At 37.4% G+C, this 143,259-nt stretch overlaps 1 long non-coding RNA gene across 1 annotated transcript; it reads right to left on the bottom strand.

Moving 5' to 3' along the window:
* Positions 1-55,314: 55,314 nt before the first annotated feature.
* Positions 55,315-114,951, bottom strand: LOC144320181 (uncharacterized). The gene is made up of 2 exons (XR_013385744.1): positions 114,761-114,951; positions 55,315-55,534 (listed from the first exon to the last, which is right to left on the bottom strand). It is a non-coding gene; the product is annotated as an uncharacterized LOC144320181 (long non-coding RNA).
* Between the last annotated feature and the right edge of the window lie 28,308 nt (positions 114,952-143,259).

The raw sequence follows: 143,259 nt of genomic DNA, 5'->3' as shown, positions 1-143,259 counted from the left end.
AACCTTATTGACTCAATGTACTGCCTGAAAAATCTCCATTGTGTTGTGCCTTCAAGCCATTGTAGTGAAAAACCACATTTGTCATTTCTACCTCCCCATATATAGAGTCAGTGCCCTAATATAGACCTGTAACCCCTGTCTGAGACAATGTGGCTTGCAGATCACTACGTGGTGTCACTGTTTGCTCAGACTATGAGTCACTCCCTATTGTACACAATATGGGCTTCCTTTCCATTCCCCTGACGGTAAACAACTTTACTATATTGGAAAGACATGCGGAGAGTGACAAGAGGAGCGCGTTGCTCAAGCTGCTTGTTCCACAGAGCTGCCGACTCGGTGGCTCTGGATTCTTCAGAATGGCTTTTTTTTTTTTTTTTTTTTGACAGGCTCCTGCCTGGATGGCACAATATTTATCTTGCAAGATTGCTCCTGTTTAATGTCAAAACAAATAAACAACAAGAGAGAATCCGGCACAGAAGAAAATGATGGGAACAGATCCCTCTCAGACTACACACAGGAGGCTGCATTTCTGATTACATTTCTGGAGGCAGTCTTTGGAAGCTTCAGGAAATAGGTGATATTTATGCAGTTTGTGTCTAGCTCCTCTTTTTGGTTCTGTGCTTTGCTCCTGTACACTGTCCAGTTACAATTATGTTTTATTGTTTTTCTCTTCTCTGAAAAACCGTATCTAAAAATGACATAATCTTATAATTCAGTCATTTATCCATTCTTGTAGTGAGTGTCTTCTACATGCCAGGCACTGGGCTGTTTTCTTAGAAATAACAGTGAATAAAATAGACAAAGATTTTTCCCAATGTTGAATTCATTGAATATATATGATATCCTGGGCCTTCTGTTTAGTGCTTTAAAATGTCTTTTCTCTTGTAAAGCTCTCCACAATCTAAAACGTAGGCTCTAATATTACCTTGATTTTCCCACTGAGATGACCAAGCCTTAGCATGACTACAGGACCTGACTGTGATCACATAGCCAAATAGAGGATCTCGATTGCAATCAAGGTGATTTCAATATAAAGAATAAATTATTATTTTTTTAAAAGAATAAATTATTAACTAGTGGATTCTGAGGACTAAACTATTAACAGAAACTAAATTACCACCTTTTCCTGAATTATTTATTTAAAAAAAATCCTAAACTAAGGGAATGGACCTGAGGTGGTTAATTTTAGATACTAGCATCCTGGAAAAATGGATCTGGGCAGAGTATGATAGAGATTGCTGGATGAGAAGTGCCTACCTAGAGCCTCTATAAGTACAATGCTTCAACCCATCATGCTTGCTTGTATTTCAGTTTTACAAAGCTTTTAAAAGAAGTATCATCACCCTTGGAAAATGTCTGGCCCCATTTTTCCTATGAGACTGATGTGATGAGAAGTCAGTGTCTGTTCTCACATTCTTCAATTAAGAAAAACTGAAGAGACATCAGTTAAACAGAGGGTTTAAGTCTATGTTGTTAACCATCTAGGACTCAGATCTAGGCCTTGGAGGAAGGTCTAGATGGGAGATAATAAGCACTTGTGAGTCTTCTAGATACAGTTGGTCAATAAAGCCCTGGTGTGTGATTTGCACTGTGCCGAGTACAAGGAACATAGACATTAGAAAGTCAATGGATATTTGTAGATTTGCCCTATTGCATTCTATGACAGGTGGTCAAATGTTTAAGAACATTCTCTTATTTCTTTTTAAGATTTTATTTATTTATTCATGAGAAACACAGAGAGAGGGAGAGGCAGAGACGGGCAGAGGGAGAAGCAAGTTCCCCATGGGGAGCCCAATGTAGGATTCAATCCTGGAACCCCAGGATCACACCCTGAGCCCAAGCCAGACACTCAACCACTGAGCCATCCAGGGGTCCCAAGGGCATTCTCTTCAAATGCTTTGTAAATTACACAGAACTATACTAATGTTAATTTTCATTTGCAGTGATAAATGACAAAAATATATTTTTACATTACATAATTCCAAAAGAGAGTTTAATGGAGGGACTTAGGGAAGATAAAGTAGGTGATGTAGGAGAGGCTTTGCCCTCTTGAACATTTAACACATGGAGAGAGCGGGATAGGCAGAGTCTTCAGAAGGGGAGTGCTCCTGAGATCTGGGACCTTAAATGGCCATGCTCTCTACTCTATTACTCTTCATAAAGCCCCCCAAAGGCTAAAAGTGTTATAAGTTTCACCAAAAGTAAAGTTTACTGTTTTATTCATTTGTTTGTTGAGCAAATATTTATTGATCACTGATAACCTACCAATTAGTCTGTTAAGCACTTGTGACAAACTAGACATAACTCCTTCTCTCAGGGGCTGAAGAAATCTAGCGAAAAGATATCCTACTTTAGACGTTAGACAGGGCACAGGGAGATGCCCGCCTGCGTGGGGTGGAAGCAGGTATTTGAACAGAAGTGAGTCTGGGTCATGCAGGAGTGTGATGGTGACAGTGGGAAAGAGGAAATGGAAACGGAGAGCCAGAAGGAACAGGAAATGTAAGCACCCTTGATGGGGGAGAGGGTGGATCTGGAGACTTCTTTGAACTGTCAAAAAGTAATTTTCAGAATGAGGAAGCAAGAGAACCCAAAGTACAATGAGGCAGTGGCAGAAGGTAAAAGGTAAAAGCCCAGTAATGCAAGAAAATTGGATTTTGCATTTGTTTTCTATTGCCATGGAATAAAACAGCACTGATTTAATAGCTTAGAACAGGACCCATTTACTATTTCACAGTATCTGTGTGTCAGGAATCTGGGCACAGCAAGTGTCCACTGGATACTCTGCCCCAGGTCTCCCAAGAACAATCTCAAAGTGTCCATTGGCTGTGTACTTATGGGAGGTTCTGGGGGAGAATCTGCTTCCAAGCTCATTCTGGTTGATGGCAAAATTCAGTTCCTTGCTGTTAATGGACTGAGGTCCCATTTTCCTTGCTGGCTGTCAGCTGGCAAAGCCCTCAGCAGTGAGAGGCCTCTCTGGTTTCCGCATGTAGGCCCATATCTCAGATGCACACTTATGATCTCTCTGTCTTTCCCTTCTGCTCCATCTCTTTCTGCTTCCAGCTGGAGAAAGTTCTAGACTTCTAAGGGCTCCTGTGATCAGACTGGGTTATCTTGGATAATTCAGGATGATCTTCCTATTTTAAAATCCATAATCCTAATCACGCCAGCAAAATCCTTTTTGTCATGCAATACAGTCACAGATTCTAAGGATTGGATTATGAAAATGTTTGAAAGCTATTATTCTGCCTTTTTTCAGATTTCATTCAAAGCTAAAGAGATCAGTGAGAGAACTTTGTAGAAGTCGATTTTTTTTTCTTTACTGTGAATTAAATAAAACTTGACAAATTGCTGAATTTAGGCCTGTATCCTTCCATGCTGTGACTCTGGGAGTAGGTGTTCAGCAAAAAAGCCTGAAATACTGGGGAGGATGGCATCTCACTATCTTTCTGGCCATTGTGGACTCTATCCTGACCTGGGAAGTGACAGACATGGTAAATATCATCATCATGAAGTCCACTTGTCTAGATTCTTTTTTTTTTTTAAAGATTTTTTTTATTTATTCATGAGAGAGAGAGAGAGTGGGAAAAAGAGAGAGAGAGGCGGAGACACAGGCAGAGGGAGAAGCAGGTTCCATGCGGGGAGCGTGATGTGGGATTTGATCCCCAGGTCTCCAGGATCACACCCAGGTCTCCAGGCTGAAGGCGGTGCTAAACTGCTGAGCCACCCGGGCTGCCTCTTTTTAGATTCTTTTTTTTTTTTTAAGATTTTATTTATTTATTCAAAGTCCACTTGTCTAAAGAAGGGATAAGGAGGCAGATGGTGAGTAGTGAAGAATCTGAATAGAACATGGAACTCTTCATCTAGGGGTTGTAAGTTCAAGCGCCACCTTGAGTGTAGAAATTACCTAAAGATATAAATCTTTTAAAAATTGATTTGAAAAATAAATAGAGACATTTTCTATAGAAAGAGCTAAATTTGAAGCTCAACCAGTTCCCAGCACTGTCAGTTGGTGATTTTCTTTGATTTTCCTGATACACTTTGAAAGCAATTTGAAAATTATTTACCTCCTCTTATATTTGTAAGCTGACTCCTGCAATTTTTGATTATTAAATATTGAGGAGCTATATGGTTCTGTCATATAATTAGCATTAATATTTTTAAATAAAATTGTTATATTATTTCTTAGATATAGCCAATGGAACCTCATCATAATTACTATGAACCCACAGTAATCTATTAAAAATAGATGAACAAGTTCTATTTTAGCATTTAATTTTATATCTTAACTATCTTTCAATTCATATTTCCATTACCATCTCCTCTGAAATTTTATCCTCTTGTATCTTTATGCATAAAAGTTTACTCAAACCATTAAATATGTATATCTAATATTTTAAAAGGTACTTTAAAAAATTCCTCTGACCATAGATTCTAAATATTAGAAATGTATTCTGTCTTAGGTATCATTACATTATGATTAATAAATATAGGCTCCAAACACCATAGATATAATAATAAGTTTTACACATTTAAATAGTAAAAAAAAACAAACCCAAAAACTGTTGGACATGCAGCTCTTAATAAACAAATGGGTATTTAAAATAATTTATTTTCTATATTCATTAACACATATACTTGAGTACTGAAATGACACAAGACTCCATATCATTTAAAAATGTATTTTATATTTTTATAGATAAAATCACTGAGTAATCTTGTTCCATTAATAAGTAGAGGGAAGGAAAAGATAATGTCCATCAAAAGCAAAAATAATTTGTTACTTTATATAAAAAGGCTCTCCTAAGATTTACAAATAACTATTTTATCTGTGAAGTTTTTACCTAGAAACTTTAACTTCACATACTATAATGAATTGGAAAACAAAATTTTATTATTCATATCTTTACATCTTTGCTAACACATTTTTTTTCTATTTTGTAAAATGCACTTATCTTGTAGGTATTTTTGAGGTGGACACAGAGATCCAGAACCACTGTAAGGAGAGAGAACTTGTCTAGTGGTGGGTAGTGTGGTCATCCCATCATTTTGGAGTGATGCTTAACAACATTGATGAGCACCTCTTGCTGCAGATTTCCCAAATGGGTTGACCTAGGCAATGTTGAGCCTGCATCACTTTTAGCTTCTTTGTAGTCTCGTTTCTGTTCCCGCGACCTCTCCTCTATGGGTATTGATTCCAGTGAAAACTTCTTTTATCCTAGTCTTCATCTGCTTCTGGACAGCCCCACCTGTGATGACTTCAAATATAATTTTGTTGAAATCTTGGGCTTCAAATTTAGCTCTTTTTATGGATAATGTCTATATTTATTTTTCAAATAAATTTAAAAAATATCTATATCTTTAAGTAATCTCTACACTCAACATGGCACTTGAACTTACAACCCCGAGATGAAGAGGCCCATGTTCTACTGACTGAGCTAGCTAGGCTCCCCAGATGTCCATTTTTAACTAAAGAGGTTAGCCAAATCAGTTTGAAAAAACTTACTTGCATTCTGTCTGAAAAAGTCTCCTTTCATTTTATATTTCAAGAAAGCACGTTAAAACATTTGTTAAGAAGTATTATTTTTTATAAGCATAGAAATAAATTACAAAACAAATTTGATTTGATGTATTAATAATTAAGATAAAATGCTGAAGTTTTAATAAAATTTTTGTATCTATTTTTATAAAGGTATGAAACAAGATAATAGGCTTTTTACCATTAATTAAATGATAATACAATAAAATATATGATCAAAAGAGATTATCTAGGAACTAACAAGTAGAAAAGAAGGTATGGTTGCTCTGCATATTCATAGATTGAGCTCTTATTTTTATCATCTGAGAATGATTAAATGTAAATTAAAAATAAAAATATATATGTTTTAAAGAACGTGATAAATATGAATTTAATGGAAAGTATATGACACTAAATTGGTCTGAACATTTTCACATTTTACTCTTTGTTAGGAGGTTAATACATATTAAACATTTTATAGGAGAAAAAAATATTTTTTAAAATTTTATTTATTTATTCATGAAAGACACAGAAACAGAGGCAGAGGCACAGAGGGAGAAGCAGTCCATCATCGAAGCATTCTGTTTACATTTAAAAGACTCAGCATTATAAACTTCTGTTACTTTGGCTGTTTGAAGGAGCTTTTCATTATAGCTAATAATAAGTTCTAATCATGATGACTGAATTAGTTGAAAAGAATTGCTTATGTTTAGTTTTGTAAACCCTGAAGTTCACACAAACTTTATGGGTGACTTTAAAAAGAAAAATGATAACAACAAGTATAGCTATAATTGAGAGTGAGCACAAAAGTATTTAGAATGAGGAAAGAAGCCATAACAGCTTACAAATTTTAAAAAGCTGACATACAGCACAAAAATCACAAAACAGATATGTCATGGTATTTTTCTTAATTAACGAAATGCCTGCCATATCTTTACAATTATTTTTTCTAAATTGTTGTCTGTAAACATTTTGATGACTTCATATAATTCCAATTTCTAGTATTCTCTCTATATAGAAAATAGAAAGATAATTCAATCTTTACTTTCATTGGTCAAAATTTATTTTTTTTCTCAGAATAATTGGGATGCATAAGACGTGAGTTTACTTACAGACAGATGTGCTTATAGGAATACTGTTTGATGGTTGTGATTAACAAATGCAGGCTTCCTGATAAACTTTATTTTTTAGATTCTCATCAAAAAAGAAAAAAAAAAAAAACCTTGTAGTTTTGATTACTATTTATGCTGTGTTTTCTTGAAAGGAGAGATTTTGCGTATTGGCCATTCATGCATAAGAACTGATTCCTGGATTTCTCATTTTTCAAGAATGATCGTTGGAGGAGTTTTCCTTAGACCAACTCTGGCTCTGTGCAGTTCAATCCTTCCTCTTCTTTTCCCACCTAATGTGTTTCCAGGTCCATTAGGCCAAGTTCACATCATGATCTCCAGGTGGACCAGGGTGACAGATAAGTCTGTACAGAGGATGGACAAAGATTTTCTAGAAGCCATTCCACCACCAGACTGCTGGCAAAAATGTAACTGTATGCTGATGTGACTGCAAACCACATAAATACTTCCCCCTAGTGCTGAAATGAACCCATTTGCAGCCTCCGCTGTCCTTGGATAGATCCTAAAAATGTTCACAGCCCATCTAATGCTACCCCACATCAGGAGAAGCTTAACTGAAGGCAGGTTTGTATAGACATGAAAAATGACTTTACCAGATTAATTTAGTAAGTTTTACAGAAGCCCATGACTCTGTGAACACACTGCTAGTGCCACTTCCAGGGCTTCAGGAGGGTCCCTTGCCAGCGAGGATCCTTAAAGCTTAAGCTTCAGTAGCTTTAAGGTAAATCCACATCTGTTTATGTTTAAATAAATGAAAATATTTATTTTAAAGTCCAGTATTTCCCGTCTATGATTTGTGCTTTGTTCTCAAGGGGTTGCTCTCTAGGGAGATGCATTATTTCACAACAGTGGTTTTGGTGGGTTTTGTTTTGTTTCTGTTTCTGGTGAGAAGGAGGATGGGAGAACTCAAGCTGTGAAATAAGAATTGTGATTATTCCCACCATCTTACTTTATTATCCATTTATCTCAGTTCAGAATATTCTGAATCCAAAATGCCCGCGTGAAAAGAAGTTCTGCTTCTAACAGCAATGCTGTGAGTCTCTAGAAGGTTGGAAGAATTTTGGAATATTTTGATTAACCTTTGCTTTGTCCCCTTTGGAGAAAAGTGTGTTTCTGTTTCCTTTTCTTTCTTTCTCTCTTTCCTTCCTTCCTTCCTTCCTTCCTTCCTTCCTTCCTTCCTATCCCTCTTTCTTCCCTTTCCTACCTTCACTCCTTCCTTTTCTCTATCCGCTTCACTGGAAGTACTAGAGTGAGGCTTTCTCAATGTGGCCTTTAGGAAAGTCCATGAGAATTTGGAAAGCAATTTTCGGAAAACTTTCAGAGTATTTGTAGACTTTGAAGAGGCTGCACCTACTTTATTTTGAATCATTTTTGCTGTGGACCAGAGATTGGGCAAGCTTTTTCTGTAAAGGGTCAGATAGCAAATATTTTAGATTTTGAGGGCCACAGGTTTCTGTTGCAACCACTCAACTCTGCCATTGTAATGTGAAAGAAGCCATAGGCAATATGTAAGTGAATAGGCATGGCTGTGTTTCATAAGGTTTTCTTTATCAAGAAAAAGAATAGTCTGGATTTGGCCTGGTCTCTGGTGTGCTGACACAGCCTTGACTGCTAACAGGTCTGATGACAAGTGGAATCATAGACCAGTATTTCCAGAGAAACCACTGTAAGTTCCTCAGAATTTCAAAGCACTAACTCTTGATACCTGGAGAGCCTACAGCCTATTGGTTAGTTAGTGATTCCCAAAATAAACATGCCCTATAAGTAACTCTGCAATGTCTTGTCAGAGATAAGAACATATATGATTATTAGATAGAAAATGCTATATTCTAATTCTTTTCCAGAACATATATGATATTAGATAGAAAATATATTCTAATTCTTTTCCAGAATCTAGGTTTAACAGAGCTCAATTAGAAGAAATGTATTTAAAGAGAACTTGGCAAAGCTTGTAAAAGTTGCATGGAGTTCCAAGTCAGATGAAAAGTACTACAAATCGGCAGTGCTCACTCAATACATTTTGTAGAGGTCATACAGGCACCATCAATATCCATTTCGTCTTGCACATGGTTTCATCACTGCCCCCCAGGACACCTATTTACCATCAAATGACAGGCAAAGGTCACTTAGAAGGTAGTCCTGGAGAATTCCCCAACCACCAAATGAGGGCTCTGTTTATTGTAACAAAAATGCATGAACTAGAATAGGATCACCATAAAAAGCCTGCTAAAGGAAGCTGAAATGGGATAATTGCAAGCACAGAAGAAGAGAGATTCTGGTAAAAATAAGAGAACCATGACAATGATGACTGTGACCCAAGAAGATCTTTATACTTTGAAATTGTGCCAGATGTCCCAGCATGGCTATGCACGGGGAAGGCCATCTGTATTCCATGGATCAGGCTGGCAGGCCACTTGAATCAGGGCTTTAATCCAACTTCAAGCCAAGGAAGCTGGATTACAAATAGCCACAGGCTCTTGGGGTGATGGGCAGAAATGGTTTATATGTTTGCCGTGGGAAGAATTATCAATTCAATTTTAACTTTTTTTCTTAGCCAACATAGGCAAATCATAATTTATTGTGAAAAATTTTCCCATCATGTTATGGGGTTTCTAATACTTAAAAGAAGTAATTTATTCTCTCTGAGATAACTGCCTACACTAGTGTTTCAGTAGTATTTCATGATCTGAAATCAGATTTCCATTGGAGTGGGTTAGCAAGAAAGGGTAGAAAAGGAGTGGCTATCTACTATGCTTTCTTTTCTTTATACGATTTTTATTTGTATGGATAGAATTTTTAAAATATTTTATTTATTTATTCATGAGAGAGAGAGAGAGAGAGAGAGAGAGAGAGGCAGAGACACAGGCAGAGGGAGAAGCAGGCTCCATGCAGGGAGCCGGATGTGGGACTCCAGGATCATGCCCTGGGCCAAAGGCGGTGCTAAACCGCTGAGCCACCCAGGGATCCCTGGTTAGAATTATTTTTAAAACAGACATAAGTGTTAATAAATCCTATTAACCAAATTAAAGAATGTACCAAACTAATATTGGTCTTCAAAATAGAGACCTTCCAATTCCATTGAAGTTTTGTTTTCTAAATCTAAACTATTAATAGTCACTGCTGAACCAAATCCTGAGGCTCTGTTCAGATCCAAGAAATAGCTAACATTTATTGAGCACTTACTATATCCCTGGTACCATTCTAAGCACATTATAGTAATTTCTGATTTAATGCTCACAGCTTTATAGGTGGCTACCATTACTGTGTTCAGTTCATAGATGAATCTCAGAGAGTTATGCAACTTGCCAAAGGCCACACAGCTGGCCATGAAGAGTCAGGCTTGGAATCCAGGCAGGATAAGCCCGAAGTGTGCTGTCTTAGCCAGTATGTTCCCATTTACTATGGGTATTTTGCTTTTGAATCAATAACCTTGTAGATCCAACATCTTTAGCTGACTACACAATCCTTCTGTTCATTCAGAAATTAATTAGAAAACAAATGTTACTTGCCTTCTTCGTGTTATCATCAGATACATACGTCCTAAATCTCTCTAGCAAAGTAGCCAAAGAGAAATCTGAAGGATGGAGAAAAGGAGAAATGGATGGGGGTAGAGGAGTGCTGGAAAGTGAGAGAGAGACAAAGACACAAAGAGAGAGAGAGAGAGAGAGAAAGAGAGAGAGAGAGAGAACAAACTAAATTCATGTGTGTGCTAGCATGAAACCTCCCAGGGATTGTCTTTTTCCAATTAGAAGCAACTTCCACAGCTGCCAGGCCACCTCTGTTAACCTCAGCTCAACTGCTCTTTGAAACCCAGTCTTTTTTTATCCTTAATCTCCATCAAATAGTCGGTCAGCTCTCCTAACACGTACAGGACCAACTTCAGGGCTGTGTCCTGATACAGCTGCTTGCTGTTAAAAGTTACTTAAAGCAAGTTTACTCCATCATAAGTTTTACAAATGCATTTAACTTAACAAGGTTCTAAAACAGTCACAAAGTCATTCACAACAGTTATTGAGAAAGACCATCTCTGGAACAAAGAAAGGCTCTTTTTTCTTTATCCTATACCTGAGGAGAATGCCTTAGTGCTCTCATCTGCTACCTTCTGCAAGGCAGGGGTTGGGGAGAGTTTTCGAATTTTTCACCTTTATCTACCAACAGTTAGCTGGAGAATGGCCATGAAAGCTTTTGTAACTTGTTAATCTTTTCTATCTCCTTCCCTGGACTACGCTGACGCGTAGAATAGGGAAGGCCACAGAGTCTGGCACCAGAAAGCTCAGACTGGGAGTGATTCTTCATTCTTGAAGCCTCATGAGACAGATGAACATTCGAATCAGAAAAAAGGAAGCCATAGTGAGTGTATGTATCTTCGTGTGTTTTAGAGTTAAATATATTCGTTTCCTACTGTTACCACAACAAATTGCCACAAACTTGGTGACTTACAGCCATAAAAATTTATTCACTCAGAGTCCTAGATGTGAGAAGTTGGAAGTTAGAGTATGCAGGGGTACCCCCCTTCCTCCCAGGGCTGGTGGGGATGGGGGAGAGTCCTTCTTGCCTCTCCTCAGCTCCTGGTGCTTGGGCACAATCCTTGGCAGTGCTTGGCTTCTGGTTTCATCACTGTGATCTCTGCTTCACCTTCATGTGGCCTTCTTTCCTCTTGTTTCTCCTTTTGTGTCACTTCTAAGGTCCCTACCATTGCATCTAGGGGCTACTCGAATCCAGGACTACATCTCCAGATCCTTACCTTAATACATTTGAAAAGACCTTTATTCTAAATAGGTCATTTTCTGAGGTTCTGGATTTAGGACTTAAACGTCTTTTTGAAACACAGTTTGGTTTATTATAAATGTGTTCTTGTTAGTAGGTTACATTTTTCTTTCCCTGAATACTACTATTTCTAATAGTTATGGAGTTAGACTGTCCTTTCTTTTGTGAAATGACAGTAAGTGGCTGTGTTTATGTGTGTGTGTGTGTGTGTGTGTGTGTATCATAATTACTTTTTTTTTTCAAAATAAGAAGTTGGCAATCCAACTTCCTGTAAATGAGGTGGTCTCTGGTTTTATATATTTGACTTTCAAATAATTTTCACTTTGATAAGTAATACGTGGGTACCTCTAAACTCCTTTTCAAAAACCCAAATCAGACTTTCTCATACCAAAAAAGCCAGCTAGTTATTTCAAGCAATTCCACAGTGACACTGCCTGCTAACCAGATGTCAGATATGACATTTTGTCATCTTTTTCTATATTTTGGCTTGTGAAATTATGTGAACATTTTATTGTGTGTTGATTTAACAATTTTGTTTTTGAAATAAGAAAGTGATAACATGAAAATAAGAATTGGTCTCAAACGTAATACAACTGAGACACAGGCAAAAAAATTAGGTGGGCTGATATGGTGACTTCTTAACCTCAATTGGACACATCCCAGTCTTAAGGTGAGTAGATATGAGTTAAATTTGAAGGAAAATGACAGTTAGAGACTATGTATAAGTGGTGGAAAAATAGCACCAATTTGTTATGTCTTCATTATGTTATGTCTTCAAAGAAGTCATGATGGTAGTAGGTTTATCATGCATTTGAGTACATTTATTTTCTTCCCTATAACTTCCATTTCTATTATCTGACCTGTCTTTGGACTATATTATGGTAGGAAAATAGGGGACTTTCTATAGTTGTAGTCATAATTGTAGGAATAGGATTAGTAGTAGCAATAGCAGTTCTATATTAGTAGACATAGTTAAAAGCAATATGTTAGCAATAAAGTAAAATAATTTTACTGTATTTATTAAATGTGATGATGCATATACTGTTCTATACCTATTAAGCTCTAGACAAATGTTATTTTCTGCATTGTGTTACAGTTTTCATTTTGCAGTAAAGACTCTGTCATGCACTGGTTAAATGGGAAGTCTTATGGACCTGCTTGGCCACTTGGCTCTTATTCATAGTTTTCCTTTACTAATCTAAAAGTTAAGTGCTTTAATCCAAGGTCAAGCCTCATGAAGAGGTGAACGAGAGTCAAATATAACCCACAGATAGTTAATGATTGTTTTGCTTTTGAATCTAAAATTTTCAGGCCTGACATATGGTCGTTTCCCCATCATTACCACTTCCTTATAGCTCCCTGCCGGGAATGTTTGTCATGTGACCCTTGAAGCCATTTATGCTTAAAACTCTGGACAAGTGGAGAGGAAATGGTGAGCCCGGCAGGAGAAGAGCTGGAGTGAGTTTTATTTCCTTGATTAACAGAAATTGAGGACTATCTAGTGATCTACCCTGGCTTCTCCTTGCTCCAGACTCTGCCACAATGAGGTAGCCAGTGGACGACTCAAGGGGAAGACACTTTGCTAAATCTCGGGTGACTGGCGCCTGCCTGCTGAGATCCCTAACTCAACACCACACATACTCTTCTCTCCCAGGAGCCCTTTTTCATCTACTATTGCTTTTTTTCTCTCTTCAAGAAAAAATTTAATTTATTTATTTATGAGAGACACAGAAAGAGAGAGGCAGAGACATAGGCAGAGGGAGAAGCAGGCTCCATGCAGAGAGCCCAATGTGGGACTCCATCCCAGAACCCCCGGATCATACCCTGAGCTGAAGGCAGACGCTTAACCACTGAGACACCCAGGCATCCCTGTTTGTTTGTTTAAAAGATTTTATTTATTTTAGAGAGATACAGAGAGAAAGAACTCAAGTGATGGAGAGAGTAGAGAGAGAGGGAGAGAGAGAATCCCAAGCATATTCCCTGCTGAGCATGGAGCCTGAGGCAGGGCTTGATCTCACATTCCCAAGATGACCTGATCCAAAAATCAAGAATCTGACTGAGACACCCAGGCACCTCCTCTTCAAATGTTTAATTAAGTTGATTATAAGATTTTTTTTGAAGCTGGACATATAAAGGTAAATATACAAAAATTATAGATCTATCACTAAGAGACATCTAGTATAACATTTGTTTCTAAATCAAGGTTTTCTTTCTTCTTTAAAAAATTATTTATTTATTCATGAGAGACACTGAGAGAGAGGCAAAGACATAGGCAGAGGAAGACAGAAGCAGGCTCCTTGAAGGAAGGCTAATGTAATCAAGAATGACTTGATCCCCAGACCCCAGGATCATGCCCTGAGTCAAAGGCAGATGCTCAACCACTGAGCCACCCAGGTGCCCCTCAATGTTTTCTTTCCATTATATTTATATGTGAGTATTCTAAAAGACCACAATTAAGCCCAATGTAAACTAGCAAGAGTCATTCCACTAGATTTATTCCTCCTGCTGAATGACATTATTCCCTGCAGTGGAAGAGAAAGGATTTTTTTCTTTGTCCTGTTTTTACTTGTTGTTAGAAGAGGCTTTCTTTCAAACATAAACCTATTGACATATTTTTGACATATATCAATTGGAGTTTCTTTTATATAGATGTAACAAATGAATGATTTGTTACATTTTGGCCATTTAGTTATTATTATTTCTTGTGTGAGGTGATGGGGACATGACATTATATCTTAGCAAGAGTACTGGACTGAATAATAAATTTTATTGAGTAAATCCCAAAACCAACTAATAATTCTATGATAATTATATTGATATAATATTTAAGACAATGATTTACTCTTATTTCTTTTTCTTTTCCTTATTTCATTTTTACAGAGAATAAACAACCAGTGCATATATTATAGTGAATTAAAGAACCTAATCAAGACATTGGAGATAAATCATGATTTAAAATAATCTTACAAGTGTTGTTTGTAAGAGTATTAATTTTATTTTAGCTAAACTAGAACCAAAAGCCTACGGATGGTTCCAGGAAGTCAGAAATTCAATGAATTATTTGGGAAATGATGCTTACCTTGGCTTATTCAAAATTTTCCCCAATTAATAGAGATTGGCTTATGTAAGTATAATTTTCAAAAAGTTAAAGAGCATGGACCATGTCTAAATAAAAAAACCCATTTAAATGATTCCTGTGAAGTTCATTTAGAATGAGCACATGTCAAAAGTTTAACTCATTAGTGAAAGAACCAAAAGAATGGCAAATATGGAGAGTATTTGAGTAGGGATTTAAATAGTGGGTCATGAAAGGCAGGCAGAAATAGTTGGCTGATTAAGTCTTGGAGGGCATGATGTTTGGCATTATCTCCTCTATAGGACTGACATTATCTGTATCTCTACAAGATGAAAACTTAAGTTAACATGTAACCCCATGTAGTCTGGATCCTAATTAATAGTTCATTTCAAATTAAATAAAAGTAAAATCCACCAGAGAATTAGGTACTCTTTAGAAATCTCTACTGACCAATGATGCAATGTGACATTAGAATATGTAGTCTTTTTTTTTTTTTTTGACTATTTTCAAATTTGGAATAGTTTTTTAACAGTCCCTCTCATGATCATAAATAATTTTGAAAGATTATTTTTATAATAAAAAATGTTCATCTCATTGTGTTTTTAATGGATTAATTTATTGAGGAGCAAGAGGTGCTAATTAACCATGTAAGCCTCCTTGTCAATCATCTAATTCAGAGATTCACAGGGTTGAATAACAACTAAGGCCAGAGAATTAACTTTTGCCTGGAAAATTCATAAAGATTCTCATATTGCATTTTCAATAACATCTATTATTGTTGAGTTTTGATTTTTTTTTCTTTGAATTGTTCCTGCTGGTCATCCTACACAATGGCAAGGAAAGGAAAGCAAATGCAAACCTGAAATATCCACATCCATGGTTTGTCCCTGCAGTTACTATACATTGGGAAGAATTGCTCCCTGCTCAAAAATCTACCAAATCTAAGTGGGTTCTGTCTGCCAATATAAGAGTCTATAAGACACAGAGCAGGTCTTGTCCCAGATTCCTGGAAGAACTTTGTGGGAATCAGTTCTACATATGAAATACAATTCCTGTGCCTTATTGATGGGTTTGTCATATACTATTATATTAAGATTTATCCCCAACTATGTTACTGCAAATATGGACTTGATTATAGAATCAATTTGTCCAATTATATCCTGATTAAAAAGGAGGCCAAATTCTGGCAAATAACTACATTTCTAAGAAAAGTAATGAGACTCAGGAATAGCGTCTGTGCGTATGCATGGGTGTTTTTGAATATAGGGACCAGGGTGGAGAAGATATCATTTACAAGTTCAGGACTTCAGACATATTCAAAAAGAAGAGAAAGAGCCTCTTTTACCAACAAGAAAGGGGAACACAAAACTAATACCAAAATATTTTAAAACAAATAACTACAATTAGATTTCTCTTATCCATTCATTTTATACTGTGTGAATTAAGCTTTAATCTTTTGGATTTGGGGTAAGTAGTTAGCTTCCATGAAGTCGGCTTCTGAATGACAGACACTTCTGGAAATTCTGGGTCAATTTAGAGTTAACTCGGACAATCTCAGAGTTACCTAAGTGATGCCATCTCAAGCTTCAAAGCCTGTTCTCACGAATTGAAAAACTAATAGTTAAAAGCACCTGATAGAGTCCTTTTTACTGAGGCACTGAGACTATCCTTCTTTGTTAAAAGCCCAATTTCAAGCCTGTAGCTTATAACAAAACTTTCAAGCATCTGCTGACGAAAGGCTCAATGGCCATGGTTAATTTATTGTAGTAGCCAACAATATGAGAACAGAAGAGAGTGAAATTCTCCATTGGGTTGTAAGAATCTGATCCGTTTCTCTTTTGAAGATAAAGACATGCCAAGGGTGGCAAGGGGGTTGACACATCTATGAAATTTATGATCTCTGATATATTTACAATTATTGTATTTTACCTCCCAAATTTTCCTTTGATTTCAGAAATTCCTTCCATGCAGCTCTTATGAAAGTTGTTGGAATAATAAAGAAATACGGATACATCAACCAAATGAAGTTACTTTTAGCATCTCTCTTTATATAGAGTGAAAGAAGAAATCTGTGTGCTTACCTACCACATTCTAGTTCTATGTGCAAAAGATATTTAATATAGACATAGTTATTAAATATAGACTCTAATTTTGACAAGGCAAAATCAATGGACTTATCAAAAAATATTCTGTCTTTTGACTAAGATAGGATCACAGGTCCTGAGAACATTAGGTTGATTTCTGGCTCATCAAAGTGACAATGCAATGTTTTAAATAAACTAAACTATAAAGAAGTTAGAAGGAAACTTAACTTGTTCAAGAGTGATGAACTTTGCTCTTCCCTTTACTTTTCAGATTATAGACATAAAAGTTTGCTATAGCACAGAAAATGATTCTAGTGAGACAGAGAATCTGCTATCTGGGTAGATTAAACAGAAGGTAGAGACTAATATTTACGATGTCTTAGAGATTACTAAATACTGGAGGATCATTTGTCATTTTAACATAGAGAAAAAAATCCTAGTTTGCATCAATTTAATATTTGGCAGTAAATGATCAATAATCTATAAATATACCCATTAAAATGAGTCAACTCTGCAGAATTTTGACACTTTTCAAATGTCAAAATGACATTTTTTATGATAATTTGCAGTTTTTAGAAACCAAAACAAATAGGATTCACTGTACTCAAACCTTCTGCAACTTGCTGTAAATGCTCATTTTGTCCTTTATGATAATTTTGTATTGGAACAATCTGATACTTTAAGACGAAACTACTCTCTTAATCCTTAAAAAACAAAAATACATCCTCATCTTGTATACACAGTTGTAATAATGGCAGCATTTCAGTATTCCATCTTACTTAAATTTTATCCAGGTATCTGAAGATTATGCATTAATTAATTAAATTTAATATTGGATTAAAAGTTTAAGTTAATTAAGGATCTTGAGGATGATGTTTAATCAGATGGGCATTAAATATAAGCACTGTAAATGTAAAATATTTGTCAAGGTTATAATTTAAGCACATAATTTTAATTTTCTTAATTTTAAATATTTAATGGAAATACCATTAACCTATCTGAGCAATATGTAAATATGAGAACTCAGAGACATTCATATTTGTAGTCTTTTGATGGGAAAACCCAATCTTATAAAGTCATAAAAATCCTGTAAAATAACAAAATGCACTTGTATTATGTACATGTTGATAAGGGATAATACTATAGCTGTTTTTAAACCAATATTATAAACCAATCCAAGGATTCATCTTGATTAAATATACTCTAAAAAAAAAGCTCTGGCTTTTTTTCTATAAGAAGAATTTTCTTTTCTCTTAAAAGTTTGGTATACTTATTTTAACTTCAGCTTCCTTATTTTTGGGATTCTGGGAGTGTTATATTCATGCAAGCACTTATCCAGAGTAAACCTCCTTGTAGATAGAGTCTTTGTTTCTCATGAACAAATAACATCTTTAAAAAAAAAAAAAAGGCTCTTGTCTGAAGCTGTAACATTGTGTGAATCAGCAGACGCAAGTGTTCTTCGCTTCTCCACAACCTCTGCACCACCTTGGCCAGAGCCTCCGGACCTCTGCGCTTCTCTTTCCACCACACCATTGTCTCTGTTAGTGCGTTACCCACACAGTGGCCAGAGAGGGCTTTGTACACACGAAAGCCTTCTGTCCTTCCTGGTTGAAGCTGCTTGCGGGTTCCCAAAGCTCGTACAATAGCCTTCCAATATAGAAACACAGCTTTCATGCATGGTTTCTGATATCAATGTATTGGAAATGAAGATGCCCAAGGATGTTTGTGAGTAACTGGGTTATTTATACCATTACCTTACAGGTATTACATGTCTTCGCACCTCCTGACAGTGTTAAGGCGCTAGAAGGTCCACTTGAGCCATGTGGCAGTTTATACCAAGTTCCAAAGGAATAAGCTCACGCCTCCCAGTCCAGCTGGTTTGCTCCCTGGAGAATCAAGGATCATCCCATGTGTATCTTTCCAACTTCATCCTATGGGATTGTTCTTCTTCAAAAATGCTTTGTGTTGGGATCAACGCTTTGCTTTCAAGATTTCTCATCCATTCTGGACAAGTGCTTGTAGTAGACCTCCTTTATTTTGAGAGCATTTAAATTTTAATTTGTCAATGTTCTTCAGATTAGGGTATATTTCACATTTACATGAGGAGAGGTACAGAATCTTCTCAATTACAAACACACAGACACATAAAAGCATTCAGCTTCCATTGCACAACATCTACAAGAGGTTAGATGTATTCTAGAAACCAAAACCCACAAGTACAAATCTAAAGGGCAGTCCTGCTTTCCAGTGGTTATGCAATATTTTAAAAAAATTTTAAGAGAGAAAGAGATAATGTGTACATATGGTGGGGGGCAGGCAGAAAGAGAGAGAGAGGGAGAGAGAGAGAGAGAAAGCAAATCTTAAGCAGACTCCACACCCAGTGAAGACCCCAAAGTGGGGCTTGATCTCATGACCTGACCTGAAATCAAGAGTCTGTCACTTAACTGACTGAGCCACCCAGGTACCCCTCCAATGGGTATGCAATATTTTACAATGTATTTGCTGTCAGTTCACAGATAGACAAACAGGTAGGTAAAAAATGACTGACAAAGGTATGGACAGACCAACAGACCTGACCAGGAACCAGAAACAGAAAATTAGAAGAGGGATGGGAAGGTGACAGCAAGAAACAGAATCAGCAAAGGTAAAGCCCTAGCGTCACTTGGGATTCACTTCTGCGACAGTATCTCCTCAGGTTTGAGGACCCCAAGAGGTGCTCTTCTCAGAAAATGTAATTGGCAGTTCTGTCCACTTGGACATGTCAGTGGAACATCCATTAAAACGGTCAACGTATAATTAAAAAAAATAAAAAGATGAATATTAAGTTGAGTAAATATATGCCAAAATGTATTTGACTTATTTTATCAAGTAAACCCACAGAATAGAAAAATTGATTGGAAAAAAACCTTTGAGAATCAGGGAATATGTAAGTCTATCAGGAAAAGTGTACTGAAGGTATTTGCTAAGTTAGAGGCAAAATTGTTTAATGCCTTACAGGGCATCAAAACTATATAATTTAGGATTCTCTTCTCTACCCAACCAAATTATTAGCATCTTTGTAGATAAAAATCAATAAGTTATCCTGCAACTTCACAGACTCTAGGCCCTAATCAATAGTAAATAACAGAAAAGCAAATCCCTTAGAGACATAAATAATCCTGGGTGCGCAGTTAAAGCCTATTCCAGTGTGATATTAGGAGTCAGGCAATCATCCTCTTTCCTATTTCCACGTTTTAGATAATTTTTCTTAATGCTGAACAACTAGCAGGAAAGAAGCTAGTGCCAAATGTTTCTAGGGCAGACCGGTATCTTTTGATTGTTGAGGATTGAAATTTGGGGTTGCTCTGAATTTAATATTTTGCTCATTCTCCATAGTTCATATTAAGAAGGTGGACATTTTTCTTGCACACCATACAAAATTGGATGAAGACCTGGGAGTGGGAATAATTTCATCCTCAACAATATCTTATCTTTTTATAGCAAGAACTCTAGAGAGCAATTGGAAAGCAGCCAGGGCAAATATCCCTGGCTTCCATTTCCCTTTTGCCATTGTAGCTGTTTCTAATTACCCCCCTCTGGAAATTTTGTACCAACTTCAATTCCATGCTAAAATGCTCATTACTTCCATGTAATAAAACTGGCCCAAGTGCATTTAGTTGCAGAAAATAAAGTTTCTGCCATAAACACAGATACTTTTAATACACACTGTAATGGAATGATATTTTCTTCAAAAACAACTTGGAAGTGTCTTGTTAGAAACCTCATTAATCCACACACTTACTCCTGCACCACCACACATGCATATCCACCCACATAAACCAACTAAACTTTTTTTAAAATTATGATGGCTATTTTTATTTGGTTTTATTTGTGTGTATCTTTCCACCCCCAGATTTTCCAGTGAACATCTGTCATTTGTTTAATTGGATGCAATATTAGCCAACTGCTAGGCTTTTACTCCCTGTTTCATTTTCATCTCCTTCCATTCCTGACCTGGTTTGACATATTATAGAGAAATGTCAAAAATTCCCCAGTAAAGTCCCTAAAACACCTGCAGCCTGTTTGAGCTTGATTGCACAGCAGCTGATGCTGATTGCAATGGGAGCAATGGTGGTTTTTCTCAGGCTTTCTAACTAACTCATAGAAATGAGAGCAGAAGATGACAATTGGGGCATTCTTCAATTGTCTCATGTTGTTCCCACAAATACATTTACAGGTTACACAATTCTAAAGATGAAACATTAATATTTGTGGGACAGGATGCATATCTAATGCAAGAGGTTTCCAAACAAAGGAGATTCTCTTTAATTACACTTTTCCATACCTTAAAAATGTATTCCAGCCATTGAAATGATTTTGTGACTCACTCAAAGCTTGAAATAAGTATTGAGTCAGAAAAATTGGGACTGTTTTGAAGCCCTTTAGAAACTGTAGAGTGAAGGCTTATGGGTGGACAGTTTCATGCCCAAATGACTTTAATTTTTTATGTTCTTTCCTGGGAGGGACCTTCCTCCTGTGTTACATGGCATGGATAATGTAGGAATATGTGATTCTTCTGACAAAGTCATGACATTAGTCATTTTTCTGTTTGACTATTCCATTGATTTTACACTGATACTTTTCAGATTAATGAGACCTCTATTATGAATAATGAAACGTTTTGAGGATGCCTTCAAATGTCTGTGAATTATATCTGTGGCTTAATTTTTGTCTTGTCTGAAGTGATCAGGGACTTTTTGGCTTCCCAACAAACTCAGCATGGAAACCTTTCTGAAAGCTCTGTGTGGAGGTGTTAAGCTGCCCTGAAATAGACTTCTTAGAGGAAGAAACCAGAACAGAATGTTCACATAAAAGTGCTAGGTTGGATAATAATCATATTTAGCACTTATACAGTGGTTTTCATTTCCCAAACACTTTACAAACAGCAACTAAATAAACCTTTCAACATCCCCATTAAATAGATAAATAAGGATTATTATCTTAGCATTCTGTTTGGTGGAGAAAAAAAATCTTTACTGGTTTGTAACTGCAGGAGGAGACTATTTCAGAATAATGATTCCAACTCCTGCATCTGGAAGCCAGTCTCCAGCTCTACCTGTTCCAATTTTCTTTTTGAGGGAACTGATTAATCGGTGCTAGAGTTAACCATTGTGAAAGTTCAGTCAATGCCATTTCTCTCCGGTGTTGTAAGTTCAAAGAGATACTAAGAGATGAGTGCCTGGGAAGGTTCCATTATAGTCTCAACTTGATAAAGAAAAAATGAAAAAAAAATCTGAAATCTGTGAAGGAAGTGAACTGCCTGGGTCTCTCTCAGTTAGCGAGTTCCCCTGGTTAGCATTAATGATGCTTTGCAAGCCACATAATTAAACCCTCACCAAGACCTGGTTGAAGACAGCATACTGCTTATATTTAGCAAGCTTCTGAGATTGCAACTCTTTCAACAGCTGGGAGTACATTTATTTCCTCTCCTATTATTTTCTCAAGGGCACAGAGAGTCATTACCTACCTATTCCAGCCTCAGGGAAGATCTTTCACATATATTTTCTGTTTGTTCCACTTTCTGCTGAAACTTTTTTTTTTTCTCTGAAAAAAGAAATTAATAGCCTCTTTGTGTTTATAGAAGGCATGTGGACATACTTTTCTGCAACTGAAGTACAATTGGTTTACAAATGTTGGTGTGACACAGATAAGCCCTTATGTACCATCTTGTGTCATTTGATGGCTTTGTTCTTAAAAACTTCAAAGTGCAAAATCAATTCTCATTTATGTTCTTCTGTTCCAAATGAAAGACTTCTTAAGATGTATGGAACAGTAGTTGAGAGTGCGGGTTCTGGCATAAGTCTGCCTCATCAACTTATTTAATCACACCAAGACTCAGTTTCTTAATGGTAAAATAGTATCATTGACAATATTTGCCTGAGTAGATTGTTTTGAGGATTAATGATACAAAGTATTTAAAGTAGGAGCACAGGGAGGGACCTATGGAAGGACTCAATAGATGTTAGAAATCACCTTTACCATCATCATCGTCACCATCATCCTCACTGTCATCAGACAATGTTATAATTTAAGAACAGAAAATAAGATTTGTACTTAGAGAACCAGTAACTATAACCTGAAATTAATTGGAGTCTATACAATTCATCTTTGTTTTACTTGATCCCTGGAGAACTGATTCAGCCATAGTGACAATAGAATCATGGATTTCTAGAGTTTAGAAGGAACTCGAAGACACAAGGTCAAGTTAAGTAAGCTTGTAGCTAGAAAACTCAAAGAAAGCTTCGATTCATTCATATCAATAGTCGAGTAGAAGAAGGGAATGATTTCCTGAATGTCTGGAAAGTTGTAAAGCCCAGAATCAGGGAGTGAGAAATTTCAAACAGTGGCAGCCGAGAAAACAGATGACTTACTCCCCTTAAATTTCAGAAGGTCAGGAGCCATCTGCAAGTACAAGATACTAGAAACCCAGAGGAAGATGGTCAAGCCAAGGGCACAAGCAGCCTGTGGGTAGGGCATAAGGTAGCAGTATGAAGCCTTCATCTAGATGGCTGCCCAGGAGGGACCCTGGCTCTGTGGAGAAGCCACCACACACAGTATGGACAGGAACAGCCCATAGCTGTGCTGATTAAATGAGTGATGCCCCTCTTCTCCCTTGTGGTCTACCAGAGAGCCACAAATAGGGGAAGTGGTTCACACTCAGTGAGACTCAGTGAGGTAACACAAAGCAAAGGAGCTGGGGGCCATTCAGGTTGTCCAAAGTATCCTCTTAGTAATTTTAAGAATTTTGGAATTTGAGGTTGTGGATGAAATTTATTAGGATGTAAATTTCTTAGTAAGCTAGTAGACACTTGGAAGTACAGATATTTAGGATTTTTAAAAAAATATATTTATTTCTTCATTTGAGAGAAAGAGAGGTTGCACATGTACATGAGCCATGAGCAGGGGTGGGGGCAGAGGGAGAGGGAGAGAGATAGAGAGATAGAGAGAAGCAGACTCCCCACTGCCCATGGAACCTGATGAGGGGCTTGATTCCACAACCCCAAGATCATGACCTCAACCAAAATTCAGACACTCAACCGACTGAGCCACCCAGACGCCCCAGATATTTAGGTTTTATCCACTTCTTTCTTTCTTTATTTGGATGTTCCCTTCAAAAATATCTATTGAATGAAACAAATATGAGCATGAATGAGACATTTACATTACAATTCCATGTACAAAGAGTTATATATTCTGTATTATGTATTCATGGACTCAAATAAACCAAAATACATATAAGAAATGAGATAAGGGAATTTAAAATATTCTTAATATTTAGTTTTCCTTCCTTGTCATATTCCAGAGTGGTGAAACACTTATTTTTAAACTATATTACATATGTAATATAGACATACTTTCTCATTATACATGATTAAAAATGTAGAGAAGTGATTAGAATGTAGCATAAAAATTCCCTTTGAATTTTCCCATCCTCCTACCCCATGGCTGTCAATGATTCTGTGTACTCTCAATTTTCCAATGTATGCATGTGCACATAAATATATAGCTTAATTAAGACCATATTATGCAATTATTAAGGGACATACTTTGATAACAGTATGTCTTGAAGATTTTTTCATGTCAGTTTTTTTAGGTCTCCAGAGTGTTCCATAAAATGTGTGTGCAATAACTTATTTATTGGTGAGCATGCATTTTCTCCTTTCCTTCTGCTACTGAAACAAATTATACAAAGAGCATTTCCATGCACACATCTTTGGGCACATGTAAAGTAGCATTGCTGGATCATAAGCTAAATATAGTTATAATTTTGATATATATCGCCAAATTAGCTCCTAAAAGACTTCACCAATTTAAAATTCCACTCGCAGTGTTTGAGACCAGGGAGGGAGTGAATATTATTGGTATTCTGTGAAAATGTGTTTGTGTACTTGTTACCGAAAGATATTGTAATTGGAATGCCAATTTTCTGAGCTAAAAAAATATTGTAAAGACTTACTAATGATGTTTCCCCAAAGTACTTTCAAGGTTGGTTTAGGATCTGCATTGCTATTGATGAAAGGATTTTTTGTGGAATCAATGTTATATAGGCTCCTACAATGCTTTCCTCTGTCTCTTTTAAATAAAATTTTATTATTTTATAAACATAGTTCGAATATCTTTTCATTTTCATTTTCCACCTCCTTTGAAGGGAAAACTGAGAGGGACTAGGTGAGAGTACCCATGTCATTATGGAAGCCAGAAGTAATCCCACCAAATTCCATCAAGGGTCCGACAATTTAAAGCCATGCTTGTGATTGAGCATGCCGTTCCTTTTGTGGTTTGAGGATTCTATGTAAAATGTTCAAATCAGGGATGACAACTGAGGCAGAGTGAAAGGGATATTGAAATAAGAATAGGCCATTGAAATATAGCAAATAGAAAGAAGGAGTATAGCTTATCAGTTGGATAAGGGACTCCAAGATATATGAAATAGACTCAAGAAAATGAAATTAAATATAGTTCTTCAACAATTGAAATGCAGTCTACAAGTACCACATGGCATAATTGACCTTGATATGGACCTAAAACAGTGATGGGGTAGGAGTGATAATGCCAGAATCAATGCCGGCTCATTAAGATTCCCAAAGCACCAGGAGCAATTCTCTTGTTTCCAAGAAACTGAGAGGACGAATGGAAACTGATAAAGACAATCACATGTAAAATCCAAAATAAATACAGTAATAAGAAATCCACAATGCTTATAATAACGTAAGGTCTGTTACCTACATTTTTTCCCTGTTTAGCATTACAGGAACTCTGTAATGTGCATAAGCAGTAGTTAAAGGTATATTCCATTGACAGCTGAGAAAGTTGAGATACAGAAGAGATCATCACTTAGACCAATCTTTAATCAGCAGAAGACACAACCACCTAAGTTTAGGAGTTTTGATTTCATATGCTGTGTTCTTTCCAATAGTAATACCCTACCTACTAGCCCAAAGCTAGAGTTTTGAGTCCATCAATCAGTTTAAATATTCCATAACCCTATGGCATGACCCTATTTCTTATAGAGTTGAGTAGAATATAACGTGGGTCATCTATGCTCCTCATCCATCTGGTTATTGAAGTTCAAACAGGACATTGTCAACGAGTAGTGTGCCTGGGAGATGATCTAACAGTATAGGTCATGGGAGACCTCATGGAGAAAGGGCTCCTGGAGAGAGAAAAGGCCCCATGGTGCCTGAAAACAGATGGCATATCTCCTTTACCTCAATGGGTCGTGCTGACAGATGTGCTAAATTGTTTGATTCTGTATTTTGTCCTTGAGACTTGCCCAAATATTTTCTTTCCAGAAGCAATAATATATTGGTTTTTCTTTGGGAAGAATGGGTATTTTATGTACCTCATCCTGTTTGTTCTGAGATTTTTAAGGATTTTTTTTTTATCAGGTTTCTTGAAATTCATGGTGTGTAATCTCTGACCACTTATTCTCAGCCTTTTGAAATAGACAATTTCACAGAATCTTCTTGGAAAGGAGGAGTGAATTTCTGCCTTTCTAAGTGTGATTTGTTTTAGAAATGTTGGGAACAAGGGACGCCTGGTTGCTCAGCAGTTGAATGTCTGCCTTTGGCTCAGGGTGTGATCTCAGAGTCCCTGGATTGAGTCCCACATTGGGTTTCCCGCATGGAGCCTGCTTCTCCCTCTGCCTATGTCTCTGCCTCTCTCTCTCTCTCTCTCTCTCTGTCTCTCAGGAATAGATAATTACAAAATCTTAAAAAAAAAAAAAAAGAAAAAGAAATGTTGAGGATGCAAAGGGATGCCATCACTCCCTATCTATGAATACACTAATTCCTCTATGCTGTGGAAAGATGCTGAGATGACCCTATAACCTTATAGTGTGTCAGTAGAAAACTAAATCCCTAAGTGCCCTCTGCTATAAAACTGAGATTTCACTGGGTACTGTCTATGGTTCTTTTGATTCCCTTTTTCCATGTGTCCTTTTTAATCATAGTACCAAGCACTGTGTACAACAAAGAGAACAGCTCAATAACTCTTAATGGATGAGTCTTTGTTAAAAAAAAAAAATAATAATGTTTTAAAATAGTTTCCTTATTTTCTCCTTCCCTACCTCCTTCCCTCTCTTCCTTTTTCCTTCCTTCCTTCCTTCCTTCCTTCCTTCCTTCCTTCCTTCCTCCCTCCCTCCCTCCCTCTTAGCCTCCCTCCCTTACTCCCTGCCTCCCTCCTTCCTTCCTTCTCCCTCCCTCTCTCACTTCCCTCTCTCTCTTGCTTCCTTTTTCTTCCATAATTCTTGCTGTATGCTTTCAATAAATATTTATCGAGCCCCTGCACTACACCATTTGTTTCTCCAGTTGCTGAAATTCCAGGAACTGGTGAAATATCCTAAAAGATAGCCTTAATAATTGCTACTAAAATTTTACAGCTTACAAAACTCCTTTAATCATACTATTTTATTTAATCCCCATAGGAAATATTTACATAGATATTATTAATTTCATCCAGCAAATTAAAAAAAAAAAAGTGAAAATTAAGTGACATGTTCAGGGCCTCCAGGGAGTAGGAGCAAAGCCAGGGCCATTTTTAGAATGCCGGCAGTCTAAATCCAGGACTCTTCTATGTCACATTGTCTCTTCAAAGATGAAAATAGCCTGCGTTATCATCAAATCAATGTTGCCAGCAATTTTCTAGAGAGGACCACACAAGCTGTGGCTTATCAAGAAATGCATGTTGTGTCTTCTCCGTTAAACTTTTATTGAAAAGAGGACTGTATATTGTTCTCATGTGTAGAGTAGTTTAGTCATTTCAAGATCAAAGTGGTTGGTTTTCACTGTCCTTGCTGGCAGATGCCAGTTTTCCTTTCCTTTCTTGGACCACATTTACCTGGTGATCCCATCCTCTGTCCAACCACATGCCTCAGATTGACACATTTAGCTCAGAGTTCCCCCTCCAAGTTTTTAGTTTTTAATAACTTTCCTACTCATCATGCTACAATTGTTCATATAAACCACTCTTTAAAGAGTTTTCCTTTCCAGACATGCTATTCCTCTAAACTTAACTCATCCTGCAAGGGCCACAGAGTGACTCTGGCTTTGTATTGTCCTCACTGCTGAGCACACATGTACACATCCCTGCAGGGGTGAAGACAATACACACCATCTTCGTGTGTGAAAAGAAGAGGTACTATTGGTACTAATTAATTCTATATCAATAGTATTACAAAATCAAATGACCTTTTAATCTTTTCCTTTTATTTCCTCAATATTCTAGTAACTAACATCTGTAAAAAAAAAAATCTTTCTGGGTTTTCCTTTATAAATCAAAGAAGGCATTTGTTTTAAAATGTGAGGCACTCTTGTTGGAATGATATAACTAGGATAATTCTATGAATTCCCATTAAAATTCAAGGTCAGCTCTTTTATCACGTGAATATATCCATCATAACCCTGCATTTTAAAGACTTTTTGCTGGTCCTCAACCCTAACCACACATTAGGATCACTCAAGGAGTTTTTTTTCTTTAAACATCAATGCCCAGTTGTCTTTTCCAGAGACTCAGATTTAACTGGTGTGAAGGGCCCAGCCGTTAATGTATTTTGAATGTCCCATGATTGCTTCCAGCAGGAGGAGGACTGTGGTGAATGAACAGCTCAGTAGATGGCAGGTCTTCTGCTGATGGTGGCCTGTCTCTACCATGAGCACCAGAATCCCACAAAACCTCTTATGTGGACCTGGGAATCTATGCGAGAAATAGCCAGGAGAGCACTTGTTTGAAATTTAAATATACCTTCCAGTGTCTCTCAAAGTGGAGGCTAAAGGCACACTCTCTCACTATCAATTCCATCGGTTGTTACTGAATCAGAGTACATCAGAGTGGTGGTGTTCTTAACATGTTATACATTTTACTTATTTGTTTGACTCTTTGTGATGTCAATGAGGGCTAGGATTTTCATCAGTTTGGCTTATAGATTTATTCCTAGAATCTAGAAGAATTCCTGGTACATAGGATCAATAACTATTTGCTGGATGAATGATGAAGTGAATAGTGATATCCAGAGGGGTTGAATAGCATTACCAGCATTGCCCATCAAATTAATAATGAGAAGGAGAAGCATAGCCTTGACAGCTGTCAGTGGGAACTGGCTTGTGTGAGCAGCTAGGTCTTGGTGTTCTGTTGCATATAAACAATTTCACAGAACACGATTATCAGGCAAGTTCACTCTGAGACCATGATGGAGTGAGACAAAAACCAGACCCTTCCATAATCACATTTAAGCACAGACAAAACATATACACTATGCAAAGCATAAAAGTGTCCAAACATGTCCTCTCCTAGCTAGCAGTTGTCACTGCTGTGCTGAACCTTGCAGTGTTAGTTATGCTCCTCAAGATACCTGTATCATAAGAGTTCTATGGCTGTGATAACAAATTGCCACAAACTGGGTGGCTGAAACAAAAGAAATTTATTCTTTCACATTTCTCAAGACCAGAAGTTTGAAATCAAGGTGTTGTCAGGGCCATGTTCTAAAGTCCACAAAGAACACTTCCTTGTTTCTTCCAGCTTCTGGGTACTAATGACACTCCCTGTCTTCTGACTGACTTACTCAAGTCTCTGCCTCCATATCATATTGGCTTCTCCTATTACATTTGTGGTCAAATCCCCCTCTGCTTTACTCTTTCTAGCATACTCAGGATAGCATTAGGTCTCAGCTGTATAATGCAGGATATTGTTTGGATCTTAAGATCCTTAACTTAATCACATCTGCAAAGATTTTGTTTATTTATTTATTTTTAAATAAAAGGTAACATTCCCAGGCTCCAGGGATTGGTACCTTGTGGCCTTTGGGGAAGGGCGTTGTTTAGCTAATGTCTACTAAATGTTCTACTAAACTTCTATGTCTGACCCAAATTGAGCAAAGCACTTCTTCCTTGAACCCCTTCACCCCCACCCAAAGCTACCTACCCCAAACCAAAATTCTGCAACAAACTCCTCTTAGCTTATTTTTAATGACATATCTCATGGTTTCCCTGGTGATTTGAACTCCCTTGTTACAACAAGTAATAAAACCAGTTTTATGTGACACAGATGGGCTCCTCCTGGTTGTCCCTGGCTCATGGGTATGACCACAACTTGTCTTGCTTATACCTATCTGATACTAGACCTCAGGATTTCAATTGTCCCAAGGTTTCCTTTTTCCCTAAAATATCTTGTTATCAGTGAGAGATCTAAATCAGTGATTTCTATAAGGCACAGGAGGTTATCAGTTCTTTAAAAATCTTTGAAATTTATGTACAATTGCAAAATATTTTAAGGCATTTTATTCTCTTAAAGAAGTGTAAAGAATCACCCTGATTTTTTGCTATTAGATATAATTTAAGTTGTCACTACACCCTTAGCTCAGAAGTATAAAATATTAAACTATTTTTAAACTTATTCTGGAAGTTAAATATATTTTTAAATGTATTGCGTTGGATAAGGGGCAGAGGTTATCATTCTAAATGACACTTTGTATGAAGTTACATATTATTTCTGGTACCTGTGGTTTTTTCTTTCAAAATATTGTCACCTGAAGTGACCTCTCAGTAAAGGTTTTTGCAAACTAGAAATCTCTGATGTGTGTATGTTAAATTCGATTATAGAAATACACCTTAAAGAAAAGGCACAGGTACAAATATTTAAAAACAGTGCATCAGTATGAAAGTGGAGATAATGGTACATGAAAAGAACAGCCCTGACAAAAATTATGTTCAGTCAACTATACAGTTGTATAGTGTATGAAAGGGAGAGCAGCAACAGATTATAGCAGGGACTAGACTCAGAAGTCCCCTTTTCTCAGTCATTACATATTAGAAGTAAACAATGATTTGGGGATAGTGTAGGTAGCTTCTCTGCTTTTCTCCATGATGGAGTGGTAGTGTTCTTTACCAGCTTTCTCTTGCCATATCGTTTGTGGAGTCCTTGCCTTAAAAATAATTAGAGATAACCAGTGTCATGAATATATCCTGTAGACACCTGAATCTATGACTTAAGTTATTAGCATTCAGAGAACTTAAATTCTTTAAATATTGTTATCAAAATCTACACCAAAGTGTTTGTCCATTAGGACATGAACTATGAAAGATAAGAAGCATGTGTATTTGTGGTTGGCTAGAAATTGTGCTAGACTCATAGCAGAGATATGAGTGCACACAAAACCTAGCATTCACTGAACTCTTCAAGTATCAAAGTCCTCCATTCAGACTTCCAGGTAGAACTACCTATGGGATTTTTAAACCATATGAATGGTTAGGCATTTTCCAGAACAGTTTACTCTGAGTCACCAGTGAGGAGGACTAGATATTGAGGTTAGGATACTGCGCTTCTCATCACATCTCTGCCTAAAAGTGTGTGCTGTATAAGAGGAAATATTGAGCTGTTTAAACCCAGATCCATTGTACTTTATGGTAGACAAACTAAAAGAATAGTGGGAAGCAGCCAGCTGGTCTGACATTTAGGGGGAACTGATCACCTTGACTGCTAAATATACACTTTTGCTTAAATATGAGATAAAAAGAGTAAAAAGAAAGTGCTGCCATGTTTTCAAATACAGTAAAGGGAGGAAAAAAAGGTATGAGGAGAAAAGAGGGTCTCTAAAAATGCTGATGATAAGCAGCTAGAAGGATGATATCCTTTTAATACTCAGCTAGCAGATCCATTGCCCAGGGTTTTTGACAGTGCCAGCTGTCCAAGAGAACACTTCCTATGGAGAATACAGAAAACTAGTTGGGAGATGCCACATGATCCAGAGAAGTGAAACTTCAGAGTGAGGAAGAAGTCTCAGACCAGACTACAGTGCCAAACCACAGGGAAAGAATATAGTCAGGGGGGAAAAGGAAAGGAAACACATTCCTTGTTCAGAATGGACAGTAAAAATGATGGTAAACTAACACATCACCTAGGCTCCACGATGAGAGAGAAGGATGAGAACTGACAACTTATTTATGGAGCTCCCTAGCAAGCTAGAAACCATACTACTGAAGTGGATACTTGTGGTGGACCAAAAGGGCTTTCCCTTAGTTAATCCAGCGCTTCAACAGGCAAGTGGTGGGGAAATATTGTAGAAGTCAAGGAAATGTAAAGAAGCAAGTCAGAATTGCAGAGGCATATCAAGGGGTGGAGACTCTTCTTAAAATTTGAATAATGGGACACTATTTGGGAAATCACGTGTGTGTGTGTGTGTGTGTGTGTGTGTGTGAGAGAGAGAGAGAGAGAGAGAGAAGAATTAAACTTACATTGCTTCTAGCAGTGTCTCAGTTTGAGATGAGGCCCCAATGAACATATTAAGGGGCACAGATATAATCCAGGCTGTGATAGAAACCATGTAATTAGATTGCTTGGGGAAATCAGGTTAGCCTGAGCCATCCACAGGGTTGACTCAGTCAGGAAGAATTAGAAAACAAGGTATTGAAAAATACATGAAGAGCAGAAAGTAATCCTAGATTCAGAGAGAAAATTTCTTGAGCAGGATACCTCAGAGATAGCAATATTATTACATAAGCCCAGGAACCTCTACCACCCATATATCAAAACGAAGATTAGCACAAGATACCTCAGGACACAAGCTCCTGGAATGTACTGATTTGCTGAATTTTACTTAGGGAGCTGAAGCCCTTTAAATTAGTAAGGACATACCCAGAAAATTGCCCATACAAAATCCAAAAGATGCACTGAGATTCAAAATATAGGCAGTCAGAAATAGCATTTAGTGATACTGGGACCCATGGGATGATTTCTCTGGTAGGTACAAAGTTCTTTAAAGTTGTGTAAAGGAGTAGAAAAATAAAACCAGATATTTTGGTGAAACAGTAAAACAGCGGGGACTAGCATGGTACATGAAACCTAAGAGAACTAAGGTTAAATTGGAAAGAACTAGTAGTTGGTTAGGGATTTTGAAGTGGCATCCCATAAGCTGAATTCGTAATCAAGTGAATATTTTTTTGGGGGGGATACTTTTTGAATTGGATAAAAACAAATTGATTACCTATATAATCATGCAAGAGGCTAAAGAGAAGGCTTTCTTCAAAGCCTGGAACTAACATCCTGAAGCTCATACACAAAAGAGAAGTGGAAATCTCCAAAAACATAAATAGGAAGAGAAATAGTAAGTTTAAGAAAATAGGTGCAAGACTTGTACACTGCAAACTACACAACTTTGCTGTGAGAAATTAAAGATTTTTTTTTTTTTTTTAAGATTCTACTCATTTACTTGACACAGAGATAGAGAGAAAAGAGAACACAATCAGGGGGAACTGCAGGCAAAGGGAGAGGAAGAAGCAGGCTCCCAGCTCAGCGAGGCTTGACTGCAGGACCCTGGGCTCATGACTTGAGCTGAAGGCAGACTCCATACCCACTGCACCGAGAAATTAAAGATCTAAATAAATGGAGATACATACCATGTGCATGATTGGAAGACTATGTTAAGATGTCAGTTTTTCTCTAATTGATCCATAAAAAAGTTGAAATTCCAGGAGTTTTTCTTTTTTTAGTAGAAATTAATGAAGTGATTCTCAATTTGATGCGGAGATGCAAAGAACCTACATTAGCAAAACAATTTTTTTTTAAACTTCTACAAAAATGGGATGGCTTTTCCTACCTAATTTGAAGATCTATCTTAAAGCAACAATTTTTTTAAAAAGCAACAATTTAAAAACCTTTGAGTAAACAGAGATATAAGAATTCCCAACAAGCATGTGGAAAGATATTTGACATTGTTAATCATCCAGGAAATGCAAATTAAATACCAATTAGCATGACAGAAATTTAAAAAGACTAACAATACCCAGAGTTGGCAGGGATATGGAGCAACTGGAACAACATTGCTGGTAGGAATGTAAAATAAGACAACCTCTTTGGAAAACATTCTGGAAGTTTCTTATAAATTTAAACACACACCTTTCATATAACTCAGCAATTCCATTCCTAAGTATTTACGTAAGAGAAATAAAAACTTAAAATTACACAACTCCATGACCAAGAGTTTTATAGCATATAAACTATCCCCAGACTAGAAGTGACTTGAGTGTCCATGGTGAATGGATAAACAAATCAGATATATCCATACAATGGATGCTAATTGCTAATAAATTGGAAATGCACTACTGATAACAGCAGCCACATAGATGAATCTGGAAAACATAAAGCTCAGCAAAAGATAAAATAGTATATACTGTTGTATACCATTTGTATGAAATCTTAAAACAGATAAAATGGATCTATATTGGCACAAATCAAATGAGTGGGGAGCGTATGAAGTAATTGCAAAGGGAAGCAAGGTAACTCTTGGAGTTTACAAAAATGTTCTATGTTTTCATTGTGATGGTGCTTAATTGTCAAAATTCATCAACCTTTGCACCTAAGATGGGTGCAGTATACTCTGTATAAACTCTGCCTCCGTGGGTTTCATAGAGATAATATTGAATCTACAGATTAATTTGGGGAGTATTGCCATGTCAATAATATTAAATCTTTCAATTTATGGGGCACTTGACTGGCTCAGTCAGTTAAGGGTCCGCCTTTGGCTCAGGTCATGACCCCTGAGTTAAGGATCCGCCTTTAGCTCAGGTCATGACCCCTGAGTCCTGGGATGGAGCCTCACATTGGGCTTCCTGCTCAGTGGGCAGCCTGTTTCTCCCTCTCAACCACTTGTGTTCTCTCGCACATTATCTCTCTCTCTCTCTCTTTCTCTCACTCTTTCTCTCTCTCTCAAATAAATAAATGAAATATTAAAAAAAATCTTTCAGTTATGAGCCTGAGATATCTTTCTATTTATTTAGACCTTTATTTTTTTTCAACAAACTTTTACAGTTTTAGATGTACAAATCTTGGACTTCTATTATTAAATGTATTCCTAAGTATTTTATCTTTTTTTAAAAAAACAACTATAAAAACCCAGTAAACTTGATTTGAAAAGAAAAAAAAAGATGATGATCTCAATTTATGAGATGAAAATATTTCTAAGATAGACGTTGACTAAAGATGTAGGGGTATAGGAAGATTATATCTGTGTGTGCCTATTTATGAGTGTGTGTGAGTGTATGTGAATGTATTTGCAAAGGGGACACACAAATTCTGGCTTACAAAAGGCAGTGTCCTTACTACCAGTCAGAAGTTAATCGGGAGGGTCACACTTTTAGCTATAACATTAAAAAGTCCTAGGTAAGAAAAAGACCAGTCAACCAGTACAATATAAATGTTTTATATAATCATAAAATAAACAAAACCCAAGTTGAAGAAAAATCTTTCTCTCAAAATTGAATGCAGAGTAAAAAAAAAAAAAAAAAAAAAAGGGAATCTAATTATGTATTCAATTGGTTCCTCAACCAGAAACAAAGAATTCTTTCCATGAACAGATGCAGTTTATTCTAATTTTTAAAATATCACAAATTGGTATTGAGTACCATCCAGCATTTTACTGTTTTAGCAGCTGTAACATTTTTGAAGATTTTTAAAAGAGTTATGAGTTGATTTTTTTAACTGTCAAGTCTTGCTGAATCAAGGAAGGTGAATTTGATACTTTTTTTTTTTTTTTTGTCCTTCAAGAATTAACTAAATTTTCTGGGACAGGGATAATGAAAAAAGCAACACCTGGCTTTGAACTCTGTAGATATATTTTCCACATAAGATACTTTGGCTTTTACAGTGTTTCTTTCTCTCTAGAATAGTGATATTAATGGGAAACTGAGAGCACACCTATCTCATCTTGCAATAGAAGCCCTATATAATATCCTTGATCATGTTCTGTACATAACTACAGATCATGCAAACTGTAGATAGTTCTTTTTATTCCCCTTAACATTTGCCAACCCAGAGCTTCATCTTTTTATTTCCAAAGAGACTTAGCTCTCCATTGAGTGATTGAATTCTCTCCACAGGTTTTCTAGGGACCATCACAATAACTGTATGCCCATTTAGACTTGTTTAAGAATTGTTTTTGTTCTCACAGTAGGTATGGCAGAGAGAGAAGAACCATTATAAGTGACTTTATAGAGAATTTTATGTATCTAGTGGGATATAGTTTAAGGAAAACAGAGCTGAAAACAAAGCTTAAAATATCCTTGGGAATGATTGTGTTAATAATAATGATTGTGGTGTTGCTTTGAAAATATTATTTATGTAGAATGATGAAAATTATCAACTTAAATATTTGGTATAAAAGGAAATAGATGTGAACATAAGATTCATAATTGGAACCTCATTGTCTTTTTCATCTGTGTTTCTGTTTTTATTTCCTGCTGTTTCTTTTGTTGTTGTTGCTTTGGTTACATTATTTGATCTCCTTGTATGTCCAGTTATTTTTGATTGACTGTAAAGCATTTAATATAATATAAAATGTTATAGATGTAATCTAAGCTTGATATGTATGTGTGTGTATATGTGTGTGTGTGTACTTATATATCACATATATTTACATATTTATAGGTTTTCTATTTTATTTTATTTACAGGTTTTCTATTTGTTCTCTGTGGTCAAGTTTACATAATCTATTTCCAGAAGACAAATTACACCTTTGTAATGTTTTTCACTGGAACACTGATAAGGAATTTAGAGATAATCTTCTTTCACTCAGCAAGAAATACAATATACTTTTGCCTGAATACTCTGGGTTACATCCACAGTCTGATTATGTTGATAAGATGTAAGGCTCACTATGCTCTTCCAGGACATTTATGACGTTTTATATTGATGACATTCTGGTTAAAGGGAAGAAATATGAGAAGGCGTGGTAGCCAGCCTCCAAAATGACCCTTAACGAACTCCTTATGTTGAGGCTCCTGTCTGGTCCCCTTCCATATTGAATCAGTTCTCACCTATGTGACCAATACAATGCAGTAGAAGAACAGTGGTGTGACTTCCAAGAACAAGTCATAAAGGTGTTGATCTCTGGGTTTGTTTGCTTTGAGGGAAGCAGCTGCTGTGTTATGAAGACACTCAAGGAACACTGAGAGGTGCATATGATATGGAACAAACTTGCCGACATTCATATTCCCACCATGTGAGTGACACTTTGGAAGTCCTCTAGTCCCAGTAAGTCTTAGTGGCTGTAAACCAGAGCTGCCCAACCAAGCCATTCCTGAGTTCCTGATATACAGAGATGGTAGGAAATAATAAGTGACTATAGTTCCTTTTAGTCATTAAGTTTTGCAGTAAGAAGGAGGAAGTGGAGGTAAGGGAAGAAGAAGGGGGGAAAGAAAGCCAAAATAAGTGCCTGGTTTGCAGGAATTTTCAGTTATGGGAAAAAAACACATTCCCCATTTGGGGATATCACTTGTACCAATTTACAAGGTAATATAAAAAAGAGGCAAGTATTTTTTTTAAGGTGGCCAAATGAGTCCAACTAAATAAGAATAACAATATAACAGACCATACTTTTGGTATCAGTTTCAGCAGAACTTTAATTCACTTTAGAAGTGTTAGTCATTAGAGACTTTGCATTGGTTTTATAGGTGGCCTCTACATGATCAAGTAGGCAATCAATGGGATTTATATACAAATTCCAGGTGAAACAAACCAATTAAACACTCCTAACCAAACAACTGTTTCCAAAATAATTGGGCATCATTGAAACGAAGGCCTAATACAACATGTACCTATGGTCACATGAATAGAACTTCCAATAGCAAGATGGGAATAGCAGAGTTAAAATTCTGAACTATTTAAAGAGGTTGCTCAGACTTTGCCTCAATCAAGTGAAATAAAATTGTACCTCCAGAAAGGACACAAACTCAGGATGGGTCAACATTACTCGAAGGGACAACCGACAAACCAGTGGTTCCTCTCCTGTTTAAGCAGCATAGTTTACACCATAAAGTAAAGCTTTAAGGAGATCCTCTGGTTAATTCAGACATCCCTGAGATAATTTACAAAAAGAACACAAAAACTCTGGCTTACAGAATGCAACATTCTTACAACAGTAAGGGGGTGAATTAGGAAGCCCCTGCTTTTAGCCTAATCCTGGAAAATCCTACGTAAAGACAGAACTAGGCCAGTTAGTACAATATCCTTGAATTCCAGGCACTTTGGATGGTCGTAGCAAGCAGAGATATTTAATTTCTCATAAGTTTATAGTTTTCCAGATTTTGCATGATGGCTAATAGATTGTCTATATGGTCAAGTCTTTGGAAAAAGTTTCTAATTAATAGAAAAACAGTCTTGGAGGAAGCATTAAGGTGCTAAGTAATTCATCAATATCAATTTAAATATGTGGTCTATCAAAATTGTGGAAAAACTTCCAAAAGAACAAATGGAGCAGGTGCATTTGCTGGAGGCATAAAACCTATTTAAAATTGCCTGGGATAATTCGAGATAGTGTCCAATAAGGCCCTTTTTCAGATGCGTGAGGAAGAAAACAGGATATGTCTGGTTTTTCAGGAATTTTTCTTCAAAGTGAGTGAAAGTCAAGAAAGAGGATGTCACTTGTGAATGTGAAATTTTAGAAATACAGTTGTAAAGAGTCCAGATTGATAATTGAATAAATCTGAAGATTAAGTTCCTAGATGGTTGATTCTTGGGAAACAGTGATGGGTGGCTTATATAGGACCTTTATCAAAAGCAGGAAAATCTGTGTTCTCACTGTCACTGTCAACGAGAGAAGGGAGCTGCACTTGTGGCTGTGCAGATCAGCAGAGCCTCAACTGTGGCTGATCAAAATACAATCAGCAGAGCTGGAAAAAACTGTGTACAAGATACAAAACATCTGACATTGGAATTCAGGTATGCGAAATTACTGTAGGGCAAAAATTATGCTGGAATGGGCAAGTGACATGGGTAGTCTGTGGATTTTTCAGATCCCATATGAAGTAGCCTGGATGTCAGAAAAGTAGAATAACCTATTAAAAAGGAGTTAAAAAAATACCTAGATCCAGAATTTAACAGGAAGTGGGCAACATGCTTCAATTCCATGTTAGAGATTCAAATAAAAAAGTCATCAAAAGGGTACCATCTGCTGCCACAAATAATGATGCCCATAGCAGTGGTCAAAGAACATTAACCACACATGTATAGAGTAAAAATTTCACTAAAGGCCAAAAGACCTATAAAGTTGCAAAGAAAAATGATTTTGTCTCCAGCCAATATATCCCAATAGAATTTCTCCAAGCTACAGATAAAGTATTTTGAAGAATTAATCTTCCAACAATAAAATTAACTGGCCCAGGAAAGTAAGACTTTTTGAGATATCTTCAATACTGTCCATTAGAGCAAGAACAACCAGAGGAACTCTCTAACTCTGTTGGCACATGACGCGCAAACTCAATCTTTTTTCCAAGGAAACTGAAGTTGGAGGTGGAAACAGGACCAATATGTACAACTAGACTAGACAATTTTCACATGATGAAGATTAACAAGCCAAGGATAAATGGATGTTAAGATTGAATGGATGAAATTGACATTGCCTTTTGGAATAATTTGGGTGCTACCTTGGAGCATGGTTGTGATATTAATAGTTATATTAATATATGTTGTATATTAATATAGTGATATTAATTGCTGACAACCTTCATGACCCATTGGGAGATTCTCCTTTATTTGTGATGAATGAGTCTAAGGAAAGAATGACTGTGTGGGCTCTATTCCTGTGTTTGTGGGTACTTCAGGATGGTTTCTTTTCCTGTGGCTGCTTATGTTAACAGGTGGTCTTTTTTTTTTTTTTTAATGTAACAGCTGTTGAAGTGCGCAGAAATACCTCCTGTGTGCTATGGTGACCCAGATCCACTTTAATGACATTGGAACCCTAATTCTTCCCATCTTCATCAACAAATAAACCACACACAGCATCAATAACCCAGGTATTTGTATATGCACGAGAGCTAGTTGTCTTTTTATCCTGGACAAAATCCAGTATGTTAGAGAAGTACAGAAGAGGCTGTGTTCTGAAGGGTGTCAAAGACACTCTACTAATTAGTTCCTTATGAAAAACAAGTCTCATCTCATAACACAGTGTAATCATTTGATGCTTTTTTCAGGAAGCAAAATATCATTTGCTTCTGACATTAATTGGTCAGCCAATTTCATACATTTTGCAATCCTAAGGTTTGTTCTGTTTGAGATGTTAGCCCTGTTTCAAAACAATCAAACAATCAGGAGGTCACTTTTTTATTGTAATTGGAATGACCAGGACCTTTAACAATTCAGAAGTGAAAATTACCTCATGATTTAAGAGAAATGCTAAAGAAAACTCACAGCTCCATCACTGTTTTTAAAACTGTCTTTATTATGAAAATAGACAATAAAATGGAAACTACCTTGTGTTTGTATTAAGGGGATTTCAGAAGCAGATATGTTAAAACTCCACCTCATTTTAGTAAAAATGTGATGTCCTATACTCAGTTTATTTATTCATTTTTATTTATCTAACAAATAATCCCTTCTGAACTAGACTAGCACCTTTCTAGTCACTAGGAATGATGTAAGGCAGAGGAAGACAAGAGTCCTTGACCTCAAGGAAGTTACTTTCTAGTAAGTAGGAAAGACAGACAATACACATATATATAGTCATGTGAAATGCATGATCCTTAAGTGTTAAGTGCTAGAGATGATGAATTGGGGATGGAAATTTGAGATAACTGGCCCCAGAAGGCCTCCTTGAGGAAAAGATTGAACAAAGATAGGAAGAAAATAGTTTTTTTTTATATATAGCAGAATCAGATTCAGAAACATGTCCTCTAGATACTCCTAGTAGAATCCTGAAAGACAATAGTCCCTTTTAACCCCAGTCCCTACTTTGAATACTGCCACTTGTAATGAGAATAAATTCAAAAGACAAAAGTAAAACACTACCATTTTGATGTCACTCAACATGGATGTGAAAGTCATTCTGGAAAGTAGAAGGAAATGTTAATCCCTAGGCATACCTGTTTGTTCACCAGACAAAAATTTTACTGGACTACATTAAGGATATATGATCTTGGGGACTGACTCAGCATTAAGGCCTCATTCTGCATTAAAACACATACGTGGATGGGATTGCTTCAGCTAAGATTTGCAGTTATATAATTTTAGTTCAGGAACAAAGTAATGGGTCTTTCATTTCATTTACAGGTCTCTGAGTCTCCTAGCAATCAAAGACGTAATCAGACATCTAATCCACATTTTATAGGCGGTGTTTAATGGCATCATGACATGTGCATAGTGGGGTGGACTATGATGTTCTCGAGACTTCCTAGAAATCCCAGTGCCCTGGGAAGTTCCATACTTGGTATCCAGGGTACCAGCAATAGAGATTTGTTGACTTATAGAGAATTTGTAATAATTTTCTTACACTCACTTCCGGCCTATCACATCACAGTCTGTCTCAAGTGTTATGTTAGTTTAAGAGGGGGAATCATATTATTTAGGTTTTCAACAACAACAGCAAAATGACAAGAGCCTTCCAAAAAAGAGAGAAATTATCAATTTTAGGGCAATTTTATAACAGATCATCCTACAGTTTTATGGGGATGGTTTCTTGGCAGGTATGCTGTATCACTGGTGCTCATACTTTAATGAATATTATTTTTGAGGCCATACAGAAGAGCATGAATTGGTTGGTCCAGATGTTCAGGGAAGACACTATGAGTGATAGAACAAGTTGGAGCTGCATATTAGGATTAGACTGTTATAAATATGTGGGAATTAAAAAAATATGTGGGAATTGATCCAATATCCAATAAATGATATAACTGAAAGTTTGAAGACACAGCTTGGGGATACGATGGCAGAAAGGAGGCATTAAATGAGCTGAGTACATTGTTACACTGGGCCGTATGGGATTTGGTAAGAAAAGTGACTGGAGAATATAGATATTAGGAGGATTTCAATAACAACATGAGACAAATAAGAGAAGTGATGAAACATAATTGTTTTCTCAGAAAGTTATCACAAAACAGACACAGTGAGACAGTGTTAATTGGAGATGTGCAGTCAGACTTCAGGAAACTGAATATTGAAATCTAAGTTTTGAGTTAATTAAAAAAAATATGAACTGGACAGTTTTCCTGCCTTTCTTATGGGTGCTATATTTCTGGGTAACTGAGTAGCTCTTGTCAAGAAGGGAAGCTCACATTCTGGTTGAAGGGGGGAAACATTATGTTACCATAAAAAAATTAGGCTGCCGTTACTTTTATCCAGCAATAAATCTTACCTCCGGTACTAGTGGGATGATTATATATTTATTCCAGGTATTGTGCAACATAAGATATAGAATATCACCCTTCACATGTTCATATTAAAAATATTTATCATCTATCTAAGTAAGTTTCTATATTTTTCTATCATTTCTAGGAATAACAGAGGATACAGGAACAAGCTCTCAATATCACCACTTCCCTGGTATTCATATCTTGTTTCATATCCCTTTGAATGTGGCCTGGGCTTAGTGACTCACTTCTGATGAATAGAAATCAACAGTGGTGATGGGCTGTCACTTCTGAGGCTAGGCTACAGAAACAGCCTAGCTTCGTTATTTCTTGCCCTTGATTGTTCACTCTTTCACTCTCTCTGATGGAAATACCTGCTATGTGGTGAGTTGCCCTGGAAAGAAACCTACACAAGGAATTGAGGGCAATCCCCTGCCAATAGTCACCCAGGACCTGAGCCCAACATGGGAGTGAACTTGGAAGAAGATCTTCCCTCAGACCAGCCTTGACTTAACTGAAGTCCCTGCTGATAATTTTATTGATTACTCTGATAATGCTGAATCACAAGCAAAACAACTGCAAGGTAATAAATGTTTTTTGTTTGTTTGTTTCAGATGCTAAGTTTTAGGATAATTTGTTACACAGCAACAGATAACTATCACATAAAGCAAATAGCACCATGAGGAAGCATTTAGGCCAATTTGGAAGGTGGGTATTCTTCATCAAAGCAGAGTGTTGTCATCACAGGGACTGTTGAATATTGGAAGAAACATGAAATGTAATTTCTATTTGCGTCTTGTTTTGCACACAGTTGAGGCAAAAGACATTCCTGGGACTCTCAGAAAAATCTGACTATTGATTGGGTATTGAAGTATATTGAGGAATATATTCAATATACTTATTGATTGGGTATTGAAGTATATTAAGGAATCATTAATCATGTTAGGATACTATTATTTTGGCTCTGTAAGAAGATATTATTAGAAATACGTATAAGTATTTAAAGGTGAAATATTTCTGTATAGGACTTTATACGTCAGTATAACAGGTGGAATGCATGTGGTTGCATTTCCGTTTATTTGTTTCTCCTTCTTGGAGGTGATCTGTTAGCATTTAAAGCATCCTAATTATGAATCTTCATTTATGTGGGAGCCACAAATATTCTTATAGAATTCTACAGAAGAAGGCTTATATTTAACTAAGGGTTACTTAAAAATAATTTTATTCATGAAGTATAAGTGATGTGAAAGATGGGGCTTTGACTAGGACATCGTTGCAGTTCACACTCCCTGCATGAAAATGAAGTACAGGTATGCAAGTGGCTCAGCTGCAACGTATCCTCAGAACAGCACTAGGATCCAGACCCCCATGGTTCGAATGGCCTTCTGTTCAGCTGGACCCAACAACAGAGGGTCTGTTGATCACTTTTCTAGTGGACACATCATAGCATCTGTCTTGGAGTGCAATTTTCATTCCAGGTGCTTGCTTTTCAGAATGTCTGAAGCTGGAGAACGGGAATTTCTCAAACTTATAATGAAAAGTCTTTTTGACAGTTTGGGAGCCTGTTTTCTAATAAGTGTCATTTGGCAGAATCCGGTCAAAAACCTCTTTTTACTGAAATATACCCCCTGGTAGCCAGGGTCTGGAAGAGGAGATATGTGGTTTTCGCCTTGCTGTAATTGCTAGAAGATAACCAATTGTGAAAAGCAACATGTGTCACTATCTGCCCCATATTGGGCTCTCTCTTCTGCTGGGAAAAGTCTACTTGCCCAGCTTGCAGAACGTGGCAGGGTCATATCACTTGCTATAGCACATGAAATGAATGGGAATTGAAGTGTCACTTCCATGCAGAAGCTTTCAGAGCCAGTGAGTGATTCACATGACATTTTTTTCCTCCTCCTCTTCAAGCTTGGAAGCATGTGATACAGCAGATGTTTCTATCTGTTTTGGGTCAGTACCCGGCATTTGGTACTCAATAAACATGTGATGAATGAATAAATGGATTTAGAAATGCATAGACTTCGTTAACTTCAACTATTTTCCCACCAACAGGTTATGTTTTAGGCCGCCCGACTAGAAAGAATAATCAATAATTTAAAATAGGACGAAATAATATGGCACTCTCTAGGAAGGGAAGCAAAGCATAGAGCGCCTCTATGGTCCGTGCTAGCATTTTTCTAGGAAGAATTAAAGGGGCAATTTTAAGCGCCCCACATGATTGAGTTATCGCTGAGATGCGAAATGTCACCACTTGCTCTAGTAGTTCCTGGAGAATAGTTTCTAGAAGTAATAGTTTTTGTAGTCATCCTGGAGTTTCAGTTCATGGCCTGTTTCCTACTTGGTAAACTTCTGGTTAGACGACTTGTTCCCCAATCTTTGTTCCTAGGCCCTTTTTTTTTGCGAGTTACATGAAACCCACCATGACACTCTGTAAAGAACCAGCAGTAAACTGGTCTGTGATGCAGCACCTCCTGGCGGTGGTCTGGAGGACAGTTGATCCCACTGACCCCGGGGCAGAAATGGAAAGGCTTCCTCCTGCCTAGTAGACTTCTGTGAGTGCACACGGCAGGTCTGGCCACCTCCTGCTCCCTCTTTAGCTGACAGTAGAATGAAAGCAGGCCAACTGCATGACCGCTTGAAATTTATTTTTGCCCTTACATTCCAAACACTTTACTAGCCTGTGTCAGAAGAAGGTAGCTATCCAATAAAAATTTATGCTCCTTTGCACCGTGTAGAATTGTTGCCAGACAGACTCTATATTTTCCCAGACTCCTGTTCAGCCAAGGTAGGGCCATATGACTGGTCCATGCCAGTAGAGGATGAATGAAAGTGATGTGTGTCCCTTCTGGGCTGAAGAGAGTAATAAGGAGTCAGTTGATGGTTTGCAGATACTGGGATGTTCTAGGAAGCCATGTGTTTGAGATGGCAGTGTCTTCTTCAGCCTGGGTCTTTGAACAACTCCTCAACTGCACGGAGTATACAAAGCCAACACTACGCTTATCAATGATGAATATTCATGTTTGCCTGTGACAGCAGAAATTAGCCATCATGCTGGCTAAATGGGATTGGGAGGGGGATTGTCTGTTCTAGCAACTGTTCCCTTTACTTTAATACAGCACAGTCTACTACTTATGTCACCAGCATAAAATACTCAATCTCAAAGAGTCCTTTAAACCAGCGACTTGATTGTTCATATAGCCAGCCTTGGGTTGACTAGTAGACAAAATGTTTTGTTGGAGTCATTTGGACTAGTATTTGAATTTGACATTTCCTAATTCTTTACTCTGAAGCTGTGCTAGTTAGGGTAGGTAATTCTAGTTTCTATGATAAATGACCCCAAATCTCAGTGATTTAACTCCAAAAAAAAAGAAGAGAGGGGAATTTTCTCAGGAAAGTATAACTAACTTTAAGCTAAAGCCAATAACTATCATTTCCCCTAAATCTTTAAAAATGATAAAAACTAATTTTCAAAATCTCTTAAAATTCTAATCTTATTAGATTAATAATAAACTACACAATAGAATGGCATCAGATTGCCCCTATGGATCTTAGCCTGACAGTTTGTTTCCTCTTAGAACGCTTTGGCAAAGGCTGTTTGCAGTTACCATTATCTTGAACATCTGAAACACAGTTTATTTACTTGTTTATTTGTTTTCTTGCTTATTTTATGACTTCTGCCTGTCTCAGAGGGGCACCTTGAAGTCTTTTCTGTCAATGTGGAAAAAAGGAACAGAGAAGGAGATAGAAGTTTTGAAAAGATTCTACAGTCACATGCGAGACAAGTCCTAAAACGACACATACTAAACATGAGCAGGGCTTTTGCTGGTACTACCTGGGTAGAACAAACTCCAAAAGCAGATATCCAAAAGTTACATTAGCCTATTTTACCAATGAGAAGGGATCACACGAAAGGGGTAATGTTAACAACAGTCATCGTCGATTATTTTTGCTACCCACTTTGTGCATTTCCTTACTTACCGCCCCCCCCCCCCCACTAACTGCTTCGTATGACTCCAATATCTCATGTAAATGGCAAGCAAACTAAGCAGTTAACTCTTTTGCTGGGATCATATCACTAGTAAGTAGCAAAGGTTGATTGTATCTTCAGTTCTTTCTCCAGAGCCCATGCCCTTGACTGACAATATTGTTGGAAATTAGCTGATCTGGGCAAGAAGGGTAAAGGGCAGTTAATTAGGAATTGCATCTTTTACCCACTATGCCATCTGCAGCTGCATCCTTGGTGTCAAACCTAGGTTAAACTAAGATGGACAAATGCCTAAGCTTCAAACATTTCCTCAACCCTATTTCAAAAATGGCAGATATGGAATGAATGACAAAGCCTATCTTATCTCACAAACTCTTCTTTAACATGTATAGCATGAAAATACATAAAATAGCTCTGTTTCTACTTGGAGCAGTTTACACCACTTTTCTTTTCTTTCTTTTTTTTAAGATTCTATTTATTTATTCATGAGAGACACAGAGAAAGAGAGAGAGGCAGAGACACAGGCAGAAGGAGAAGCAGGCTCTATGCAGGGAGCCCAATGTGCTCCCGGGTCTCCAGGGTCAGGCCCTGGGCTGAAGGCAGCGCTAAACCGCCAAGCCACCCGGGGTTCCCCTACACCATGTTTCAAGTATTGTCTGCTCCAGGTAATTTATGGAATCTCCAAAACTGAGCTCATCGGCTCTTGAAGAAATGGTGGGTTTTGAAGGTGTTCATACTTAGGAGTTTTGTTGTTGTTTAGACACTAAGCTAACGGTGCTAGGTAGGGTTAAATCACACAAAAGATCAACTAAATAAATTTAAGATCTGATTGGCTTTATTAAATGATTCATGAATCTGACAGTATCCCATCTAGCAAATAGAAAGGAGCTGCATAGAGCTATGGAAAAGGAAAGGGTTTTTTATAGGCAAAGAGGGAGTGAAAAAAAAAGAAAATTATTAGCACAGAATGCATTGTTTTAGGAAAGGCCACCTTTCCAAGGGGAATGGAAGAGGTCTATCAGCAAATTTTCTAGTGTTGACCAGGAAATGCCATGTTGACTGGTTAAATTCCTTGGTGGTGGTGGTGGTGGTGGTGGTGAAGGGGGTTGAAACTGAAGTTAGGTTAGATATTAAGTCTTGGTTTGCTAATGTGGGGCCATAACATTAGTGACTCCATTTTAAGTCTATGGTCTTTTTTTTTTTTTTAACGGTAGTGTCTCATTTCATTTGCAATATGCTGCACATGTTACTTCTTTTATATTCTTCATTTTAAGGTTAAAAAAAATCTTCTCATCTGTCTATAATCACATTTAACCCCTTTGCTAGCCTACATAAAAAATAAGCATTGCTTTTAAAAAGGTAGACTTCCGTGGACCTATAACTTTTAGTTCCTTTTAAAGCCTATCGTAGTACACATAATCATCTAGTTTAAGAAAGTGAGGAAGATCTCCTCTCATGATGAAGTAACCCTTGGGAACTTGTGAGGTATGTTAAACTAGGAACATACAAATTTTTTCAAAGAACTAGATGGGAATGGATAGAAAACAATTTTATTCTATGAAAAAGTATATAATTGGTTCAAATTTTGTCAGAGAGAAGGAGAATCTTCTGACTTTAGAGCCTTTAGACAAAATTGATAATTCATTGAGAATTCTTGAAAAATAGTTTTCAAGAGTGGCTGTACCATTTCACATTCCCACCAACAGTGTAAGAGGGTTCACTTTTCTCCACATCCTCTCCAACATTTGTGGTTTCCTGCCTTGTTAAATTTTCCCCATTCTCACTGGTGTGAGGTGGTATCTCATTGTGGTTTTAATTTGATTTTTTATAATTGAGGAACCCAAAGTAAGTGGAATTAAGAAATACGTCAAATTGCCTGTAAGAAGCAGAATTGGAATTGAACTTTATATCTCTTTGTCTCCAAGCCCAGCCATTGAAGCGCTGTTCTATACAAAGTAGCTTCATCTTTTAGGTTCAAAGTGTATCTGGAATTGTTTTGGTTTATTTGTTGTTTGTTCTTCGCTTTTTTCTGTATGAGAAATATTTCCAAGGACCTTTCTTTCTTTCTTTTTAAAAAATATTTTATTTATTTATTCATGATAGACACACAGAGAGAGGCAGAAACACAGGCAGAGGGAGAAGCAGGCTCCTCACAGGGAGCCTGATGTGGGACTCGATCCCAGGATTCTGGGATCACAACCTGAGCGAAAGACAGACGATCAGCTGCTGAGCCACCCAGGCGCCCCTTCCGAGGACCTTTCATCTCCTTTCTGCTCTTTGTTTCTCTCCACCCTCCCAAAAATAATTTTCAAAGAGAACGAGAGAGGAAAAGTATAACTTACATTTGATCACGATGAAGTTTCTTTTCATTTATTCAGTTTGATTTCTTGGGTCATGCTGTATCAATCATTTGCATTTTATTTTCAAGTAAGGAAAACCAAGTTTGTAACTACATGTTTGCATTCATCCGAGGACCTGGAAGAGGGCTTGTCCCAGACTGTTGGTGAATTTCTTCTACCAAGGTTTTTCTCACTTTGATGAGAAGAATATATGTAAATTCAACTCTATGAGTCTCTGCAATTAAGTGGTTGTCTTAATGTCTACACAATACTGCTAAGCCTATAACTGAAAACTAGTCATATAAAATATGGGGAAAAAATTTAAAAGTTCATTGAACACAATTCCTCAGGACATGAAATTATAATTATAAATAAATGGAATTAAAACATTAAAATGTATTTTCCCCTGAGAAAGGAGACTTGATAAATGAGAGTTTTACATATCAGTGGGTTTTGTTAGAAAATTTGAATTGCTGGAATGACATTCAGCTTTTTCTCCCCCCAAATATGAAATGAAAACTGATATATTGAAATTTCTCTATTACTCTAGCCACTGACCTGTCAAAAATATTATGGGTTGGTTTACCTTGGAAATTGGCATTAATAGGAAAATGACATGAAACTTGCTGCCCAAATGCTACTATTTCCAGAATTGTAAAAGTTGCATAGGCGTTTATTTCAATTTCTCATTTAGAGTGGCATGGGAGAGTGGATCGAAATCAAATGCAACCTCTGAAATGGAAATGCACTCATGCTGATTGGTTCTGGGAGAGGTGTGTGAATACAGGAGTGCCCATTTCAAGCCTAAATTATTTCCGTGGCTTAATTCTGGTTTGAGCTTCAGGTCTGATTGGAGATATACTCTTAATAAGGGAATGCTCAGGTGACCTTCAGACTTTCTCAAATAACCATCACAATAAAAGTCAGAATTGCACAATTATTACATCTTCTAGTTTCCTAGCCCTTCTGCAGCCTCATATTCAATTAGTAAAGGCCAGTGGGCACTCAAAAGCCATAGCATTTTTCTTTTAGCAAACGAAAGAACAGAGAAGAAGAAAAAGGAGGAGAAAGAGAAAGAAAGAAAGAAAGAAAGAAAGAAAGAAAGAAAGAAAGAAAGAAAGAGAGAGAGAAAGAAAGATAGGAAGAAAGAAAGGAAGAAAGAAAGATAGGAAGAAAGGAAGGAAGAAAAAGAAGAAAGAATGATCAAAAGAAAAGAGTATGAAAAAAAGGTCAATTTTCATTTTACAGATAAACAAAGAGTACTTTCCCTTTTATGAAGGACTCTTGTGTCTTTTATTCCAGTTTTCACATGAATTCTCCCAATATCCTCATGAAGTTGATGATAACATTAATATTTATAGAGGGTCCTTATTTTTACAACTAAAAATATTATGATGTACATTGTTTTTTAATGAGAGAAAAAGAGAGAGAGAGAGAATGCAGGGGGAGAGGGGCAGAGGGAGAGAGAGAATGAGAGAGAGAGAGAGAGAGAGAGAGAATCGTAAGCTGGTTCCACACTCAGCATGAAAGCCAGTCTCCGGGCTTGATCCCATGACCCTGAGATCATGACCATCGCTGAAATTGAGAGTCAGATGCTCAACAGATCGAGCCACCCAGGTGCCCCAATGTACATTGTTTTTTTCAATGAGTTTTAACGAGTAGTGGTAATAAGCCAATTTTCCAGGAAAGGAAACAGTTCTTCAGAAGAAACAAGACTTACATAAGTACGTTTCCCCCGTTGTGCAATGGGGAAAAGATAGTGATGGGATTGAATGAAGGTCTTCTGATTCCTCATGTCCTGGGGGATGAGAAGGTGTTTCCATGTTACATGCAAATCATGCCTCTTGGTGTATAAAATACTCCTGTGGACACTGTCCTTTTGGGGCCTACCACCAGCCTGGTGATTTTCATGTCTTCAGGTGTTCCTGAAATACTGCCCTTTAGTCCTCAATTCTGAATGTCCATGCCACCTTCAGTCCACACCACACAGGTTCTATATCATTATTTGAGATACTTACTCAGATTTATCCTTCCCCAGAATGGCTCCTCTGGCTTTGTCATGTCCCTTCTAGTAGGCTGCGCTGTCAGACATCCAAAGTGTATCTCACACCTCTGCCTTCTCCCCTGGTAGAGAGGAAAGGGGGAGCAACATAATCCATACAAAAATATGTGTGCTTTAGTCCACATGCCAACAATGTGGCATGTTAGCTTACTGAAATCAAGTCACTTTATCTTAGGACAAAAGCTTTAAATATTTTCAAAGGAAGAAAAATTGTGAAGGTTTCCCCACTATTATTCCAAAGGTACTAGTAGTGTTCATAGCATCATGTCCTAATTATTTTAAATACCATAACTGAAAATACCTACTAAAGGGTAATCCAGGCTAATGAAAATGCAACATAAATGTCTAACAGAAATGAAGGCTGTTCTAAAATGCAAACAATGCCATTTCCAGCACAATTTAATCAGAATATAGTTTATATTAGTATTTGCAGTGAAATGCTGGATTTTAGTATCTCTTTGTTGTACTGCTCAATCTCTAGGAGTATAGGAACATGTGTCTACCCACGTGTTTAAATAGCATCTTAATATATTTTAAGTAAAAAAATTAAGATTAAAGAAAATAACATCTTACGTGGATTTCTTTGATCCACCCTGTTTACCTCTGAGCAAACACAGATTGCTGTTGATGTTCATCAGACTCTACCCAGCAGACAGGTTCACTCAAGAGGCACTCCCCTTGGCTTCCCATCCATGCCCCCCTTTTCTCTTGAATTCGGGGTTCCTCTTCATCACACAAAGGGTACATTCTTAGAGGGCAACACTTGCATTTCTCACTTCCACGTTTTTATTATCTATTTCTTTTTGAACACTACCTTCAGTCATGCCTCTCCCAATAACAAGCAGACAAGATTGAAGATTCCCCTCAGCCCACCTCTATCTCAGGGGTTCAAAAAGGAGCAAAGGGTTTATATGTCTTTATGACCTTTATGAACAACACAAATTCAAGGAAAAAAATTGTAAGATCCGCTCATTGAGATGACCCAGCTCTGAGCTGCTAACTATACCAGAGACTCTCCAGGTTAAAGCGGGCTGATACACGTGCATGTAAGTAGCTGTCCATGTGGGTGTGCATGTGTGCAGGCATGCAGACGTGCATATATGCATTATATGCATATTTAAATTTTCAGGATTGATAAAACCAAGTAATAGCTTGACCTTTCATGATGTCACAAAATTGATATTAGATCGATGCATTAATAAAAAAAAACGCACTAACGCTCTGAACCACAGCTAGAAGGACACAGACAAACATTTTATCTGACATGGGATCAAAGAAACCCCCAAAAGCAACAGATGAAATGACACGTGGCCTATTTGTCAATATAATTTTTTTCAGCACAGAAGGGATATTATAAACAATTACCAACTAGAAACTTGGACAATGATTTGGGCTAAAGAATATGTCTAAAATGAATAAATGGGCCCATTTTTACAAGTTGGGCCCATTATAGGAGGCAGGAGTGGAACACAAAAGTTGGACAACCATGATCCTCCCAGGAAGAAGGCAGTGGATTCTGTTCCCAAAATAAAATAGGGAACTATACCTATTAGCCTCCTTCTATTTTTAAAGGTCATTTACAATCTTCCGGCAGGTATGACTTTCATTTGCAGACGAGGAAAACTAAGGGTCAGAGAGGCCAGCTGGCATCCCCTGAGTAGGAGACCCCACAGCCCTCATTCTTTCTGTCACCTGGTCCTGCCTAGGGATCCATCACTGCCTCAATTGTACCGGTGGCATTTTATTTGTAATAAATCTAACCGTGCTCCAGCAAACATTTTATTGCTTTTAGAAAGTTCTGTCTCTTCAGTTATTTTTGTCGATAGAAGTGTAGGCAGGATAGACTCCCAACTGCTATTTTCCATCAACTTTTTGGGTCCTTTTGGTGAACAAATCAGTTCAACAAGCCAGCTGGCAGAATGGAGCCCCTACCAGGTTCATTCCTGTCTGTAAGCATGAGCCACCCAGATGTATGTATGGAATTATTTTTAACAGCTCAGATTTGGGGGCAGTAGAAAGAAGGGTCAGAGCGGTCTTCCCTCAAGTGAGGTCACCTCACTGCTGACCCATTCCGCAGAACCCAGACTTTCTGCTCCTTCTAGGAAATGTAACCAGGGTTACAAAAGCCCCTGGCCTACGAGATGAGAAACTCAAGGTTTTTGTATTGCTACAAGACTCTCATTTTACAGATGAAGATCTGAGGCCATGATTAGGAGGAAACCACAGGAACAGGATTTGTTTGGAGGTAGGACGCTATGCAGCAACTGCCTGGGGGGGTCGTACTTCCCTGACGGCTGGACAGTCTTCTGGGGGCCTCAGAATCTCCTGAAAGCTTGAAAAAGTGCAGATTTCTACAAGTCTTAACTCCTAGAGAGTTTAAGCCCATATCATTGTCTAAGTTTCTGGTTGATATTTGTTTATAATATCCTTTATGTGCTGAAAATAATATACCAACCAATAGGCCACATGTGATTTCATCTGTTGCTTTTGGGGGTTTCTTTGATCCCGTGTCAGATAAAATGTTTATCTGTGTCCTCCTAGCTGTGGTTCAGAGCATTAGTTTTACTTTTTCCTTTTTTCTTTTCTTTTTTTTTTTTTTTTTAAGATTTTATTTATTTATCCATGAAAGACACACACAGAGAGAGAGAGAGGCAGAGACACAGGCAGAGGGAGAAGCAGGCTCCATGCAGGGAGCCTGATGTGGGACTCAATGCCAGGTCTCCAGAATCATGCCCTGGGCTGAAGGTGGCGCTAAACCGCTGAGCCACCTGGGCTGTTCAGTTTTTTGTTTTTGTTTGTTTGTTTGTTTTCATTAACACATCATCTAATATCAATTTTGTGACATCATGAAAGGTCGGGCAATTCCTTTTTTTTTTTTTAAGATTTAAAAAAAAATTATTCATGAGAGACACAGAGAAAGAGAGGCGGAGACATAGGCAGAGGGAGAAGTGGGTTCTCTGTGGGAACCTGATGTGGGACTCTACCCCAGGACACTGGGATCATGACCTGAGCCGAAGGCAGATGCTCAAACATTGAGTCACCCAGGTGCCCCATTACTTGGTTTTATCAATTCTGAAAATTTAAATATGCATATAATGCATATATGCACATTTGCATACCTGCACACATATGCACACCCACACGCAGAGCTACTTACATGCATGTGTATCTCCGCTTTAACCTGGAGAGTTTCTGGTATTACTTAGCAGCCCAGAGTTGGGTCATCTCAATGAGTGGATCTTACAATTTTTTCCTTGAATTTGTGTTGTTTATAAAGGTCACAAAGACATATAAACCCTTTGCTTCTTTCTGTACCCCTGAGATAGAGGTGGGCTGAGGGGAATCTTCAATCTTGTCTGCTTGTTATTGGGAGAGGCATGACTGAAGGTAGTGTTCAGAAAGAAACAGACAATAAAAACGTGGAAGTGAAAAATGAGAGTGTTTCCCTCCAGGAATGTACCCGTTGGGTGATGAGGAGGAACCCCAAATTCAAAAGCAAAGTGGGGCACAGGAAGGCTTCAAAAGGGTGCCATTTGAGTAAGGCTGTCTGCTGGGTAGAGTCTGAAGAACATCAACAGCAGCCTGTGCTTGCTCAGAGGTGTGAACAGAATGGATTAAAGAAATCCATGTAAGATGTTATTTTTTAATTTTAATTTTTTAAATTCAAAAATATTAAGATGTTAAACATGTGGATATATGCTCCTATGCTCCTAGAGGTTGAATATTTCAAGCACGATTTAATCAGAACATAATTTATATTAGTATTTGCAGTGAAAAGCTGGATTTTAGCATCTCTTTGTTGGCACTGCTCAATCTCTAGGTGTCTTGGGATCTGTTTTGAAAATACCCTAAACAAAACCAAAACAAATCTCCACGTGACTGATTGCTTGCACATGGTGAACTGAGTTCTCTGGATAACATAGCTCATTTGCCTAAAAATAGTGACCAGAACCAGCATTTGCCCAATTGGGCCCTTACCTTGAAGTCCTCCAGGAGGAAATGATGCATTGGACTCTGGTCCACCTGAGGCAGCCCAAGGGGTGAGAAACTGGTCTACATCAGGGTTAGGGACCTAGAAGCTGAGAGCTTGGAGCCTCCTGCTGGCTGCATGGCTTTGTGTGCTCAAAAACGTTGCGCCCTGGTCTCCTCATCTGTAATATACTGCAGGCAATAATAGTACCTTGATCAGATTATTGTTATGAGGGTTAGCTTTTTTTTTATAAACTACAACACTACTTAGCATATTGTAGGTACTACAGGAGTACAAAGAATTCCAGATTGTTCAATCCTCATCTGTCCTAATACAAGTCTCCTTTCTCTGCATTTCACTTAAAACATTTTTCTCTGTATCTGACACCAAGAATGTGTAGTGGCTAACTAAAGGCTTCATTCTTTCTCAAAAGGAATAAGACTGCTTTCTCCTTCTTTATTTATGTGGATCTTGGTCCAGACAGGTTTGTGACCTGCTTTGTCTCATCTCCATTAAGCAGATGAACACGGAGGTACAGCAACACTTGCTTCATCCTATTACATTGCATCCATTAAGCCAAGGCCACATTAGTGCCCAGATGTCCCCACTCACCGGTTGGAGACTTTCTGCTGTCTTATTAAGGCCAGCTTCATGATGCACTGGGAGCCTGAATCAACCGAATGCAACCACATCAGAAGTTCTGAACACAGGAGGTCCTTAATACCCTTGTCCCAATTTAATAAGACACTAAGGCTCAGAGAGGATTTGGCTGCATTTTTGAAGAGCCCCAAATGTTTTCTCATTGATTCTCCATCAGTGACACACATAAAGCCTCCCAAAAACGTGAGCTGGTAGGCTGAGCCCACCCCGCGGGCAGACAGCTGTGTGCATCTTGCATTGTACTTCACTGAGCTGTGAGGGTTGTTTGGATGCAATCCACTCACATAGATTCAATGAGAAGAAATTAAAACTCAAAAATAAAATCAATACTTATCTCTTTGTGCCTACTCAGTGACTGTAGACTCTGGCTTTCATGGGTAATAGATTCAGGCACCACTGCTACAGAATGCTGAAATGTATGGACTTCTCCATAGTCACTAATTAATAGTGTGCACACACAGAAAAATAACCAGGCGGAACACTTAGAAATGAAATTATTGCCAAAGCACTGACTACATAGTTTTTAAGTGGTCAGTCAAGTGAATAAAATGAATAATTGAATACGCTTTACAAGCAGGCAGTAAGGACAAGCAACCCAACAGGTTTTTATTTCTCTCTGAAGAACCCACATCTTATAGGGGGGTCTGGATTGATTTCACTCTTCGTTACTCGCCACAGCCTTTTTGTAGTTGTGTTTTCTCTGTGAGGGTTCAGAACAGCCCTTGCATCATTGAGCACAATCTCAAGGATGTTTTGGGGAGTCCTTTGCAGTAGCTGAAGACTTCATTTTGGTCTGGGAACCTGCATACAAGACAAAAAGAGTATAGGTTTAGCCTTAATCGAGGTTGCAACTTATCTCAGCCCTCCCTCTGCGTGATGCCAAATAATATCCATGGAGAAATTTTCTTAGAAAATGCATGTCAGTTGGACCCTCGTTGATGTCGGAGTCTAATTCTTGAGAGTATTTTGCTCCACATCTGCAAATCTGGGGAAAAAAAAATGATTCTGACTGGATGAACGGGAACTGAAATTATATTGCATCTTGACACCAGATTTATCTTTGATTTTCTTTTGTCTTTCTCTTTCCTCTCTTGGCAACCTTTTCTTGTAAAGATCTAGGTAATAAGTATTTTAGGCTTTACAAACTATCCAGTCTCAGTTTCAACTACTCAACTGTGCCACTCAGTGGTTGGAAGGGAAGGGAGCCATAGAAGATCCATAAACAAATGGGGGAGGCTGGGGCTGCATTCGGCCCCTGGACTACAGTGTGCTGACCCCTGACCTACCTGCACCACAGCCTTGGTGGTGCATCAGCAAAGGCTTGGAACAGTTGACATCTCAGGGTTAGCACAGACGTGGGGACCTGGGGAGGAAGATGGAGAGTGAACCAACTTTTCTTTTTTCCTTGTAGGACTCACTTTTCTCCAATGGCGGGGAATTCAGCTTCAGTGCTGTAGGCCTTGTGGTGCCCAAGGGGAGGCACTAGAGAGTTATTTTGCAAGGCTTTCATCTGAAATGTGAAGTGTTTTCCCAGTTAAAGGTCTAGAGAGGAACCCCCAGGGGAGAGAATTGAGACCAGAGCTCACAAACCCCATTGTTTCAATGGTGTTGTATCTCTTTTACCTCCCTTAAAGTTCGCAATCATTAACCTCAAGACCCTACACTTGGGGAGAAAAAGATTTAGTTGGCTAACTGATTTTTGTCCCTACTCAAAGGAGAGAGACGGAAGAGGAGGAGAAGGATTGATATTCCCCAGGCAGAACAAGAACAGAAGAAAATATTTTCTTCAGATGATGATCCAAGGATGTGGTGAGCCCAGATGTGAGGGTAGTTGAGAAAGCGTGCCAGGGGCCTCGGCTGAATGCCTTTGGACTGCGCAGGTTTGCCAGACCCCAGGGCTAATTAGGACCAGGCAGAAAGAAGCTCAGCATTCCACAGCCTGGCTAGGCCCCTTAAGGTAATGCTTCTTTGAAGTCTGAGAATATCTCATTGTTTATTCAAGCTTCAGCTCTCAGCTTTCTCCAAAGGGATTTGAAGGAGCTTAAACATTAATCAAAATACAAACTGAGACTATTAGTAATGAATTTAAAGCCAAACCTATCCAGATAAGTAAAATTGGAGTCGATGTGGCTAGAGGTGGGAGATAAGCTGATTGCTTCATTAAGTACCAAATTTGGCACAAGTGTAAGACTCTTACCTGGGATGTCTCTAGGGAAGGACAGAACTCAGCAAATGCATCCACTGCAAGATGCCCAGCCAAATCACAGGCTTGACTACCCCCTCCCTGGGGAGTGTTTTTTTATTTTAGGGAGGATTTGACTTCAATAATCATCACTTTCAGGGGCTGGTGATGATGGGAAAACCAGACATGACCCCTGATGGTGATTATGGAAGAGGAGGGGCAATCTTAATTCACTTGCATTAATGCTAGCAATTTGGGACAGATGGATATGTGCCTGCGTGAGCCTTAGCACCTCCTTTTTCACCCAGAACCAGCAATTGAAGCAGACTATCTTGTCTCCTGAGGGCTGTCTCCCTTAATCAGTGCCTGCCCAAATGGCCACATACCCGTTCTACCTCCTTTCTTCCTCTACTCCACTTTGACCCTGTATAATAGGTGAGGCACTTAGCTTTTCCCACTCCATTGCAGGGATAGGTAAGCAGATCCTAGAGCAGCATTATGTAAGACAGAAGAAAAACTGTGCTAAAATGTGTGTGTGTGTGTGTGTGTGTGTGAGTGAGTGTGTTGTGTTGAATGTCTGCAGATATTTCTAAACTGTGGGGCTAGGTTTGGGTAATTTCTCACAACAGTTTTTCCTGTATTGTAGCCTCCAGTGGAAATTTGATGGGTCTGGCAAATATATTCAAGAATGCTATATCTGAGATAGGAGGGAGCTCATTCTTTGATGCTGGCCAGATCACAAGAGTGAGCCAGGTTTTTAGATTGTTATAAATGGCAACTCTGACTTGTTTGTTACCAAATCACAAAAGAATAGTCACAGGATCAAGGATACATGTGAGAGATTGAACTCTGAAATGTCTCAGAAGACTTTAGAAAAAGTCAGCTCTGTGGTCTGCTGTGTGGCCACTCCCTCCATCCTTAACTCTCCAACCGGATGGCTTAAATTTAGTTTGACTGGTGCATCTCTGAGCCCACTGGGGTGTTTGGCTGATGTGGCCTGGGTTCCATCTACCTTGGATTCTAGGCTGAAGATTAAGGTCAGGTTCTCTTGTTCTTTAGTAACTAAGTGGTGACATGGGAAGTTTCTCCCATGGTGAAAGCAAAAGGGCAAGAAAATAAAGCTGATCCAGCACATACATTTCACACCTCTATCCATTTCAGTTTTACTGACTTCTTATTATCGAAAACAGTCACGTGGCCAATCCAAGGTTGGGGCCAGGAGAACACATTCTGTCATGGCAACAATATGGATGAATTATAAAAGGATGGATAAACAAGGAAGTGAAAGACTGGAACCAATGATTCAGGCCATCACAGAGGCATACCTGCAAGGCTGGGTTCTGTAGCCCAGGTGGTGTGAGCAAACTGTCTGGTCAGAAAAGCCCCAAACTAGAGACCAATAGTTCTCTATAAAGTTTTAGGCCAGTAGATGAAGTAAGGTAAGAAATTGGGTCACCATGTAAGGATCTACCCTACTGTCATATAAAAAATGGTCTTATTATAGTACATTTACATCCTTTCACTTAGAAAAAAAAGCCTTATTTATCTATTTCAGAGACAGAGAAAGAATGAGTGGGAGGAGCAGAGGGAGAGGGAGAGAGAATCTTAAGTAGACTCAGTGCTCAGTGCGGAGCCACACACAAAGCTCTGTCCCATGACCCTGAGATCAGGACCTGAGACAAAAGAATCAGACACTTAACCAATTGCACCACTCAGGTGCCCCCATCCTTCCACGTTATATTTTTAATTGAGTCTTTGGGGTTACCTGAGGTTTCAGTATATTCGTGAGTTCTGAGGTCTTCCACATGCATGTATTTATTCAAAATCTTTATTTCTCTCCAGCATGTTTTGCTCCACAAAGCTAAGGAGCAGGGATTTTTTTTCCTAATAATTAAATAAATATGTATCTTTATATATATATATATATATATATTTTTTTTTTTTTTTTTTTTTTTTGCTGTGTCAATATCTTATTCACCTCTTTGTTTGGACTTTCCGGGTGCTCATGGAAAGATCTGACACTAATTGCTGTAGCCTTTCTCAGCCATGACTATCTTATTAGAATTCCTCTTTTGTCTTTGTGACGTTTGTGTTGGACCAGATGGTTTTTAGTTTTACTATGATAACTTTCTTGGGAGGCTGCCTTGATCTGTTTTTAAAAGTAAATGAGCAAAGAAGGAAGGAAGAGAAGAAAGGAAAGGAAAATGTATTTTAAAAAAGAAAGAAAAAGAAAGAAGGAAGGAAAGAGAAAATGGACTCAAACATAATTCTGATACCATCGAGATGGGGCATATTTTTTGTTTCTTAATATTAATGTGTACTGACACCAAGCAAGAATAACTCAGTTCCTGGAAGATATTTGTTCTTGGAAGGTAATACTATCAACCAACTAAACAGCTTGCTTATCAAGGCTAATACCTAGCTTGTCAAAACTTGCTTCCAGACTTTCACATTCTTAATCCCACCAATCCAAAGGTATGATGCCATAAGTTCTCCCTCACCTTAAAATCACCCAGTCTGAGGCTTTTATAAAATCTTCTTTTCTTTTTCCCCTTTCACTTTATCAAGGTGGTGTTTTTCCTTATTGCAACATATCTCTAGTTTTGATTAGTCAATAGCTCTGAGGTCTTTAAGTAATTCATTTCTCAACAGAAAAAAAATGTCATTATTTGTAAAACCAGCCAGTGTATTGAATATTTATATACCCATATAAGCAACAGAACACACTCCAGAAAAACTTAAAATTCTACCAGTTTCAAGTCTGTCAAACACTTTAGTCATCTCTGGTTTTTGATAAAAACAGAAAAAAAAATATAACTACTAAAATTTAATTAAAATATGTGTCATTAAGAAAAGTTATTCTGGGGCAGCCCAGGTGGCTCAGTGGTTTAGCTCTGCCTTCAGCCCAAGGTGTGTGGTCCTGGAGACCTGGGATTGAGTCCCACGTCAGGCTCTCTGCATGGAATGAAGCCTGCTTCTCCCTCTGTCTCTATCTCTCTGTCTCTCTCTGTCTCTCATGAATAAATAAATTAAATCTTAAAAAAAAAAGGTACTCTGTTATATCTATATAACTAGCTACTCAGTTTGAAATATTTTGACCTACAAAATTATGATTAATAAATCCTAAGTGAAGGTTTCTTCTTTAACGCTTTTAGCCAGAGCAAGGAATCAGCTATATATGTGACTGACTTCCTTCTTCCCTCCAAGGGGGGAGATATTCCATAACCTTACATCCATAAGCTACACTCTTATCTAATGCCTGTTTACACCCATTTGTCCCCATGCACTGAATTCAGCAGTAGAGCCTGCGGCAGGCTACATGACTAATTATCTGAATTCCCTGACCCTGTTTGGGCTAGAAAGATTACCAATGTATTGATATCTGCATACCATCACTGTATTTGGGAAGAGGGTGGCTTTAGGTAGGACTACAGCCAGGTGAGCTAGTGAGCAAGTGACTAGAATATCCAAGGCCTCTCACCCTCTTTTTTCAACTTTACTTTTCAGAGGCATGGCATGGTTGATTCTAACCTTGGTTTTTGGTTTAAAAATGGCTCTACATTGCTATTTCCTAAATTAATATTCCACATTTATCATTTCAACACGGTGTGCTGTGAGAGATCCTTCCTGCATATGCTCATTATTAATGATGGTTTTGTGTGCAGTTTCCATCTTCCCATCAATCTAATGTCCAACTGTCAAGGGTCTGTCATGGCTTCCAAATGTTTAACCCTATTGTGATGTTTGGAACCAACTGACTTGGAAAAATGTCCCTAAAGAAAATTAAAGTGCTCCAATTTTAAAATGGAGAAAGAATTAAAGTCTACAGACCCAAATATATAATAATTAATATAATATAATATTATATATAATATAATAATAATTAATTTTGTCATTAATGCATTTTTTAAAAAAAAGTAGTAGCAAGCCATCGCTACTCAAGATAATGCTTGGATACTGAAAGTCTCTTTAAAAATTAATAATTAGTGAAGAGTGTGAAGGAGAGTGGGAGATAGAGGCATAATTCACAGGGATGAAAGGCAAAGCATAAGGAATAGAGTCAATGATATTGTAATAGTATTGTGTGGTGACAGATGGTAGCTATACTTGTCTGGAGCATACCATAATGTATAAACCTGTTAAATCATTAAGTGACACACCCAAAACTAATGGACCATTGTGTGTCAACTATACTAAAAAAAAATAATTAAAATTCAGTGGGCAGCAGAGGGAAAGGTTTACCACTTGATCTTAAGGGAAAAACAACACAGATTCCTCTTTTATAATAAAAGCCCATTATTCAATAAGGAAGTCTCTGTGCCTAGCACTGGGAAGGTTATTAGGATGTTCCATTCTCTCAATGTTCCTGCCATTTCTATAACAGAAAAAATATCAGAAGCAACTTGATGGAGAACATGGGTTGAATGATTTTATGGTCAAGACAGAGTTCGCCATCCACCCTCCAAACAAATATGAAGAGTGGAAATGGGGGTGCCTCAGTGGTTCAGTTATTTAAGTGTCTCTTTTTTTTTTAAGACTTTATTTGTTAACGAGAGAAATGGAGAGAGAGATAGAGAGAGGCAGAGACATAGGCTGAGAGAGAAACAGGCTCCATGCAGGGAGCCCGATGTGGGACTCGATCCTGGGACCCCAGGATCACGTCCAGAGCCAAAGGCAGAAGCTCAACCCCTGAGCCACCCAGGCTTCCCAAGTGTCTGACTCTTGATTTCTGCTCAGGTTGTGACCTCAGGGTCATATGGTTGAGCCCCACATAAGGCTCTGTGCTCAGCGGAGAGTCTCTTGTCCCTCCCCCTCCTCCTCCACTCCTCCTGTCACTTACACACTCCTCCTGCACTCAATCTCTCATTCTCTAAAATAAATAAATAAAATCTTAAAAAAAATAAAAAGAGCAGAGATGAATCTAATTGGTCCTATTTCCACCCTCCGTCCTCTGAATGGTTCATATCATAAACACTACTGGATACTCACTGCAAAGCATGGATGAAATTATACACATTATACAAATTATACAAATATGGATAATACGAAGTCATTGCCCTCAAAGTGTAAATGAGTTAATAGAGGGGAAAAAGCATGGATCTGCAAGATATTGAATAGTTGGCTGTAAAAAATTCCACTAATTTTTAACAGTATAGTGTGCAGAATTAGGCAGTGGCCTCGAGGGGGTCATCCAAATGGTATAGGGAAGCTGAGAAGTCAGAGGGAAAAAAAAAGATCAAGGACTGGGAAAATTTATGGATCATTCAAGAACTATGTGTTCATAGATGACTTTATTATCTCATTTTGGGTGGTATCAATCATCAGAACATCCATGTATTTTATTGGTGGTTATATTTGTGTACTGTGGCTACCAGTGCCTTCACTTTTCTTCCATTAGTTCCCTATATCCACTGGTGTCTGTGCATAGAATATTCTGCCTTTAGTAGACCGTGATCTTTTTCATGGCAACAGTAATGTCAGCAATGAGTCTCAGATGCTTTGTGAAGCTAAAAGGGGAGAGCTGGACCACCAAAGAAGCAGAATGGGAGGGTCTTTAGGAAGTGATTAAGCCAGCAGGGTGGGAAAGTCTTCAAGGAGGGATCTCTGGCCCAAGAGCCAGCTCTCCCCCACAATGATGTTCTTTCCTCTGTATCATCTCCATCAGCCCTTCAACATATTTCTATATCAAAGTCTGCACAAACAATACAACTTTAAATGTGCACTAACGTGCTTTCCATTTCCCTGATATGATGTGTTATGTGTGTTCAATTTTTTGGAATGAATTTAAGTTGAAGCTTTTATTAGCTATTTTATAGAAATCCTTAGTGGACCTTATAGCTGTTATTTCTGTGCAATAAACAGACGAACACATAGAAGACAGCAGAGCTCACAAGTCATTTCAAGGGGAGAATAAAGCAGGAGGCTGGTTCATTCAACAACATCATTTAACTTGCTTGTATTTAATAAAAGTGTGTGTGTGTGTGTGTGTGTGAGAGAGAGAGAGAGAGAAAGCATGCATACATTTGACCATGAGAAGTGGAGATTGTCAGTGTGTAGTGCAGTTGTGATACCGGCGTACTCGCTGTAGTACTTTGCGAGTACTGCCCTAACAAAGTAGTACAGAATGGGTGCTTTAAAAACAACAGAAATTATGTCAGCTTCCATACTTCCATGAAAAATTCTTAAAAATGTATTTAAAAAAATCCAAACCCAGAAATTTATTATCTCACGGTTGTGAGGTCTATAAGTCAGGCATCTAGATGCCAGGAGATCCATGCTGACAGCTCTACGGGATGATCTTTGCTTACCTTTTCCAGCTTTGGGCACTTGCCTGTAAGCCTTAGCATTCCTTGGATTGTACATGCATCACTCCAGCCACATGACCATCTTTGCCCTGCATATCTTCACATTGCCCCCCTCACTGTGTGACTGTGCCTCTGTCCCAATTTTCCTTTTTGTAACAGCAGTCAGATTAGATTGGAGTCCACTCTAATGACCTCATTTCTACTCAGTTGTGTTTCCTAAAGACCATTATTCCAAATAAGGCCACATTCTGAGGTGTTGTTGGTTGGGATTTTAGCATTTCTTCCTTGGGGGATGCAGTTTACCCCATAATGCTTGCATATTGCCCTTTAAAAAGAAGTCTAGTCCAGAGATTAACTCCCACGTTCTGCTGGTTTTACCATTCATAGTCATTTCTTTAAAGCCAAGTGGTCTCTACATTCACATTATTTCTGTTTTATTTCTCTGTTGGCTGGCTATAACAAGTCATATTTTGAGAAAGGTAATATGTGGTGGGATTATAGCCACATTCTTTTCTTGTTTGAATTTTGTAATTTTCCACAGAAAAGACAGATTATTTTGAGGAATAAATTAGGACGTCGGTGTGATATCCACCAAAATCACAGCAGAAGAAATTTTTCCTTCCAAACAGAAAACAGCCCTGAGGAAGCAGCAATAGAATTTTCTTTCATGTGATGAAATGATTGATTTTCCATTAGGTTAAGTGACGAGACCAAGGTTACATATTTAAAGTCAGGGACAGAAAGAAAACCCAAATGATCAACATAGATGAAGCAAATGCCATTGCTTGCAGCCTATATATTCAGTTCAATGCTAAGATTCAGGCTCACTTTTAGAAGCTTGTTTCAATACGACACTCAAAAGTCCTGAGTTTAGAAGTTAAGCCCTCCTCCATCCCCACTCTCATTGATCAAAGACTCTTCCACTGTCCTTGCTGATACTGTGTGCTTTCCATGCTAAAAAACAAAACCAAAAACAGTACAGTCTTCTTATCAGGATCAAGAAATTGGAGCATCAAAACAGTTTGAGAATATTGCTGCTCTAACATAAAGAATATTTTTTGGCAGATTTTTGCCTGGGGTTTCCATTAAAACTGGGAGAATTGAGTGAATGCATGTGAATTATATTTGGGTGTGACGTGGAGATATCAGAAGCAAAATGGAAACCCCTACATTTGGGTCACCCTCAAGCTATTTATCTGATTTTAGAAATGCCACTGAGTGTCAGTTTCTTACTAGGTAACATCAAGGAAAAAAATAATCATCCTTAATTAATAGTGTTGGTGTCATGACAATAACTTGACATCCAGCAAGCATTCCATAAATGTTTATGTGTTCATTCATGTTTCTGGAAATACCCCAAGAAATAATTATTTCATCTTCATGCTTCACTATGTAGATGGTTTAATATAGCTCTCAGAGAGAGCTATGTTAGATTTCAGTTCTGATAATTATTAGCTCTGTGAGTTTTCCTAATCTTTTGGTTCCTTCCTGCCTGAAAAAAAAAAAAAAAAAAGAAAGGGCATAATAATAATAATAATCCCTACCTTGCAAGGATATTGTGAGGGTTACATGCAATAATCCATAGAAGGCGCTTCATGTGCAATCCTAGCCTTTATTGAGTCTTTCATTTGTGACAATTACTAATGTCATTATTATTATTTACTAATAGCACTATACTTAAGACTTGACTACATACATTTTTATTTTATTTAAGGCATTAGTTCTCAAAAATGTAAATGATTCTAGTCATTTTCTTTTAGAAATTATTTCTCTTGGAATCATTAGCAAAAGATGAAAAGTGGTTTCTCAAGAAGTTTTGTGATTAAAACCCCAAATCCCTTCTGATTAGTTTGAGAAAATCTAAATGTGGTTAAACATGACCTTGCTTTCATTATCCACCTTACTTAATTTATATTATTAGGTGTTGAACAGAAATTGACTGAAGAATGGATTGTCTAACAAATAAACAATGTGGAAGGTTATATGTCCTGTATATTACTACTCTTGATTTGAGGTATATCTTTTTGGATTTCTATACTCAAAATTCTCATCACCTCTATTTTTCATCTTTAAAATGATAATGATAAAAAATGATGATGATAATTACTACTATTATTATAAGATATTTAATGCTATTCATGATAATGAAAATGTTTACAAGCTATAAACATGTAACACCTAGTTGCCTATAAACTAACTACCAAAAATAGATATCTCCCGGAGTAGAAGGATATCACAAGGGGGATAGAGAAGTAAAAAAAAATTAAGAGAAGAAAAAAAAGGATGTGTATATATACAGGACATTTTATGTTTCAAACACAGTGCTTATGTGGGGCTGTAAAATATGTGCTTATTTAGTCTTCATAACAAATTGAGTGTTTAATTACTAACATCCGTGGCCTAGGAAAAGTGTAGCACAAAGAAGGGAAAACCACTGAAGGTTACATGCTGGTCCATAGAGACTTGAGTTCTGACTACCTTTTTCAAGATGGCAGACTGACTGCAAAAGTACATACTGTTTCACTTTCCTGATGTCCCAAATGCAAATTAAAAATACAATAGTTATTGTGTTATTTTTTTAAAGATTTTATATATTTATTGATGAGAGACACAGAGAGAAAGAGGCAGGAAGAGGGAGGAGATGCAGGCTCCACGCAGAGAGCCCGATGTGGGACTCAATCCCAGGACTCAGGGATCATGCCCTGGGCCAAAGACAGACGCTCAACCGCTGAGCCACCCAAGTGTCCCTAGATACTGTTTTTTTCTTATATTGCTTGGCAAATGTGTATGTTTAGATGGTAAATATGTATGTTTAGATGGGCAATTTGGCAATCTTTATTAGAATTAAAATATGTAAGCTGTTTGATCCAATAACCTTATCTTTAAGAATATCTATTTTAAAAATAATATTTATGAGTATACATTTATTTTGCCATAACAAATTTCAGTTTGTCTGACTCAGTTGTCTCTACTTTTCCTATAAACTATGTTGTTTATCCTTTTGATTATGGTCTCCCCTGTGTCTCTCCATAAGTCCTATGAATGAACTATTTGAGCTTAGTAGTGAACCAATTATAATATAATTTTCTCCATTTTTTAAAGATTTATTTATTTATTTGGGAGAGAGAGATTGTGGCTGGGAGGAGCAGAGAGAAAAAGAGAGAATCTCAAGTTGACTCCCCACTGAGTGTGGAGCCTCACTCAGGGCTCAATTCTATGACCCTGAGATCATGACCTGAGCCAAAACCAAGAGTCAGACACTTAACCAACTGAGTCACCCAGGTGGCCCATAAATTTCTCCATTTTTATCAAAGAAGGGAAATCTTACTGATTATCCAGGGATCTTGCAAATTTAATTATCCCTTCAGGTCCTTTTGTCTACCTGAGGCAATAATATAGTTTGCTCCTAAGTTAACTGCACTTTGAATCCTTGGACTTGGACTCATGGACTCTCAAATTATGGCTGACAGATTTAGAAAATAAAAACAGGGATCCCTGGGTGGCGCAGCGGTTTGGCGCCTGCCTTTGGCCCAGGGCGCGATCCTGGAGACCCGGGATCGAATCCCACATCAGGCTCCCGGTGCATGGAGCCTGTTTCTTTCTCCCTCTGCCTGTGTCTCTGCCTCTCTCTCTCTCTCTCTGTGACTATCATAAATAAATAAAAATTAAAAAAAATATATAAAAAAAAATAGAAAATAAAAACAGAGGATGCCAGTTGAATTTGAATTTCAGATTAATACTAAGTAATTTTTTAGTGCACCTTCCCTGCACTATTTGTGACACATGTTTTAAACATGTATTTATTTGTTTTTATTTGAAATTCCAATTTAACCAGTCATTCTGTATTTTATATGGAAACTTTATCAACTACATATCAGGGTTGGTAGTGTCAGTGATAATGATTACCTCATCCAGAAATGTCAGCAAAAGCAAACTTGGGTATATCACTTCTCTGAAAATCCCTACCTTTACTTAACCAAAAGGTCGTATTACTTCCTAGTTCTTTTAAGACATCATAAACTACAGAATACATCTCAAGTCTCATTGTGTCCCGTCCTTGAAGCCATCCTTGTGGTGGTTGGGAAGGTTGTCTATATTTATCTATAAAGAGATGGAGTGAGCAGTATTATTATTGGGTGCTTCACTCTTTGTTGCATGTGCACTTGATAGGCTAAAAGTCTAAGTCTTGCTTTGGTCTTCTGCCTTCTACATTAAAACTCTATTTTTAAGGAGGAGATGCAAACCCTTGTGGAAAGAAGGACCTTCACACGTCATAAATAAAAGTGTGTTATGAAGGGTTCTTGCTTGCACTCAACCACAATCTCCACCTTAGATACAAGATGATTTCCTGAAAGGTTACTGGGCATTCATGGAACTGACAGACCAGACTTGGGAATGGAAAGCATCCAGTGACTCTCGATATGCAAAGAACTGAGGATCAGGAAGTACTGCAGAGTCTTGTATCTAAAATATCCTGATTGGATTCCACAGCCATTCCTACCTCCGCCGGCCCTGTGGATGACGCTGAACACTGTGCCTTGCAACAGAAAGTCAGGATTCAAATGCTCCCATAAGACTGCCCACTTAGCCAGGATTAGATCACATTCCCACTCCCAACCTGTACAAGGAAGAGGAGTGAAAGGTTCTGAACTTGTCAGCTTCCTAAACTGGAATTGTCATCTCTCGTGTTTGTAGAGGATACGGTGAGAGTATTCTGTGATAGAAATCAGACCAGGAAAATGGATGCTCAGTGGCAAAAAACTCAACAGTTGGCCACCAAATATTGAAGCATATAAGTTCCCTCAATTGATTTCCAATTTTCTTATCAATCAGAGGTAACCCCCTGCAGATGGAGGAAGCAATCACAGCCTTGAGAAAACAAGCACTATTTCTAGCCTGGAGAAGTCATCCTTAATATTAGAATTTGCTCTCTTTGGTTTATTCGTTGCCTTAAAAAACTTAACCTCCCTTCCATCTCCTCGCTAAAAGCACCGTTTCAATCAATTGGGGGCTGAAACTATTCAAAGCTTGTGTGTGTTATCTCAGTCTGAGCTTTTCTGAGTAACGGCTTTCTGCCTTTTTTCTATAAATTTATAATCATGATCACTTAGATGAGGAATTTGTAACTTGGAATGCATGAGTTATAAGGAGTCAGAAAAATCCCTATAATTTATCACATTTTTTTTCAGTAAGATTGTGGCTGCATATTCCTATAGAAAGGATTCACAGTTCCAGAAATGTATATTCTCAAAGGGGTCTATTAAGGAAAACAGGGTTCAATGATATAAGTGAAACCAGGAATATTAAATGACTTCACCAGTTTTGAAGAACTTGTTAGTAGAAGAATCAAGGCATCCAGTTCCCAATTATTTCATTTTTGTGCCAGTTATGCATGTGTTTTTAAAAGCAAAAGACAAGCTACATCTTTTACCAAATATGTGCTTCATTCTGGCCATCCCAGAATGACACTTTTAGTTTAACCTCACTCTCCATGTTCTGGTGATCCTGACAGAGAACCACCTGGCCCAGCAGATAACTGGGGCCAACCATTCCCCAAATGCACTCTATATGGAGAGAATCTCACACATATCCTTTCTAATGGGTTCATAGCAGGTTGACTGAAATGCTTCAAGGATTTAATGACTTTTATCTTTTGAAAAACTTGTAGATTTAAAACATTACTCAAAATATACCTTGAAGTCTAATTAGCAGTGACTTTAACAGGGATTCTCTAGAAAATAAAACCGGAGGCAAGGCCTAATGGGATAATGCTTTATTAAGGAAATGAAAATAGAGGGCAGTGAGGTTTAAAAGGAAAAGAAGGGAGCAAAATAAAGATGTCAGGTACTGCAAAGTGATGGGTTATCAAGTTGGCTACTACTTGGTGACAAGCCATGATGAAACATAGCAGGTCCTTCAGCAGATGCACTTGCTGTCAGATGGAATGTCTCCAACTAGACTGCATGTACAAACCATGGGATAGTCTATGGGAGAGAGAAAATGAGGCACTGTATTTGCCCAGATCTGTCCTATCTCCTGCATCTCATGGATCAAAGGATACCCTAGGAGGAGTTACTGCCCCTCACTGTCATCTGGCCCCTTCAGCAGCTGTTCTCAGATGCCATACCTATGCCCTATAAAGAAACTTTCTTTTAGGTGTAAAGGTGATAGGAGGGAACCAAATATGTGGTGTTGGCTGAGTCTTGGCCATGCAACACAGGCCAACAGGAGGTCAGGGCACTCTCATGGCAAGGCTAGAAGACTCATCCAGGCAGAGAAGTGGCTGAGTAAGTCCAGAAAGTGGTCAGGGCCAAGGGAATCTAAGGAGGCGTACATAGTTTTTGTTGAATACAAGCAGAGTTTGAAGATTTATTTCAGCTGTGAACTGCCTGTGGGATGTTGGGGAAAATATTTATTCCCTCTGGGTCTCAGAATCTTCTCAGAATGATTGAAGTCTAAATTTTTAAGATTGCATACACCAACAGTGAAACACTTTGAATTTTGGATTTATTCTCCACAATAAACAAGTTCCAGGGTGGCTCTGGGGGCAATATCTACTCAAATCTCTGCCGGATTAGACATTTTTCTTTAATCCTGAATATCTTCCAGCTCATTATTAATGGTATGTTTTCACAACTCCAATATATAGTAAAGCAGAGAAAAGCACTAACAGAACTACAACAGTTGAAAACAATATGAATACAGCTATTTCAGTTCATCAAAATATTCTGATTCAGTTAAATAATTAAAATTATTAATTTTTAGAGTACGTACATAGCAATCAGGTACTGTTGTATGGATTTTGATGTGCTAGCAGAAATTGACCTCCCTGTGACTTGACATAATACATTCATACCAAAGAGGATTGGGGCATGACATGGCTGATTTTTACAAAGGTGATTGTTCTTACTTTTTGGTTTTGTTAAATACACATATTTATTGCAAATTCAAACTGGGGAAGGGTCTTCTACGTTAAATTGTCTCCATTCCTCTCATGGAGGAAAAAGTTTAAAGTGAAACATAGGTGAAAAGGGAGTGCCTCTTTCCTTCCTTCCTTCCTTCCTTCCTTCCTTCCTTCCTTCCTTCCTTCCTTCTTCTTTCTTCTTTCTTTTTTTAGATTTATTTATTTGAGAGAGAGGGAGAGAGAGAATTCCAAGCAGGCCCCCTGCTGAGTGTGGAGCTTGATGTGGGGCCAGATCCCAATATCCTGAGATCATGACCTGAGCCAAAACCAAGAGTCATATGCTTGACCACTGCACAACCCAGGAGCCCCAGGAATGCCTGTTTGCAATAGATTCTTGCACATAACTGATTTCTCATGAGTTTGGGGGAACACAGCCTGCAGAACTGTGTTACTTCTGTTTTTCACTTTCCCATTGCTAGCCTCTTTCACAGACGTATTTCCCTTTAATTGGGCTTCGTCTGTTGCTATATACCTGTCAGGTCTCAAATGTTGTCCCATAATTCTTGGATACCGATTAAATGGTCACCAATTCATCATTATCTCAGGGGCAATTTAAAGCCTTACAAGTTGGATTTTCACTCACATAGACCTGGGGGAAGGGGATTGTTTATAATGAAGGGTCTCCCTCAGAGAGGCTGTACAATATTATGGTAAAGGGCATAGGCTCTGGAGCCAGGGGAAGTCTAATCCATTCATTCACTCATTTATTCAACAAATATTGAGTTGCTACTATATTCTAGGCACTATTCTAGGTACTGATATGTAACAAAAAAAAATGCCCTATTTATTTACCTTTGCAATGGAGGAGTTAGCAAAAACAAGGTACATGAATAAATTATATACTATTTTAGATTGTGTTAAGTGCTAAGGAGGAAAAAAAGTGTAAATGAGAGGTAGGTTGAAATTTTAGAGAAGCTTAGGGATATCTCACAGAGAAGATATTTGATCAGGAGGAGACATATATACTATGTTGCCTAAAGTTTATATAGTATTTTTGCAAAATTTACAATTATGTATTTCCATGGGATCTCTTTGCTGGGGCCTCAGCCAACTTTCGTGGGGAGCCTTATTAAAGAGGGGGATCCTAAGCTTTATTGACTTCATGGTAAATGCACACCTGCATCTAACACTTATGCCCTGGATGATTTTTGTCAAACAACTTAATCTAGGAGGTTTTCCCAACTGCGAAATGGAGATGATAGAAGAATTGGTCTATTTTATTGGACTATTAAAACTTCGGACAAGATAATGAACTTAAAACATTTATTATTGTGTTAAGCACATGATCAATGCCAAATTCCTAAAATTTTAAACATACTATTACATGTTCTGTTGGTTTTGCTCACTTGCTTATTTTATTTGCATGTCAAGGTTATTTGAGTTCCCCATCATTTTTTTTTTTTTTAAAGCAACATGCTGGTTAGATTAAAACATCTTGGTTTAACTTAACTTTTTAACATGCTTAAGACTGGGAAGGAAGAAAGAGATGACATCAATTGGACACCTACCTTTCCTAAGTATTTTGTATGTATGTATTTATTTAAACTCCTAACAAGCTGTAAGCATGTGAGGTATACATTATTAGACTCATCTTTTATATAGAGACATAGAAGAAGCTTAGAAAGATTAAGCAAATTATCCAAAGTCACTCACTTTATAGGGAAAAGTGGGATACAGTCACAGATATGTGAATTCAAAACTTTTTACATCCATGAAGTCTGAATGAATAAAGATCTTCTTCAGAAATGAATTATTCATAAAGGGAAGGTAGCATTCTTATCACTCAGTCTTGACCTTAAGGAAATTAATTACCAACACAAGGCATGATATTTACATATTTGTACCTGGCCCATTAAGGACTCCAGAGCCAGAGGAAATTGGCAAAGATAAGGCAGGAGCTGAATTTGATTTTCAGCCTGAATTATTGTTAGTAGTTTTAATAAGTACAAATAAGCTAAGAGCACTTGCTGAAGAACACTTAGGAAAGAAAGCCATATAATGCCACCCAGGGCCCTTTACAAAATCACTATGCTTCCTGAGTCAACTCATCAGTCTGACAGATTTCCCCCAAGGGCAGGTGCCTGCAAACCTGGTGACAAGACTCTACTCACAAGATCAGCCTGCCCATTGCAAAAAGAGCCTCCTATAGCAGCTGGTCGAATTCTCTTAATTCCCACTGGGGATCCATCTGTTTTCTAATCACTAATGCCAGCCTTGTCCTGTGGGAGCCACTAGAGCTAGCAGTGACCTTGCTGAATATACCTGGCCTTGATCTTACTAATGCAGTGATTAGGCTTGACGTGGAAAGTTGCTCTACTGAAGTTGAGCTGGAGAGCACAAGTACAAAATAAGCATTTCTGACATGGATATTGTGACCACACTTTTGTCTGTCTGGCAAAGATGTCAGCTCATCTGAATTGGGGCCAAAGTGTAAGAGAGTATTTGGCTGAGTTTTGGGTGGGGCACAGGGTGGTAGCTGGCAATTACTAAGATACTGGTTTTATAAACTAACAAAAATATTTTTTTCAAGAAGATTATGAAAAAAAATAACTTTTTAAAACTCAACTCATCCCATAATTTGCCTTTATGACTTCCTATCTCTCAAACCCCCACAGCTAACCTAGAACCTGAAATAAATGAATTAAAACAAATTTAACCGTGTGGGAATATAATTATTAGAAAGATCATGAACTCTATCAATAAATGTCCATGTACTTAAGTAGATGGAAGAGGTCACTTACAAAAACTTGTTTTTAAATACAGGGACAAAATTAGAATCATTCAATACATTGCCAGCAGGGAGAAGTGAAAATTGTGATTTCTCTAGTCAAAAAAGGAGAAACAAAGAAAATCTAAAAGGCAAACTATAGGCTTTGTAAAGTAGACCTACATATATCAAGCTATCTTTGTTTATCATCATATTAAAACATAAAATAATTTATGTTAATAATAATCATCGTGACTCATTAGTAAGAACTTTGAATATAGATTCAGGTTTGTGGGGATAAGAAAATGATATATTGTATTATAAAAATACTTCAGTTAAAAAAAAAAAGGGAAATATCATTGGCTAATTAGAAAACATGCTGTGGCTACCCAAAGAACCTATTTTTCCTCCAGAAAGTATGGGTCGACTGGTAATGAGCATAAACTGTGGAGTCAGCATGTAGAGGTGTGAATCCCAGCTCACAGAGCTATGGAATATTGAGTAATGGTGGACATTATTATTGTTGTTACTACCTTTTGAGGGATCCATGTGTTTATATAAATAGGAATTGCCCATTTATAGAGGTGGAGGCGAGAGGAGTTTACCTAGGGAAAGAGATAATCACACTAAAAAAAAAAAAAAAAAAAAGGCAAAGCAATCTGTTTTGGTTTTACCAATTATAAAATGAGAACAAAAATGTCCTTACAATATTGAAATAATCAAACAGGTATTATTTCGTGTGTAGTAAAGGCACGGCCTGCTAATTCCTATCTTCTCCCCATTTCCTCTAGTGCTCTGGTTATTGGGATTATTTCATTCAAATCCTGACTCTTTGGTAGACAATGGCAGTGCCCTCTCCCTTTCAGTCTAGTGATCACAAGTTGGCATACCCTGACCTGTTTTCATGATTCTACTGGAACAGCTTTTTTGATTATCTTTTTCAGGGGGAGGAACGAGGGGTTTGTCTTGTTTGTTTGTTTTCATGCAATATCCCACCACTTGTGTTGGTCCACAGCTGTCAGCTAATCAATTCTAGATTCCACTCCTTTGCCCTGATATGTCTTTTGGGTAAATGACATGCTTAGAACATTAATAATGGACACATAAGTATTTGAGTTGGGGAAAATTAGCCTGCCATTTACCATTTAAAGCAAACCCGATCTGGCAGTAGTGCCTGGTGGTTGAGAGGTTGGGATACTGGCCAGTTAACTAAAATTTAATTCAGAAAATGATCAATTTATAAAGTGACCAATTAACCAAATGAGAGATGTTCTCCAATGTTTGATTTCATTGGGGTTTTGCTGCTGCCAAGGCTTTTTTTCAGACTAGCATGGTTGCCTTTTCCAATGTGCATAATTTTACTTAGGAATGGATGAGCTAACTCTTAATGCTGTCCACCCTCTTGCAGATTTACACCCGGCCCAAAAGCTGTGTCTCCACACTAGTCCTAAACATACACCTCCTTTGTTTGTGAGTTTTGGCCAATTTATCATACCTTGAGTTAATATTTGCCAAACTGTCTTTCAGTGAATTAGGTTTTGATCCAAGAATTGGAATTTGACATTGACTTCTGGGTTCTGTTCTCTTTTCCCCACTTGCCAGCAGGGTAACCTTGGCAAGTCAACATTCCTGACCTTCAATCTTCACATCCATAAAATGGAAATTATGAAAGTATCTTTACATAAGGTTGTGTGGGTCAATGAAATAACCCACACCATGGGTTGAACACAGTGAAATATATACTAAGGGCTAAAACAGTATAAATTATTATCTTGTAAGTTTCAGATCACCATAACTGGCTCTTTGGGAACAAAGGAGGGCATGGGAGTTAGACTCATTTTTTGTGTGTGTGCCTGTTGTGTGCAGGATATTGTGTTTAGAGTTATAAGTACATTACCTCACATAGTTTTTAAAGAATACTTAGCATGATACAGCAACAAAAATAAGAAAGCTCAGTCTAAGTCTACAAAATTGGTCAAGCTTTCACAGATAATTCATGTAGAAGCTGAGATTGGAACCCATGTTTATCTGACACCAAAGTTCCATTAATACGATATGCTCTGACTACCATGTATCAGCTCTTATTTGTTTGGTTTTAAATAGTAAACCTGCCCCCTGCCTCCTACCAATTATCTTTTTTTTTTTTTAAGATTTTATTTATTTATTTAACTGAGATATAGAAAGAGTCAGAGAGCACAAGAAGAGGAGGGGCAGAGGGAGAGGGAGAAGCAGACTCCCTGCTGAGCAGGGAGCCTAACATACTGACAAAGAGCTTGATCCCAGGAACCTGGAATCACGGCCTACACTGAAGACTGACACTTAACTGACTGAGCCACGCGGGTGCCCCTATCTTTGATTTTTAAAACACTGAACCAGGTGCCTGGGTGGCTTAGTGGGCTAAATGTCTGCTTTTTGGCTCAGTGCATGATCTCAAGGTGGGCGGGGAGGAGGTCCTGGAGTCTAACCTCACCAGGTGTCCTGGGATGGAGCCCCATGCTCCTAGTTGGGCTCCCTGCTCAGTAGGGAGTCTGCTTCTCCCTCTGACTCTCCCCCTGCTCATATGCTCTCTCCCTCTCTCTCTCTGTCTCTCTCACACACACACACACACAGGCAAATAGATAAATAAATAATAAATAATCTTAAATAAATAAAATAAATAATAAAACACTGATGTCTATTTTTTTTTAATTTTTATTTATTTATGATAGTCACACAGAGAGAGCGAGAGAGGCAGAGACACAGGCAGAGGGAGAAACAGGCTCCATGCACCGGGATCCCGATGTGGGATTCGATCCCGGGTCTCCAGGATCGCGCCCTGGGCCAAAGGCAGGCGCTAAACCGCTGCGCCACCCAGGGATCCCAAAACACTGATGTCTATTGACCACATAATGATTTCTTAAATCAGGGTAAGTATAACAAGTGATGTGAATATTTAATGCTTTGATTATTCCTTCCTTATAATTTCTGAAAATCTGTTATTAATATGATAGTACTTTGGGGTTAAATAAATACATACTTGGATAAAAGTATCATTCATGGATTTGTATGTGCATACTGAAAGGAAGGTGCATGGGTAGGGGATATACTATGATAACAGAGACAACTGGAAAGATGACGTTGGTGGCATCATCCCATAGTTGTAGGGGGTGATCATTGATAGTTTGTGGGGGCCTTTCACATACATTTATCTAATTAAATCATTTGAGGATGAAAGAGGAGACAATATTAGCCTCATTTTAGAGATGAGCAAACTACATCTCCAAGAGGTTAAGTGATTTAACCAAGGTCATATATTTATTTAGTACATCATAGAGCTGAGAACAGAGCTTAGATCTTCTCAGGGCAATTTTGTAACACTGGAAATAAATGAGATTAAGTGCTAAGGAGAAAGATTGCTCTTATAGGTGTCTCCCAATATCAATCCTCTCCTTTTCTCTTAAAGAGAGAACTTCCTTTGCCAAAGCACACGACCTTTTAGAATAGTGAAAATATCATCCTGCCTCCACTCAGCTGTGATCAATTAGTTTCTGAGAGCCTTCCTTATAATGTAGCTGACCCTCACCCAGCCTTGCTCCTCATTTCCTTGTCCTTTTCTATTCTTTCTGAAACAGAAATGTGATGATGACAGTATCTCCATCTTGGGTCATGCCCTTGAAGGTCACATTCTAGGGGTGGTTAAAGAGAACACCTGAGTTCCAGACAATTGGTGAGGCTCCACACCAGACCCAGACTTCCCAATTCTAAATTTCTCTGTGAGGAAAACAAACAACAACAACAACAAAAAAGCCCCACAAAAGTCTTTGATCAAATTTATGCTGCCATTGTGTTGGTGACTCAAATGTAACTGAATCCTACTCTAGGCAATTTAGCACCTACTGGAGATTTTGTTCCTGAGGTAACAAAATTTGAATCTGAAGATCAGAGTGGCTGGCCAAACAGGATCAAGACCAGATGGCTAACTGGACTTCCTTGGTAAAGAAGCACATTCAGATAACTTACCAAATTCAGGGGTGCCTGAGAGCCATCAAACCTGGGCCTGTGTGAAGGCACTGTGGTCAAATGTTGGTCAAGTATGTATGTTTCTCACTCTGGGGAGATACTTGGAGATTCATAAAGACATACCCATATTAACCATAGGACCCTTTTTCCATAGGATGCTATGGCTCTACCTATGTTGGGTAAAGAAGCTATAGAGAAAATTAGAGAGGTTTGGGGAAAATTCATTGTCCATTAGTTTTTGTTTCCTTCTTATTCCCAAGTTGCTTATCTCATTTAAAGAGGGCTTTAATATCAGGCATATTGGTCCTGTAGGTTCTACAATGATACTGAGCTTTGATTCCATGTCATCTCTGAAACAACTTTCTGAAGTGACTTAGTCATAGAGTATGTACTCTCTGTCAGGAAATGTCACCTGTCCCCTACTTACACCAGTCACACAGCCACGCAGATACACAGGAGGTATCTTTTTCTTGTACTTAGTAGTGTGCAAAACTATAGCATACATGGTATCTCAGTCATTCCACATCTCCAGTCATTAATTTTTTTTTATTTTTATAAATGTTTAAATTTTAGAATAGTTTTAGATTTATAAACAATTTTTGTAGTTCCCATATACCCCAGACGCAGTTTCTCCTATCATTAATTATCACCATAACTGAGAATACTTACTGAACTTTGTCATAATTAACAAACTACTATTGATTAATTTTGCTTACTGTCCTTTATCTGTTCCAGAACCCCATCCAGAATACCACATTATATTTAGTTATTGAGTCTCTTTAGGCTTCTCTTAGCTGTAACAATTTCTCAGACTATCTTTGTTTCTAATGTCCTTAACAGTTTTGAGAGATGCTGATGAAGTATTTTATAGAATGTTCTTCGATTGGGATTTGCTTGATTTTTTTCATGATTAGACTGGGATGATGGGTTTTGAGAAAGATGACCACAGCAAGATGCCATTCTCTTTACATCATAACAAGGGAACAGGATTTATCACTGATGGTATTACCTTAATCACCTGGCTAGCTAGCCCTTGTCATGTTTCTCCATTGTAAAGTTACTCAGACATTGATTTTTAATGATTAATTTTATAAATTCCTCAAATAAACTGAAGTACACTTACATAAATATGTGCAGTATGTGCAGTACAATAGGACAAAAGTAGGCAAGGCAAGTAGGTGGAATGAGAATATGAGGACAAGGAAGTAAGATGAAGCAGAGGCAAAGTAAGTGTACAGAAATGCCCACCAGAACATGCTGTACCATCACTAGAGATAGATTGCAAATTAGCTCTAAATTTCTTTGGAGCCAAAGCACAGAAATGGAAATACGATGTGTTAGGAGACTTGTTTTTGTTCATAAGTTTTGTCTTTGTGCTTGCCTGCCAAAATTTCTTATATTGGTCCTATAAGAAGGATGATACGATGTAGTGGCCCACATTTTAACATATTTCTATCTATCTATCATCTATCTATCATCTATCTATCTATCTATCATCTATCTATCATCTATCTATCATCTATCTATATATTATTTATTTAACTTCCTATCTAAATTCTTTCCTATAATTTAAATGTATAATAACTAAGCAGAATTCAAAATACAAAATTGAGTCCACTCCTGTAGCTCTTTAAATTTGGCTTATCAAATGTGAAAATTTATGATGCTTTTATTAGAGAGAGGAAAAAAACAAAACAAGACAAAATCAGAGAAGGAGACAAACCATAAGAAACTCTTAATCATAGGAAACAAACCAAGGGTCACTGGAGAGGAGAGGATTGGGGGGTAGGGTAACTGGGTGATGAACAGCAAGGAAGGTGTGTGATGTAATGAGCACTGGGTATTATGTGACACTGATGAATCACTGACCTTTACCTCTGAAACCAAGAATACATGATATGTTAATTAATCTAATTTAAATACAATCTAAAAATAAAAAAAATAAAATTAAAAATAAAATTAAAAATGTTAATTAATGATGGTTAGAATTTAGAAATCAATAAATGTTAGCTCTTATTACTATATTTCAAAGCAAGGAAGTATTAGCATTTAAATAAAAAATACAGACGCTATTATCTTTGCTTTTATTTTTAGCTATTAAAGAGTAATATGTATACATTGAAAAAATAGACTGCTTATGTTTCAGAAAATACACATCAATATCATTCCTTATAATGAAATTTGATAATAATTACTGAAGTTGAGGTTGTATTTTCTTGTGAAACAAAACCAAAAATATAAAGTGAAGATATTTCTATGATGCTATGGCATTCTCAAAAGGAAGAGAGAGCTTATACTATCTTATGAAAAATAGTGAACTTCACTAAAACACCTGGCCATGGGAGTATTTTACAGAAGGGGATACAATCTTAGAAAGGTACATTAATATACTCAACATTTGGTAGTCGATAAAAGGCAAGGTTAGGGGCACGTGGTGGCTCAGTGGTTGAGCATCAGCCTTTGGCACACGTCGTAATCCCAGGGTCCTGGCAGCCTGCAGGAAGCCTGCTTCTCCCTCTGCCTATGTCTCTGCTTCTCTCTCTCTGTGTCTTTCATGAATACATAAATAAAATCTTAAAAAAAGGCAAGGTAGGACTCAAAAATAGATTGTCTTCAGAATTCTGATTGGGGGATGTTTGTATATCAGATCAGGTCAGCAGATATTATCCTGCTAATTATTTCAGTGGTGAATATCTCAGCCACAGCAGCTATATACCTTCCTTTTAGGTTGCTTTCTAAAGGTAGCATGGCTTCAGAGCCCACGTTTTTAGTCAATTCAATGTAATTTGAATCTGTGACCCACATTACTAACCATTCTCTCCATAGAACTCAGTATAGTGGTTGGCCTAGAATGAGTACTCACGACATTTATGTTTTATCATTGTCATTATCATTGCTATTTATATTGCAGGTGCTCAAAACAAGTGTTGACTGACTACATTAATAAATGAATAATGAATGAATGAATGAATGAATGAATGATGAATTCAAACTTTAACATTCCCCAGCACTGTGATATTCAGACAAATGAGAAAAATAATACCCAATGATCCATTTGTGTGGAAGATTGTTGAGATTGGATATGAAGGCATGTGGTACCTCAGTTAACATGTAATAAGGCTTGTGAGGACTAGAACAAACTAACCATCTCATTACATAAGCTTCCTGTAGTTGAAATACTCTTTCTTTATCTCTGTGATTAATCCATTAGCTTTTTAAACATACATTTGCAAGGGCTAGAAAAGAAAACTGTAAGGGGCATTCCAATTTCAGAATTATTTAAATATGAAAAAAACCACCCTGGTTCAACACAAACCAGTATGGCATTTTTATTTATGAATTATTAAGTTGAATTTTAAGCCTTATATGAGCTGAGATGCTACAAAGCAATTTTCTCAGGGACAAATTATCCTTGAACAAACAGACCTTGAGGTTTTATCTCTGAGGTGAAAAACTTAATTTCTGCTCTCCAGAGAAGTAGCAGTGCCCTTAAGACCTTGCACAGTTGTCAGCCCATCCCTGCCTACAGCATCCAGCACAAGAGGCACAGACATGGAGAGCCTCTGAAGCTTCTTATGACAATCACTCCCAAGGGCATATACCCACAACATGGTCTATTTGTGCTAAGCGTATGCAAAAGTCAGTGCCAAATCTGCAGTTTGCTTAATGATGGAATAAAGACCACTTAAATTAATGGATATTTGAAATCCATTCTTCCAATACAATTATTGGAGCAAGAGATGTTAATTATTCCCATTACTTTGCTCCAAACCTCCCAACAGGCTGCTCCTTTGACTCTTGAATGCAACTATCTGCTTTGTTCCTGAGTGAACTTAATTCATCAGGTGGGTCTGTTTCCAAGCTCTTAGCGCCTCACATATAACACTTCAATTAAATTGAGAAGAGTAATTACTTAAAGTGACAAACAGAAGAATGCTAATTAACTAAAAAGTTCATTTCAGGGCACTTAAACTAGAGTAGTGCAAAGTAAAGAGGTCATGATTTAATGTATTTGCTTGACTTCCTTTTGTAAAATACTGTTCTTCATTATAATAATGCCAAAAGAGCAAAAGTGTGTTGCATTAACAAAGAATTAATGACTCTTGGTTACTGAGGAGATCTGATTTCTGTGCTTTTTATTCACAAAGTATATAAGATTCATGATAGAGGATAAAGTTAATAATCTCAGATTTTCACCTTGTTATAAATATTTCAAGTATATCTTAATGTTACTAATGTTCAGGCTTGAAGATCAAGCTGACCACATTGAAAAATTCCCTCAAATCTAACTGGTTAAAACTGAATTATATAACTATTTAGAAAATTTTCATTAAGGTTTGATATTTGGTGTGAATGTATAGCCTTAGGAATAAAGCTGCTATAAACATCTGTATGTGGGTTTTCACATGGACATAAATTCTCAAAGCCTTTGAATAAACACTGAGGAGTGCAATAGCAGGTTGATTTTTGTTAAGAGTATGTTTAGCTTTAGAAAAAAACCAGCATTTTGCCTTCCAAAGAGACTATATCATTTTGCATTTCCACCAGCAATGTATGATAGCTCCTGTTGCCCCATGTACTTGCAGGCATTTAATGTTGTTTGCATTCTAGATTTTGGTCATTCTAATGGATGTGTAGTGGTACCTTGTTGTTGTTTTAATTTGCACTTTCCTGATGACATATGACATAGAACATTTTTTTCATATGCTTATTTGGCATTTGTATATCTCCTTTGGTAAACTGTCTGTTAAGGTCTTTGGTCCATTTTTAAATTGTGTTTCTTTTCTTGTTGAGTTTTAAGCAGTTCTTGTTTAACAGTTCTTTATCAGATATGTCTTTTGCAAATATCTTCTCTCAGTCTATGCTTTGCCTTCCCATTATTTTGTCATTCTATTTCACAGAATGAAATATTTTAAAATTTGTATAACTTAACAATGATTTCTGTCATGGAGTGTGCCTTTGGTATTGTATCTAAAAGTCATCACCATACCGAAGGTCATTTAGGGTTTTTTCTCATTTTATTTTCTGGTTTTGTAGTTTTGAATTTTCCATTTAGGTCCATGGTCTTCTTTGAGTTAAGTTTTGTGAAAAGTGTAAGGTCTATGTCTTAATTAAGTTCTTTTTTTGTTTTGTTTTGTTTTGTTTTTTGTTTTTGTTTTTGTTTTTTTTTTGGGGGGGGTTTGGGTTTTGGGTTTGTGTGTGTGTGTGTTTTTTTTTTTTTTTTTTTTTTGGTTTGGTTTGGTTTTTTTGCATGTGGATGTTCAGTTGTTCTGGCACCATTTGTGGAAAAGATTGTCATTGTTTGTTGTATTGCCTTTGTTACTTTGTCAAAGATCAGTTGAATATATTTACATGGCTTTGTTTCTGGGCTCTGCATTCTATTCTATTGGTTTTTCTATCCTTTTGCCTATAACACACTGTCTTGATTACCCCAGCTGAATGTAAGTCATGAAATCAAATAGTGTTAGAAAGGAACTTTCTTTTCCTTTAATATTATTTTGGTTAATCTGCTCTTTTTTTTCTTCATATAAGTTTTAGAATTATTTTATTGATATTCACAAAAGAATTTTCTGGGATTTTGATTGGGATTACAAAGAATCTATAGATCAAGTTTGGATGAATTGCAATCTTGACAATAGTCAATCTTCCTATCCATGAACATGGAATATCTCTCCATTTATTTGGTTCTTCTTTAATTTTGTTTATCAGAATTTTGTAATTTGCTTTATGTATGTTGTTGGATTTATATCTAAGTATTTAATCTTTTTTGGGTGCTAATGTAAATGATACTGCTTTTAATTACAAATTCCCCTGGTTCATTGCTGATATAATAAGGAACTGATTGACTTTGGTATATTAACCTTGTACCTTGCAACCTTGCCTTAATTACTTATTAGTTCTAGGAGTTTTTTTGTTGATTATTTTGGATTTTCTATGTAGAAAATCAGTCATCTGTGAAGAAAGACAATTTTATTTCTTCCTTTCCAATATCTATATCTTTTTCCTTTCCCTGTCTTATTTCATTAGCTAGAATTTCCACGATGAAGTTGAAAAGGAGATGTAAGAGCAGACATCTTTGCCTATACATGATCTCAATAACAAAGCTTCAAGATTATCTCCATTAAGTATGATGTTAGCTGTAGGATTATTTGGCAGGTATTTGTTATCAGGTTGAAAAAAATCCCAGCCATTAGTTCACTGAGAGTTTTTATAATAAATGGGTGTCCAATCATTTTTCTGCATCTATTGATATGGTTGTGTGATTTTTTTTTTATCCTACTGATAAAATGGATTGAATTAATTGATTTTTTAATGTTGAACCAGCCTTATATACCTGGGATAAATCACACTTGGTCATGGTGTATAATTCTTGTTTTTAAAGATTATTTATTTATTTCAAAGGGAGAGGGCGGGGAGAAACAGAGGGAAAAGCAGATTCCCCGCTGAATGGGGAGCCTGATGCAGGGTTTGATCCCAGCACCCTGAAATCATGACCTGAACCAAAGATAGACCCTCAACCTACTGAGCCACCCAGGTGCCCCTATAATTTTTATATATAATTTAAATTCAATTAACCAACATATAGTACATCATTAGTTTCAGATGTAGAGTTCAGTAATTCATAATTCTTTTTATACATTGTTAGTGTCCACTTGCTGATGTTTTAATGAGGGCTTTTGTATTTATATTCATTCTGGTGTGTAGTTTTGTTTTCTTATAATATCTTTGTCTGGTTTTGTTGTTAAGACAATGCTGGTTGCATTGAATGAGTTCTCTTTGCTTCTATCCTCTAATACATATTGAAAAAATTGGTGTAATTCTTTAAAGGTTTGGTATAATTCACTAGAGAATTTACCTACGCCTGCTGCTTTTTGTTTGGGGAGATTATTAATTATTGAATCAATTTCTTAAGAAAGATATAGCCCTATTCATATCAACTATTTATTTTTGTGTGAGTTTTAGCAGCTTGTGTCTTTCAAAGAATTGGTTCATTTCATCTAGCTTTTAAATTTATGGGTATAGACTTCTTTATAGTATTTTAAAATTATTTATTTAATGTAGAATACAGAATCTGTAGTGATGTTTCCCATTTCATTTTGGATATTAGCAATATACTTTTGGTTTTGTTTTCTCTATTGATTTCCTGGTTTAAATTTCACTGATTTCTGCTCTAATTCTTATTTCTCTTCTTCTTCTTACACTGAGAAGAATTTTTTCAAAGAATTTACTATTCTTTTTCTAGTTTCCTACAGTGGAAACTCAGATTATTGATTTTAGATATTTCTTCTTTTGTAATATTTCAATGTTATAATTTTCCCTTGAAGTACTTTTGCTGTACTACACAAATTTTCATAAGTTTTGTTTTCATTTTCTTTTACTTCAAACTATTATAAAATTCCTCTTGAATTCTATTCTTTTTTCTCATGTGTTACAGATGTGTTATTTATCTCCATGTATTTAGAGATTTTTCTGTTTTTCTTTATGTTGCTGATTTCTTTATTCATTCTATTGTAACATATACTTTATTTTTCATTTATTTCAGTATTTTCACACTAACATATAAGTATCAAGATGATTAGAGTAGAACAACAGAGTAAATTAGAGGTTGAATCAATTAAAGCCAGAAAGTTTAGTTAAATGACATGCTTTTGATTTCAAAAAATAAATCGAGATTCTATTTCCATAAAAAGCATGGTGCTTGGCACTAAGATAGTTGCCCAACAATATTTTTTGACTGAAGCAAAGAATAATTTTTTAGAGAATCATAGCATAGGAGTGAAAAGACTTTAGAATATGTTACAGAATGGAAAAAAAAAAACTTTTAGATATATATGTTTGCAGTATTAGATGGAGTATGTTCTGTTGGAATGGTAGGAGGTCCAAGTGATTGTTTCTATTATCGTTACCAGCCACCGACTATTGTTGACAATATAAGAAGCTAAATCTGAACAGTGCCTCCCTTTCCCCACAACTCCATCCTAGCACTCTCTCCATGAGTATTATAGGTTAATTTGTGTGCCCTCCCCTCAATTCATATGTTGAAATCTTAACCTTTAGTACCTCAAAACGTGACTATATTTGGAGATAGAGCCAACAGGTGATTAAATTAAGATGAAGTTTTGTTTTGTTTGTTTTAGGCTGGGTGCTTATCCAGCAGCCCTAGAAAACTAATACAATCAATTACCCTTCTCTCATTTCTGACTATTCTGCTTTCCTGTCCACTTACGGATTTTCCCCAACTTATACATTTGGTTTTTTACTCTACCCTAAAAATAAAACAATTGTGCATAAATATGTACATATAAAACATGACCCGCTCCTTAACTTTGTACCCTTCCCTAACTATCACCCTATCTTTTTCTGACCCTTCTTAATCAAATGTTTGTCTGACAGACTACACTTGATGTCCTCATTTACCCAATCCTGATTTGTCTACAATGCTTTGCAGTCATGATTGTGGCTATACCACTTCCTTAAAATCACACAAAGGCAAGTAGTGACTCTAAATGACAAATTCAATAAACAATTCTTAGTTTTCATCTTACATGACTTTTATACAAACTTTGGTTTGTTTATTTTTCTCTAGATCCTGAAACTCTCTCTCTTTTGGTTCTCATAATACTATTCTTTTCTAGTTCACTTTTACCTCTTGCCACTTTTTCCTGGTTTCCTTTTTCTGGTGGCCTTCTGCCACACTTTAAAATGCTGGTATTACCTAAGGTTTTATCTTGAGTTTTCTTCTCTCCAGACCTTACAATATATCTCTGGGTGATCTTGCCCTTTCCTTTAATTTTACAACTATTTTTACCTTGAAAAGAACAATCTACATAGCTGTAGGCCAAGACTGTTCCTGAACTTCTCACTGTCTTCTACATTTCATCCTTTCTTTCTGGCCATTTAAAAAATATTTAAGAAAAGCACAGATTCCCTTCCCCAAGCCCATTTTTCTTGAATCTTGTCATACTGCAATGGGCTTATGACCCAGCCTGGATATCTGACCTACTTCTTTTTCTTCAGGCAAATGTAAATAATATTTTTCTGACCATGAGTGATAAAAAAATGACAAAAGCAATAATTCTAGTCACCTTCCATATAAATAAAGGAACACAAAATAATGCTTTACAAAAAATTGCCACTGCTTAGACCAGGGTCAAGGAGTGACATCCCAGTAATTCAACCAACCATATGGGTTTAGCAATTTTCTCCTCTCATGCCTGCATAGTACCTCTTCAGACGAAAGTATAGCTTGCAGAAGGGATTAGAGGCTGTGGCCTTGCTGGCCAAATAGTGTGAATAGAATTTCCTGCTTTGGTGACTTCAAAAGAAAAAAAAAAAACATTAGTCAACTTATTTTTCTAGGTTTTATAGAATTTGGAGCTCTTACGCAAAGTGATAGTACACATTTGGACAGGGTTTAGGATAGGTGTTTATGGTCAATTCTTCGGCTGCTAGTGAGTGGAAAGAGTTTGTTATTAGCTAAGGAGTAGATTTCAGATGATCCTAGGAAGTGTGTAAAAATCTGAGACTTACTCCTGGGAATAAGAAAAGTGAGAAAAATTTAGAGCACGTACACATACACACAAGCTCACAAAAGAGGCATTCATGTCAATCATGTCCCCCAATTTTCTGGGATCATACAGCTATGGAAATGTTGGGAAACCAGACTGCATGTTAGCCAGGAGAGAGTTTTGGAGAGAAATAACTTATTCTGGTTCTTAATTTTTCCAATTGACAGTTTCTCATAACAAGGTACTTACTATGAGGTGAAATCAATGGATGTCTGCAGATCAGAACAAAAGATGCATGTGTGAAGGCAGAGATTGCTTCATTTACTGTCATTACATTTTTCACAATCAACATAGATGGATCCTGATCTTTCCCTTCAATTTTCTTCTTCCAAATGGATTTCCTTCTTGTGGAAATCTACTTCTCTATTACCTCAGGTACCCATGCTGGAAGCCTAGAATTCAAACTCAACATCTTTCTCTCCTTTATCCCCACATGCTGAGTCTAACTTCTAAATATCTCTTGAATTTGTATTCTTTTCTTCATTCTCACTACTTGAGTTATGGTTCTCATCGTATCTCTCTAGTGAACTATCTTCCTCCAATCTCTCCCCTTTGATCAGCCCTCTAGGAGCCACCAGAATACTGATTTAAATATTTAATTACTATTATGGAGCTTTTGCTTTATTTAAAAGATTTTCATGGCCAATAAAATAAAATAAAATAAAATAAGGCAAACGATAAAATAGTTGACTGGACAATTTTAAATACTCTTCCATTGTAGTGTTTGGAAATACACATCCTTGTTGGGAACAAGAAAATGACAACATAACCATAAGGTAATCATGGGTTCCCTACAGTGCCTTACTTCAGCTCATATAGTCACACATATATCCTTCTCTTTGGGTTTTTCATACCTCTACAGAAACCTTGTGGGACATTAGAATGTAATGTTATCATCAAGTTATTAAACAAGAATCTGTAATTCTTATGTGGGAGGCATTGTGCTGGACCCTATTGGGTATATGTGCATCTGTCTAAAATGGTTCCAGTCTAAAAGAGCCATATTCTGGTAGAACTTGAGTCATCTCCACCCCTTATTTGCAATAATAACAGTGTTCTTGTGATATTTCAAAGAGGTATCATAGAGCTATGCATTAACAATGCCTCCCCTGTTTTTAGAATATGTCCATAATGCATTCCTCCTACAAGAGTGGGAGGTTTTGATGTGCTTATTATATAACTGAAAGGATTATGCAAGTTTTCTTTGTTAAATGGACTGTTGTTTTTTTTTTTTAAGTCAAATATTTTTTAATCCCTTGCTTGGTATCTAAGTATCTATGAGCATTTAAGTAATATACTAGGAAATCCCTCATATCTAGCATATAATAGATCTAGAATTGTATAATTAGTTAATAAATACTGCACCTAGATCTTTGGGAGTAACTATCTTTTTCTAGATTTCTAAATATATTTTGTGTGAAGGGAGTACATACCTTGAAGCCTAGCATTCTACAAACCAATGAAGCTGAAAAAAAATATTAGTTGCAATTAATGATATTCAGTTCTATACAGAAAATCACGTGTGTGTGGATACATATTGTGTATGTATGTATATACATATACATGTGCTTGTGTGTATAAATGTATATATATCATCTTTGGGAGAAATTTTGTGTCTTAAAATATGTTTTCATCTGCTCTGCATGGAGCAAATTTGTTAGTGAACCTCTTCTGTAGGAGAATCATTCAGCATGGCTGCATTTTGTGCTTTTTCTAGAAAGGCCACCTCTATGCTTTCAGATAGGCCAGCTAATAGCGTGGTAGTTATTATGTCTGTAATTTACTTTAGAACATTTTAACGTGGAAAGTGTTATAAAATGTGTGTGTACTGGTTTCAATCTACACCCTGAGGTTAGTCAGCTGTCCTTATGCAGCATTCATATCCCATGAAAGGCCCTCTCTCCTGTTAATGAGAATGGATGTACTCAGAAGCAGCGACTCTGATGGAGCTTTTTGGAACTCCTTTACTGGAATCCTAGAGACTTTAATAATCAGTACAATGAATGTTGAAAGAGGTCACATAATTGAAATTAGCTGTATTAAAAATATGTTGATTGTCAAAAATATCTTAGAGAAATTTCTGCTTTGCATTAACAGGGAAGGTATAAAATCTAGTAGACCTTTTGCCCTTTGTCCTTGAAAATGGTCCCTTGGCCTTAACCCCTGAATAGTCCTGTGTCCTACCAAAGGTGTGGAAGAGTCTTAATTGCCTGACTCTGAGAATGGTTTAGCTTAATCTTGTATTGTGATTCTTGGGCAATTTGGGGAACTATAGAGACAAGAGATCTGGGACTCCATGGAGTTTACAAAAGTAATAGGTACAGGTTATATAGAGAGGTAACTAACCTGTAATTATTGGCAGCTACTAAAGTCCACCAAATGGGGCCTGATAGATGTGTGTGACCAAATTGGCTTAAAATAGCTCATGATAAATTCTTTTCAGGGACAGTTATGTGACATTCTTTCAATAGCATGCTTGGCCCAATTAATATTTGTTAAATAATTAAATAATAGTTCAAACTAAATTAAAATCAATCATATACAGATATACGCAGATGTCAACAATTGAAATAGAATCTTCTTAGTTCATTTTAGCTCAGAAAATGTCAGAGAGATATTCTTTTGGTATGACTAAGTAGAAATCGTACCTCAATGGACATTTGTGAAGTTGACCCCTAAGAGGACTCATGTGAAACAGTGAAGGGAAAGAAAATTGAATTTTGAGTCAAGTCTAAGTTCTTACGCAGGTTGTATCTCTGAAAAGCTGGATGGCAATGAGAATGTTATTGAAACTTGCTGGCTTTTAATTTACTGTTCTGTAAAACTAGTCTTACTGATTGACTCATTCATTTTTTTTCCTCATTTTCGTAAATTTCATCATTGATTTGATAATTCATAATAATATTAATAATGGTAAACACTATTCACCAGGCACTTGTTTTAAATATCTTCTATTCCTTAACATATTTAATCGTTAAAGCGATCTATGAAGCACATACTTTTATTATCCCAAGAGGATACTGAGGCATAGAGACAGAAAGTAGATTTTCTAAGGACTGTGAAATGACTGATGCCAGTTTAGACATGCATATCTCTTAGGTTGTTTTTGGTAAATCACAGTAGTGGCCAAAAATTTGGAGTACTGAAAATTACCTACTTTTCGAGCCTCCTGCTACTTTGTAATGAAAATAAGTCATTACAGGCTGAGTTATGTTCCTCAAAACTCCTATGTTGATGTTCTAACTCCTAGTACATCAGTAAGTGACTGTATTTTGAGATAGGAACTTTAAAGAGGTACTTTAGTTAAAATGGGGTCAATAGGATGGGGTCCTAATCCAATCTAACCAGTGTCCTTATAAAAAAGGGAAATTTGGACACAGACTTGCACAAAAAGAAAATGATGTAAGAACACAATAAAAGACAGGCATCTACATACAAGCCAAAGAGAGAAGCTTCAGAAGAATCCAAACCTGCCAACACGTGATTTCAGATTTCTGGACTCCACAGTTGTGAGAAAATACATTCCTGTAACCCACTCAGTCTGTGAATACTTTGTTAGGGCAGCCCTCTCCAATGAAGGCACAAGTCTAAGATCAAATGTTGATACACATATGTCACATATTAATTCAACAATTATTCACATGCACTAAAAAAAAGTCAATTCATAGGATCTGTTCTGTTGACTAAAAGATATCTCAACTCTCTGTCCTTCTGCATGATCCAATTCTGACTTTGCAGGAAAGGTTTCCTGAAGCAGATTCCAAGAGCCCACGCATATAGCTCACAATTCCAGAGTTTGTTGCTGGACACCAGACAGTTGAGGGATTCAGCCTAATGTGCTATTTCTAAGTGTGCAAGTTGCACTAGACTTCAGTATCTTGACAATCAAGAGTAAGGAGTATTCCTAAATTACTTTAGACAGTTCAACTATCTTATATGCATTTAATTCCACCAAGGAATTGTTGATTGACATGCCATTATTTTTGATAATTTTAAAAAGTTATATATTTTGACCATCAGTAGAGTAATCAGCGAATCATCAGGTATAGGGATGTTTGTAGTGGTACCAGGAATGTGTCTTTTCTGAAGGATAGCTGGCTGCCTTCTGGACTGTGCATTCACATATTGGCTGATCATTTCTCAAATGCACTTTTGAGGGTAGCACCTGGGCACTGTACTAACTTAAGTGACATGCATGTGTTATCTCAATGTACAGACTGGTATATTCTAAAGTAAATGGCAAGTATCATGTTCTCAAGTCTCTCTCGCAAGCAAGAAACAAAGTTGGGACTGGAACTCAAGAAGTCAGGCTGTGCTCCAAACTATTGGCACATTAAGCATTTGTTATGGATGATTATTCACAACCGATGCAGCAAGTTACAAACATTATTCGATTTAACCCTACAAGAAAATTGTGATAGAAGTCTTATAGACGGAGGCACAGGGAGTATTTTCTCCCTGAGAGTAGACAGTATTGAAAGTGAAGAGGCAAGGCTATCTTGTGTGCAATTAGGACAGTCCCACAGGACCTTCTGCTCTGCAGTTGCCATCTTGAACCCCGTCATAATTTTCTATTTGAAGTTCTATTTTGTAAATTTAGTCTGATGGGACAATGCAGGGGGCTTGGAACTTGTGTTCATATGTGATTCCCCATCCTGCCTCCTCGTCACCTCTCTAGGATTGGATTTCAGCTTTCTGTTTCCCTTCTCCCCAACCCAATAGTCCCTGGAGTCTTGGCCCGCTAGCAGGGCTCTGGGCATTGGTACTGGGGAGGGTCAGGATTGGGTGTGTGTCAGTAGTGCTGAACTGTGGAGCCGAGATATCTGTAAGATTCTGCAGTCATTCGGGGAGCGGCCTCACATCTGAGGTAGTGCAGCATTAAATAGATCTATCCCATAGATCTATTAGAGAATGAAAAACAGGGATCCCTGGGTGGCGCAGCAGTTTGGCGCCTGCCTTTGGCCCAGGGCACGATCCTGGAGACCCGGGATCGAATCCCACATTGGGCTCCCGGTGCATGGAGCCTGCTTCTCCCTCTGCCTATGTCTCTCTCTCTCTCTCTGTGTGTGACTATCATAAATAAATAAGAATTAAAAAAAAAACAAACAAAAACAAAAACAAAAAACAGAGAGACCACTGAAAAAAGGAACAGCTTTTTTCCCCCTGTGTTTTGATCAAAGAATGAAAAAATTTTCATTTTTATTTTGGATTGGATCCTGAAAATTATGTAGCTGGTTCTGTAAAGAGGAATGAAATCAGGTGTTCTAAAAGCAAGGTCAATATTTTTCTCTGGTATCTTATGCTGTAAAATTGTCCAACAAAGAAAAAGTAGATATAGTGTTTACTCAGGTCTTATTGCCCCATTTGGAAAAGGAAAAAAAAATAGGGTAGACCAGAGCAGGTTGTAAGGTTAATGCTCAAATACAACATCTAGGCAAGAGAATGAACTACAGGACAAAGGAAATGCTTGGTTGTTGTTAACAGAACTAATAAACTTTGAAAGGTTTTAAAATGTGAAAACATCAAATATTTTGAAAGTAGGAGCAGAATAATTTTGTTTTTAGAAATTAAATTGGGAAAGAAAGAGGGTCAGTGGTTTAGAGCCATTTTTATTCATTAATTTAATATATAATCATGGAAAATCTATGATATGGAGGTTTTTTTTTTAAGATTTTGTTTATTGATTCATGAGAGACACAGAGAGAGAGGCAGAGACACAGGCAGAGGGAGAAGCAGGCTCCATGCTGGGAGCCCGACGTGGGACTCGATTCCGGATCTCCAGGACCGCGCCCCGGGCCAAAGGCAGGCGCTAAACCACTGAGCCACCCAGGGATCCCCTGATATGGAGTTTTAAAAAGACTTATTTGAGTCTTACTTTGACTTTGAGCATCCAGTGAGAAAAGAGCATGACTGGAATTAAGGTATCATCTGTATCTATAGTAACTTCTGGGCACTGTAAGCAGCAGAAGCTAATGGTGGATGGCAGGTCCATTCATTCAACAAACACTAATTATTTTGTGCCAGTCCTTTTCAAACTAATCACACTGACAGAGGGGGAAAATTTTGCCCTGTGACTTTGCATGGAGGGCAGTCTCAGAGATAAAGAATTAAAATTCAAGTGCTGAGATGGAGACACATTGCCTTCTAGAGAAATAAAGGAGACAATGGCTAACTGCTTGAGGGTTATGAGTTAACAGGTTAAGAAGCAACCAGATCTTTAAGCAGCTGGAAGCTGCAGGTGTCTGAGGGGGAAAAATGAGCACAAGATAGAAAAGCAGCTGAGGGCTTTGCTAGGGTTGTCTGGTGCCCAGTGATTAGTTCCTGATCTGTGAGCATGTCATTTATTCCTGATTGATGGAACTTTCATGCTCTCTTAGTGTGGGTTCTAAGGTAAGCAGCTGGACCTGGCAATGGGGAATCTTCAGAAGTGTTTTAAGAAAAAGAGTGATGTGACTATAATATCCAGTGACTATAATTTAGAAAGACTTAAAGTATTAGAGGATCAGAGAGAGAGAGAACCCAGGAGGGACTATCACAAGAGTCAGCACAAAGGATAATGAGGTCTAATGCTGGCGGTGGCTTTCTACTCAAAGAAGGACTTTATGTGAAAGATCCTTAGCCATCATGGCAGCTTTGCTCCTCAATAAAATATCAACTTCATCAATAGTGGCTTTACTCCATAATTGTATAGCACATTATTCTTTCCTAAGTTTCCTAAGTTAACCATTATCATTGTTATTGAATCCAGGGGATGAGTCTGAGGTCATGTAGTCTGTTGTGGGTCAGAACCCTAGACCTCTTGATTTTTATGAGGCTTTCCAACCTAACACTTCACATTTTGTAGATATTCTAACAATCTGTGCACTCTGTACTCTTTCGCATTCTGTGTATATATTAAAAGCTTAATATATTTCCATACAACCTTCCCCAATTTCTCCAAAGCCCATGTCTAAGGAAGCATTTGGCAATTCCAGCTTTTAGTTTCAGTAATTAAAGTTCAGAGATATGAAGATGCATTCCAAAGGTCATGGACTGGACACTTAACTGGATTTTAAATCAAGGTTGGAATTTGTCCTCATTGTAGCTGTGGTAACTTTTCCATAGGTGAAACTTTTATTTTATTTCCTTTCTGGCTGAATGGAATTTCTCAAGACCCTATTTTAACTTGATCAGTATTTTGAGCACTCTTAGTCTGTATGAACTCAGAAATAGTGCAAGCCTACAAAGGGAAAATAACATTGCCCAAAGTAGTTCTGTTTGTGAGCAAAACTCAGAGCTGTGTGGAAAGAAGATTGAGATTGAGCCACAAATACTTGTTCAGAATCTAAATTGTCTTCCCTATAACATCAGCTTAAATGCATTTGGACAAGTTAAATGGTTCTCCATTTTTTTCTTCCTTAAGGAAGTTCATTTCTTTATGTAGTTATCAGAAGGCACTGCACACTGAATTACTGCACTCCTCACTCTGCCAATTGTTGGTGTGTATAATGATGCACCTGTTAGTCAAGAAATCCCCAAGAAAGAAACTGTTCAGCAAAGCTCAGACAGACGGAGGGCCTTCAGAATACTCTCGCTGAATTATGCAAGATTTTCTGGTTTATGGTCATTAAAGGCAGTGATAAAGCAGCTGTTGCCGAGAAGGATGTTGTCAAATATGAGTGCAAAGAATAGTGATGATTACCCAAAGCCATTCACCCATTGCAGGGAGCTTTGTGCTAGTATTTCTCTTATAAATCCTTCTTTTGATAAGATTACCATTTGCCTGGCTAAATATTTGCTCCAGGCATCACCTTGACGTTCAGGGTCTAAAACTAGATAAATGTGCAATATGTGTCTATGCTACTCTGTTTTTTTTTTTTTTTTTCATGGAGTTTCAGAAGGAAAGGCCGGAAAGAAATGCTGCAATAGCAGGGTTGACTTTTCAATTTGAAAAAAAAAAAATGGAATTAAGCTGCTTCACATATAGGACTCTATTCCCCTTTTATTTACTCAACTTAACAAACTTAAATGGTTTTGAACTGGTTCACATGAGATGGAAGAAAAAATTGGAAAAAAAATTATTGAAAAGATGTCCATCTTTTCTATTTCAATAATGACACTAGCCTCGGATTTCAAAGATTATTTGTGTTGTCCAATGTATGAGTATTGAAAGAAGGAAACAAATAAGATTGCATTGAGAGATACATTGCCCAGCTGTGAGGCATGCCTGGAACTAGGGGACACCGCAGGGACAGGGTGATGTGCTCAATAAATAATGACTAAGAGCGATAATGATGGAGCAAATATTTGAACACCTCTGAGGTGAGAGCCATACAGAGAGGTGAATGTTTATTGATGCAAAAAAAGAAAAATCAAATCCAAAGAATAGGTTTTAGCACCATAGAAAACTTGGTGGGGAGATGGAGAGGAGACTAAATATGATAGCCTCAGAGAGTGGTCATCACCTCTAACAGATGCCAAGTAATGGATTTGACTAATCTTTTTTAGGGGGTCAAATGGAGTTTTAATTTTGTCCTTAAGAACATTCATGAAATATGTCATATAAGGAGATAATTCAAAAATATTCTAGAGAGAAATTTGACCATGAACAATTTGTCTTTTCAGATATAAAGGATTTTCCATTGTCAACAGAGTCTAACTTCAGATTCATGCTTAGAGAAACACAGATTTTCATGGCAATTGAAAAGTAAGTTTTAGCAAGTAATTTAATAGGTAATATTTTTTATTTGTTAAAATGTAGAACCCTAGAGACATCTTAAAAGGAACCTTGCTTGAATATTTATAGCATTTTAAAAGAAGGAACTGTCTGCAGTTTTGTGACAATTATTTAGTGCCTATTTATAAGTAAGACCATCCCATTTCTCAAATGGCTTAGTCTAATTATATGAGGGTAAAGGAAGACATATAAAACACCTACCTATTGGTATCAGAGGATCTCTATAGAATATCTGGATTCTTTCAACATTTTTATATGTTTCTGCTTCCTAGACAGTAAATTAGGTCTTATGAAATGATGTTCCTCTATTGGTTATCATCTACCTGGTATAGGTACTTCATAAATATTTTTATATGGACAAGATGAAGAATATGAGTTAAGAAAAGGGGGCATTTCTTGGTGGAGCAGTAGTGCAAATGCAGGGCCAGAATCCTACCTCTAGAGCATGATGGGAAATACAGGAAGGAAAGAAAGGGCTTTGAATGAAAATCATGTCCTTCAAAGGTGCTTGTGTCTTGGTGATCATTGAAAATTCAGTTTTGCACTGCCATTTTCTGAAATTCAGAAAAACAAAGGGACTGTAAACATATGGCAGGCTTGTTTAGGGGTAAAACCTGATCTGATTCCACTGGTTCTTTAGGTTTTTAGATTTACTCCATCTCCTGTAAATTTTTCTAAGTTTTTCGGTAAAAATGTTAATGTGTTTGATTACTAGTGCTATACCAATCCCCAGCAGGGGGGTGTTCTTAAAATACACTGTAGGTACCTTATTACATTTCTAAAATATGACAAATGTTTAGTGTGTGAACATATCCTAATTCTGAGGGCTTAAGAGAAGGAATTATGGACATAAGGAAGTTCACAAAGGGACTAAGATAACAAGTAGACTTGCAGAGTTAGCCAAGTGACTTACTCAGGTCAAGCAACTCTTCCATTGTAAACCCAAGATTTAAATTCAAGTCTTTCTGACTTTAACTTTGTGATTCTTCCTTCCCTCCAAAGAATTATAGTAGCAGAAGAGAAAGAAGTAAACAAATTTATGGTTATATGCTTAATATTTGCCAGGCATTGCTCAAATTAAATTTATTCATTTAATCCTTTATATAATCTTATGATGTAGGTATTATTTTTATCCTAATTTTATATATGAGCAAAAGTCCAGGGAAATCAAGCAACTTGCAAATGTCCACAAGGTTCCTAAGTCACAGAGCTGGAATTATGAGCCCAGATAGTCTGTCTTTATGCCCGTAGCCATAACCACCATATATACCCTTAAGATAAGAATTATGTCTAGGATACCTGAGTATAAAAGCAGGTAATGTCAAGCTCCTTGACACAAATGCAGAGAAGAGAACATATGAAAACAACAGGATGAGGAATGGACAGAAATTCTTGTTTAATCACAAGTTGGATGAGACCTCAATTAAATCCCTAAAAAATAAAGTCTTAGTGATTAAAGCCCAGTGAAAACTGTCTGGATTAGAGACATACAGATATAGCTTTGAAAAGTTTGAAGTTATCTGTTTTGCATAATTGGTTCATACTTTATGAAGAGAATGAATTAGTTATTCTCATGTTCTTTGTTTCCAAAAGCTCATATTAAAAGTTTCGATGAGATATTATTCTGAAAGTGCTTTGGTGAACCATCAAACACTACATAAGTAGAGATAACTATACTAAGATATTCATGGAAATGTCTCTTTTAGTCTAGATTCTCCAGAAAGGAGAGCCTGAGGGCAAGTGTTGTTTTTTTCTACTGACTTTTTGACTAAGGAACATAATCTTAGGGAGCGATAGCGAGGGACATAGAGAGTGAGGCAAGGAAGGAGAGAGGGGCAATTAGAGAACCTGGATGGTTGCTGATTCTTAAGGATCATTGTCTAAAAAGTCACTTCTGGGGATCCCTGGGTGGCGCAGCGGTTTGGCGCCTGCCTTTGGCCCGGGGCGCGATCCTGGAGACCCGGGATCGAATCCCACGTCAGGCTCCCTGCATGGAGCCTGCTTCTCCCTCTGCCTGTGTCTCTGCCTCTCTCTCTCTCTGTGACTATCATAAATAAATAAATAAAATCTTAAAAAAAAAAAGTCACTTCTCAGTTTAATGGAACAGGTGAAGGAAAGGCATAACCTCTTGTTCCTATCTTCCACTGGTCAAAGTTTCATCCCACTGGACATAGTCTGTACCACTTTCAAGTTGAGGTGGTGCAGGTGTCAATAGGATCTTGCTTGCTGGTACCCACTCTTTGGCATCAGTAGGGAGGTTAGAGGGGTTGGGGCTATTTATGTAGCCTGAACAGGAGGTGACGTGAGGTCAAGTTGTACTTTCCTGACAAGAGTTGGAACTCATATAGAGTAGGGCCCCTAGCAGTAGTTGGAACAACAAATGAACAAGAGGGACAAAACCTGAAGTGATTGGTGCATAAGAAGAGTCTGATTCATGGTCTACTTGGTTACCATTACATTTTAAGTGATGCATTCTAGACTATGACCTACAGAATTACACAGTATAAACTGTTAGGCCATGTGTCTGTACATATAATAGAAGAGGAATTTTGAGTAGGAGAATATTATCTGTTCTCTTTCAAATGAGTATCTTTTTAACTGATTAAATATGATTTTGACTTTAGGTAATATTATTTTTTCTCCTAAAGTAACATGAGCTAATAATGCTTTTATTTATAAACTCTATAGATAAATTATTTTCAAAAATGGGTCGCATTGGATAATCTTTTATTCTTTATCTTCGTTTTTTTCTCATAATTTGTCCATTTCCTTGTAATTTATGAAATGACTATAATAAACAAAGAAAAATGTACTTTGAGAGGTAAACAACATGGATGGCTACTTATTGGTACCTTTATATTTTAGTGCCCTGGCATATCAGATGATATCTTATAGCAGGGATTATTTATTTCCCTTGGGTTTTAATTTCTCTTACTCTGATTTGGCTATTTGTCACCCTACCAAGGGCATTGGAATTGAAGAATGAGGGTCATTGGAGTGCCTGAAAATAAATCTTTAAAATATCCTTTCGTTTTCTTCCAACAGAAATCAAGAAGTGTGATGAGCCCTACAGTGTCACAGAGAGCATTAACCATGTTGGGAAGCCTCCGTGGGCTCATGTTGCTTGGCTTTCCCCAGAAGTGGTAGTAAATAGACCGATTCATCTAGATAGAATGGACAGAAGCTCATAGGGGAAACCGAATTACGCTTGCAAAGGCCCACGTGACATGCTTGCTACTAGAAAGAGCCAACTAAATTGAATGTTAGAAGGGTGGTAAACCCAGGAGGTGTGTTGTGACCTAACGAATTTCCTCAATGGCTGTTGTGAATTGCTCTGGAAGATTCCAGAGTTGAGGTTTGTTTGTTTGTTTTTCCTTAACTTTGGACAACATGATATACAGAGCAGCATGCTAGGGCAGCAATTGAAGGGTGATTCTTTTTTTTTTTAAGATTTTATTTATTTATTTGACACAGAGAGATAGCAGAAGCAGAGGGAGCAGCAGAAGGAGAGGGAAAAGCAGGCTTCTTACTAAGCAGGGAGCTTGATGTGAGGCTGGATCCCTGGGATCATGACCTGATCCAAAGGCAGGTGCTTCATTAACTGAGCCACCCAGGGCCCCGAGAACTCTGATTCTATAAAATGAGCCAAAAGCAGACCCTTAACCATCACCCAGGTACCCTCCACTAAAAGTTTTTTTTAAACTAACCAATCCCAAATCTACTTACCTTGCTTCCCCTATTCTAGTTCCTTCCCACAGAAACCACGATAAAGTCTCTCATGCAATTTTCTTTCTACTCCCTCTGTGTCCCAGCAGACCTCTATGCCTCCCCTCGGGGCCCTGCATGACACAGTATGCCTCTTCTCTTGGGAATCTGTGAGTATAACAAACTATGTTTTCAAGGGCAATTGTCTCTTGATCTGTTGGCCTTTCCATACTTACATAATAATAAAACATTTTAACATGATAGAGACTGAACCCCTTACTTATTTTGAATTTCTAGCCCTTACTCTCGTAGAAAATGCCACATATATATATGAAATATGAATCTTGATGGTAATTTAGTACTATGTTACTGGAATCTGCTTCATTTCTATTAGTTATTAAAGAACAGTGCATAAGATATCTTGTTTGACAATAAAATTTTTGGATTTTTTCCTAAACTATAGTTTTCCAACATTGTATTTTGTAATAATACTTATTCTCTAGGTAAAAACATATTCTCTAGTAAAGAACTAATTTTTCTTAGTTTGAATGCTCTTAAGAGCTCCATGCTTTGACAAGAAATGTGGTTGTGAACAAAATGTACTTTATCGCTGACACGTCTTTCTAAATACTGTTCATCATGGTTGTACCTAAATATAATTAAATATAATTTAAACTGTCTTGGGATCTGACATAGTTATGGGTGATTTACATGTAGAAATATTTTAAGAGATGAAAAGAAGCAAGGACACTCTATTTTGGACTTTTGGATTGGCAACACTCACATCTCTGTTGGTCACACCTGCCATATGTTGGCTTCTCTTTTCTTCCAACTGTTTTCCTCCTGAAGAATGACTTTGAGGCAGGAAACTTCACTTCCCACTTCTGGATCTGAGAAATGCTTGTGTTTGCATATCAAGTAGTTTGCTTTTTCCTGAAGCATCTCAATTCTGTGTTTTGGCCTCACTGTGTTTTCTTAGGGTAGGTGAAATATTCATCATCTGACCCATTCTCCCAAGTACCAAAAAGCAGGTCTCTTTGTTCCTGAGGAAGGTTCACATGGGTGAGGAGGAGGATTCAGGTTGCTTTGGAAAGCAAAATGAAACTCCTACAATCATACTGTTGGCAAAACGTGAGCTCTACAGCTCATACCCAATAAAATGAACCTTATTTCTCTAGGGCCAGACTTAGCGTAGAGTTAAGTATTGGGTAAGGCAGCTAGAAGTAAGGAAGAGACAGTCAGTGGAGTTGCTCTTCTTTTGCTTATTTTTTGAGCCCAAACATTGTAGATGACCTAATTTTTCCCAAAGTTAAAGACTAAACTTTAATTACAGATTAAGCTACTGTTTTCTGAGCTCCTCCAAAGGATTCTCCTTGACCTTCTCCATCTTCAGTACACTTGTCATGTTCCCATGCTTCTGGCTTCTTTTTGGACTCCTTCTGCTTGATACTTGTCAACAAGTATAAAGTAATTCCCCTAAAATTTTAGCTACTGTAAGTAAAGATGAAAATTTTGGGAGCCAGAAGCAATAATAAAAATGCAAGTCATAACTTTTATATATAATGTTGAAATAATGCATAAAGTTCATGGGAACAAGAGCCTGCAAATGAATTACGGTGTTTTGAGTCTTCCTACCCAAGGGTTCTGTTAGGGGTCCTGAATAGTTAATACTGCCCCTATTTGGGCCTCAGTATACCATCTCTAGATAATATGCATCTGTTGGCTTAGGTAACTACATATAGTAGGGTTAATTTAATCTAGATCTTAACCAAAATACCTACCAGAGTCCAGATGGGTGTATTATGGCACTGTGTCCAGTCAGTTCACTATGTGGAAAGAGCGCAGGAAAACTAGCCAAGAAAAGAAGTTCAAAATAGGAAAAAAAAAAAAAAGTTTGGTTGAAGACACAAAATGCCCTGAGATATTGAAATTTGGAGTCAGATATATTTTTTTAAGAGAGAGAGAGAGACTCTTAAGCAGGCTCTATACCAAAGCATGGAGCTGGATCTCACAACCCTGAGACCATGACCTGAGTGGAAATCAAGAGTAGGGTGCTTCACTGACTGACCCAGCCAGGTGCCCCTGGAGGCAGAGATTTTTATTTTTAAAAAAAGTTAATTCATCCTCATCATGGGCCAGTATTGACTTATCCGGAACATTTGTCTATCTCATACTGAGTTATTTGTTGTTAGTGGTAGGAAAAGGGAGATAATTAAATCCATAAGAGCAAATATAAACTATATATTAGAAGCTTGAAAACAACCAAATTTAAAAAATATGTGGTTAAGAATGGGTCCTGATCCCAAGACAGGCTTGCCAACTGGACTGTCTTGCCTTCTTCTCATTTGTTTCAGTGAGATTCACGTTGTTTGGACTTTGCCCTGCTGGCTGAAAACTGTTTTTCATTTTTTTTCTTTTTCCCCACCCAGGCCTGGCTTATGACAGAGATTGCTAAATGCTAATAATATTAATTTTCCTCCTTTTACTTTTTTTTTTCCCTGCAGGCAACCCTCCATTTTCTTTAAAGGGACAGTGAGCCCAGCTAAAAGAATACATTTCTCAGATTCTCTTTCAACAATTTTGTCCATGTGACTAAGAGTCTTGTTGATGAAATCTAGGTGGAAGCCTCTTGGTCCTTCTTGGAAAGCCACCAGACCTAAGAAGGGTATTCCTTTATACTCTCTACCTTCTATTTTCCTGCTGACTGGATTCCAAATGCAATGGCTGGAGTCTCTGCAGCCATTGTGGACTATGAGGTAATTTGGATAACAGAAAGCATGGGTGTAGAAGTGGAAAACTGTAAGAAGTCTAAGCCCTTAAGGGACTCTGTGGAGCCACCAAAACAGCCTTGGACTTCCTCTCTCAGAATGCTCTGACATGAGAGACTAAAGTCTTGCCTGTTTAAAGTGTTGCAAAAAGGTCTCTATTGCTACAGGCTGAAAGCAGCATCTAACTAATATAAACCCTGCCTTCTAATTTCTTTGTCTTTGTTGCCTAGAAGTGTACATTGACTTCAAAAAATAGCCTTAAAGTCATAGCTCCTTTCTTCTCCCTATTATCCATTTCCCACAGGGACTGACCTGTCCCAAACCTCTTCTCTGAAGTGATACAAATAGGATATATAGTTGATGAGGGGATCCCTGGGTGGCTCAGTGGTTTAGCGCCTGCCTTTGACCCAGGGTGTGATCCTGGAGTCCTGGGATCGAGTCCCACGTTCGGCTCCCTGCATGGAGCCTGCTTCTCCGTCTGCCTGTGTCTCTGCCTCTCTCTCTGTGTGTCTCTCATGAATAAATAAATAAAATCTTAAAAAAAAAAAAGGATACATAGTTGACTTTTCTAGTGCTTAGAAATGCATGCTGTGCCCTCCTTAGAATCTTTGCTTTCTCCCCTATGTGGCAGTATTTTCAGATGCTCTTCATACAACTTTTTTTAATCATGCTTCATATTCTAATTGAGCTGACAATCTGAAAAAAAAAAAAAAAAAAAAAAAAAAGAAAAAAAAAAGAAACAAAACACCCCAAACAAAACAAAAAGCAATTTTTAAGACTAACAATGAGAAGCAACTAAAAGTACAGTCCTTAAAAGCACAGCTTTTATTCAGATAGACCTGGATTTGATTTTGAGTTTTTCAGGCAGTGTGAAGGAATTATGCTCCATAAACTTTCCAAGTCTCAGATCTTCACCTCTACAATGTGGGCCACTCTTGTTGCACTTGGAGAGTGGTGATGAAAACTTGACTGAGTTAATGATTGTAGAGCTCCAAGAGAGTACCTGGCACTTCAATGCACTCAGTACATCAGGACTGTTATTATTATTATTATTATTATTATTATTATTATGTGTACTGGTGATAATATTGCCAATAAAGAAGTCTAATTAGTGATCCAGCTAAGATCGTCCATAAAATGATGATTCATGGGTAGAAAAGTCTTAAGAAATGGAGCAAACAGAATGTGAACATTTTCTTACAAGCATACCTTTTGAAAAGTTAGAGAAATTGAAATTCAAGCTCAAGTTAGAACCTAAGAGTCATAGACATTCCTCCATTTTGCTTTTCCGATATGCACAGTTTCAGATTGATTTATATAAGGTGAGAAGAGAAATGGTCTTGAAAATCTTATAAAAGGCAACAAAGCAACAAAGAGATCAATAGACTTAGAGAGATCGAGGATGATTAAAAGGGCATAGAAATGTAGCTGAAATGATGTGAACCTGAATTACTGAGGAGAAAAGAGAACATTATGGTTTTGTTTGACTTATTAAAATGAAATGAAGCTAGAGGGAGGGGCTCAGCTGCACCACCTCAACCTCCAGCGGATATAACAAAAATCTTAACTCTATCAAAAAGGATGAGTAAATCAAATAGAGATAGGTGGTCTAAGATGGCTTTAAAATCAAATAGCCAACATTCCAAAGGAAAGAAATAGAAAAGATTTCTCAAAATTACTTTTAAAACCTGCTGAAGGGCACCTAGGTGGCTCAGTTGGTTAAGTGTCTACCTTCAGCTCAGGTCATGATCATTGTTGGGGGGAGGGGGCGGTCCCTGCTCAGTGGGGAGCCTGCTTCTCCTTCTCCCTCTGCTCTTCCCCCTATTTGTGCTCTCTCTCTCCCAAATAAATAAATAAATAATCTTTAATTAAAAAAAAACCTACTAAAGATACACTTAAATGAGTACATCTTAAGTATTATAACCAGAGTAATTTCAGAAAGGAAGGCTTCTATTTCCAAAACTGCTGGGCATTTTGGGTTCCCGGGTCTATCCTGATTTGGGATGTCATTATCATGACATGTCCAATGCTCAACTCATTTCCATCCCTTCTTTATTTTCTCGTGATAATGGATCTGGTGATTCCCAGAGAAAAGGATCACAGTTTGAACATCCGAGATAATAAGGATCTGAGAAGTGCTTTCCAGGGAGGTGTGGCTTCTGTTCAAGCCATTCCAGGTTCTCCTACACTAGCAACCACCGTGATTATGACTGGCAAATATCTTGGCAGAGTTTGGCAGAGAGGTATTTGTTTTGCTTTGCTTTTGTTTTGGAAAGAACATTTCATTGGTAGCATTGTATACTTCTGTTTGAAGACATAGGTTGTCTCATTTCTTTTTTTGTTATGTTAAGATTCCCTGATGCTGGGCAGCCCTGGTGGCTCAGCGGTTCAGCGCCTCCTTAGACCCGGGGAGTGATCTTGGAGTCCCAGGATCGAGTCCCACGTCGGACTCCCTGCCTGGAGCCTGCTTCTCCCTCTGCCTGTGTCTCTGCCTCTCTCTCTCTCTCTCTGTATGTCTCTCATTAATAAATAAATAAAATCTTAAAAAAAGAGAGAGAGAGAGATTACCTGATGCTTAGGCCTAAATTCATTAGCCCATGAGGGTGCACAAAATAGTAATATTCTCATCCTTTCATTTCTTCTTTATCTATTAACTGGAACATTTCTATAGAGAGACACTGTTTCATCAGTTATGGAGTACACTGTGGTTCTTTCAAATAGGATAGGCAAGAGAAATGCTTGGTATTTTTAAATTTCCTACTTTTCAAAACAAGGGCTCCCTCCCCCACCATTGTATCTTTTGCCCATTTTTTTATTGGCATACTATCTTTTTCTTCCTGATTTTTAGAAATTTTTATATATTAAGATATCATCCCTTTGATGTAAGATGCAAATAATTTTTACTTGCTTTGTCACTTATCTTTCATCATGCACTTAAAAAATACAGTAAAAAGCGTTTATTTTTTCTTTTATTTCTTCTGGAACTGAAGTCATAGTTAGGAAACCTTCCCTCTTCCCAGAGCATAAAGAAATTCACTCACATTTTATTTTAGTGTTTGCATAGCTTTTTTTCTTCTTTCTCAATTTAAATCTCTGAGCCATTTGAAATTTATTTGGATATACTTTGTGCCGGAGTATCAAATTTTTTCCTATTTAAATAACAATGTCTCAAGCACTTTTATTTTTAAAGTCTATGTGATGGCATTTTACAAAGTCTCAGCAATATTTCTCTAATTATATAAATTGATGAACTGAATCATCCCTGTTTGCTACCTCAAATTCTCTTATCCTGCTTAAATTGAATTCATATAAATAAAGGATAAATTGGACAAATCAGTTGGAAGAGCATTATCTTGAATCGTTAGCTAAACAAGCTTTCTCTAAAAAAGAATTTAAAAAATTTAAATGCAAGGAAACATCGAACTACACTGTCTTATTTCTTTTTCATAGGATCTCTGTAATTGTTTTTATTTGCTTCACTTTATATATATGAAGATGCTGGGTCTCATTGAAACTTCCCCAATGTCACACTGCATTAGAGCTGGGCCATTTGAACTCCAATAATGGTACCTTGACAGTTGTTGGGGCAGTGTTTATTTATTCACCATTTTTTGATCTAACATCAACAAGAAACATTGCTCTGAGGATTCTATCCCAATTTTGGGTGTCATTAGCGTGAGAAAATAAAGAAGGGATGGAGATAAGTTTAGCATTGGACACTTTGAATGTGAGGTTCTTGTGGAACAACCATGCAAAGAAAACCCACCGGGGCCTAGCACAAGGCTTATGGAACATATGGTTGGCATGGTTTATTTTTCTGAATTTCCATCATGCCACTTAACAGTTTTAAAATTTGTCTTTATATAATGAACATTAGATGAATCGTGGTAACTAAATATACACAATACTCCAAAAAAGTAATTTTTAGCATTGTCTGTATTATATGCTTCTTACAGTCTAGACTCCCATCAATTGGCAAAGGTTACCAATGCTTATGAGAGAGGAGGAGGGAGGGAGACACCAATTAAGGGCAAGATAATGTTTCAGGTTTAAGTTACTTTTGAGTGAATAGATTAATTGGGTTGTTTATACAACCAGTTTAAAGATTATATTTTCTATTAAGGTTTCTTTAGACTTATAGTTGTGTGCAGAAAGAAATTTCTATTCATTATTACATGGGTAGTTAGGAGGAACCCCCACTTTACATGCATTCTTTGGGGGTCCCTCTGATTCTAGTGTCATGGAGTTGTTCAGGCTTGATTTCTAGTTTTTCTGTACTTTGCCCACTCTGGTACTATTGGTAAAATATTATCATTTGGAGTATCCCATTGGATAGTAATGAAATCTTTGGTTTCCACCTTATTTTTAACTTTGGGATGTTCCTGGATATGGCAGTCATGAATGCACATCTCTTAAGGTTACTGGTTCTTTTAGGATCTCTATGGAGGCCTGGTGAATCTTCGCTGCTTTCTCTGCACCACCAGAGAATATCTAAGACTCTGGGAGGCTTTCCTCTGGGACAGTCATGGGTTCATCTTCTTCAAATAGTTCAATCTCTTACAGAACCATGCTGAAAAATTCCCAGAGATATAACTGAAAAACACCCTCATCATTTGGATTCCCTCTCAACTTACTTGAGGTTTTTAATCTTCCCAAAGATCCCCCCACTTCCTCACCCACCATACACCCACACCATCTTCCAACCACATCCAGTCTAGAACAGGGCTCAAAGAGATGAGGGAACTAGAGACCAGAAAAACCCTTACAACATCTTGAAACTATTATCTTTCCTCAAGACTCTGGCCTCCACCCCCACCGAAAAAAGCTTCTACTTTCCCTTCCTGAACAGTGAGAACCACTGGTTTGCAGCTTTCTCCCTTCTTCACTGGCTGGCTTTGTTTGGGAGATACAATCCGCCCCTTCCTCATGTTACTAACTTATTACTAAACTCATGGTTTCATAATAGTGATGCCTGCATGCATAAAATAAAACAAAGGAGGAGTGCCTGGCTGGCTCAGTCAGTTAAGCGTCTGATTCCAGTTCAAGTCATGATCCCAGGGTCCTAAGATCAAGCCTTGCATTGGGCTCCCTGCTAATGGGAGTCTATTTCTCCCACTCCCCTGCATATAGTGTCTCTGTCTTGCTCACTCACTCTTTCTCATAAATAAATAAATAAATAAATAAATAAATAAATAAATAAATAAAATCTTAAAAAAAATAAAACAAACGCAAAAAAAAGTGATAGATAAATAGGTAATAGCATGAGATATATAATAATTGATAGATACATAGATAAAGATGGATAAATCACAAGATAGATAAATAGGTAAAGATAGATAAATCACCAAGTATTTTAAAGAGTATTATCCCCACTATATAGCTGAAGTACTCAAATATTTAGAATAAGGTCAGAAAAAATTGAAAAACAAATCTAAAGGTCAGGAGGAAAAAGAGGGAGTAATAAAGTAGACAAATAATTGGAGACCAGAGAAATGAGAGGGAAACCAGAAAGCAATGGTGTCCTAGAATACAGGGAATTAAGTATTGGAGAAGAGGGAAATGACAAATACCATTAAATGTTTCAGAAGGTCTAGCTCCCTTGCAGCCTTCCCCTTGCGTAGGAAAGTAAAGTGGGCTAAATGTGTCTGCTTCCTAGAACATCTGGGCTTAGAAGCCGAATTAAGAGGTGATCTTACTATGCCATAGCACTGTGTATGTTCCAAAAAAATCCCAACTAGACCTCAGGAGATATGGTTTTAGTTCAAACTTTTTACACTAACTGTGTGGACTTGGGAAACCCCTTGGTCTATTGGTGCTTCCTTTGTCCAAAGAGAGGATTGGTGTGATGGTTTCTCAATGTTTTGGTTCTGAAAACCTGCAAATCTAAAGTGACACATTTCTCAAGGGCTCCTGGAAGAAAAATGCTGTTGTCGCAGTACCAGATTGTTTGCTCATCCTTTTCTTCTTTATTTCCTAAATTAAGGACACTTCTATTGCTAGTAAAAGCCAAATGACAAAAGTATTTATAGAATGCCAACTATACACTTGGAAGCACACTAGTTGTTTTATAAAGTCGATTCCATTTGTAGGTCTATGAGTCCTGATATTTTTGCACACAGATTTAATTTAAGAGCAAGAAAATTAATTAGAAAACTCATTGTGACCAAGTTCTCATATGTATGCTCAGGCATACATCAGGTCCAAACACAGGAAGGTAGCATTTTCTAACAGTTTCTTGTTTGTATTGTTCCTTTTGGATTTTTTTTTCCTCATCTATCTATCACCATCAATATGATGGTTTGGGTATTTTTTTCTTTAGCCTGTGGGTTTTATATCCAAATAAATTCATTTTGAAAGGAAATCTTCCTTCATGATATTAATATACACCCATCCTACTTTCCATAAGGGCAACAGAGCTGAAACAGGTGAAATACACATATTAACATACAAAATATGCTAGAAATATTATCAAAGTATAGTAATGTAATTAAACTCCAGCTAGATTCTACTCACCTGCCCTCTTTTCATTTGCAAAAGGGTTGAGTGCTGAGCTTAGTTTTAAGGAGAATCCTGGTAAGCCAGTTTAGAGGCAATCCCTCTGACCTTGGTAGCCAGTCAAGCTTCTCTTTCCCCACATCAACTGAGTTCCTCTTAATGATTTTCTACTCTTTCCTTTCACCCTGCCATTAGCTACAAATCCCCAGCTGTCTCAGCTATATTCCAATGTGAGTTCAATCTTTTTCCCCTATTGCAATAATCTTGAATAAAATTGTTCTTGCTTGTTTTTTTTTTTTTAAAGGTAAGTGTTGGAGAAGTGTTTTAGAATAGCACCAGCTGAGATTTTCTTCCTAATGTAGTGGAAAGGATTACAAAAGGTAAAATACACTATGTTGCATGTTACCTGACGCCTTGTTCACAGACCACTGAGTACCACCTGTTCTAACAGTGGGACATATCCGACCCGTGTTGGGCTGTTTATGCACCACCCCCTGTCTACTCCTGTGGTGGTGAATTCCCAGCCCCTCCTGACTTGTCTTCAGAGGCTACCAATGGCAGAAACCTTGTCTGAGGCTGAAGGCTGAACTAGCTGGACCTGCAGTAGCTGTGCTTTCCTAGTGCCTGCCACGAGGGAGTGGGTCATACTGTTAGGAACTCTGAGAGTTAACACCCATTGGGAAGACTTTGAACATTGAGAGGTAGCTGCCAAGAAAGGGGGAGGAGGAAGGAAGGAAGAAAGGGAGAGAGAGGAAGAGAAGAAGAAAAGAAGAAGAAGAAGAAGAAGAAGAAGAAGAAGAAGAAGAAGAAGAAGAAGAAGAAGAAGAAGAAGAAGAAAGGAGGAGGAGAAAGAGGAAGGAAGGAAGGAAGGAAGGAAGGAAGGAAGGAAGGAAGGAAGGGAGGGAGGGAGGGAGGGAGGGAGGGAGGAAGGAAGGAAGGAAGGAAGGAAGGAAGGAAGGAAGGAAGGAAGGAAGGAAAGTCACCAGATATATAGAGGAAGTTCTGAGGCACCTCTCTGGAGTCATCTTACAGAACCAAATAACCAGTCATAGTTGTTTTCTATTGGAAGGCTGGGGCCACTTTGATAAGGGGCCACCTGTACTTGCTTTTCCTCTTTCCTGATCTCATCTTACTCTCCTTTCTCCCCACTCTGGCTGTCTTGGGTTTGCATCTCTCAATAAAGGGTTTACCCATTGATCTTTATCTCAGCATTATTTTTCTGGATTATTTCCCATTCTTAGGGGCCCAAAGAGCCATCACATGGTTATGGGAAAATTAATGTACAATTGGTGTTACCAGGATTTCACAAGTCAGTATCACTTGGTCAATACAGTGAAGAGGAAAGTAGTGCAATTTCCACTGCAGGTCATTTATGATCATTACATGCTCCTGCTTCTCTATGTTCCACAGTGAGTTCTATAAGAGAAAAGGATCTCTTTGTCTTCACATCCATATGACCAAAGGTTGGCACAGCACCTGGTACACAGAAATATTTGTTGCATGAATGAACCGTCAGAGTTGTCTACCTGCAGGGGTAGATCACTCCATTCTACTCATACTACCTGTTGATGGGTTCTCTTTACCATGGTGTTGTTTGTCTCTAGGAGGTGATTCCTAGACCACCAGGACGGCTCATCCACACTTCCCCAGCAGGGCTTTGACTCACTCTCCTCTGTTTTCAACTGGGTTGTTTTTGGAGCTGAAGGATGAGGTTGGAAAGATCTACCCATTTGTGTTTCTCTCTAAGAGACATTGATCTTTTCCTTTTAATCTGAGTCCTGCCCAACTACATCCCTTTAAATTTCTACAAGCAGACTTGGTTCAAGAATCACGTTTGCCTTCCCTACACTTCAAATTTCAGTGTTGAACTTGTTGTAGGACACCAGCCTTACACAACATTTTTACGATATTTCAAATGCAAACCCAAGTTTTCAGATGATTTATAATGCTATTTGTTTGTCAAGGTAATAGAATTCCAAATGCTTAGATAATTTTAACGTTTTAGCAATTTACAGGAACTGTGGCCAGAATTTATATCTTTGTATAGAAATAAAAATTGCAGGCATTATAAACCATTATGAAGCTCTGCCAGATTACTTTTTTCTAAAAATATTGTTTGTCCAATGCATAGTCCCAAATGATTTTCCTCCTTGTAAAAGGTAACATTCATTCCAAGATATAAACATGGAGACCTTTTAACATGCCAGGCATTTTGCTAGAAGCTAGGAATACAAAGGTAGACGAAACAGTCCTTGCCTCCATCTAGCTTTTATTCTAGTAAGGGAAGTAGACTTGAAAGAATACGTTTGATATAATGAAAGCAAGCTTTCTGTCATCAGTTGGGCCTGGGTGTTGTGGGAGTGCATGAATTAAAAAGTTAAATGGTAGAGGAAGATAGAAGTTCCTGGAGGATGACAAGATTATGAGGTAGCCAGGTGGAAGACAGGATAGGTTGAACATACACAGGGAGAACATGAACAAAGGCCCAGAGGAATGAAATAGCATGATGATGGAAAAACAGCTATTATTTGCTATGGCTAAAGTGTAAAGACCAAAGAATGGAGAGGTATAAGAAATGCGGAAGTTTGTTTACCATGGAAGAACTTGCATTTGAGGATAAGCAGTGTAGGTATTATCTTGAAAGATATGGCTGAAATTGTCTAAGTGTAGGTTATGGTAAAAGATAAAGTAGAACGGTGAGCAGAGACTATACCATGGGCCTCTTTTTTGTGCCCTAAATATTGGACTTAGTCCTCTCAGAAGTAGTCATCCATTGAAAGTTTTGAAGTACACAAACATGGCAGATGTTTATGTTTTTAGACAGATGACTCTGGCCACCCAAAAGAGGATTGGTTGGAGGAAAAAAAGAGCCAAAACATAATACCAGTTAGAAGGCTATTTTTAAAAGTCATGTGAAATAATTTGATTATGGTAAGGATTTTAAAAATAAAACATTGTTACATGAAAATCTTCACATGTGTTCTTTATTTGGGAGGTAAAAAGTGTACTTGTACATAATTCACATTATTAAGTCTTCTGCTTATAAAATAGATCATCGTTCCTCATTCCTCTGTTCCAATATGCCTCATCCCTGATTGTTCCGAAAAATTCTGCAATAAACTATTCGTTTTTTATTAAATAAAATTTAAGATTAGGGTTCTTTTGCATGAGATTAAATTTATATGTATTTGGGGGATATTTTTGGAGAGAACATTATTTACAGTGTCACAGTTTATACTGATTGTTTTAAACCATACCTCCAATCTGTGATTTCTCAGAGTATTTTGGAACCCAACCAGTTTTCTGGTATTATAGAATTTGCAGTGTAATCTATTTTCCAAATATTAAAATTCTCTCTCTTGTTTTGTAATTAAGAACATTTCAGATAGTGTCAAAAATTAACAATGCCTTTTCATAGAATTCAACAAAACATTTCAAATTTTAAATTGCTAAATTTATTTCAGTTTCTATGACTTCTGCCATTTAGAAACAGATACAAGGAAAAGAAAAGTGTTTGTCATTTGAGTTTTGTCCTTGAGATGATTACTTCAATTCCTCATAGTGCTTGCAAGACAAAATCTAACATTCCTGAAATAGCATTGTTTTCAAGTATTACCTTGCCTTCCTGTATAGTTTATGACATCAGTATTTGGGGATTGTGTGGCCTCCTTGCAGAGACTAACTTACTGCCCAGCTCAAAACTGTGTATAGCAATAGAGTGCCAGGCTTGCCAATACTAATACTTAGGCATCGATGAAATTTGGTAAGAAAAGAAAAATCATCTTCGGTGCCTGTTATTGCATTTTCTGGAAAGATCTCTTGCAATTTATATTAAGTCAGAAGTAAAGGTTTCTGAAAATATCCTATTGACCTACTTTGAGTAAAGGGATCTAAAAATATGACAAAATCTTTGTCAGCCAGATGTATGTTCACTGTTGAAATCATGGAGCTTTTGTAAACAATCTAAATTGCTGAAGAATAGATTTTCTCAAGATTTTCCAAGGCATATCATTGCAATTATAACCAGGAAAAAATTGTAAAACTTCTGTATTTAGAAGTTGGCTTTCGGGATCCCTGGGTGGTGCAGCGGTTTAGCGCCTGCCTTTGGCCCAGGGCGCGATCCTGGAGACCCGGGATCGAATCCCACGTCAGGCTCCCGGTGCATGGAGCCTGCTTCTCCCTCTGCCTGTGTCTCTGCCTCTCTCTCTCTCTCTGTGACTATCATAAATAAATAAAAATTAAAAAAAAAAACTTAACATAAAAAAAAAGAAGTTGGCTTTCATTTTTAATTGTTGTAATAGCCAAAATTCTTTTTAAGATAAGGGGCAGTAATTATTGTTTACTTCTTATAGGAATGTCCCAACTCTTTCAAAAGATGGCACATATTTTTATCATGGTGGAGAAACCAGGAACCAAACATGGCAAGTGAAAGGAAATATACTAAAGGAACAGCTCCCCAAATTTTACGTTATGGGAAGGAAAATGAATTTTGTTGTTTACATTTTCCTTGTTCATAATGAGAATTCCTATGTCAAAAGGAATTGCTAACCACAAACAAACAAAACAAAACAAAACATAACCTTTCCAAGGGAAATTTTTGCATTAAGTCACAAATCAATGTCTATGATGTTTAATTTGGAATGTTTGCTTTGTTCAGCCAGTATGGCTGATCACTGAAGCATGAGCATAAGATTGATGCCTCATTCGACTTGTGATTCCCATTGCATCCTAGGAGATACTGGTTATGCTATTCTAATTCTGATGAGAGAGCAGATGCTATGTCATGGATATTTCTACAAGTCTGCATAGCTTTATTCTAAATTTGGGAAAAACCATTCCAAGTCATAGATAACAAGTATAATGAAATGAATACAAAAAATAATAAATGGGCATTTATTATATTTACAAGTCCAGAAACCATTGTTTCAACATTTTCCTCCACCATGGCACATGTTAAAATTATTTCATGTGACATATTCCTAAGTTTTCATAATTATAAATCTAATTCATAAACTATAAGAGTTCTAGAACATTTCTGACAGTTACCCATGTTCAACCCACTACTATGAAAGCCAGTATTTCCTGACTCATACGAAAACTGTTTATGCATAAAGCATAGAAAAACAAGACCATCAAAACAGATGCTGAGTCCCTGCTGAGATTCTCCATGGTTGGGCAGTGAGTAGGAAAAATGCAAGGTTTATTATTAGTAATTTGTCACTGAGAATGGTTGCAACAACAACTCACATAATTAGTACATAATTTACCTCAAATGTAACTCTCTTGCTTTTCCATAATGGAGAGAGAGGGAATTGCATACTACCAGGGAAAGGTCAGGGGCAGTTGGGGAACAATTATGAAACAGAAGTCATGAATTTACCTTTATGTAGTGATACCAGAACCCAGACCTTTTCAAGAGAGAAAATAGGGGCATCATGGTGGCACAGTTGGTTAAGCATCCAACTCTTGGTTTCAGGTCAAGTCGGGATTTTAGGGTCATGGGGTCATGCCCCACATCAAGTCCTTATTGGGATTCATGCTCAGTCTGGATTCTACTGTGTATTTTCTCTCCCCCTCTCTCTGCCCCTCCTATTCAGGCTCTCTCTCTCTCTCTCTCTCTCTCTCTATCTCTATCTATCTCTATCTCTATGTTTATCTCTATCTCTATCTCTATATCTCTCTCTCTTTTAAATAAGTAAATTAAATAAATAAATAAATAGATTTTTTTTTTTTTTTAAGAGAGAGAGAGAGCAAATAAAGCCCTACCATTCATTACCCTGTGCAGGTCATTGATGAGCCACGTCACCCACAATCATGTGGATATAACTTGAGAATACATTAGATTAAGGTTTTCTTTTCAATCTGCTCATAGCTGAACACCTCATATGAGACTAGGCCCTGTGTGAGCTGAATAGCACCTTGAAAAGCTATTCTGTTACAGCTTTTAAGAAGAGACTAACAAATACAGTAAAATTAAGAGAAAGTATAGTGTGCTTAAAGTATCAAGTGCATCGTCCTGCCAGTAGCAAAAGGCCATCAGAAGTGTGGAAGGATAAATGCAGGTCCAAAGAATTGTAGGAACTGGAATTGTAGCTTTCCTTATTAAGATTTAGAAGGAGGAGTAGGATTTGGTGGATTGAGAGGTTATGATGGAGAACATCACAAGAAAATCTAGAAGTAGTTTTTATAAAAGCAGAAAGGTTGGAATGACACAGAATTTGGGGAATAGTGAGGCACCTGATTACCTGAAGCAATGGCTTTGGGTGGAAGATGGGCCTCCAAACCGGTGCAGCAGATTTCAAAAAATAGTCTTATTTTGGAAAAAGTATCTTAGAAGCATTCTATCTCTGTATCTCTGTCTTGCTGTCTTCTATCATCTATCTATCTATCCATCTATCATCTACCTATCATCACCCCATCTATCATCTATCTTCTATTTATCATCTATCTGTATTACCTGTCTTCTATCCGTCTATTCCTCTACCTATCATATAACTGACTTTATTAATATTTTAAGTTTAATCACAGAAAGAAAAAATTCAAGATATAAATAAGATAAAAAGGCAACAACCTATGAAGTGTCCCCAAGAACAAACATTTGTAATTTTTTCACTTACAAATGCAGAGTCACTCACTTCTGAGATTATGCAGTTAGCCATTCCCAGCCACAGATGTAAAAGCCCAGGAGGAAGTTGGGTGAAAATAAAAGCCCCAATGACATACATGAGTTCCAGTGAGAACCACAGGGTAAAAGCCTGCAGAAAAGAAGCCCAAATACAAATCCCATGAGGTTGAAAGGCTTGCAGTCTAAGTTGTGTTCTAAGAAACATCCCAGGAGGGCATACCATGTGAAAACCAATCCCAGGAAATAATCACCAGACATGGAAATTCCTGCAGATTAATTGGGCAAATTCATGCCAATGAGTGAAGTTATTGCCTTTGCCAACTTTGAAGCAAATGATTAATGAGGAGTTTCATGTATATTCTTTAAAGGTTCCCATTCTATCATTAACAAGGAAAGAGAAACGGATTGAAGAGCTTTTAACTACCAGCCCAGTGAGAAGAATTCCAGGTGTTAATATGATGTAGAATCTTAACATTGCTTAATTCAGTCCACCAAATCAAAGCCAGAAATAAAGTCCCAAAGAAATATTGACTATGAAGCCTTCATGAGTAAAAGGTGGCATTTCAGAGAGGTTGGGTTTTCAAATGGTGCTCTCTGGCAGATCTGTTGGCACACCAAAATGGTAATGTGAGGGTCCATGGGAGTAGGGGCTAAAACTCTCCCTTAGTGAATCAGAGAAATAAGCTCTCTGACTCAGACATCAGGAGGAAAACATTTACCTGCAATATTTTCCTTCTCAAGGAGTTCCAACTCGTCAGCAACTCTGAATCAGAACTGGGAGGGGAGGGAACCCCACTCTGTGGTCAAATGGAGCCATGGGGTAATTTCAGTTCATCCTGAGGTTGGTATTGACTAGAGAGTTAGGTCACCCCTCTCTGTTTATGTTTCCTTTTTTCACCATCCTTTTTTGGTTTAGACAAAAAAAGATTTCAAACCTTGAATATAATGGCTTGATAAATGAAACATCCTAATCTGTGTGCATGCATGTGTGTGTGTGTGTGTGTGTGTAATATTAAAAATCATCGTGAAAGTCACCATTGGATTTTTTTTCTTTAGTTTCATCTGGTCGTTTTCTGCTGGAGATAAGTGAAGCTATAGAAAGCCTCGTGCTTGAAAGATCACTATCAAGCTGTGAGTCTGGGAGCTCTCTGTCCAGAATCATTTATTCTCTGTAGGCCTTAATGACAAACACAGTCCCCTGAGCATTCTCTGAAGCTACTGCTGTGCATGATGGTTAATTTTATGTGTCAGCTTGACAACACCACAGTGCCTAGATTTTTGCTCACAATATAATTTTTGGTCCCTGTGAAGATATTTTTTGGATGAGATTACTGTTTTTATCAGTAGACTTTGAGTAAAGCAGGTTTTCTTCCATGACATAGGTGGACCTCATCTAATCAGTTGAAGGCTCCAAGATAAAGATTGACTGTCCCTGAGAACAAGGGAATTCTGTCTACAGATGGCCTCTGGATTCAAGCTACAATGTCAATTCTTTCCTGGCTCTCTAGGCTGCTGGCCTGCCCTGCAGATTTCACACTTGCCAGACTCCACAACTGCATGAACCAATTTCTTAAAATAAATCTGTTTCTGTCTTTCTCTTTCTTTCTATTTACACACATCCTATTGGTTCCATTTCTCTGGAGAAGCTTGACTTGTGCACTGAGGAAGAACAAACAATAGTATATGCTTGCGGTTGGGGGAGGGAGGGCTAGAGGCGGGGTCAGGTTTTGTTCTTGTCTCTCAATAGTCCAAGTACACCAATTTTCAAACTGTAGTGGGATAATTTCAAACACATAGAAGCAGGGTAAAAAGTGATTTCCTGGGCCCTACAACCGAAGGTTCTGCTAAATACGTCTGACATGGGGCCTTGGGAAAACTGTCTTCTGTACCAAACACACTGAAGTGTTTCCAATGCTCTTGTTTCATACAATTTAGTTAGAAACAGTGGCCATGGGAGTCTCACTTAAGAGTGGTGTTATAGTTGGAATGTTTGCATCCTCCCCAGATTCATATATTAAAATCTTAATCCCCAAGATGATGCATTAGGAGATGGGGAGTTTTGGAGGCCATTTGGTTGTGAGGATGGGGCCTTCACGAATGGAATGGGATTAGTGTCTTGTAAAAGAGGCCCTGCCATGGTCCCTATTACCGTCCACTACATGTGAACACAGTGAGAAGTGGGTAATCTGTAATTCAGAACCTGACCCCTCCTGCATTTGGACTTCTAGTGTCTGGAACTGTAAGAAATAAATTTCTGATGTTATAAGCCACCTAGTGTGCCCATGGTATTATGTTATAGCAGCTCAAATGGACTGAGATGATAGTGTAAGAAATTATATATTATTGGAGAAAGGCTTTTGGAACAATAAAGGATTTTTCTGAAGTTTGAGGGTAGTGATGGGACAATAGCATGGATCTTTTTTTTCTCTCCTAGATTCTAATTCATACATTTTTAAGGCAAGAAAAAATTTACTGAAGGATACATAAATAAGATTGTGAACTCCTTCGCATTTGTAGAAACAAGTTGCACATTTAATTTGCATGGATTATTTACATCATCATCCAGGACAATTTCTCCCACAATTTAGAAATGCTTTCTAAATCATCCATGGAAGGTGAACCACACAGCTTCAGCCTGAGCACTTCTAATAGGAAAATACTGATCACCCCACAAGCAGAGTTCATGTTATATATTTTCTCTGGAATTATCACTCACTAACTTGACAAATATCTATCAGGCATGGAATATATATATATGTATATATATATATATATATATATATATATTTGAAATATATATATGTATTTGAAATATATATGTATTTGAAATATATATATATATGTATATTTGAAATCTCAGGCATTGTGGAAGACATGAGGAAATAAGAATAAAACAGTTCTCATTCTTATGGAGTTCATCACTAATTAAAAATATAAAGCACTTTACACAAACACGTATGAATCACAATAGAATTCTTAAAAGTAAGGCTTTAAATGTGCCAATTCTTTTGAAGTGGCAAACATACTTAATTAAGGGGTAAGATATCTACTAGCATACATTTTGAGATAAGACAGGTCAGGATTATTTGTTGTGGTTGACTTGGTTGAGTGACTTACTTCTTTAACCTTGGAAAATGGGGATAATCATAGTCTCTTCCTCACAGAGAGATTAAGGGTTAATCAAGGTAATAATGTCTGAAAAGCACTCATGCAATGTCTAAAATATATTGAATGCTTCATAAATAACTACCAAAAATTCATGAACACATTGTAATTTCCAAGTGTTATGGAAAGAAAAGAAAATAACATTTATTGAGAGTTTACTATATTCCATGCACCATATACAAGGCATTTCACATACATTCTATAATCAAAATAGAGGTTCAATTTATACTGCCCTTTAAAACTTTTGAAATAGTTGCCCTTTTTTTCTAGATTGAGAAGGAAGTCAAACACAATAGGTTTGCTAACAGATTTTCACAAATACACTGAAACATACTGAAGGGTTTTTAACCTACCACAATTATTTTATCATACAGAATAAAATGGTGATGCCCTTAAATCCATTCTTAAAGCCTTGATTTCCTGAGTGTCAGTATAGCAAGAAATAGTGAACTACCCCCAGGCTGTTATGAAGCATTGTGAGTTGTCTTTCCCAGAAACAGGCTAACTTTGCCCTGGACCATCTGCCCCTCCAAGTACTACTAGTAGCCAAAATATCACAAATCTGTGTGCACAATGCAAGTAAAGTACAGAGCCATGGAACTGAGTAATGTGATGCTAACCGAGCTAAAAAATTCCAACCTACACTTGCTACATTAGAGAAACCATCTGTTTGTTAATTTAAATTCCCAGCCAGAGACACGATTCCTTACCTAATAAATATTAATTGGAGCCTGCCAGATTCAAAGCAAGAGTTGTCCCTGTGTTTGCATTTTGGTTATTTGATTCATAGCCCAAAGAAAATCTCTTGATTCTGTGCATTATTATATCACTCTAATTCTACATTCATTCATGTAATCATCTAATCATTTAAATATCTATGCAATAAATAATACCAATCACTCACTCTGTCTAAAGCAGAGTGTGGTGTAATAGTGAAAAATGGTGCTGCTCCTCGGAGAGCAGCACTCACTGTTACATAAACAGCAATAAACCTCTGATATTCATTTGCATGTGGAATGAGATTCTATTTTCTTAAAAAGTGGAACAAAACCAGATTAAGTAGCTCAAGGTCAAATCTCTAAGGTACCTTTGGTCCTACTTTTCCTTGTGTGCACAAAATCTACTAACATCTGTTTTGATGCCTAGTGAGTGATACAGAAGAAAATTTGAGGAAATGTTCTGATTCTGCATTCATTTATTTATTCATCAAATAATTACTGTTTTCTAAGGGTCAGTCACTCTGCCGGGCACCAAATATGTGGGAGTGAATACAAGACCCAATCACTGGACTTTTAAAGTTAACAGCCTATTAGGACAGATGGAAAATAAGCAAGGAGAGAAGTAAATGCATGTAAGTATTTAATGGGTATTTTGAGGAAATAAGATGCTATGATAGAGAAGAAATAACCTACATTAGCTAGAGACAGGTCAGAGGATTCCTGTCTCAGGAGGTGACATGTAAGCTTAACCGTTAAAAGTAGAAAGAAGTTGGTGTGAGGGGGTGGCCGAGGGAGTTGTGTAAGGGGAGGGATGAAAACTGTGAGTATCTAGGGGTGCAGGGCAGGGGTAGGGGGTGGATATGAGATTCAGCAAGAGTGAAGAGCAGGTGTGAAGCCAGGATGGAAATTAACAAGCTCTGAAATGCATTGCTGTTTATCTTCCTTTCAACATGGTCACGTTTGTCTGTGACTGTGCACCTTCCAATAAATGAGTATATTTTATGTTAACTACAAAGTGATGAAGGCTTTCTGGGCAACCATGTCTTAAGTACTCCTGTCAGTATCATTGGTCTCAGTAGAGACTTCCTTTTCCAGGTCACCTGCTCTAAAAAAGGAGTGAATGGTACATCTGTAGGATGCGGCTTTGGTTTAGAGTTTGCTTTATAATTCTTTATTGAAGCATTATTCTTGGCTTCACTTCAGAAGGGAGCATTATTCTTTTTTGCTCCAAGGCCACTGACAATGTTCTCGTAAGGTCAGAGCCAGCGTAATGGAATTCTATCCTGAAGCAACAAAACACAGAGTTTGCATTTGTATTTCAGGCCTCTCACAACTGACTTTGGCCCAAAGCTGTCCATGCTCTTTATTAGCCAGCAACCTGCTCTCTGGGTCTCTAACCTCCTGGAGAGCACATCTTAGCTGAGCTGACTGCTCTTTCTTCCCATTTGTGCCATGCCTGTTTGCTAATCACTGCAGGCCTGGTGTTCAGTACTTTGCCCTTTTCTCCAGAAAATGGATTCCATCAAACAGAGAGAACTGGCGGTTGCTTCCTGACACCCCACAATCCCGCCCCTTATTCTGATGGCTGGAATTTGGTTCATGGTTTCCAGAGGCTATGATGATCAACACTTTTGTTTCCTTAATGACGTCATGGACTTAACCCAGAAAGTTCTGCACTACAGTCTGATAGATTCATGCCTACATATATTGTTGCATAAGCAAATCTTCCCTTTCCCGAAACATCATCTCCTGCATAGTGAAATTCTGGCCACCTCTCCTATAAAGCTTTCTGGAATGTCTCAGCTCACAGTGTTTTCTCCTAATATTGAACGTCCATAGCTCTTTTCAGAGCTGACATTCACTTGGTGTGAATAGATATTTTAAAAAATGACCCCCAATTAGACCATAAATGCTAAGAATATAAGACTATCTATCCCCACTCTGTCTTGCTCAGCATCCTCTTGCGTAGAGTAGATGCTAAATGGGAGACCTAGCCCCACTACGCTGATGTAAAAATCATGCCACTTTCTAAAACTAAACTTATCTGCAGTATTTATTGCAACTGAATCAGTTCTGTGAAAAGATCATGGGGTTTTTGGTTCCGACAGACCTGATTGGAAAATACTAGCTCTGCTTATTAGCTAGGTCATTTTGAGAAAGGCGTCTGTGTGAATGTCCCTGGGCATCTGGAATCCTTTCTAATTTGGGAAGAATATTCAATTCTGAGAGCCCATGTGAGAATCAGGGAACTTCTTTCTATTGGAGAGCTGAAGGAAAGCAAATACTTTCTTTCTCTCTCCTCCTGTCCAACAGGCAAGACATGGATTATCAGACACTCTCATCTACAACTTTGAGCTTCCTATGAGTGCCACCACCAAGATGAAGGAAAAGTCAATGATGAATTCATTGCATAATGTCAAATAGCAGCTGTGGTGATTGTCCAGAGCTAAGGGACACAAGAGTTGAGCAAAGTGTTGAGCAGAGGGGTACCCCCTGTTCTGTGGGAACTCTGGGACCTCTGTCTAGACTCTCTTGAGTTTTGTCCATTTTCTAGTGTAACTTCTCCAACTTTCTTGCCAATTACTTTGCTGGTTAAGTTAACCAGAGCTGGCTTCCTGCACTGGCAATTGACCAATATAATCATGATATCTACTTAGAAAAATGAGATGATACTCTCTACCTACTTCCTTTCTATGTAAATTAAAGTTTTTTTATTTTTTTTTATTTTTTTAAAGTTTTTTTTAAATAAAATATATAGTAGGCACCTGTAAATAGGAACAAATCAATACTTAATAAATATTTTTTTAAAAATACCTTTGGTTTTGTTATGATTTGCCAGTTTCTACATCCTTACTCAAAATAACTACTCTCCATGCACCAAACTGCTATTTTAGGAGTTCGCAGATCATTTTTTAAATCTGTTGAATCATTTCTTTAAAATGCTTCAATCAGTCCTGCCCACAGTTGGTGGGAGCCAGCTTGATTTATGGGAGCTGCTTGGCTGCACCTGCTGCTGGACCATCTCCACGTACCTCCCCAGCCCTGAGAGGCCAGGGAGCTCCACTTCCATGCCATTGTTGTCACTGTCCTGTCTCTGATTATCCATCATAGCCGAGAAGTGACGCTAATGAAACCATTAAACCTGCGCGAGGTGACAATGGCAGGAAATCCATATCCAAGATTCTCGATGTCTTCCCAACTCCCTCATATGACAGTAATCCATCTTTCCTCTCAGTGCCCACACTGCTATCTCTATGCCATTCAGGGTTCACGGAGAACCTCCTCTTTTGGATTTTAGTCATTTTAGGTTCGTTTCTTATCTTTTTTTTTCTTTTTTCCAATGGAGATGTAATCTCCTTAATGTTGGGTATATGGCTGTATCATATTGTAAAGTATACAATACATAATCACAGTGACTAGTAGACATCATTGGCTGAATACGTTAATGACTGCTTATGAATTAATATGATAAGAAATTATAGAGGATTATGCTGAAATATTGCTGAAGTGCTCAGCATATTCTCCATTTTATTCCTCTTAATAATGGATTGTCTAGAAATCTAGATATGTCTCTCCATAAACCAATAAATTAGAAAATTAAATGAAAATTTCAAATCCTTACAAAAATGTAACATGAAAATTGAATTAAGAAGAAAAGACATATCTGAATATTTCTATAACCAAAAAATATTGATGAATAATCTAAACCTATCCATGAAGAAAACATCATGCCCAGATTAGTTTTAGCAAGAATTCTGATGTCATTGTTTATAGATGATATTGTCTATGTAGAAAAATGCCCTATAAAGATGAAAAATAAGACATAGTTTAGAATAATGCCTGAGTACTAGGCAGTATGAAAAATAAAATGCATCTCTATACACCAGCAACAAATATGTAGAAAATCTTTGAGGAATAGTCTAATAACAAAAACAATTAAAATATCTAATGAAACTTTTAACAGAAGATGTCTCATTGCAGAAAATTAACTGAAAAAGCTTAAAGATGACCTAAACAATTGAGACAAAACCATGATCATGCATAAATATGAACTCACAAAATTGTTTTATGAATTTCATGCAATTGTTTTATGAATTTCATGCAATCCCAATGACAATACAATGATAGCTTTTGAGGACAAACTGATTCTAAAAGTTATATAAAAAGGCAAACGCCAAAAATAGTCAGGACTCTCTAAAGAATAAGATCACTCAATGTTTAGATAAATGGATTTCCTATGGCTGCATTCATGGATATAATCCCAGATAAGTAAGTGTGATTTATTCCCTGGGTATATTGCAGGGAATAAGTGAAGGCACATATAAGAATATAAAAGTATCAATAATAATTTAAAAACACATAATAATATTTGGTAATGGGAGTGAATCAATAGAGGCTGATTGAATACAGTGGATCAACTAAAATAGTGGTTTCTGTAATAATTTTGGGATTTGGAAGAAAAGAGACTTCTCCTGGGACTCTTGGGTGGCTCAGTCTATTGAGCATCTGACTTGGCTCAGGTCACAATCCCAGGGTCTTGGGATGGATCCCCGCATCAGGCTCTGTGCTCAGTGGGGAGTCTGTTGGAGGACTCTCTCCCTCCCCCTGTTTGCATATTTGCACTCTCTCACTCTCAAATAAATAAATTAATGAATTAATTAAAAAGAAAGAAAGAAGGCTTTTTCTGCAGGCCCTTTTCCATGTTCTGTCTCTCAGTGGTCAAAGATTTCTCTATACAGCATTAACTCTACACATATTTGTTGTATTTCCTGGTTCTTCTGGGCAACTTCTGGGGACTCCAGATCCCACAACAACAGTGATAGAAACCACATCATGAGCCACAGTTTGGGATGAAATAACAAGCTAACAATCATCCCCACCTGTTTGATATAGTGGTCATCACCCAGGCTTGATGAGGCAAGCCAGTGTGTAAGCACGGTTGCAAAGGTATCCCGAAGTACTAAGAACTGGCAAAGATGGCAACTTCTACATAATGATGGAGGGATTAAGATATAGTGTAATTACCTTTCAAAATAATTTTTCACTATCTTGCAAAGTTGAACATTTGTATATCTGTGTGTATATCCCTTGACCCTGTATAAGTGTAGAAACACTTATTGTTCTTGAGCATCTAGAATCATGTCAAAGATTGTACATAGAAGGATTTTTTCATGAAAGGCAAATAATGTAAATAATTCCTGAGGAATGGGGAGAAAGTTCAATGTATTAACATAAAAGAAAGAGAGAACAGATGATTTATAGGTTTGTACAGCTTCATAGATAAAAATTATAATTATAATGAAGGAAATTGGCAGTTCTTAGAAGATTGCATATAATATGATAACGATTTGCTAAATCCCAAAGCTTGTCATGGGATGTATATGGAAACACTGTGAATATAGAATAAGTGAATGACAGGTTCTGGATAGTCTTCACTTCTCAAGAAGATAAAAAGAGAAGAGGTGTGGAAGTAGCATTTAGGTAGCTTCACATGAAGGTGATTGGTAACATTTTAATCCTACAGAAGAGTGTGCTTCTATGGTGTTCAGTTAATCACTGTACCTTAACACTGACAAATATATGTATTTACTTTTCTGGAAGACACTGAAGAGGACCTCTTATGGACAGGCAAATGGGCTCCTGGCTGGGTCTCTCCATTCCTCTCTGCCCCCTTCCCAGTGTAGATTGCTAAGGCAGTCTATTAATCTGGGAACCACACTTTGAAAAGCACTGCTGTGATAATAGGTCTCACATAATTTGAGATGGTAACTTAGTCTATGCAATAATGTGATTCCATGCCTTCAGTGTTTTCTATTCCAGGAAAGAGTGCAAACATCATTCAAATTGCATAAGTGAAAAACATGGATCCCATTCATGACTCCACTCTCACCCTCCCCACCTCTCCTCTGTTATATCATTAACTCCTCTAATTTAGAGCTACTTATTATCTATGGAATCTATTTTTCTCCATCCTCAGTCTTACTATTCCAGACAAAATAACCAATGTATTTAATCCTTTGGATTATTGAAACATAACTGCTCTCCATCTTCTTCCAGCCCCTAAACACTTTCTCCAAAACAATGTAGCAGGTGTCATTTTCCCAAAACACAAATCTAATCATGTTACTCTTACTGACAGAGTTCCTCATTGGCCTCAGGATAAAGTGCAAATTCCTCAGAGTGTACCATCCATCCTTGCTCATTTATCTGGCCCTTATGCACTCTCAGGACTCACTTGGCAATACTACTGTTTTATTACTGCCAGATATCTTAAACTTTTGACCATCCCCATGTTTATTGTTTGCCAGTGCTGAACTTCCTAGAATGCCCTTCTACAATTTCTTGACTGGTTTATCCCTGCTTCTTAGAACAATACAACTTATGTTCACATCATAATGGGGGCCTGTTTAGAATGATGACATATGTCTCCTGTTGGTCCCATGCGACTTGCACTTAGTCTTATCATGTACTTACTGCTGGATTTGGATCTTAGAAGCCCCAAGCACTAAAAAAAATATACATCCACTCACCCCCATCACATGTAATTCAAAAACTGAAAATGATGCTGAATCATACGATAAGTGTATGAAAATCAAATAGACTGTTAATCCTTCCAGGTATGACTATGTGCTGCTTATGTTCTAACACCAGCTACACAACTTAAAAAAATAATGTGCCTATATTTCTATGACTTTATGAAAACTGGTCTTTTACTGACCAGTTTTTATTCACTGCTATATGTATTTATTTTGATGTTTTGAAATTGCTTTGTTAACTAGACCTTCAGTGTCTGTCCCAGAAAAGCTGACAAATAATACATATTTGTTAATGGGAGGGAGGAATAAATGAGTCAACAAATGGCCAAAAACTGTCATTCTTTTTGCCCTACTGCTAATTATAAAGTGGCCTCTCACATTTTTCTATTTGGCCTTACCCTTCTCAACTATATACTTTGTTTATCAGAACCCAGCCATTTTATCAGAACACAGACATCAAACTAAATGAGTAGACAATTCTTCCATGACTGCTTTTTAAATAGTCTTGTAAGAAGCCTCCTAAGTGGTGTTTATTTCAACTATTAACTCAAAAGTGACTTCTAGTTCTCCAAAATTAACAAAAAGTCATCAGAGATTAAAACATCAGATGACACAGATACCTCATCTTTTCATTTTATTTTCCAAATAGACAATCTAAAGCTATTATTTTTCAATTTACTATAGAAATTATTTATCTGCTGATGTATAAGTTTTTTCTTTTCTTTTTTTTGTTTTTTTTGTTTTTTTTTGTTTTTGTTTTTTGCAAATGTAGCAGCTTAAAAAGCTTAAAGGAACATTTTTTAAAAAATCTCACAGTTTCTGTGAGTCAGGAATCAGGGCACCTAATGGTTTGGGATTAAGGTCTGTCATTGGAAAGCAATCAAGGTGTCAACTAAGTTTTTGGTCAGCCGGGACCTAACTGGGTTTGGAGGATCCATTTATGAGCCCACTTATATGGTTATCGAAAGAAGGCTTTGGTTCCTTGACATGTGAGCCTCTCCATAAGACTTCTCATGAAATAGCTTGCCCCAGATGAGTAACGTGAAAGAAAATAAGAAGGAAAGGTGAGAAAGAGAGAGAAAGAAGAGACAGGAGTCATAGTGTTCTTTAACTTCATTTTAGAAGTGGCATGCCATCAGCCATATTCCATTGGTCACACAGACCTGGCTTTGACACAAAGTGGGAGGAAACCATGAAAAGGTGTGAAGACCAGTATGTGGGGTTGATGAGGATGATTGTGGAGATGGCACAGGAAGAATTTTGAGCAAGGATTTAGCATGATGTGACTTATGTCCAAGAGATCATTCTGGTTTCTTTTGGAAAAATAAGATGTAGAAGATCAAGATTGGAAACATGTAGATCAGGTAAAAGGCTCTTGATATTGAGGAAATAGATAATAAATTGTTGCTTGAACCAGGGTTGTAAAAGTAATGGTATTAATAAATCATCAAGCTTCATGTATATTTTGAAAGTGTGACCTGAAAACTTTGCTGATGACTTCGCATTGACATGTGAAGTGAGTAGAGGATTTAAGGACAATGGTAGAATTTGGCTGAAGAAGCTAAATAACATTTATTCAACATTTATTAAAAAGGGAAAGACCAGTAGAGGGACCAATCTGGAGCAGGAGGAGGAAAAGAAGAATTCTGGTTGAAATACATTAAGTTTAATACGTCTATTAAATATCCAAGTAGAGACAACAGGCTGTTGACTTTACAAGTTCAGTTTTCAGAGAAGAGGTTGAGGCTATAAATACAAAAATGGGAGTCATAGGACAAAAAAAATGGGAGTCATAATATTATAAACACGATCATCACAGTAAACATGGTATGTAAGAACATGAAGTAGATGAGATAATCTAGACAATGATTGTAGAGAGAAAAAAGACAAAGTTTAAATACTGAGTTCTTGGAAATACCTATATTTGGAGATGAGAAAGAAGGGAAGGATATGATGATGTAGAAGACTATCAGGGGACAGTGATGTCCTGGAATTCGAGAGAAGATACAGTCCCTAGAAGCAAGATGGTAAGTCATTTGCATGGGCCATGTAAGATACGAATGAGAATTGACCACTAGATTTGGCAATGTAGAGGCCATTGCTGACAGTGTAGAGCAGTTTCAGTGGGGCAAAAACCAAACTGTATGCTTTTCAGAGAGATTGGTAAGAAAGGAAGAGGAAGAAGGCATTTAGTGAAAATAATAAGGAAGAAAAGCATTGGGGTTGTAGGTGAAGAATGATGGGTAGGCAGGGAAGACTATTTAAAGATTGAAGACAATTGTAGCATATTTGAATCCCAGTTATAACCAACCAGCTAAGGCTGGAACCGATGAGGATAAGGTACAGTAAAATGTACCTGTAGGGAAAAACAAAATCCAGTCACAAATGTAAAATGAGAGCAGTTAGCAATGTTATTTGTTTTTCCACAACCAAATCCAAATGTTGTCTTTTGACTCCACAAGCTATATACAGGTTTCTATTTCTGTTCCTTTCCTGACAACATTCCTTGTATTTGGAATGAACTTCCTCTCTTTTTTACCTGAAAAAGCATCTGTTCTTCAAGACCCAACTCAAAACATATCCCTTCTGAAAAATGAGCCTTATATGAGGCTGAGTAGTGGTTCCCCAAATAGATTTACATCTTAATCTCCAGAAACCAGAAATGTTATCTGATGTGGCAAAACAAATTTTGCAGAAGTGATTGAGTTAGGATCCTACCTTAATCCTTAAATTAAGAATCTGGAGATGGGCAGGTTATTCAAATGGGCCAAATGTAATCAAAATGGTTCTGGTGAGAGAGATGCAGAGGGAATCAGAGAAGAAGGGGATGGAATAATGGAAACAGAGATTGGAGTCACATGATTTGAAGAGTGAGAAAGAGGCCACACACCAAAGAATTTGGGCCAACTTGAGGAGCTGAAAGGCAGGAAAACAGTCTTCTTTTAGAGCCCGTGGAAAGAACCAGCCTGCCAATATCTTGGCTGTAGGTGGTGAAATGGACTTCAGATTTCTGAGCATCAGAATCATAAAAGAATAAATCTGGGTTGACTTTACTAAATCTGTGGTAATTTGTCCCAGCAGTGATGGGAAAATAATGAAGACCTCCTCTCAATAGCTCTTCCTTCATCTGGATTCTTCATTTTCCTCCCTCGTGTGGAATTTATGTCACAGCAGTTTTACTGACTTGCAATTGATATACCATAAAATTACGTATTTAAGTGTAGGATCAATGATTTTTAGTAAATTTACCAAATTGTGCAGCGATCACTATATATCAGTTTTAGACTGTTCCTGTCACTCCAGCATGATCCTTCATGGCTGTGTTCAAGTAATCCTAACTCCTGGCCTCAGCTCCACACAACCATCAATCAACTTTTTGCCTTCATTGGCCTTTTCTGGACATTTCACGTACAAGCAATCATAGAGTATGTGGTCTTTTGTGTCTGGCTTTTTTCAACTACCATGATATTTTTAAGGTTCTTTCATGTGATAGTACCTATCATGACTTTATTCCTTTTTATCTTTGAATATTATCCCACTGGGTGGATATTCCACATTTAAAGATTGGTAGACATTTGGTTTGCTCATATAATACTTGCATATCCATTCCTTCCTACAATATTTTGTACCTACCGCTTTGTGACAAATTATACTTGAGAACAGGGAAGGAAGTCTGTCTGATTCACTTTTCTATGCCACAGCCTATACCTACATCTGGAAAATTGTAGGTGTTCAATGAGCATCTCTTGCCACTGTGTATCGTTTCCATGACTCATTCTACTAGTTCTGTTAGAGCATCATAATGTCAGTCCATCTAACTTCTAAATAGGCAGCATTTCTATCTCTAGCTTTCCATTTTTCTAATGCCGCAGGGCAAAGGACAAGAGGCTTTACAGAGTTAAGGTGTAGATAGAGGCTTTGGAAAAGAAGCAGTTACTTGAACAAAAAAGCTACCATTGCTATGTCCTTTTGCCAGTCTACATTATGGATCTATGTAAGGAGGAATAACAACGAACACATAAAATAAAGGGAAACCCCTCAACCTCAAGAGCCCCAAGCATCTAAGGAAAGAAAAAGAAAAATCCTCATGAGGTAAATTAAATTCCTTTGGATGTTTCCAACATTCAGCTTTGAGTCCCAGTGATCATCAGATAATATTGGCCTTCAGTGAATACCTCGTTTTATTTTTTTTAAGATTTTATTTATTTATTTCTTCATGAGAGACACACACACACACAGAGGCAGAGACACAGGCAGAGGGAGAAGCAGGCTCCATGCAGGGAGCTTGACGTGGGATTCCATCCTGGGTCTCCAGGATCACACCCTGGGCTGAAGGCGGCGCTAAACTGCTGAGCCACTCGGGCTGCCTGAATACCTCGTTTTAAGGATTTCTCTTTCACAGCATTTTAGTAATCACTCATGCTGCTATGAAAATCGGATAATGGCCTACAATACATTCCGAAATGAAAAAGAATGCAAGGGGAAATAAAGCCAGAAAACCCACAACACGCAGGCATCATCAATTCAGGCTCACTCAGGCTTCGCAGGTGGAATCAGTCTTAATTCAAAGGGCCCTCTCCTCGGAGATTGATGCAAGTGATACTTTTCTTTGTGGCCTTTCAGGGCTTTTCATTCCACACAATCATAGCATATACCAAGTTTGAAAGCTGAGCTTTCGGAAATATGTAACAGGACATTGAAATGAGAAAAGGGAAAGAGGCCGAAAGACATTTTATTGAAAAGCATTTTGTAGAGCTTAGCTTAAAATTGGACACTTGCCTTTGATGGGTTTGCTTTTAAAATAGGAAATTGATTTTCAGTTAACCAACTGAAAGAAAAATGCACTCCCCACACTCTTGCGCTTAATTCTGCAGGCAGACCTTCCTTCCTTCCTTCCTAGTAAAGGAATTTGAATACTTTGCAAATAGAAAGTACATAGGGTTTAGGCATGTTGCGTCCTGAACAGTTCAGTCTAAATTTATGTTGCTGAACCTTCTGTTTTCCCCAGGACTAGAAAAAGAAGACTTCCATAGAGGCGGGATGCAGTTCAGAAAAAAAAAAAAAAATTTGCAAGGCAGCTCTTTGAAATGTGACAATGTGTAATAAGTGAATTACATTCTAGTATATAAAATATGACATGTGTGAATTAATTACTGATACTAACTTGATTTACATTAAATTGCCAGTGATTTGTCATTTTAAATTATCTATGGAAAAATTATATTGGTTTATGATCCATTTCAAATGAGGAACTTTAAGTAGACGATAGTGTTGTGGAGTAGAATTACCCCAGGGATGTTTGGTTGTTTTCCTTGTTCTGCCACTATCAGCTCTATGATCACAAGGACAGTGTCTTTCTTTTTAATTTTCTCAGTGTTCTAGCATAGTGCATAATACATATTAGGCCCTCAAAGAATACTTGCTGAGTGAGTGATGGAATGAACAGTACATGTTAGTGGATATTTGATTTCACAAGGCTTTTGCTTATGAATCAGTAAAATTAAAAACATTAAAACAATGTAGGTTCTATGCACTTGAAAGTGCCATCTAACTCCCAAAATCATAAAATGTAGAAAGGGATGTCAATTTATTCAGTGAGCTTCTAATGACATTCAAATAAAGGATCATCTTGTCTCTACTTAAATATCACAAGTTACAGAAGACTCCTAACCCCCTGAGGAAGCCAACACCATATTTGATTGGCTTTCATTCTTAAAAATACTTCACCTTATATTCAGCTCAAGTATAGTTGTCTATCATACACCGCTACTGGGGTAATATAGGTGGTAAGGGCATTGAATACAACTCTTTCTGTTGTGTTGGGATCTTAGCAAAGACTCTAAGAGCCAAGAATGGAAGAGTTGGTGCAAGGTAAACCCATATCCTAACATAAGGTTATCTGGACCATGTATTCGGGACTTGCTATGGAGCTGGCCCCAAACAGTTCCTTCCACTTTAGACCACCATCCATAACCTGGCAATATAAGCAAATGCTAGTAATATAAGGGATGAAAAGACTGGATAATTCTTCACTAGCAATTAATGATATATCTTAAGAGTGATTCAAGTAACTTTCTTTTTTTAAAAAAATATTTTATTTATTTATTCATGAGAGACAGAGAGAGAGAGGCAGAGACACAGGCAGAGGAAGAAGGAGGTTCCATGCAGGAAGCCCAATGTGAGACTCGATCTCGGGATCTCGGGACCACACCCTGAGCCAAAGGCAGATGCTCAACTGCTGAGCCACCTAGGCATCCCTAAGTTACTTTCTTTAACAACCCATTTTCTCAACAAGGCACATGCTCCAGTCAACTGGGGGTTACTAAGACCTATGTGTTTAGACTAGAATTTCTTGAAATAATCCTCAGACCTCTAGGCAGGAAGTGTTGTTTATCTCCAGATGGCATTCAAGGAGCTCAAGAGAGGGTCCTACAAAATGTGTGATCAAGTTTTGAGGGGGCTGCACTATCTGTTTTTTTTTTTTTCCCTGGTATGAGTGAGAAGCACCACAAAGCTGTTTATAACAGCACCGAAAGACACTGGTGGTTACAGCCAACAGTTACTGGTGACACATCAATAATAGGAACAGTGAAACAAACAAATAAATGAAAGAAGGAAATCCTATTGTTTCCCCTTTGTCCTAGCTTTTATTTTTCCTCTAATGATTTCACCTTGCAGAATGTAAAAGTCAGCCAATTAGCAAGGATGTCTGGCTTATACAGTTTACAGAAATTTGGCCTTAGTTTTACAAAGGAGAGTCAAGAAAGGTGAATTTGGTCATGAGAGAAGGTAATAAGTACGTAAACCAGCACCATCTACTCTTTTGGCTGTTCAGCAAACTTCCACATCATCCCATATGTATTTGACTCTTCTCATGACAAACTAAAAAGTACTTCCTCTGCCTAAGAAGATGCAACTCTCTTTGGACAATTGGAGATGCTCTTGCCTTCTCTCTAAATGGGGTAGGAACAAAAATCACAAAGTGAGGTCCATTTCGCTTTTAATTCAGCTACAAAAATCACTTGAGTGCTCTTTAACCTAAACATTAAATTATATAGATGATTACTACCAACCAATTGTATATAAAATAATAAGCAAAAAAGCTAAAAAAGGGAAAATTAGTGTATTACGTATGTTAATCAACAAGAGCCATCCTCCTCATTTTCTGTGACAATTATAGTGAGCATATGTGTATAGTTAATATAATCTTAATATTTGTATTCTTTTTGTAGCTAATCATGAAACTGTAATTTCGTTTTTTTTCATAATAAAATTCTACTAAACACCCCCACTAACTGCTGACATAAATTACAAGCCCAAATTGTTCCCTGTGCTTCTGATCAACTAGCTGTAGATCGGAAGTTTCCAGGAGCCCCTCTGTGTATTTGAATTAATTTGATAAAGCGCCTCACAGAACTCAGAGAAACACTTTATTTACTAGATTACTGGTTATTACTGATTCTTTAAAAAGGATATAATTTAGGAGCAGCCAGATGGAAGACATGCAGAGGACGAAGATGCAGATGGGAAGGGACAAGGAGCTTCATGCCCTCTCTGGGTGAGCCACTCTCATTGCATCTGCACATGTCCAACCACCCAGAAGCTTTCCAAAACTTGTCCTATGGAATTTTATGGAGGCTTCATTACACAGGCATGACTGATTGAAGATCTGGGCGTTGGCAACTGATTCAACCTCCAGCCCCTCTACCTTTCCTAGAGGTTAAGGAGATGGGACTGCAAATTCCAACCTTCTAATCACATGGTTAGTTCTCCTGGCAACCAGCCCCATCTTTAAGTGTTTCCAAAAGTCACCTCATTTACATAAACTCAGGTGTGGTTGAAAATGATTTTTAATTCATATCAAGACATCTTAGGGGCACCTGGGAGGTTCAGTCAGTTAAGTGTTGGCCCTCTGCTCAGGTCATGATCCCACTCCTGGAATCAAGCCCCAAATCAGGCTCCCTGTTCAGCAGGAGTCTGCTTCTCCCTCTCCTTCTGCCCCCCAACATTCCATCCCACCATGTGCACATGCCCCCCCTTGCTCTCTATCTCAAATAAATCAATAAAATCTTTTTTTTTTTTTTAATCTTTTTTTTTAAGACCTTGATAGCTTTTATCATTTAGGCAATTCCAAGGATTTTAGCCAGGAATAGGGTCAAAGAACAAATATATATTTCTTATTCTAAATCTCAAAATCACAATTATTGAGTATGAGAAGGAGAAGCAACTTCTACTTCCATCCTTTGGTTCCTCTACTTACGTACTGAGGCTATGAGAAAAAAACCCCACCGTTATATCAATAGCTTATTTAGCCTATAAAATATAATACAAACATTTCAGGGTCTTTTATTTGAGTCTGTTTGTACTGCATTTGAGTCTTCCGTAGGCCATTTTACCATGTGTCAGGTCAGCTGCTTCTGAGTGATGAGGTCTGTGCATGATAATATAAGTAAATTCTGTGGGGGTGAGCCCACTGCCATGCTTCCTTACTGATTTGAGTTCCTTTGTCGAAAGTAATATTGTAGGAGATTTTGTGATGATGAGTAAAATGTTCTACAAGTCTACAGGATGGCAGAAAGATTGTGGGCAAGACAGGCAATGAAAATCCAGAATACATGTCTACTATAGTAAAGGGAAGTTGTTGTGGTCTCCATGATGAAAGAAGCCAGCAGTTAGTTTGCCATATGGGGGCTGGCTTGTCCCACATGAGGAATGACATCATCTGGGAGCCTTCAATATTGGTGTCGGTTGTGGTCAAGTTAGTCATTCACTGCAGCCAGTTGTAAAATTAACCTCGATAAGGAAAAGTCAGAGTTTTGGATCCTGTTACATCCTTATTCATTTACTGGAATATCGTGGGCATGTTTCCCTATGTCTTTCTATGAAAAATAACTCATTGAAAATATTTTTTATGAACATTTAATTTGTTTTCTATGACATGTTTTCTTTGTAACTAAAGTGTGACATCCATTTGATTAAGCTACAAGCTTGAGTCCCCGGCGAATGACTTTTATCTTTGAATTAAATATAAAACAGTCTCTTTTAGAGTCTGGGTTTCTAGAAAAACAATAGTATTGGTAGTTTTAATTATCCACTGCAGTGTGCCTTTACCTCTGACAATTTTATTCACTTATATTGAATTGGGTTTGCAATTTTTATTCTGTTTTGCCCCTTTCATTAGAAACAACATGACTGAGGTTTAACTAAAGTAGCTTCGGGCTGTACAAGGCAAAGTTGAATTGACTTTGCACAGCTTGGCTTCTTCAAGTCTTTGGATAATTAGCTATGAACAGCTAGTCCCTGGGGCTTGTGGTCCATCAGGCTATTTTTAAAGGTACTCCTGTGTCAAAGGAAAACACCATGGGGCACACCCCATGCATTGCCTTCCGCCATTTTGTGTTTCCTCAGGCTTTTAATAACCTCTAAATTCATCTTCTATAGAAATACTTCCTAAAGAAACTTCTATCCACTACCTATGTCGTTGTGTGTTCCTTACATGTAACTAATTTAGGATCTTTGTACAATATTTACTGGATATATTTTTTCCTCCATTGTTGCTATTGTTATGTTTATTTTGCCTCTCCTGCCACTCCTCCTGATGCTGGATTTTTTTTTACCCATTTGGTTTTTACTGTTAGGTGAGCTCTCAAGTTCAGCATTTTGACTAGATAAAAATGATATGAAGCGAAGACCTCTAGCTTCAAAATCAGTCACTTCACAATGTAGGTCCTCATTTACATTATATCAGATGGCTATAAACTTGTCAAAAGAAATAATCTTTTAATGATAAACTGTCATATGTTAGCCTTTTTAATATGGGATGGTATAATTTTTGAAATGGGGCCCATCAGGAATTTGTCACAGCCATCTTATAACTATTCATATAATTCATAAGCTTCACTGTTGTCACTCATGTTGGACTTTTATATTTATCTTCTTACAAGTTGTCCTCCTCAATGCCTTGCACATTTTTTTTTCAGAATTGGTATTCATTCAACACTTGTCAAATATACAGTAAATTAAACACATTTTTTAAACTTCCACTTAACTAAAAGAAAATAGATTAGTAAACTTTACCTTCTTCTCAACAGATTTTCCAAACTTGCAAAGCAAGCAAGCCAACAAACACAATCTCCTTTGAATGCATACTTCCTACATAAGGACAACAGAACAAGACATTGTCAGGACAATTCCTAGAAGAAATTTTATCTGGAAACAAAGAGGGCATGCTATCTGGTGCTAATTTAGTAGCACAAAAGAAAATCCAAATGGAAAGGAAGAGTCTGCCCAGATTTTGAAATCTTTAGGATATTTGCCTATGAGATATTGATATGATTTAGTGAGAGGATCTCACCTAGGCAGGCTTTGAGGAGCCTTGTCTTCCTGACACAATAGGAAATAGATACTGGGCCAATGTGGTCTGATAAAGATGTCAAGGAGAAGACTTAGAAGACAACTGACATAAGTTTCCATCTTAGAACTTATGACTGTAATCAAAACTACTTTTGCAATCTAATCCCCTCTTCCACTGCCAGCAGCTGGCAGGTGGACTGGAAGTCAGATAAAAGTTTTTCTGATAACAAAAAAATATAAGGCTATACCATGCATTTTCATATTGATTTTATTTAATTGAGCATTTTATCATACCCTGCTGTATTTTCTTTTGCTGTCTTATTTTATCAATAAAACTACAAGTTGATTGAATACACTGAACTTGGTTTATACATCTTTTGATTGCTTCTTCTCTCTCCACTTCCAACTTCTAAATTATTAGGAACTGGTCTGAATTGTTAATAAGGGATAAAAATGCATTTCAGTTCATTTTCTCCCATCTAAGAGCTCCTTAAGGGGAGATGTTATGTTTTATTCATCTTTGTATCTCTAGGGTCTATCATAAGCCTAGTGTACATTAGGTACTCAACACATATTCTTTGAATGAAAGGGAAAATTAAAAAGTGGATAGATGGTATACACATGGATGAACAAATACATCTAAAATTAGTACTATTTTGGATTGTCAAAGACAGTAACAAAAAAAACTTTTATGGTAGAGGGCCTGGCCTTCCAGGACCCTGCAATGTCAAATTTGAATCTGGCTCCCCTTTGCTGTCTGCCTTGAATGAAGATGATTGATGATGGGATGTGTCTCTATAAACACATGCTTATACAATTGGCCTTGGTCTGTTGGGATTAGAGAAGAGTAGGAAGGATTCAGGATTTTTTTTCTTTAAACAAAAGAGAGACTGGATGTAGATAAATAGAGAAAGACATGTCCATGCATAAATAGAAAGTGTGGGATAGGCTAAGAGCTATCTTTTCTGTGACAGCTGAAATTTGGGCAGCTGAAAAAGTAGTAGGGGGCTTTATAATCAGCATCGGCTGCCATAGCATTGATCTCTGTAGCTTTGTTGCTGTCATTTGGAATTTTTGTGCTAAATCACAGAGATCCCTTCAATGTATAAGACTGTCTACAAGACTGGCTACCAATGAATGTCCTGGTCACACCAATGACAGTAACCAAATTCACTGATTTCTATGCCATATTTTAAGACATTGTGCTCATCTTTTCAAGGCTTAAAAAAATTCTGATATTTTGTTACTCCTGGCCAGATGGCCATGTTAATAAGACCAGAACATCAGCAGTGGTTTTGGCTGCTTAGCCATACTAGGTGGAATGCTCAGAGCTGCCCGAGATTTTGGAAAATCTACAACTTCCATTCTAACTTTGGTAGGCCAATATGTAGTGTTCAATGGATACATCCAGAAAAATTTACGCCAGTGGGCAGTGCTATAAAATGCCTGTGACAATAATTTTAGTGCATACCACCTATTTTCAGTTTTTCCTCATTTATTTTCCTTCTATTTATATAGAGTTGTAATCTCCAACATGCAGCACTGGCCTCCCACATTATTTATTGTTTTAATATAGGGGACAATTACATATAATTAGCTGGATGACACTACTTGTTTGTTGGTGAAATTTGCTATGAATGCATTTGCTTCTTCAGGGAGTAGCTTTCTATTTCCTGCACTACTGCTCCTGTGCTGTTTAGAGAGACCTATCTTTTTTTTTTCTTCCTTATTTATTGCTTCATTGGTCCGAGGCAGGAAGAAAGCATATGAAAATCAGGACACAGCCTGTGAATAACTATCACAGGAGGCGGAGAAAGAATTGCATACCAATTAGAAAACACACAAATAGGCACAGGGAAAGCTTTCAACAGCATGTTCATTTGTGGGTGAAGAAATTCAGGTACATTTGTTGGCTCCTTATGACATTTTATGGAAACCATTGTTTCATGCCATGGAAGAGGTGATTGGTTTCGTATCTTATTTCTCCACCTTGGTGTGTTCTGCATAATTTGATTTTCCAGATGGCTAGAGGTCACCACCTTGTTATGAAACCTTAAAATAATTAGCATTTTCCAAAAAGTTGACTTTCTAAATGATATTAGTCTTTCTTCTACCTTTTAAAATAGTTCACAAAACATAACCTACTGTGAGTTTCCCTGAAGCATGATTTTAAACCAGGCTATATGCCCATAGGGTAGATTCTTGGACCCATTGGAGCTTGAATAATTGGGATAAATGATCCAATATTTCTGAAGTCCTGTCCAAGTGGCAGGCTCTGCCTATAAGGAAATCTCTTTTAAAAAGTCGGATAGAGTGTGCCTTGGATTATCTTAAGCCAGTAGACTGTGTTGGGCTATAGCTGTCCATCTCATCATTCTACCTATGCAAGTGTGCGATCTCATTTATGATAATCTCTTTCAAGGGCTTATCTTGGTCCCCTACCTTATTTCCTTCCATCCCATAATTCTACCTCTTTGGCCTCCTTTAACCTATAGCTCCTTTAGATTGTGGTTATATTTATCCTTGGCCTCTTGGACTGACTTCCTGACCAGTATACTTTAGATGAGATTATCCCAATTGCTTATACCAATTGTTCATAATTAGGATATGATGGCTTACTCTTCATTCCATTTAACATTGGCAACCACATAGTTTTTATTTTTTTAAGTTTTTAAAATTTTTAAAAAGATTTATTCATTACTCATGAGAGACACACAGAGAGAGGGAGAGAGAGAGAGAGACAGAGACAGAGACATAGGCAGAAGAAGAAGGCTCCTCACAGGAACTGCATGTAGGACTCGATCCCAGATCCCAGAATCACAACCAAAGGCAGACACTCCACTGCTGAGCCATCCAGGTGTCCCTGCAACCACATAGTTTTTAAAAAGATCACAAAGGCTTTCTGTCTAATTAAATTGACTATGCTACTTTCTCCTTTTCCCCTTTAGTGCAAATTGAATGCTATTGACTGCTGCCACTCTTAGGATCATAGAATATCATATATGAAACAGTTAGAAGAAGTCAAGGAAATGATATAATCTAACACTTTCATTTTAGTCAGAGAAAATGGAGCTCAGGAAAGCAGGGTGGTTGATTCAGAGATTCAACTAGCAACCGGGATAAGATCCCATAGTTCCTAATTCACGTCAATATTCTTTTCATGTTCTATTATTTTTAAAGCTTTTGTCCCCTAATTTCTGTATCCTACTTCTTACTTTTATACCTCTGCTTTGTTTCCTTTTAACTTCTCTTCTGAGATCCACCATTCTTAGTCACTGTTGTCCTCCAAGAATCCAAATAGATAGTCACAATATACTCATGTATCTGAGAACCACTCACAAGCAGAGAATCTACTATGCAGGCTTTGATCTTAACAAATTCCAAATCTGATTTTCCACTTAGCATCATCACAAAATCACTTCTCATAAGATCTTTTAATTTCTTTTTATTTTGTGATCACAGATGGTGCACCTTTCCTTTGGCCAGAAGTCTTAAACTCTATGTCTAGGAAGGAACATGGGTGGCAGAGGACATGTCTTCAGTTCTCATGAGAAAACAACTCAAATTTCCTGTACTATTAGTGGGAATCCACACTGTTTCTTAGCACCAGTTATTAAGAACAGCTCTTTTCTCAAAGCTAGGGCATAGCAAAATATTCAATAATGCATTTTCTGTGCCTCTGAATATCAGTCTGAAAACAGAAAGAAGTTAAACACTTTGTTCAATCATTTATTAAAATGAAAGTAGCATCCTGGGGCTATGGGAACATGGGGAGCCATTGCCATGTTCGATTTATTTTTAGCTGTTGTCAATTGTACATGAAAAAGACCCTAGTGTGCAGTCCCTTCCTGCTGACATTTCCACTAGGTAATTTACCTTTTGCTCCACTCTTTCTGGAAAACCCTCCAGTTATTTTGTGAGATAAACAATAGGTGCCTTTGCTTCAGTGAACTTTTGCTTGAGCTTAATGACCTGCTCTGGCTAGATGCAGTCTCTTCACTCCTGTAAAAAAGAAAATGTTATCACTAACACCCCTTTGCTTAGCAATTGCTTCTTAGTGCTCAGTTTATTTTAGCTCTGGGGTAATACTCTACATTGGCTTCTCCAATTTTTCCCTTTCAGTGGATCACAGATTTCCACATCTGAAAGGTTGTAGTAGAAGTCGGCATAGCATCATGGATGAGCGCAAGGGGTACAGAGCAAAACAGTCTACATTTCAGTTGAAGCTTCACCTTATGCTAGATTTACGATCATGAACCAGTAACTTATCTGACCTAGCACTCATTTTTCTCTACCTGAAAATCAGGAAAATAATTAATTATTCAACTTATGTTATATGAATTAGAATGGAAAATTCAATGAGATAATCCAAGTAAAAGAGTTGGTATAGTACTAATATCTAGTAAATACTGAATCTGTTAAAGATATTATTAATAAATATTAGTGATTTTAATCATTATTATAAGTAGTACAATGCTCTGGTTTGTGGATTCTGCAGAAGCTAAGGCTAGCAACCTCAGTCATTTTACAAAGCCTTTACTGTGTGAAGTTGAAGGAGAAAAGAGCTGGAATTTGGGCTGGCGTGCATGGATGAATATATAGTGTGTATTTAATTTTTTTCACTTATGTATAGTACACACCTAAATATCAAACAAGTCATGAGTATATAGCTCAACTGATTATCACAAAGTAAACATACCTCTATGACAACTATCCATATCAAGGACTAGAATGTTATCAGCATTCGGGAGGTCCTTCATGTCCCCACCTAACAATTAACTACTCTGTCTTCCCTAAAAGTCATCTTTGTCCCAAATTCTCACAGCATGTATTATATTTGTGTTCCTTTGAACTGTATACAAACTGGAACTGTGCATAATACACAATATATTGTTCTAACTTTACTCGTAATTGTGAGATTCATCAATGCTGTTGTGTGAGGCAGTAGCTTAATTTCATTGCTTTACGGTATCCCTTTGTGTCATTTATTCAATATAATGCTGATGGACATTTGGGCTTTTCCCAGGATTCAGCTATTTCATATAGCGTCCTTTAACTCACAAACTAACAAACTAACACCACAGTTTTATGGGAGCAGAGAGAAGACACAAGAATTCTGGGCCAGAGACAAAGGATTTAATGACCCACAGCACAGCAAGCAGCAAGAACTTCATGCTTGTGTCAGTTTCTCATGTGCCCAGTCTGATGGGGCAACAGAGAGGAACACTAGCGAATGGTGATCAGCAATGGATATATGAGGAAATGGAGGAATCTCAAGCTCAGGAAACTCAATTTGTTTGTTTATTTATTTATTTATTTATTTTAAAATTTTTATTTATTTATGATAGTCACACACAGAGAGAGAGACAGAGAGGCAGAGACATAGGCAGAGGGAGAAGCAGGCCCCATGCACCGGGAGCCTGATGTGGGATTCGATCCCGGGTCTCCAGGATCGCGCCCTGGGCTAAAGGCAGGCGCTAAACCGCTGCACCACCCAGGGATCCCTATTTATTTATTTAATTTATGAAGCCCAACATGGGGCTTGAACTCATGACCCTGAGTCAAGACCTGAGATTAGATCAAGAGTTGGGTGCTCAACTGACTGAGCCACCCAGGTGCCCAAGGAAATTCAAAATCTTTTAAAATGGGCTACAAGAAAATCTACTCCTTGTACTAAAGGGAGACATAATACTTATTATATTGGACAGTAAATGAATATTCCCCCTTAATCTTGAGCGAGACAGTGTCTTTCTTTTCCAAGGTTGTTTCCAATACAATCATCCTTAAAAAGATCATCCACAACAAAGGGCTGTTTGGGCTCTGTCTGAAAAACTTACAGAGCTGCAAGACACACATGGAAATTTGTCTCCCCAAAATATCCACACCTCTTCTCTTGACTGCTTTTGCATCCAGCAAACCTTTTCATGAGTATATTACTGTCAGCCACTCTAATTATAACCTGGCCAACAGAGGTTGGCAACAAATCCATTCAATTTGTCTCATACAGTGTTTAATTAAGGCTACCATCAACAGCGTTCCAAGCAGCAGGATGAGGCCAATCTGCAGTATCCACCTCAACCATGCCACCTGGGGTCTGAGACTGACCCAGGCCGCTAAACAAAGCCCCAAACCCATCAGTCTACCTTATAAAGTCAGAAGACCTCTCCCTTAAATTTTTGTCTTGACTCTTCTGCTTGATCTGAGGCATTAATTAAGGTACAATAGGACGTATTAGCAATTACAAAGACTACACCTTGACCTGCCAAGAGGAAGTCTAGGACCATTCTGTCAACTATAGCAACCTTGGCCAGCGACATCAAGCTCATCTAAATACCTTCAAGGGCTGGGGTGGTTTCATGAATGACTTCATATAAAATTAAGAACAGATTCTATACCATCTTTTCTAACTGGAAGGCTCTCATTATAGAAAAAATTACTCAGAGAGTACTTATAAATAAAAAGTCTATTGAAAATTAGATATAAAGCATGTTTTAAAAATCAATTTATTGAAAGTTCTTCCTCCAGCCTTTGTGCATGAACATGATTTTGCTTCTGTCCAACATGAAAAGTACACATTTGTGTAAATGCATTCATATTGATATCATTTTATGTGTATATAATTAACCTGGATAGGTTGAGCTCCTTTTTTGATTTTTCTAGCTCTTCTCACGTTGTGGGCTTGATGAATAGGACAGCGCTCACAATAATGTGGAGTAAATTAAAAACATGAAAAATGCCAAACATACTCACTTATTTCTAGCTTTCTCATTTTGCAGAGCAAGCAAGCTAATTGTTGGCATTGCCTAGAGGCAGCTTGGGAAGCCCCAAAGATAGGTTGAATGTAAAAGCTATTTTATCACTGTGATTTAGGGGCTTGAGTTTGAAAAAGGCAATATTTAAAATAATTGGCAAAGCAGAAGAGACATAAGCATAAGTCATAGGTATATAAAGACAAAATCTGAGGTAATATTTAAAATAAACATACTTAAGATAAACATCTGAGGGATGCCTGGGTGGCTCCCTTCAGCCCAGAGTGTGATCCTAGAGACCCAGGATTGAGTCCTGCATTGGACTCCCTGATGCGAGCCTGCTTTTCCCTCTGCCTGTGTCTCTGCCTCTCTCTCTGTGTCTCTCATGAATAAATAAATAAAATCTTAAAAAGAAAGATAAACATTTGGTTACTTTGCACCAAGTAACAAAGAATTTTAGGGTCTGTGGCTTTTTTTCAGAAGTGATTTATTAAAAAATATACAGAGATATGCAAAAAAATCACTAAAATTCAACAGGCTCTCCTGATGTAAATGCTTGTTATGCAGGCAAACTATACTGAAGACACACATTTTTTTTTTAAACTACTGTTTTAACAGAAAGTAAACCAAGTTCCAGTTTTACTCCTTTTTATACAACTGATATAAAACTTTTTTCTGTTTCAGCAAGCCAGTTCTACATCTCATGAATAAAGCCATAAACACTGAGCTAACTTTATAAAATTTTATACATTTTAGTGCTTCTTTCAAACTCATTATTTGCAAGTATTTTAAATCAAGGCAAATAAACATCACTACTCTTCAAGTCTTCTACAATTTAACTATGCTGTTCATTATCTTTTTTTTTTCACCTACTGCCACAAAGAAGCAATTTTACTTTAAGACACAATTATACTCTTTTCCTCAATAAGATATCCACTTTATGTTCATTCATATATTTTTGGCAACTAC

Source organism: Canis aureus, chromosome 9 (assembly GCF_053574225.1).
Source record: "Canis aureus isolate CA01 chromosome 9, VMU_Caureus_v.1.0, whole genome shotgun sequence".
Lineage (NCBI taxonomy): Eukaryota > Metazoa > Chordata > Mammalia > Carnivora > Canidae > Canis > Canis aureus.
This window is presented reverse-complemented; position numbering and strand designations above follow the sequence as displayed.